Source organism: Rhipicephalus sanguineus, chromosome 1 (genome assembly GCF_013339695.2).
Source record: "Rhipicephalus sanguineus isolate Rsan-2018 chromosome 1, BIME_Rsan_1.4, whole genome shotgun sequence".
Lineage (NCBI taxonomy): Eukaryota > Metazoa > Arthropoda > Arachnida > Ixodida > Ixodidae > Rhipicephalus > Rhipicephalus sanguineus.
The window spans coordinates 180,999,035-181,143,213 of NC_051176.1; the positions used below are offsets into that span (position 1 = coordinate 180,999,035).

At 46.8% G+C, this 144,179-nt stretch overlaps 2 protein-coding genes across 2 annotated transcripts; both read left to right on the forward strand.

The window, feature by feature from the left end:
* Positions 1-8,169: 8,169 nt before the first annotated feature.
* LOC119380540 (hemicentin-2) lies at positions 8,170-58,641 on the forward strand. The gene is made up of 8 exons (XM_037648989.2): positions 8,170-8,447; positions 17,732-17,760; positions 18,315-18,626; positions 38,334-38,618; positions 42,360-42,647; positions 50,906-51,265; positions 52,849-52,977; positions 58,493-58,641. Exons 1-8 carry the CDS (start codon positions 8,170-8,172, stop codon positions 58,639-58,641), a joined length of 1,830 nt encoding a protein of 609 aa, XP_037504917.1.
* A 36,951-nt stretch (positions 58,642-95,592) lies between these two features.
* Positions 95,593-131,838, forward strand: LOC119387299 (uncharacterized). The gene is made up of 2 exons (XM_037654644.2): positions 95,593-96,148; positions 131,448-131,838. The coding sequence occupies exons 1-2, from the start codon at positions 96,131-96,133 to the stop codon at positions 131,811-131,813; spliced, it is 384 nt and encodes a 127-aa protein (XP_037510572.1). The 5' UTR covers positions 95,593-96,130; the 3' UTR covers positions 131,814-131,838.
* The last annotated feature ends 12,341 nt before the right edge of the window (positions 131,839-144,179 follow it).

The following is a 144,179-nucleotide window of genomic DNA, read 5'->3' on the forward strand; positions in this document are numbered from 1 at the left end:
GTGGTCCCCGGCGGATGAGATGCGTGTTCTGCCCACGGGTACTTTTCGGATATTGCACACGCTTTTGACTTTTGTTGTTATGTACAAGGTTCCGGAAGGGAGGTATTATTTTGATCTCGTACTGCTTATTGCACCTCCTGCAAAATTCTGCCCTTTCGTCTCCATAGTAGATCGATCGATATTCTTGCCTCATATGATTTCAAAGGTAAGAAACGGTAAGCTTCGTGATAAGGATGCAGTTACGTTGCCCGTATTAATAAGCAAGAGTGGTACCCTGGAAAGTAAATATGAGGAACTTTTCTTCCTGGTGAGCGTCTATTAATTTTCTCTGCCGAATAACCTCACGTGTCCACCGTGAACATGGCTGAAACGACAACACTGCGCAGCGTTCCGTTGCAAATGGCCTACCGGCGCCCGAGCGAAATGTATTGTCTTTTTTAATGCGGCTAGCATGCGTTTAGCTTTTATACTTTCACAGGCGTCAGCGGTCGGTCGGTCTCCTTTTTACCGCCTCATACCGGCGAAATCGATACGTATTAAATATGAGTGGTTTTTACGGGGCAAATGCAGCTACGGTATCACAGTGTCAATAAACTGGGACATGTCTAAGACTATTACTGATGACTAACTTTCCAAGTAATAGTTATTGACAGCAGCAGATAATGATGCTTGTCTCTCACTTCACGAAGAAGGCGCCATGCTGGCAGTTGCCACAACAATTGAATTCAACGGAGGAAAAACGTGCAAACATCAGCGTGGGCGGGCGCGAATGCTCAGGTATTAGTTTATTAACTCCAGCTGAAAATGGGGCTTCATACCGTTAAGGAAAACACAACCGCAGTGCGTTTTCCATGCGGAGCTGACGCGTGTCTTTTTTTTTCTTTTTTTTTCATGATTTATGCGCCACTGAACGAATTGTTCAACGGTAGAGCTTACCATACCAGAGCTATCAGGGTCATGAGAGACGCTTTAGCGGACTACTCCTGGTTATTTTTACCACCTGGCGTTCGTTCTTCGAATTTCACCTAACCATAAGCATACACATTTTTATTGTTATCTTTTCGCTCAGCTGCCAGCGCGATGCAGCCACCACAGATAGGTATCGCTTCAGAGATGGCGACTGGGAAAATTCCGCCGCATCGGGCCACCACGACAAATACAAGAATCTATAGAGATCTTAGTGCCCACGAAGAGTGGGTCGCTCTCGGTAGACCTCTTTTTTTTTTTCTCGCTAAAATTGCATGCATTTTTTGTTGTGTTTGTCGTCTGTCTCGCTGAGTGGTTGACTACAGCAGTAACAGCGACGTAGCCTAATGACGCGACGAAATGGGAAACACATCAATGGAGATGATGGGGCTTAAGAAATTCTAGCACTAATGAGATTTTTCCATTAAAGGGGTCATGAACCACTTTTCCAAGTAATGATCTAATGGCCTCAGTATCGGAGTGTACTGCCTCCCGAATCGATTGCCGCAAAAATTTCTCGAATCCGTCAAGAATCAGCGGAGTACGGGGGTTTGGCGCACGCTCCCAGCGCTTTCTCTCTTTCTCGTGCCGACGAGCGCACTGGAAGCTAGGACAGGGAGGGATGGCATGGGGGAAAGAAGTTACGCCAGCGCGCGTCATGAAACGCGATCGCTCTCCCGCTGTGATTCGCTTGCGCGAGTGCGGCGCCGGCAAGTGGTGGCATTCCGCGGCAAGAAGCGCATCTGATCCGAACGCCGCTCTCGATTTACGTCGGCTATCGGCCAATAAGCATGCTATGTCTTTGCGGCGTACAGCGGACAGACGCCCCGCCCACCGACGAGAGTGAGAACCGGCCTCTGTTTGAAAAGAGGGTGCCTGGGGAAACGGCAACTTCGCGCTCCGCTTGTGGCCATTACGCGGCGCGCACGACTGTAATATTTGGCAGAGCAGTTCATAGCCGTGTCAGCTTTCCGCAGGATGTGTTTTTTCAATCAGCCCAAGGGGTGCTTCATGACCCTTTTAAGGAGCTTTTTCTGGCGGCCCGTGCGCTACTTCTGAGCGTATCAAATTTATTAAAAACTGCATTGGTACCAACATCTCAATATATGCTACATTTTCTTCATGTCAAAGTTATGGTCAAAATAATTTTTTTTACATCTATTCTTCTGTATAATGGCGCAATAACGTTTAACGTATAGTGTTCAGCGACCTATTTACAAGAGAAATAAATGGCTGCTTGTTTCTGCACAAACGGTGCCTTGACTCACAAAGTCCAAATCGTGCTTTTCTAGAAATGGTCATGAGTAACACGGTCGAATGCCATTATAGAAAAATTTTGAACGAGCCTAGTCTACACTGTACTACAAGCAATATGTAAAACACGGCCTTCTTATAGATGAGATTCGTAAGTGCCAGGAACCTCACCTTGAAAAACGCAATTTTTTTCGTAAGAGCATATGGTGATTCATTGTGATTCTGTTATAATGTCCACACTCTTCCTTACTATATACCGGGATACCTACACCCGGCTACAAATTTCAGAGGAAACGTGCTGCAGGTCAATTTTTTCTTTCTAACCTGTTAATATACACGTGATACTCATAATTTCATGAATACCTGTGTGGGCAAGAAAAATATGTACATGCTTGAAATTTTAATTGGAGGCTATGTTTCCAGCCTTTGTGCAAAGTGAGATTTTACGGCGTAGCTGCGTATGGCTAGGTTCCGGCGGATCGCGTCCGCGAACGAAGGACGTGCATAGCAGCAATCTTCGGCGAACCGATTAACTCGACTAATCCAGCGTTTTTGAGAACAAACAATGGATATGGCGTAAAAGTAAACATAACGGTGTAAAAGTAAACATAACGGTGTATGATTTGCCGACACGGCAGAATGACATCATCAATTTTGCCTCAAGGACAAGACCACTTGCATAAGAAACGAACGTCATGCCATTTTTGTACTTTCGAAACAACGTGGTTCCTTATGCACTTCAGGATTTCATTTTGAGACCGCCGTTGGACGCCGTTGATGAGATAAATACGTCGTTCGCAAGAGGGATCTTTGAGTGTATGTCCTTTATTCGCTCAATGTTGTCGATAATAATAATACATAGATTCCTTATACCAATATTATTCACTATACCAGACCCGCAATAGTCACAGCTTCGCTGGCTTCCATCTTCACAGTGTGCAGAAGCACTCCAAATTTTATCGCATAGCTCGAGTCCTGTAAACGCTTGTCACCGGACGTACATACATTGTCCAACTTTTCCTGGTCACTTTAACTATCTTATATAATGTATGAATGAGCTAGGCCGTATTGCATTCCCTGTCTCAGTATTTGTGGCATTCAGGAATTTTCAATATTTTGATGGTAGCCTTTCTAACACTTAAAAAACACTCGGTCGGTCACTTTTGCGTGCACGAGCATGCTGCTCTGTACAAAATGGCATAGAGCATGAACACTGCTCTTCTGATGCGGTGAAAAGCAAAAAAAAAAGAAAAAAAAGCGTGGAGGACGCTTCAGCTACGCCTCCAAGAGTAGAACGCGATAGCGTAATCGGACCCCGTGCGCATCGCCTTCTCATGTGCGGGCCCGGCTTCGGTTCTCAGTGCCATGCCTCAACCGTTCCATAAGGAAACGAACGACTGTGCGCGTAACATTGGCCGTTTCAAATTATCCTAGAATGCCTACTGCAAGTACAGTTTTTAAGTGCCCACTACGCCATAATTATTCCTTTTGCAAATCGGCGAAGAGCCCACTACGCGTCCGTAAGGCAACACACGAACCAGCGCAGCTGTTCATTTTGTTTATGCTTTTGCTGATGACGATGATTAAATATATCTTAGCGCTTTGTAATGAGTGGGCCTTTAAAACATCCACTCTTTTCGCAATTCACATGCTTTGACGACTACTGAAATTCTACGCTTCTGCCACGCAATATTACATACGTTAAGGAAACGCCTTCCATTACATGACATTCATATAGTAGAAATAACGTGGCTTTGTGGTAGAACGCCAGCTTGCCACCCAGACGGCCGATGTTCGATTCTCACTCGAACCCGAAGATGTTTTTTGTTTATTTTATTTGTATCTTTCTCGGTTTTTCGGCCACGAACAAGATGATTTTTCGCTCACAACCAACGACGCCGCCACCGACACCGGAATTTTTGCGAAACAAGCTCTTCAACGCTGTCGCGTTAAAAAAAGTTTTTTTTGTTCACGCACGTACTAATTACGTGAAACAGGCCGGATGCCTCACGCATGGTTGGTTGACGTGCACATCTAAACGCTGCCGGAAAGAAGCATCTGTCCTTCATTCAGGATTTGTTCTTCCTTCTTGAGATATTAAGCATATTTTGTCGTTGCCTAGCAACAAAGTTAATAACCCTGAGTGCTCTAACTGAACCTATTGGCCGATGGTTAATGTCAGAGCCAGGGTACAAAGGCAAGGGCGCGCTATGAAAATTCGGCAAAAGGTGACCAATTCGTGAGAGACCAACACTGAATGAAGGGTGAACGTTATGTTTTGTCGTGTACACGCCTAATGCTGTCACTGTGTTATTAAAATTTATTTCCACCCTCACGTTTTCATAAAAAAGCAAATGGAACCTGGTTAAAATCATTCTCTGGCCTTTCTACATTTTTATATTTCAGAAGATGCCCCAATGCAGTACAAAGCAATTAACACCACTGAGGGTGCTTTGTCGCTACTCTGACCCGCTTGTTCTCATCAAAGCATAAAATTCGGTTCTTAAAGGCATCACATGAAGGCCTTCTTATCAAGGAAAACACTTGTGGGGATACATTTTTTTTAAACAATACAGATTTTTAATAAAATTATATGACACTCAGGGTCCTGTCGTTGTCGCGCACGAACTCTGCGTCTCGGCGAAAATATCTTGTCGCAGCTAGAATGACACTGACGCAACTAATTAACAAAACTCGTTATTTAGCTTTTTAATTAATGACTTGACAGCAGTTGTTTATATTATAAACCTGTAGTGCGTGACAATTTACGGCATGCACATTTTTCTTTAGAAATGACAAAAGTCGCACATAATTTGAGATATTCATAATCGCATTTTAAGCCCGATACCGAAGCTGACCGCACCCGGCGCCAGGAAACGCCGCCGCCTTGTCACGTCATACCGAAACATCCTGCGACAAGTAACGGAATTTCAATGAAGGCGCGTCGCGGCAGTGTCTTGTCGTGTAAAGCGGCCATAATCTCAATTTCATACGTCAATCGCCCTACCGTTGTGTGGCGCTTATCTGCTTCTATCGCGCAGTGCGCAACAAAGCCGTAATTTTCTCTCCCTTTTAAGCATAAAACTCAGGGCCACCCACTGTGGTTCAGCTTCTTGTAGACACGCGAAAGCGTTTTTTTTTTTTTGCGCCTGTGAGTAGTTTAAGAAAGGAACAGATAAGCACTACACATTGCACGCACAGAATAAGCTGCTTACTTGTGTATCTCAGGCTGCTTGGTGCTTCTTCTGACCATATTGCGCTTCGACGCGCCTAATTCAGAATTCGTCACTTTCTCGTGAGGAGTAGTTTCGGTCTGACGTAACAGGGACGCCGCGTTTCCTGCGCGCCGCGCGCGCTCACTTTCGATATCGTCCTAAAAATTCCATGATGAAGATCTCAAATTACGTGAAACTTTTGAAATTTCTAAAAAATGGGTATTACATCAGCGCTTATCCACAGAAACAAGTGTTTCGAGTATTTACTTAGAAAAGGTAATTAACGAGGTTTTGTTAATTAGGCACTGCAATGTCACTTTAGTTGCGGCAAAGTATTTATGCCGCACTGTAGAGTTCCTGCGCGAAAATGACAGGATCCTGATGTGATATGATTTCTATTTTAAAAAATCTGTATTGTCTAAAAAAATCCGGCAGATCCCAGATTCAATTTACTGCGAAGCTGACAGCGAGTAGCAGCCTGTGGCGAATTCTTGGCTTTGAGCCAAGCGTTACGAAGTGGATCGGTGTCTTTGTGTAAATTGAGTAGTTGTACGCATATCGTGGACTTGCCAAGCCCGTCGATTACACTGGCGTGGGAAGGTAAGCATACAGTTATGTTCAGACCAGCGCCTTCAGACGTAACGTCGGCCTTCACGCTGGAGCAGATACATCAGTTTCATCGCGACGAAGTCCACACTACGGCGCGATAAATAGTGGTAGTCGGCGTATTTGAGCAACGTTTGACTAACGCTTGCGGAGTCATGGGTGTGCACATGTAACGTATTTACGTAATAGCGGGTAGCCAACACTGCAGCCACAATAGGCGTTGTCCCGACATGAAGCTTATGTAGGATCTTTTTCAGAGGCAGTTTGAAGCACTCACGTGGCTCTGTGGTAGAATACTTGATTGCCGTGCAGTATCCCAGGGTTTGAGACTGGCTTCTAGCAGGATTTTTCGGTCATCGAAAACGCCCCCAACGCCCGCACCGGATTTTGTGCGACACGGCGCTTCGTCCCGCTATCGTTTTAAGATTTCCAAAGCCTGCGTTGCTACTATTTTTAAGATCGACTGGTTTAAGCGACCGCTTGTAGGCATTCAATGGAGAGGCGTACAAGTACCTTGACAGTGCCTTCTTCCCTGTTCTTTCTTTCTTTTAATCCTTTCATCCCTTTCCCCCAGTGTAGGGTAGCAAACCGGACGCGCGTCTGGTTATCCTCCCTGCCTTTCATTCATTTTCTTCCTCCTCCTCCTCCAACGCCTGGGTTGATATAGACAGTGAGTCACCTGTAGTGCATACCCGCTTACCACGGCCGGTGGTACGCGGGTATCTGCCACACGTGACCGGTGGAAATGGTTTCATGGCGTAAACGACAGGCGAGTCAGGTTACTCATTTCGCGATCTGTGAATCGTGTTCGTCACACACACATACCCGCCTATGCCAATTTTGGTATTTACGCAGTCAAAGGGACCTCGCAAGACTTTTTCAGCATGGTCAGAAAACGCTGCCGGCCGGGTGTCGAGGCTCGTAAGAACATGTGAGCCAAACATTATAGCGCAGCACGCGGCCTGGAACTTACAATTAATTCTCAATGTCAGCTAAAAATCACTCACTCTTCTCTGGATAAATGATGTCATAAACGAAAACGATTGCGCCCTATGGGAACAGCATAGTGAACGCAGCCGCCGCAGGATGGCGCGACATACACGCGCGCTAGCTCGCGATCACACTCATAATGTAAGCGGCGCAGACGAAGAAAAAAAAAATTGCTGACGAATAGACGTGGCTTCTTGCCCCCTTGTCATCGCCCCGCCCTCCCCCCTTCGCGTAGTTTTCAGCGCGTTCGCCGGTATGAAAGCAGAGAGAAAGCGCTTCAAGCGTGCTACAAACCTCTGTATTTCCGCACGTACTTGAGAGATTCTAAAAAATTTCGCGGCGGTCGATTCGTGAAGCAATAAACTCCTCTGCTGAAGCCATTCGATGATTTCTTGGGAAAGTGTTGCAGGGCCCCTCTAAAGGCTCGTTCACACCGAAGGTGGAGCGGCAAGTGGCCAAGCGGGTTTTTCAAAGCGGCGTAAATTCGCTGACTTGGTAGTGGTTCGTAGGGAAAAGGAAGAAGGCACCTAATTTCTGCAGGCCAATAGGGAGCACGGCGCAGTGCCTTAGGGGGTAGGGGGATGGGGGAGAAAAAGAAGAGAAGAAGGGGAAAAAGAGGAAAGGGGTCAGTGCGCAGCAGGCGCGGGCGCGGCAAGGTTGGCGTAGAGCTGAGGCTGTGTAGCGGTTGAATGCCGCAGCCGAGGTTGTAGTCCGCCGCAGCAGACGGTGCCAGGCTTCCTCAGGAGGATGTCCCGACGGGTAGGGGCGAGTCTACTCGCTCCTGGGGGCACCGGGCCGCGCGCCGATGGCCTGGAGGCAGGTGGTTCGCAGCGGGTGCTCCTCAGGGAGGAATTGCATCACAGCCTGCAGGGTGGCCAGCAGGTTTGCGATGAGGGTGTCCCGCGGGTCCTCTGCAGGCGCAGCGGGTGGGGCAGCAGGCAGGCTCGACCTGGGGGAGCTCGCCGTTGGCAGGAGGGATCGGCGCGGCGCAGGAGATGGGCGCTGCAGGCCGGGATCCATGGTATTGCCCTCGAGAAGTTTGTTCTTAATCGCAGCAGCGTAGGAGCGCACCTCACAGGACTCCTTGCGTACTGCGGCCTTGACCGCCCTTCTCGAGAGCGGCGCCGGAGCGACGGCCATGAGCGTGGCCACTCTCATTTCCTCCTGCCAGCGAGGACAGGTGGGGGTGTCAGCTGCATGGGCCCCGCCGCAGTTGACGCAGCTGGGGCTTGCAGCTCTCCGCCTCCAGGTGTTGGCGGCCGCAGCGGATGCACGCTCCCGTGCGCTGACATGCCTCGGCGACGTGGCCGAAGCGGCCGCACTGCTGGCACTGGAGTGGTCGCGGTCTCACATGTCGCACACGCAACCGCAGGCCAAACAACACGACTCGTTCAGGCGGGAGCGGTTCGGCGAATCGTAGCTTCACCGAGGCTCCTTCCCTCGTCGCCGAGAGCACTGGAACCTCCGAGGTGATGCCCGCGAGCAGCTCCGCGTTCGTCAAGTCACCGTCCACGCCGTATACGAAGCCGGTGCTGAAGCGACGATCCGTATTTCCTTTATTTCTCTCTATTTTCTCCTCCTATTTCTGTCCATCGCTTTCTTTCTCTCTATTTTCTATTTCTTTCTTTCTCTCGCTCTTTTGCAAGTGTTCGTTTTCATTTGACACTCGCACCTGCTGTACACGGTAGTGGGACTTGCCCAATACCTGTGGCGCATACCCACATGAGGAGCTTTGCACGACGGAACACGTTTTGCAGGACGAAACACGTTTTGCACGACGAAACAGCTTCACTGTAAAGAGAATGAAGAGAGCGCGTGCCGATTCATGATGATTACAGCTTTTTAACGACGGAGCCCAAGTTACCGACAGCTTAACCAGCTTCACTGTTGAAAAACACAAGAGGCAGGCGCCACTCTGGGAAGTTTTCCATGATGTATGCTGCGCCCGGAGATCGTCTTCTTTATCGCCACGGATTCACGCTTTCGCAAAGACGAAGCAAGAGTCACGCGAGCGCCGTTTTTTTTTTATTTTAATCACACGAACACCACGAAGACGACGCTCCTCGACTCGCGAGGCTTGCGGGTGGTCATGTGACTTTAACCTCAGTTAATTCCTCCGATCAAAATCACATGTTCTTATGCCGCTGTTACTGTGGTTGTGTTTATTTAAATGGATATTAAAAATTGACAGTTTGTGGACACCGTTCTCGCGTTGTCATCGCCGCCATACTCCGACCTACTTTCAAACATCTTTGCTGTACGGCTCGCAGAATGCTAGACACAAGAGCATCCGATTGAAGCGCACCTACTCACCCCACCAATCTCACAAAAGGTTGGCGGTGACCATGTCAGTGAAAACCATAAAGGGTAACCAGTAGTACCAGAAGAACAACTTGTTTCAGTATGTAATTTGTCTTTGCAAAGCATGGGGTTGGTAATGTTCTTACTAGTAGAGTTAGCGGCATATATATTATTCAATCTCCCCGTACAGCGCTACACGGAACTGGGCATGACTGCCGAGGTCGCAGACAGAGTTCATGACGGTGGGCCACGCTACGTTGAACGAGCGTGTTCTATTAGCGATTGCTTCCTTTGGCGATTTAACACATTCCTTCCTGTTTGCTTTCACATTTGTTCGACTGCTCACATTTCGAGGCTACTTTGCTATTTGCGGCTCAGAGTTCTGTGCAGTGAGGTAGCGGTGCTATTGGCGTTTTCTATTGTTCAAAAACCTTTAATGGAGCACACACACACAAGAGAAAGCTGCTCTGCACGGCCGAAGGACACAGGTGTACCTAATAGGTAGAAATTTCAAACACTGCTGAAGATTTCAGACAGTGTATACAGTGTATTTCACGCCGAACGCCCACGCGATCTATTGAGTTCTTCTAGAACTCATTGATGATGTAGTTTTCTAAAGCATTTGCTTTTGTCACGTGCTCATTTAGCCGACGATTTGCCACGTGCACTCCTTTTTGTAATCTATGTAACCGATCCGTTACACGTATAGCAACTGCCTTTCGCAAACCGCGCCCGAATGTCTGGGAAGCTTCCAGATTATTTTAGAATTTTCTGATAGGCCCGAGCGCGCAGACGCCAACAGTTGAGTTTGTTCTGGAACCAGCCACCGGCGATAAGACCCGAATGTTCGATGCCACATGTATAAATGCCGGCGCCCCTAGCCGCAGATCAGTTTTTCGAAGGCCGACGCTCTGTTCGCCGCTATAGGCTCTGATATACTCCAGCGTAACGTCGACGCGCGCGTGCGCGCGTCACGGCGACGTTACGCCAGCAAAACACAGCCCTCTATAGTCCGGCGTCGGCTGACCGCCGACGCAGCCGACGGCTGCTGGCGCGCTCGGGCGTCGCTCGGCTCCGAATAGACCCTGCTGCATTTGGCGCCAGACGCGCCGGACTCGCATGTGCAGGAACCTGGGGTGCAATCGCGGAACGATGCTATTCCCGATTCCAATGCCATATTCTATGCTATTGTTATCATCCACCACTCGCGGCTTGCTGATCGCGTTGATAACGCGGACGGACTGTCGTTCTGACCAATGGCCAAGCGCGAAAAGCACGAAAAGCATCGGAATAAAAAATAGAATCGTTCCGCGATAGCACCCCTGCTTCGCGGGCTGTTTCGTCGGTTCTCGACAGCTGGCGCGGCGCGTTCTTCGCTTTACTGCGCATGCGCTCCTCTAGATGCCATCGCCCCGGCGCGTCGGAGCCGGCTCGACTGTAGAGGAGCCCGATTAGCGCCTGGCGTAGCGTCGCCGGCTCAGCGTGACGAAACGCAACGTCCACGCGCACGCTCGCGTCTGAAGTCGGAGTATAACAGAGCCTTATCAGTATACAGCTTGAATTGCTGGTACTTAGCTCCTTTAATTTTCCAGGCACAGGTTCGCCCAAATAAAGAGTTTTGTCTCGAACACGCCGACTGCTGCACCGATTAACGTTATGTCCACGCGACAATATATATCTCTATCGTGTTCTTTTAATTTTCTTGCACTGCCTCAGCTTAAGCATTATTAAAAACGCTTGTTCCCTCTTATAACGTCGATTTAACACTGACAGGGGCGCTTTGAAGCTTCTTTGGAGCGCTCTATTTATCCCCTACCTGCAGCTAATGAAGTGCTTTAGGTTGGGGAAGATGCTTGGTGACTACATTGTCTTGCTCTTTTTTTTTCGTTTTCTGCTACTTTTGTTCTGAAGGTTTCGCGCTGTACGTCATAGCAGTGCCTAGAGGCGATTCTTGTCTTGCTTAACCTGTATTATGCATTTTCTCTCTGACTCAGCATCAAGTTTGATGTAAAGTTATTATATTCTACAGTCCAAGGCTGCGCATTGAGCTTTGAAGGACATTTACACGGGTGCTTCTGCGGCTTTGTTCGTAACGCCTTACTCTAGTTAGCACAATGTCGCGGCTCCGGTCCCCAGCCCTGCTGGCCACGTCCCGACTTGAGCAGCATGAAAGAACACAAGGCCTGATTTCGATGCAGGTAAAAAGTCCGCTGCAAAAATTAAAACTGAAGCACATTAATCTGGGCGAGTTGGGTATGATGCTATGATTGCATCATGAAGTGCACTGCACAAGCCCCGTATTAGGGAGGTGTCAAGCTCTTTTCTTGGGTCGTGTACTTGTGCGCAGGTGAGGTCCCCCTGTGAGGTTCATTATGCTTCCGTGAGGTCCGTTACAACTGACTGTGCAACCAAGAATGTCTTCATAAGTTGCACTCTAATGAAGTGATCCGCAATGATATCTTGCCATTATGTTCGCTCCTTCAACGTGTCTCCAAATTTGGCTCAATAATAGCACACGAACTTGTTTCCTTTCTCCTTTTATATTTCGTGGGCCAGTGGTCCTACCACAACGAATATGAAGTAAAAAAAAAACATGGCTGATCCTTCCGTCATTGGAATCGGCCTTACACGAAAATGAACAGTGTATTTCCAGGAGTACATTTGTTTACCATACACACAACACCTGAGGCAGTGCAGGGGAATGATTTTAGGCATGCTTCAGTTAGAAAGTAGGTTCTGATTCGGGCAGTCGAAACGCCGACATCGTGCTGAGCAGTGCAAGAGCCACAGCGTCCCTACTGAGCGTTCGAAGAACTTGGTTGCTCTTTCTTCGAAAAACCCTATTTATTACGTAATAACTAATAATTGTTGGGATTTCATGTCCCAAAACCACGATATGATTATGGGCAACGCCGTAGTGGAGGGCTCGGGAAATTTGGGCGACCTGGGGTTCTTTAACCTGCACCTATATCTAATGTACACGGGCCTCAAGCATATCGCCTTCATCGAAATGCGGCCGCCACGGCAGGAATTCTATCACGTGACCTTCGGATCAACAGTAGAGCACCATAACCACTAGACCTGTGTGGCGGGGTACTTAATACGTCACAAAGAGCAGAAAGGGGCATTGCTTCTGTTCGCACACTACTCTATGCGGTAAATTTTTTTCATCTAATTGGCCGATGCACGGTGCAAGATCATTTTCCCTCGTGTCAGACTGCTCTGAACAAGGTGTCTGAGTGGAAAGAAAAACAAAGACCCTGTGGATCGTACAGATCATACAGATCATACAGACCCTGCAAGAACATCTACACAGGTTCATCCAATACACAGCCTAGTATAGTCAGTGGGCTGCGTTCAGTGATAGAGCACGCAAATGTACTGGACACTTTGTGATAGAAATTCCAGATTGAGTATTCCGGTGTTGGTTATAATATACGTATATACATTCAAGTGCTCGAATTAGCAAGACAAATCTGAGGCGGTTTTCTCCACTCCTTCTTGCGTAATTACAATACAAATATTTTACGGGGCCTTCGTCCTTTGGATGTGTCTGGTGAAGGCAATGCGAATAGCAATCTGTCTCATGATGAGTGCATTAGGTAACCGTAGGTTTCATGAGTTATGATAACTGTTATATATGGAGACAGAGAGCCAGAAAAGGAATGACAAATGCTGTGAAGAAGGAAATGTACCCAGTCACTGCGGCGGCCGCATTTCAATGGATGCAAAGAGATACTGGCCCGTGTGCTTAGATTTAGGTGCACGTTAAAAAAACATGGTTGATCCCTCCGTCACAGGAATCGGTATAACACGAAAGTGAACTGTGTCTTCACAGAAGTAGTTGATTGTTTATTGTACATTGATTTATGAAAGCTTTCACAACGTACACTGGTGTTTGGCAGCTATAGCACCGTTTGACGTGGATGCACTCACGTCGACGCCTAGTGTCACACCTCCATCCCGGCGACTAACATATACATGATCATGATGTAACCCTTGTGGTAGCTGAAGTAGTTAACATACACGTGAGTACAGCATGGTGAATCCCGCGGAAAGATGGCATCCACAAGCGGATAATAAACACTGGTAATCAATATGCACTCATTCAAAGCGTCATCATTTGACGAGAGAAACGCCAAGGTGTGCGCTCATCAGTAATAGGGTAACCTACGCCTGTGCTAATGCATATGCCACAGAGCGCTTCAGGAACGCGAGAGGCCGAGTTCGTAGCTTGAGCCTTGAACGCGGGAAGGTGTTCCGCTTCCTGCTGGCGTGTCTCTTGCTGCACTCATAGCACTCACTGCGCGACAATCGTCAATCAACGTTATTGCCTTTGTGTGCCGCTCATTGCAGAAATTTTATTAGTCGGTGTTGTCGCACTCGAAACGGCAGGCGGCAAACGCCTTTGGTGCAGCTGAAGGCTATACTACTCTAGAGGCAAGGCGTCACACGCTAACACGACGCGAAAGGCAAAGCACATACTGCCTCGTCACAGAACCGAATCATCGCGTACGGCGTATCGCGTACCACCGTACAGTTTCCTACAATAATGCATCGAAAACCTCCGTTGCGCTATAACTACCGAATCGTTCCCTGTCGGCGCTCGTCAGTGTCACGATCCAATACTTCACCGCTGCTAGACGGCGACACCAACCCCTTCAACCAAGATCACTGTGAGAGGGAGAAGTGTGAGAGATATAAGGCGCATTTGTGAAACTTCGTGCATGTGCTTCGGTAGCGCAGTGGGTAGAGCGCCTGGTACGTGTCGTCGCGGACCTACAGGTCGTGTGTTCGACTGCATGGTCTTTCAAATCAACCAACCTTTTACAGCGGAGCTGTTAAGCTTTTCCTTAGTCCGTGCGGCGTCACCTGAAAAATCAGTCGAGCTTGCAATAGCTTAGGTAAGCCAAGCTAAGGCTAATTAAGCCTACTTATGCCTAGGTTATTTGAGCCTAGCTTAATCAAGCTTAGTCAAGCCAATCAATACCGATTCGATAGCAATCGATATCCAATCAGTGCTGATCGATAACCAATAAAGACCAAATAAATCATAAAAATCGCACAACACAAATAGCTATGCTTGCTTGAGCTTTGATGCACTGTTTATTACCGATCAATACCTAATCGATAACCAATCAATGCTGATCGGTAACCAATCGATACAAAGTAACTTATAGAAATGCCGCGAAACGCGTAAATATGCTCGTTTAACCTTGCATACAGGCTTAATACTGATAAATAGCCAATCAATAGGCAATCAATACTGATCGATAACTAATCAATGCGCAATAAATCGTAGAAAATGTCGCGACTGCAGTGTTGTACGGAACGGCGTTCCAAGGAACGCCATTCCAGGAACAAGTTTATTTTTGGAGGAATGGAGGAACGCCTCAGTTCCATTGAGGATAGGTGGATCTGTAGCGGTAACTCGTTACGTTTACGTACGAACCGTAGAGGGAACGGCGTTCCTTCTCTAAACGTTCTTCGGCATTGAACAGGCGTACGCATGCAGCACATCATGCAGAACAGGTCCGATGGCGACCGTGTGAGGCGCAGTGTTGTACACGTTCCACTAAAACAGGAACGAAAGCTCGTTCCTCGTTCCTTCCCAATCTTAGAACGAGTTCCCGTTACATGTTCCCTTAATGCGAAAGGAACTCGTTACAGTTACATTTAAATAAATTGGAACGTGTCCTTACGCTAATGTTACTTTTGAGTTTTTAATCAAAATGTAGTGCCGTATAATCCCGAGGTGAACTAGTGTAAGCGATTCAAAGCTCACATCAAGCTACATATATTTTACGAATTTTACATCGCCGGCAGCAGGTTATATGTAGATAGAAGGAATCTAAAGAAACGCTCCTAGACGAATTTTTATAGACCAGAGGCCATACTACAGACATATCTAACTGCAACTTTCGTGCTCGTCTATTACAAGTGCAAAACATGTGGCACTTTCCACGTCAGTCTTCAAATGCGCAGTCAGAATACTGCACTACAGATATTCAAGTAGAAATTTCCACACATGCACCAATATAATTAAGTTTCTTGCACATGATATCGCATGTAAAAGAAAGATACGTAGGCGTTTAATGAGTGGTGATTCAGTATTGCAGTGCGAGTGGGAAATAATGTCCAGGATACATATTCGCGACTTAGTAAAGTCTCTTGTTCGCACTCAGCAAGAGTCGTATGTCGATGTCTGTATGAGTAACTGAGGAGACAAATTGCAACTCATGATTACTAAATTGGATAAGGAAAGCAGAACGGTAGATCTGAAAGTTAATATGCAGAAAACTAAGGTACCTAATGCACAACAGTCCCTGAAGAGAACGGCGTTTTGCTATAGGTAGCGGCGCACTGGAAGTTGTAAAAGGAATACGTCTACTTAGGACAGGTAGTGATCGCGGAGCCGAACCATGAGAATGAGCTAGAAGAATAAGGTTCGGCAAGCATTCTCAAATCATGAATGGTAGTTTACCACTATCCCTCAAGAGGAAGGTATATAACAGCTGCATCTTACCGGTGCTTACCAACTGGAGCAGAAACCTGGACGCTTACAATAAGAGGGATCAACTGAAATTGAGGACTACGCAGCGGGCAACGGAAACGAAAATGATAAGCTTAACCTAAAGAGACAAGAATAGTGCAGAATTGGTCAGGGAACAAACCGGTGTTCTAGGACACCTTAGTCGAAATCAAGACGAAGAAATGGACATGGACAGAAATGAGAACGTTTGGGCGTGTTGGTTGTTTCATCGTTCTTCAGCAATCCATAGCGCAATAAAGAACACGGGACAAGAAAGAGACCAGGACAAGCGCTCTTGTCCCGTGTTCTTTATTGCGCTATGGTTGCTGAAGAACGATGGACATGGACAGGGCATGTAGCACGTAGGCATGATAACCGCTGGTCATTATTAGCAACTGACTGGGTTCCAAGAGAAGGCAAGCGCGCAAGGGGGAGACAAGAATTTAGGCGGGCAGATGCGATTAAGAACCTTGTAACAGGATAAGGCGCGCACACGAACATGGACACTAGAAGAAAGACGCAAACAACGCAGGCGTCTTTCTTCTAGTGTCCGTGTTCGTGTGCGCCTCTTATCCTGTCAAAATGAACAACTAGCAACTAGCCCATTTAGCCGTGTTACTGAGATTAAGAAGTTTGCGGGTATAACGTGGCCGCAGCAAGCACAAGACCGGGTTGATTGGCGGAGCATGGGAGAGGCCTTTGCCCTGCAGTGGGCGTAGTCAGGCTGACGACGACGATGATGATGATGATGATGATATTCGACAGCCGAACCTGTTTTCTCGTGACCACTTCGTTGGCAATGTTGAAGAGCCGCTCCATCAGGCGCTTGGGGGTACTGCCGTGTTGTATACAAGCAGAAACAAAGTCAACCGAAGTCGTAAGGGCGAGGGCAGGCTTAGCGGGCGCAACAAGCATGTAGCCCTGGGTGTACGCGTATCGTTTATTGCAGGACAGACGTCATCGGTGCGGCGGCTGTCGAATTAAACTATACTAAAAATTATAGACCGATAGCCACGGCGATCACTCGCATGTTGAAGGGATGCCTGCCCAAACGCAAACATCGAAGGCAGCGGAGCGGACAGGCGCCACTGCGGCACCCGAATCCATTGCGTTTCGGTCCTCTTCCCCGCTATCCACGCAACCGGGTGTCAGAAGACAGATTTGTCGATAGCTGCCGGAGGCATGCACGAGATACTAAACGGACAATCGAGCCAGCTGCTAGAGACCACTACACCGAGAAAAATACTCCGAGGAACTGGGCCAAAGCTTCGCAGTCGGCGAGCGCGCGAACATAAAACTAATACAACGTTGAAAGGGTACGCTGCACGCGGCAAGGCGCTCACTACCAAAGGATAGAACCAAAGTGTAACTTCGCCACCGTTACGTTGGGGCGCAAGACCATCCATGCGCAGTGGAACGCATCATCGTCCTCACACCTTTATTGTCAGTGATCTGGTCTGGGTTAGACGACAAGCTCGAGATATCCGGTTCCCAAGGAGGAAATGTCTCCTCGCTTCAGTGGTGTTTACCGCCTCATCGAACAGCTTACACCATCCACATTTAGGGCTTTACGTATGTCGTGCTTGACATCTCGTTTGGTTAATCAACCACGACCGGTACACGTGCCCCAGCTCAAGCCTTATTTGCTACCAGTTTCTCCAGTGACCGAGCAACTGCCCCTAGTCAATGTATAAGAGACCACGTCCGCCTCAGAAGCAAACGTCAGCGCCTCTACAGAGCAGCAACAACCTCAACGGCCACAACGAACTCGATGGCTGCCTAGCCGCCTCGACGACTTTGTGCTAAAATGAATTGCTGTACATTACGTGTGTGAGTGTTTTCTCACGCGTGTGACCGTTGTGGACAGTGTGCGGGACTCATTGACCACGAGACTTGGTCAGTCAGACTAGGTTGGGATGTGAGCGCCCGCATGTCCCGTAGCTTAGCAGCCCAGCTGATCACTAGCGCCACCTACGGCACCGTTACGCCAACACAACGCCAAGCCTAAACGAGAGCCGGGACTCTCTCTCTCTTTCTCTCTCGCTCCCGCCTCCGACATAGGCGGTCACCTTTCGTCGCGTTCCACGATGTTCTAATAAACACATTATTCTTCTGTTCCTAACGCCTCAGCCTTCACGCTCAGCCCTCACAGTACTTAGATTTAGGTGCACCTAAAAGAACCCTAGGTGGTCGAAATTTCCGGAACCCTCCTCTACGGCGTCCCTCATAATCATATCGTAGTTTTGGGACATTAAACCTCAGAATTAAAAAAATCCTCTGAAAATAAATCTTGCGGCGGGAATATGGCGCGAGGCCCAATATTTCCATTTATTTCCGTAACAAAATGTATTTATGTATAGGTGAAAACTCTACTTTTCTTGTGTCTCCAAAGCTCCTTAAAAACCTGACATTAACGAATGAAATGTTCTTTCCCTCTCTCTATTTTTCAGTCAAACCGCAAAGCGTCACGATCAGGGGCGCCCATGGCCCATTGTCTGCGAACTACCCAGCCGAAGTCGAGTGCGAAGCAGTGGGCTCGAGACCGGCGGCAAACCTGACGTGGGACCTCGACGGCGTGCCGCTAACATCGAGCGCCTTGCAAGATGGTGGTCAACCCAAAGCGGCTGCCAACGACATCAGTGTCAGTGTTGTAAGGTTCACACCGTCCGCCAGCCATAACGGCAGACCGCTACGCTGCCATGCTGCCAACCCCGAGATGCCGGATGACGCGATTGAGGACTCGTGGACACTGGACGTTCACTGTGAGTGACTCTGAAGAAGATTTTCCGTTTTGCTGATGTTTTTTTGGGTAGCCTTTTCGTTTATTGATAGTTACCCTATAGTAGCAAGGGGGTATTATACAGAGGTGAGTTGTACGATTGAGAGCAACAGTATTATTCAAATAGAATTATACAGCATTATTTACAACATTATCTAGCAACGCGTTAAATGAAGATGGCCTTGGATGGAGGCGACTGACTCGGGAAGGTGACCCAGTCCTTTAATGTCCGTGAAGCACAGCTAAGGTCCTGGCGATCGAGCTACTTCGTTGGCTGAGGGTGATAGTTGTGGACTTCGCGCATTTGCAGGATGGTTGCAATTACACTCGCTGAAACCTTGTTCAAAAATTCGCCTAAGGTTCGTCCCCATTACATTTATTATAATGATTTGCCGCACCGTGTTATTAGGGACCTCTCCGGAATATAAATGGACCGTCAACGGTAGTCAGGTTCTGTTCACCCACAATCCAGTCAGGCTTCCCTTGTGTTCTTTGCTAGTTGGTGTGGCTGCGTCGATAAAAAAACACCAGTAAAAAGAAAGTGCTTTTTAGGCGTGATTTTTATTATAAAATACATGACGCAAGATATGAACCATTCACTGGACGTGCATTATTAGTTTAATTCATGAAAACTGTTAATGACAGCCATATAAACAGTGAACCACGAAACACATCTTGAAGGCACACACTATGTGAATGCCAATTAATTTTTTTTGTACGCTGCTCGGACGTTGTGCAGGTCCGTTACCATATGGCCGTTTCGTGGACTTGATGTAACTAAAGCCGTCTCCTTTTTTTATGGTTGGCTAGTGACACAGAGGTGCCTCGTTTTCGGGGTTTTGTTGGCCACATATTTAGCCCCCAGTTTTAACAACCCCTTGTAACTGCGAATCAGTGTCTTATATTTCCAGTGCTGCACCAATGACTGCACCACAACTCTTAGAGCTGGCGCAAAACGTGGAAATTGTCGTGGTGTGTATATATGGCAGAAATAAAAGTCATTATAAATCAAGTTTAGCTAAACTTAAAGACAAAGAAATTTGAACCTCTTTTATTACCTAAGGGCACGTTCTCTCTAGGTGCATTTTCATATTGTAGCTTGACTTCCCGCGTGCAATGCGAGCTTAAGAATGATGGTTCAGCTGCTGAAGGTCGCAGGTAACAAAGAGACAAGGTCGCACGTACGTGCTCTTTTGTCATGAAATCAAAGCATTTGCTTAGTGTATTACTGGAACTTAATGTACGTCATGTTGTAATACTAATTGATGTTTGAACAACGAAATATGTTTTCTCTATTAGAAATTATGTTTTACCCAGTATAAAGTCTGCGGACCTGTAAAGGTGTTCACGCGACTCATAGATCACTCTTGTAATACAATGAAGTACTTGCGCAACCCGAATTGCTTCTCGGAGGTCACGTGGCGATTAATCGAGGCCGTTTATATGGCTGCCCTATAATTCATACAGTACTCATTTTCATTTAATATTCATAGCGGATGAGGGAGTGCCCTGCGTCGTAGCTCAATTGGTGGAGCATCGGACGCGTAATTCTAAGCTTGAGGGTTAAGGCCTCACCGACGGAAAGGGTGTTTTTTTTCGTCCACTTTAATTCATTTCAATTTATCTCGTCATTAATACACTGTAGTTAAAAACAACAAATAATGTCTCCTGTGCTTTCCTTAGCTTAACTGGTGGTTTCAATTTCTTGTGTCTAACAAAGAAACGAGCCCCTCGTACAATTCCCCTTCTTTAGTGTACAGCACTTGACTTGAGGTCCACTAAGAGTGCCTCTTTGGCGCTCGTAGAGAACACAGCAAGCGCGATCGTTCCTGCTAATTACAGCGCGAAGAAATTGCAATTAGGGTGTTTCTCCCAATTTTTCTTAGCTGGCGTTTTTCTTAACGGGAGCAAATGAGGTAACTAAGTTTGAAATGCGGGTGTTTCTTCTGGCGGTTTCAGTAGCGGCTGACAAATTTGTCCGCAGATGACGGTCAACTCTCCCTGAACTCCAGCTTTCTGCTGGCGCACGAAATTCAGAGTCGATCCCATGCCTTGTCCACATTGTTACAAGGGGAGCAAGGACTGACTCCTCCAAAGAAAAGGGGCAGCAGATGAACACCTTCGTGTGGCTGTCAAGCCCAATGGAACGTGTAAGCTGCGAAAACGAGTTTCTCCGGAGCGCGTTGTGGCACCCCGAAAAGCAGCGGCCCGCATTTTCTTGGCGGCGCCGAAATTCGAGCGAGAACTGCCGAGCGCTGCCGTCGTTGATTATGCTGTTGCCATTGGCACGCTGGAGAAATATTTAATGTTTTGAAGTTGAAATATTTGTTTCTGGAGGGCCATAGAAGTAGAAGGAGAACAACGCCTTCAATCAAGCTACTCATAATACAAAACCAGATGCCGACAGCCACATTGCTTTTTTACCTGCAGACAGGCCACTCAGATTTCTCTTCATCCACGTACCTCAAAGACATTCAGGGGAATACTATGCAGCCTTCGGCAAAATGCCGCACACACACAAACACACACACACACACACACACATATATATATATATATATATATATATATATATATATATATATAAGCAGGTATTTCGGACACGACATTCGAGCAAGACTTGTGAAAACGTACGTCGTGTCCATGTGTGTGTGTGTGTGTGTGTGTGTGTGTGTGTGTGTGTGTGTGTGTGTGTGTGTGTGTGTGTGTGTGTGTGTGTGTGTGTGTGTGTGTGTGTGTGTGTGTGTGTGTGTGTGTGTGTGTGTGTGTGTGTGTGTGTGTGTGTGTGTGTGTGTGTGTGTGTGTGTGTGTGTGTGTGTGTGTGTGTGTGTGTGGTGTGTGTGTGTGTGTGTTGTGTGTGTGTGTGTGTGTTGTGTGTGCAATTCGTTTACTTATAAACGTTATAGGTGTGAGTAAAATAATAATAATATTTATTATTATTATTATTATTATTACTATTATTATTATTATTATTATTATTACCATCATCATCATCATCTCATAGCGCACGCCACCTAAGCTCTTTCTGTAGACAATACACGCCAAAAAATAGTGATGAGTGAGGTTCTTGTGCGAAAAGAGCAAACCAATGTGTGATATGCAGCACACGTAAGACTTCAGCTTTCGATCTGCCTAGTATAATAGAGGTATATTTCTGTATAAAATTAGGATATAGTTTCCTTTCCATGAAACGATCACCATCAACTTCAAAGCACCTCAGTCTGTGTGACCGATGCCTGTATAGTACTCGCAGCCAAGCGTAGGAGCCTGGTGTTTATTATTCAAGAGTGATCCCAGTCATAGATCATCTTCTTTAACTACTGTTACATCCCGACGTAATGAAAAGCTACCCACAGACACTGTAGATTTAATGGAATGCTCAACAAAACTTTTGCCGCCGCGATTTCGAGCCCGCATGAAAGCTGTCGAAATCGGTGGACACAACCTTGTTTTCAAGCAGGAACCAGTGGACAGTAATGAATTTAGTGTGTATTTCACACACTACCGCGCTTAGCGGCCGCACCGTGGTCTGGAGGAAGTGACGTTCTTTTCGTTGTTTGTAAACGGCGGGCCAACCATGCTCTCGGCTGCCGAAGCACGTGCGGCACTCGCACCATCGTATAGCCACAGTGAATGACAGCACGGGAGACCGGCGACGTCTTTAGCGACGTCGCACCGCTGCTGCCGCCTGCAGGCGTGCCCCGGCTGCCCGCCTCTGTTGCTTCGGCTGCAGCAGTTGCCAGCGCACGTGACGTCACGGTTGTTGGCGAGCGGCCCCGCGCGGTCACAATCCTTCCAAAGTACAGCTGTCTGTTTAAAGGTGCCCTAAAGCGCTCCGAGTTCAAAGACGAGGGAGTAGGTGAAGAATGAAGAAAGTAGGTGAAGATGAGGCGCGAGAGCGGTTTCTTTCTCGCCTTCACTACCCTTCCCACAGGCGCTGCTACTGCGTGGCAAAGCAGGGTAGGAGACCATTCGCAACTACTATCCCTCGTATATGAACCAATCGAGAGTTTGTGTCATCTTGATGTAACGTGAATAGACTGCTGGCGTAAGGAATAGGGTCGCGAAAACGGGAAATGCCAGGACAGAATAACGCGCTAGTTATTTGTATTTTCAGAGGCTGTTTAGCGGCCCTTTAGAAAAATATGTGAAATAAACAGACCATAGCAGTCACGCCTTCCGAACCGAATTTCGACGTTTCTCTCTCTCTCTTTCTTTTTTTTTTATTTTTCAGTGCTTTAACCGGAAGAGAAACAACTTCTGCTTTGCATTAAGGGGAAGGAAAGGGGGTAACACCAAAGCAAAATTCCTGGAAATCACAGTGCGGATGAGGCCTCCGACCTGATCGACACACCTTTTTTTTTTTTTTTCTAGTGCATGCCGATAACACTGCCGAGAACAAATGCATCCCCAACTCTGCGCCGGCTCATTGGGTCATACTGGCACACTGAAACTCTAACAGTGTTTCTTCACAACTTTAATCAATGGCTGCAGCTCCGTCTTCAATCGTAGAGACCACAAGCTGAACAAGCACTCGTGTGCCGCAGGTCGCTCGGCGTGGGATTAATAAATTTCTGATTCGGAATCCCAATGGCGGATAGCCCTACTTGCTGTAACTGCAGCGGCGAAGAGAAGGTAAACTAATCTCCTGTTTTATTGTCATCGTTGCAGTGTGGCTATAGAAAAGTGCTCTCGACTGTGCTTCACTTACAGACGGGATGATCACGGAGGAAAGAACCCTTCTACACTGGTGCAGACAAAGATCAGAGAACAAAACTTGAAATCCGTTGCTCCGCTACTTGATGCGGCGGCGCGCAGACTGCATGACCCATTTTAAGAGCTGTGGCGCATGGCATCGCGTAAGGTTTTTTCTAGTCCTTTTCGTGTAGCATTGAAACAACGCTCGGAATTTGGATCTTCGGAAGAGAAGATATATTTTGACATTTTAAAGCCGCATTTGTGCTACTCGCTATTTAAGAAGACGCATGTGTTTGATGGGCGAGGCACCGGATAGCTTTTACTAACGCTCATCAGCTGGGTGCGTCTTGCCGCGAGAAGAGAGGAAAGGCCAGAGGCGACGAGCTCTTACGTTAGGGTGTGCTTTCGTGCACGATGTGAGCGAGAGCAAAAAAAAAATGGCTCTTTGACGATCCTCTTCAGCGCCACACGCTGTCAGCGCTCGCGCAAGTGCTCGACGAGCGAATCATCGCGACACATTCTGCTGCGCTCCCACCGCGCACTGAGAAGGTGAGACAGCGGCTTCAGTTTGCGCCGGCTTTTTCCGTCGCCGTTGTCACCATGTTGCGGGGCTCGTGTTTGCACTTTCTTTTCTTTCTTTTTTCTTTTTTTGCCAAGCGCTTCAGTGGCTGCGCGACTTCGCTCGCAAAGAAATAAACGGCGTGGGAAAACATCAAATGGCGAACGCAGCGCGTGCGCCACGCAAGAGGCAGCTAAAGCAATGCTCCACCAGCGACCTTGGCCAAACATACGCCGTGGCTGCGAGACACGCAAACGAAGCCGAGCACACCGGTGTACGGGAATTACTCAAAGACAGGCCCGTGTCAAAATATGGACCGCCGACAGCCAGGAAGAGTCCCAGGAGAGCGCAAGCAAGGGTGCATCATAATCCGCCGCCGGCCGAGGACCATCCATCTCCTCGCCTGGATTATTCGAAGAGGCGTTGTCGTCGTGTGCCTGCCGTGCGCGTGAGATTAAACACGCTCACACCTTTAGCGCGTCCGGGCTGCGCGCACGTTTTCTTGCCGGTGTGTGGCCGGCCTCGGGGGAGGCAGATTCTGACGGTTGGGAGCAGCCGGCCTCTGCGCGAAGAAGAACAGCAACTCTTTCTGAAGAACGCCAAAACACACAAAAAAAAATATTCAGGAATACCTGGCGGTCGGGGGGAAAGGCGGACGCGGTAATGCCCAAGCGCGATTTTAGTGGCTCTCGCAGCGCCTTGATTGAGGATAGCTTTTGCCTGCCAGCGCGGGTTGAGCCCGCAAGTTGTTTTCAGATTAAATTGGACATAAAAGGTGCATGCTTCTGGCCTTGCAGCTTTAGCGGTTAACTCTCGTTTCATCCGAGGTTCTTCCTGCCTTGCACCCTTCCTGTCTAGCTTGAGTATAAGGAGGCTATATAGTGCATATGAAGGAGCTAAGTCATATGAGAAAGGCCTCTATATAGGTCAGTCGTGCGGAGTCTGTTTGGCTACTCCGCAATGTTAAAATTGGAGAAAATGCTAAAAAGAGATGGAAAGATTCAGCAAAATCAAAGCCCCTTACTTAAAGAAACATGGTTCAACGCGAAGCTTTCCCCCATGCAAACTGCATCAAAGTCCAAAGCCAACGACCACGCAACGAGCCCACGAAATGCTGAGCGACCCGATATGACGCATATGTGATTTGATTGCTTGTTTAGGATTGTATTTTTTGATCGTTGAACCTTAATGAGGACAGACCTCTGAAGTTGCATAGCCTTTGTTTTAGGTCACGTAGCTGTTGATTACACGCACACACTCACACTTTCACAGACGACTCTGTACTTGAACAGTATTACCTTGTGATCTCGGTATACGGTCAGAGGCTACGTCATCGTAACGTGACACAGGCTGCTTACAACTGTGAGAACAATGCAGGAACGATGTTGCGTCGTAGATCTCTGTAGTGTCTTCAGCTTCAACGAGTAGCGATCTAGCATGAGTTGTGATCTAGCATAATCTAGCTACGGGCCCGATCGCGCACTCGCTTACGTTCGCGTACGGTAGCCTCATCGTTTGCCGTGCGCTGTACCACCATGGTGACCGCCGAAAATCCCTTGCGTGAGGCGCGTGATGCAATGCAGATATATACAGTTCGTCTGGGTAGCGTGGCAATGTAGTTCCCATTGTTCTTATCAGCACAACTGCGAATTTATTCTGTAGTGTTATCCGATGCGTATGTCGTGCGCCATTGTTCTATTGTGTGCGCAGATAGTTCCGTTGTGTAAGTTGGCTTTCCTGCAGTGCGTTTTCGGCGCTCGCGGACCGAGTCAATGAGACATAGAAAGCTTCGCTTTAATAAAAAAAAAAGCGCAGCTTGCACTAATTCGCGCAAGGCTGGGTCACAGCAGAGCTGGTGGGCACCTAGCTGGTCCTGGCTTGGATAGGCTTTTACCCTCTCACCTCTCTCTTTCCCAACCCTGGTGCTATACTATACTATACTATACTATACTATACTATACTATACTATACTATACTATACTATACTATACTATACTATACTATACTATGCTATACTATACTATACTATACTATACGATACTATACTATACTATACTATACTATACTATACTATACTATTTGCAATGCCCATAGACTGTCGCGCCGCCAAGCGGAATTCAGGAGCGTCCTCTCGAGGAGGGTTAGTAGACGATAAAATGGCAGCACTACGCAGTCGGTCCCTTGTTCGGCTGTGCTAACCTCAGTGTTACCGCATTGGCAAGGAAGGAACACTACGACTTTGCATGTTCCCTGCATCAGTGAACAAACCGGGCCCTCCGTGACATGAGAAATCTGATTCGTTCTTGCGAGACGCGAAGTTTTCGTGAAAATACGTGGCAACTCGCGCTTTCAATGATAGCCCACAGCGTACGCATACTATCAGCTTCGCGAGGCTTTCTGTAGCCACGTAGGTTAGTTAAATGTTATCGTCTGACATATTCAGTTGAAGCTCACCCTGTTTTACTTGCATATAGCATTGGTCAGTGTTTCTTGTAGAGCATGAATCCCATAACACTGTACGCGGGAGGTCGCGCGGGTTCGTGATGTGCTCTTGTAAAACTCAGCGATGTCAAGTTGTCCATACATTAAAATAGGGTCTCTATCCTTTGTCAGCAAAGCGCTGTTACTAATCGTGCGAGCGACGTTTCAATTATTCGAGGACGCGTTTGCTCCCACGCCTTTCGTGGAGCGAACGCTTTCCACACCGTCCTTCGCCAGTGTGTTGGTGTTGGTTTCATAGCCAGCGCTGCGCCGCTTGTTTTTGTACGTTTGTTGATAGGTGGCAGCACACTGCAAGCGATTTGCTCGTTGACCGATCCGAGGATAATGTTCTTTCCGCCCAGACGTCTGTTTAATTGTTAACGTGGTGACGCGGAGTGGTCGAAGTCGTTCGGCGAAGGAATTTCTTCGGATTGCTTTCAGCAGTGATGTTGAAAGAAACCATCTTGACGACGAGGATTTTTCACTGGACATTGAAGACTGTGAAAGCACCGAGAGTGACAGCTGTGACAGCGACGATGAACGATCAGCTGAATTCACGAGGAGCGAGTTGCACTTCACGTCCCCTCGTGCGTTAATGTTCTTTCACTCTCGTAAGTCACTTTGATTGTATTTAACGTATAATATCCTTGAGCGAGATCAGAATAAAAGCATAGTTCCTCTTGTGCATTGCATGTATCACAATTATTGTGGATATTATGGAGCGCCGCATCGCCAACACGCTCGAGTTCGACCAGCGAAGCGAAATGGTTAGAGCGATGGAACGTGCAGTCACGGCCACAATCCACGCCTCTCGGCTAACTTCTTCGACGTTGCGAAAAGCATACGTGTGCATTCTTTTCGATATTCATGTTTGGATCGTGCTGACCGAATCTGCAACATGCGAGTGAAGTGAATTGCACACGGCTAGAGTCTCAGCATGGCTGTGACACAAGCGCTACTGAATGGGATGTTAAATGCTCGTGTTCCGTTGAAGACGTAATACCGCGTTCCCGACTGCGCAAGTAATGACGACGGCGTATTATGTTTGCGAACCATCACCCCGTTAAACGTGCGGTCCCGTGCAGCAGCGATGGCGCAACTCGCTGGCGGCCTACTACTGCGGCAAATCCGTCAGGCAGGCTCGGTACGTACTACCTCGGTGTGCCGTTCAGCTCGTACGTCAATTTCAGTTCATGCAGTTTTATGTAGCACGCACAGGATTTCGCAAAGCATCGTTATGCACGGTAACGGAGCTGAAATATAACCTTTCACACCGCAGCAAATAATTAGGTGGCGAGTACTTAGCACTTTCCATGGTTTGGGAAAGTATTTTAGTCTCATATCCAATTCAGCGCGGCTCATGACTTCATCCGGTGAAAGTGGCACGGGCCGTACGTCCGCACGTACTATCTGTTGCTATGCTAACAAACGGGTTGACCCTCCTCCTGGCGCCATCTTGAAAAGCACGGCGCGCCACCTATAGTTCGTGGGCATTGCGAATACTATACTATACTATACTATACTATACTATACTATACATGGCTATGCTTTCTCTCTGTTCTTTTTATCTTTTTTTTGTGTGTGCCTGTGTTTGTAGCGTTAGCTACACTTGCCTAGCCGGAGCCGATTTCGCGTGGAGCGTCATGAGCTGTGCTGCGCATGCGCGAGGATCAGTGATGTCACACAGCTGAGTCAACGGAGCTGGCATCTCACGCGTTCTCCGACACCGCCGCGCGCGGCTCGCCGCTGCTTGTCTGTGCGTTCAGAAGAAGTGGTGTCGTAGCCGGGGCAGACAGACTGGCGCCGACGCGCGCGCAGACTCCGCCACCGCCGCGCGCGACTCGCCGCCACCGGCGCGCGCGCAGCTATTCGCCTTCGCTGTGCAGTCGCCGTCTGATACTGTGCTGTAGCCGCTTGATAGCGCCTCTGACTGGCATTTGAAGGTGGGTAACGCCATGGAGAAGGAGAGCGCAAATGCTGCTCAACGGCGCCGAAGAGCCGAGAATCTTATCTCATCGGATCCCGAAGTAGTTGCCTGGCAATTAGGGGTTCAGCCTACGAAGAATGAACAGAAGAAGGCAACCTAGACAATCTGGAAAGCTAAGAATAATCAGCTGAACATTTGCTAACGCTACGTATATCCTGGCATAGCCGAGCTAAGCCACTGCGAATTTTTTTTTATCTCTTTCTCTCTATGTCTATTTCTTTCTCTGTATTTCCATATTTTAAATGCGAAGCATTTCTTAGGGAACCCACGGGACTTTGAGTGTTTCTATCTACGCATCTATCTACCTATCCAGCCGCCTACGGCTGGGTGCTCTCGTGATCTCCTCCTTAACTTTGTGTAGACCAACAGTGGCATGGGAAGGTAAGAGGATTTGACGAATATGACCATCTGGTCATGACATGAATAACTTGAAAATCCTGTAGCGTACGCCATCAAACCCTTTCCTCCAGACACGTGTGGCAGATACCCGTTTACCTCGGGCCGTGGTATAGAGGTATGCGCCACAGGTGATTAACACAGGTGAGTGAGTTAGGATCCCACGCCAGACAAACTGGCCCCACGTGTTCTGGGAGTGAAGCAGAAGAGAATGTAGAAGAGGCCGAAGAGAGCATATGCCGGCTCATAATGATGAAAATTTTCAATCTACGACGCACGGCAAACTTAGACCATAACAGCTCAGCTGTAACAAAATCACGCATGACACCACCGTGCACAGGCACCGCACAAGCGGAGACATAGAATGGTGCACATCGACAAACAGCGTTTTCTGAAGCTTCAGAAACGAATACAACACAAGAAAATGATGTTGACGCCTTGAGCAGATGAGCATAACCTTTTGCTCTAATATGGGTGTGTACTCCTTCGAAATGTTTTTTTAATAATGAGAAAATCAAGTAAAACATTATTCAACTGTACATGTCGAACAGCCGAACATTTGTTCTGGCGCTGATCCCACACTGAACCGCAACCCGTGCCACAGAGAGAGGGAACGTGTATGTATGTATGTATGTATGTATGTATGTATGTATGTATGTATGTATGTATGTATGTATGTATGTATGTATGTATGTATGTATGTATGTATGTATGTATGTATGTATGTATGTATGTATGTATACTAATGCAACTACTGCCTAAACTTGGATTATGCACTAAAAACATGTTAGGATAATTATTTGTATATCACCTACGATAGTTAGTAATAAAATATGCATAATAAAATATGCTTCCATCACGAATAGCACGAAAGTAAACCGACCGCATAGCCTTTCGATGCACGATATAGCAAAGTTTTCCGGCAGCTTTGTCAATGCACTTGAAGCTTAAGTGAGCGATTCCGTGTGCGTTGATGACGCAGGAAGCAACGAAGGTGTTGCTGTAGGGTTCTTGAAACCGAGAGGTATTTGCCGTTACTTGTAGGCTTTTCAAGCTTGCGTGATACTAATTTTCATGAGACTAGCTCTTTCATGGCAGCATTGGGCGCGATGGAATTAATTTCTTTCTTTCTTTTTTGCTCTCATTACCTGCTCGGAAGTCTTTCGGGGTCAGGGATACAGAAAAAAATGGCGAAGCTGTCACTATGTCGCGCAAGGCTTGAAACAGCGAAGCTGGGCGACTCTGAAGTTAAATGTGGTTCCTTGTAGCTTAATTTGCTAGGCTTTAGCTAGGTGATCCTAGGTTGTTTCTAGGTTGCTTCTAGGTTGTTGCTAGGCTCTAGCTAGGTGATGATAGGTTGTTCCTAGGTTGCTGCTAGGTTGCTGCTAAGCTTTTGCTAGATGATGCTAGGTTGTTTCTAGGTTGCTTCTAGGTTTTTATGTAAGGTTTAGCTAGGTGATGCTAGGTTGTTTCTAGATTACTTCTAGGTTGCCTCCATGCTTTAGCTAGTTGATGCTGGGTTGCTTCTAGGTAGCTGCTAGGCTCTTAGCTATGTTGTTTTCTAGGTTTCTTCTAGGTCGTTGCTCGGTTTTAGCTAGCTGTTGTTAGGTTGTTTCTAGATTATTGATTGTTTTGTTAGACTTCAGAATCATCCAGTTTTGCTGTTTCAAGCCTTGCGCAGCTTAGTGCAAGCTTCGCCATTTTTTCTGTCTTTTTCTCTGTATTACTTTCCTTCTCTCCCTCCCTCTCTCTCTTTCTTTCTCTTTCTATTTTCTCTTTCTCTTTTTTTCTATCTCTTTCTCTCTCTCTCTCTTTCACGTGTTCCACCTGCTCCACTCGCCGAACAGTTTTCGTTTAACGCTCGCACCTGCTGTACTCGGTAGTGGGGCTTGCCCCATTCCTGTGGTGCGTACCCACCTGAGGAGTTTTGCACGACGAAGCACAAGTTGCCGATAACTTAAACAGCTTCACTGCAAAGAGCATGAAGAGAGCGCGTGCCGATTCATGATGATGATAGCTCTTTGTTCACACTGTTCACACCAAAGTTTATAGGGCCGGCTTAAACAGCTTCGCTGTTCAAAAAATCTCCCATGTTTTGTAAAGTGTGGAGTCGCAATGCATACTGCATTGATACATGCGTGTTTGATTGGTGTTATGTTTGATTTGTGTTATGTAGCTCTTGGTAGACAGTAAGATATTCATGTTGAACAGTTGCAGCAATCTCCCTCATGCCATCGCTGTCGTAATTCCTCATGTAAACCCATAGCCGGCACCAATGCGACGCCCATGTCATCGTCGCTGGCATCGGCCTCAAGGAAGCAAAACAAAGCTGTGAAGCCTTGAGCGATTAATCATTAATGATTAAAAAGATTATTCGAATGTCATTAAAACGAAATGCTGGAGTTCCGTGTGCTCAGGTTTAGGCGCACGTTAAAGATCCCCAGGAAGTCCAATTTTCCGGAGCCCTCAGCTACGGCGTCTCCCATAACTATATCGTGGTTTTGTGACGTAAAAACCTCAACAATTATTATTTATTATAGCTAGCTCAGATATCTCTTGGAAGATCACTGACGTGGTTCTTTGCTGAACCCATGTGATATCGAACCCCGCGTCTGTGCATATATGGGTCGCATAGCCTTCTGTATAGGTATTACAGCACCCTTCTGCGGGCTATGACGCTACGCTAGAAATTTTAAGCAATGAAACAACACGGGGGTGAACAAAATGGGGCACAACGCGCGTTGTGTCCCTTATTTTTCCTTTTTTTTTGTCTAGATCGAATGCTTAAAATTTGATACTATGTGTTGCCAACAAGTCCAAACAACTACCCTAGTACGCTATTCGTTCACTTGCATATTTATCACAGAGTATTTCTGCCTGACTACTTTTTCGAAAGCGTTCAGGCTATGGCTCTTAGAGTTTGTCTGGGGCTACCGCGATGTTCGTCAACAGCTGAAACCATTGCGATTGCAAACGACTACCCGGCCAAGACGCATATAATAATGAAAGCGCTCAGAGTACACGTGAGGCATCTTGCTCGCGCCCCTGCCCATCATTTAGCCTCTCTGCCTGAAGACCGACCTCGTACCTCATTTTGTCAGACAGTCCTGTCCTACCGTACACGCCTACCAAGAGGATATACAGCTCCACCAAAAGTTCCAACTCCCCCATGGTGTATGACTCATCCACAAGTTCGACTCATGCTTCCAGGTATAAGGTAAAAAGCACAGCTTTCGTCGCCAGCGCTCAAGCAGCTTTCTCTTCTTTTGTTGTATGAGACGTACAGCGAGCATAGCCATCTATACTGACGCCTCAACCACCGTGGATGGGTCTGGATGATCAGTGATCTTTCCTGCAAGAACAACCACCGTGAAGATTACGCTATCCCACCAGACGACGTCGACAGCTGCGGAACTTGCTGCTCTTTGTAGCGCACTTAGAGTAATTCATGACGAACCACCCAAGCAAGAAATGGAGCGTGTTCACGGACTCCAAGGCAGCTCTACAGTGTCTGATATTCGCCTTACGCCGGGGACCTCACGAACAACTAGTGTTGGAAATTAGAGAGCTGCTCCATCACCTCTTCCTGCAAGGACATGACATCACCTTTCAGTGGCTTCCAAGTCACTGTGGCATATTGGGCAACGAACATGCTGACGCAGCTGCTCGAACTGCACACGAAGACGGCGTACAAGAATCCATCCCGTTATCAAGAACGGATGCTGCAATTAAAAATTCGAGAGATTGCCAATGAAGACATAAAATCCTCGTGGAACACACCAAGTTTACAGCACACCAAGTCACAGACTGTATAGACTGGACCGGTGTCGTCGACTTCGGCCTCCGTCCGGACTCTCCCGATTCGAGGCAACGGTGCTTTGCCGACTGTGGCTTGGTGTTGCTTTCACTAAATATTTTGCCTTCCGAATCGGCATGGCAGACAGTGCTGCTTGCAGCCAGTGTGGCAGCGAAGAAACGATAGACCACGATCTTTGTCGCTGCCCTCGCTACAGCTCGAGCAGACTGTAGCTAACTACTGTGTTGGCCCGCCTTGACGACGGACCTCTGTCGGAACAGTCAGTGCTAGAATGCCGACCCGAACTGTCTTCACACAGAAAATCAATTAAGACATTACTGAACTTTTTGCGATCCACTCGCCTATTGAATAGGCTTTAGCACTCCCGCTCTACAGCTTTCTTTTGTTTATACTTTTTTTATCGTGCGCCTGCTCTTCACTCCGCTTTCCTTTCCATCTTTCTTTCCCTTTCCCCCTCCCCTTAGTGTAGGGTAGCAAACCGGATGCTACAATTCCGGTTGACCTCCCTGCCTTTCTCTCGTTTTATTATCTCTCTCTCTCTTCTTAGAGAGAATGTATGGCTACGTTATTCGAACAGAAGCGCTCAACTTATCAGCACTTGTGCGATATACGGCAAACAAAATTCTTCTCTTGTTTCATAAACCTCAACGAACAGAGAAGGATAAGACGCAAGTGCTGCAATTGATAAGGCCGCCGCTATATAACCATACATTCCTTACCTAGCATACGTCGTTCAGCCCCTGAAAGATGGCAGCTCCTGTGGCACCAGCTAATTGGCTGTTATAGGATACATGTTTCCTTTACTTTTTCGATGCAAAACTGCAGTTTAAATTGATGCCGAGGTGGCCATTCAGTGGTGGGGTGTTTTATTTGCTGCACCAAAGTGCGGGAAAACAATATCCGCTTGAACTATGTCAGCAGGCACCATTTAACGTTGGCGTAATGCTGGCGTAAGCTATATGGGTGCACATTATTCTATTAATAACGTATTGTAGTAGTAGCCTGATCTTTCACAGCCACCTCCGAGCACCCAGCTCCAGAGCGATTGGTGTGCATACCAGGACCTTTCGTTCGTCTCTGAACGAGGTGCTCTCTGAAAATGAGAAATAAAGAATCCTTTTTCTCGGGCATAATAAAACAAGTTTAGTTGGTACACGTCATCATGAAGTGAATAATTCTCACGGATTCTGTGCCCACGCGTGATTCGCAAGTGAAGTGGCCCGAAAATTTTGACAGATCTTGGAGCGATAACGACGCAGACGGTATATAAATAGATTAAAATTGGTTTGTGTTATCGCGCATTTGACTGGCGGAACATGTAAGTTACGGCACTTTCGTGGCAGGCAAAGGAAGGCTCGGCAAACAGCAACTAAGAGATGGCAAAAGATAAAAATCTAGGGGTAAAAGACAGAAGGAAAAGATAAGAGACGCATTCTAGCGTTATTCAAGTTCCTAGCACGTCTATAACCTAGTAGAATGAGTCAACGCCATGGCATATGAGATGAGAATGACTATAGAATGCAGAGAAACGTTCATGAATGGACGCATTGTCGCTAATAATATCTGGGGCTTAACGTCCCAAAACCACGAAATGATTATGAGAGACGCCGTAGTGGAGGGCTCCAGAAATTTCGACCGCCTGTGGTTCTTTAACGTGCACCTAAATCTAAGTACACGGGCCTCAAACATTTTCGCCTCCATCGAAAATGCAGCCGCCGCGGCCGGGATTCGATCCCGCCTCCTTCGGGTCAGCAGCCGAGCGCCATAACCACTAGACCACCGTGGCGGGGCGACGCATTGTCGCGTGCTCTTCCGAATGAAAGAGTTCGTAGTTCGGGAAATGCTCGATTGCTACGGGCATCTATTCTAGCCGACTACCATACGCTAGCAGATTGCACAAAGTAGTTAAATTAATCAACTAGAAATGCTGGTGCAGTCACTACAAAAATTTTTGCGGATACAAATAAGGTTAAGTTGCACAAAGTTAAAAAAGGAGTTTCCTACAAAAGAGTTACGCGGGTCCTCGCTGCGACTGGGTGGAAAAACATCTTTCCTTTCAGCCAGTACACAGAGGAAAGTGCCTTAAAAATATTCACATATATTCTGAAATCTTGAAGTAGCGCGCGCACGTACCGTATTGCGTCAGTTATTGTAACGCAAAGGACCACGTATTTTCAGGACTGCTCTCACACGATGCTGTAGCCCCACGGGAACAAACAAAAAGGAACTCACGGGTTCTCTGACAAGTTTTACACTTTTTTGCCACCCGTTATAATTCACGAGAAGATGAAGTTGAGGAGAACCGTTACAACAGTTTGAAGTGAATTCTCATCGGTGTGTACGAGTGCAGAAGCATGAGGTCTCCTGAAGCTGAGCAGTTCACCTCCGCTTGTGAAAAATTTCCATGGGTTCTCAGGGCTTACTCAGCTATAAGCGGCTTCATTTTAAATGGAGATGTCTTGACAGCGATTTAGGGGTAACTCATTTTTTTCAACATCTCTCTGATTTCATGCATTTCTGAGGGCTTTTGACTATTTTTCTTCCACTCTCAATGACAGCGCTCGCTGTATATATTTAACATAATTGGTATGTAAGAACCTCCAGGGAGTGTTTCTTATTGTGCCTGAGTTGTTGGACTTCAGATGCGTACGTATTTGGGCTGGTTGATTCATGACTGGAGTGAAAACAGAGTGCAGGAACAAGACATCAGAAGGGCAGCGCATTTGATAACCACTTTTTGCTGAAAACAAATTAAATATTGAATACTGAACTTCGCGCATAGTCACGCAAGCGGCACCAACGAAGAAAAAAAAAAGTACGGGTGATGCAGTATCTCTTGTATTTTGAGAAATTACTTGCTTGTCTTCCTTTTAGAGCTCACCCATCATTTCTATGTGCCTAACTTGTAATGATCAAAAGCCGTACTTGGCTCCAGTGACGTGCACTTTCGCTGCCGGCTCCCACAAACAGCATATATTTCAACGCCTACGCAGACACTGCACATCACCGTATTCGAGGCGCAGCACCGTGGCAGGCGTGACACAAAACTGAAAAGCTCACGTCGCAGAGAGAAGTTTACGGGTGCCGATTTCGATTTCTGTGCAAATGCGTTTGGCGAAAACATCCACCGTGCTGCCTTGCTGCAACTTACAGACGCCCCGGAATATCAAATGCATCTTATGTGGGGCCATGGTCTTGTGGCGAAGATTTTATGCGCGGGATACCGAGGGTTGAAGGGTGCCGTCTTGCAGTGCACACGGCAAAGTAAATCGCCAAGGCCCAGCCTTGCAACATATCGTGTGCTCTGCGTACACTGTAGAGTTTCCCTGGAGGAAAACTTCTTGCGTCTTCCCGTGTTCCGTATGCTCAACTTGTTACTGAAACGCTCTCGTATCGCGAAGCGCCTGCGCGCGGTCTTTTGTGCTTTTGCGCAACTGGGGGACAGCGGGCTCCAATACACAGGGGAAGCGATATGTAGGCATGCGCTTGTATCATAAGGGACCGGCGACGGGGAAAAATATTTCTCGTTAAATATGGGCATATTACTACTAGTAATGTTGAAATGGCTTGAGACTTGAAAGCGATTTGAAACTAGTACTTATAGGGGTCATGACTTCGAGGTTTAACTGTAGATTAGGCATTTTATTTCTGCTTCATAACCTTACTTGCTACTAATGTGCGGATTCGGTTGAAACACGAAGACAATGTAAGTGACTTACATTAAATATAAGAATGATTTTGTATTTAAAAATCTTAAGGCTTGTCGTGTCAAGTAAACAACACGAAAGACGTAAACCGATCAACGCTCATTCAATACATTAAGAAGTGAAAAATAGCGTCAGCAAACGAACATGGTGGCAGCGAGTCCTTCTTGGCAAGCCCATGATCGAGTAGCTGACGTCTCACATCTCACGGCTGCGTCACAACTTTCACATATCGCACTCAACAACCCTGCGTGCATGGTGCACGGTCCTTATGTAAGTGCGGGGGTGGCACTGGAGAGCTCGTCAGAGCCACCTTCTTCCTATGGGCCAACGACCGAGAAGAGTAACATCGGAAGTGGTTCAAACTTGCCAGCACACTGCCTGTTCCTTGAATTCCTTGGATCAGCAACAGATCTGGTCGGAACTTGTTGGCGCGCACCCTTTTTCCTTGGGTCCACACAACTTCGCACTCGGCTTAAACTGGTCCACGCGCCATTCACATGTGTGACGTTCCACTCTCATACAAGGACAATGCCTGGCTCCGTTCCGTCAACGCACCACTTACAAGTATGTGCGAGGTGTCGGAAGTACCCCCCGTCACTTCTGTACACGTAGCTGATCGGCGTACTTACCTTATACACACTCGTGTGCATTTCCGCTGGCTTCGCTAAGGAGAATCGGAACCATATTCATATATTTGATATGTATACTTGTTTATGGCGCGAAATACACGTCGTGAAAGGGGCACAAAGGAGAGACACAAGGTGTATTCGCTGTGTCTTTTCCCTATGTGCACTTTTCACGATATGTATTTCGTGCCAGAAACAAGTACGCATGGTAAATGAAATTACCAACTTGCCCAAGAAGGAGTTCTATTGAACTATTCCGTTAGCTTAGCTAAACCAATTCAACACTCGTGGTATAGAGTTAATACCACTGCCATAGCCGCATACGAATTTCAACGGAACACAGACCACTTTCGTTCGTGATGACGGCTGCAGCGGCTCTGTGTTAGAGACGGCGCGCCACCGACTGAGAATGTCAGAGTAATTTAATGAGTGTCTCGTGAGAGCCCACGCTTTCCTTAGTGCTCTCCTTAGCGTTAGCTAAAGGGTCTGTCAGTTCTAGTCCAGTCGGTATAAAACTGCATAAGCACGTGACTTTCATTGTCATTCACATCACTTCCTGTCTTTCCGAGCAGGAGATGTTCTATGGCCTCGTCACAATCACAAGTGCTCCACGAGTTTTCTTAGAACATGCCGATATAGTAAGTGTTCGTTATAGCATGCGCGATAACAGCGATACAAATGCAAAGTTTAATCGCATAAACGTAAGCCTGAAGGTAATCGAATGGATACCGAAAAGTCAAGGGAGTGCAAACGCGAGTGGGGACATGCCGGTGAATTCCAAAATTTCAATAATCCAAACTTCAAAATATTGAAATACATAGGTGCAGGCACAATAAATGAAATTCATGGATACACGGTCTTGGAATTTGGAAGTTCCTGAGTATATCGCCGCAAGTGCAATAAAATTGATGGCGTGTTTCACTGGAAAAAAAACCACGCATATTTCAAGTTGTCTTTGTGTGTGTGTGTGTGTGTGTGTGTGTGTGTGTGTGTGTGTGTGTGTGTGTGTGTGTGTGTGTGTGTGTGTGTGTGTGTGTGTGTGTGTGTGTGTGTGTGTGTGTGTGTGTGTGTGTGTGTGTGTGTGTGTGTGTGTGTGTGTGTGTGTGTGTGCGCGTGCGTGCGTGCGTGCGTGCGTGCGTGCGTGGGTGGGAACCTGCGAAACTCCGTGATAACCTTTTTGTTTCTGCCTTTCCTTCAGTGCGACAGCACTGAGTGGTAAGCATGATGTTTCAGCACGTTCTTGCCCTTATCTGCTTAGGCTTCTTTATTTCTCACGAGCACTACAGATAAGATGTACAGTTTTATGTAATTTATAATTGTGTGTTTCAGTTAATTTCGGCTTCTTTTGGCTAGTTAACAAACACGAACTCTTTCTCAACATTCCTTCCGTTTCCTCTCTGTTCCCTGGGTATGTTACAGACAAGCCGAAGGTGCAGTTGACGTTGGGCAGCCATCCGAGGCAGTGGAATATTGTTGAAGGGCACGACCTGTACTTGGAGTGCCGAGTCGACGCCAACCCCCGAATCGGAGACGTGGTGTGGCGTCTCGATGGGAAGGACTTGTCTCCGGGCCGCCATGTCATCATGAGCAACCAGTCGCTGGTGCTGCAGCGCGTCCACCGTGACAGCTCAGGCACCTACACTTGCGTCGCCTCCAACAGAATCGGCGAAACAGAAAGCGAGCCACTCGAAATCACCGTGAAACGTGAGTTTTACTTTGAATTTGAAAGTGGGCCGTGTATGTAAAGTTCTCGTGGCATGGTTCTTGTTTTTTTTTTCTTTCACGTGGTAAAAGAAATGACTTGAAAGCACCGCCAAAAGTCACTTTTAAGATGTAAGTTTCTTACCAACTTAAGTTTCTTTGTTGCAAGTGAACTTACCGCAGCTTAGTGGTGGTGAAGTACTATCGTGACCACAATGACAGGGAACACGCGAGCGCGTGGAGAATAGCCTCAGAGCCCATTTCGACCGATACTCAGATGGCGTGGTCAAAAATAAGGTGGAAAGTGTGACGCTGTTCCGCGAACAGTTGTCACTCCAAACACGCGACTGTCTTTACGATGCGCGAAATTTATCACGCAAATAACGGCTTTATATTGTATCGTCTGCTCTAGCACTCACGCGCAGCAAAGGGCAGTACCGTTTTTTTTTAATCGTATTTTGCTGTATCTTGATTTTGTGTTACACGAAAACACACAACCGAATGTCAAGGCGGTATTTTGCGTGGAGCTACAAACAGCACACTGCTGCGCTCTGCTTGGCATGTCCGCCTTATAATGGAGAGTGGCCCGTGATACGCAATCAGCTTGCAGTTTTTTATCAGCAGAAGCGAGCCGGGCGTGCCGACATTTAGCGGGACCGCGGCCACCCATTCCACTTTGTTTCCGACAGTGGCCGCCGCGAATAGCCCTGCGCCGTTTTGAGGCTATTGGCCTTACGGTCGCGTGTTCCCACTCATACTGCTCACCATAGTGCGTTCAAAGGCCGCTCGCTATTTGGCTGCTGTACTCACTCCCTCAATTTTTCGAAAATATAGCAGAGATTGCTCCCAAGATCGGAGGTACGTGTGAAAAGATATATTGTGCTCATTGCCTATGTCATTGTAATAATTGTTGGGGTTTAACGTCCCAAAACCACGATATGGTTACGCCGTAGTGAAGGGCTCCAGGAATTTCGGCCACCTGGGCTTCTGTAACGTGCTCCGAAGTGTACGTACGTGGGCCTCAGGCGTTTCCGCCTCCTTCGAAAACCTGGCGGCCGCGGCCGGGACTCGATCCCGCGACCTTCGGGTCAGTAGTCGAGCACCTTAACCACTTGACCACCGTGGCAAGTTGCGTGCATTTCATGTCGTTGCGTAGTAAACCATACAGTGTTTTTCTTGTGACGACGGCAAAATGTTATTAAATAAGAGATATTCGAGACAAACGGATCAACATGCTGGATGAACGCCGCAGTTGTGGCGGACATGAGGATTTACCCTATAATCGCCGACCGCCATTAAGATGATTAATCTAACAGAGGCTCGCTCGGAAACATTTAATAAATAGCTTTTTTAGCTTGTTGCAACTGTCGAATTAAAGCGGGCAGGTATTCGAAGGCTAGCGTTTGATATCAGTTTCACGCCTGGCACTAGTTTCGAGAAAGATTTCGTCGTGCCGCTAAATTTGTTGCTGTTCAACACCATGCAGTTCTAGTTGGGACTCTTTCGCCGGTGCAGAAACGCAATTAATGGGAAAACAATATATTTGGGAGGACCTTTTCGATGCTCATTTCGACGGAAGGTCGCAAAGGACGCAGTGTGTCAAATTGTGTGCTTTCATTACTGGGTAATTTCTAGCAGACAATCAAACATGCACTCGTGCAGTTATAATATTTGTGAATAATAATTGTGCTGCCGCGTATCACGCAAATTTTGATGCTTTGCAACATTGAAAGAGGTCATAAAAATTATTATTGTTGTTCTAATAATTAGAATTGTTGCTAGTCGAAAAACACTGGATTCAGGTGAAAGAGTACAAAAGTGGTATGCCAAACAAAAATTTCTTCACTGTAGCCTTAAAGGCGGGTTGCTATACTTTTACTACAGGTTACAATATTGAAGGCTACCGTGTAACTTCTAGTTTACAGATGTACAAAGATATGAAATCCTACACTTTTAGTAAATGTTTCAATGCAGTGCTTGTAAGGTGACCGCACTATCAATTCAATTGCTGTGAGCACAGAGTGGAGATAAAACTGAGAAAAGTAGTGACACACAAGCGCATTTTGTGAATCAGTGTCATCAACTTCTGCCCACATCGTTCTAAGTTTATCTGGTAAAAGCACTGTAGGAAATATGTACAAATAAAGCTCAAACTTAGCACTTCCACCAACAAATGGTCTAACTTGAAACAGCAATGAACATTTTCCTTTATTACGCTTCCAGCGAGCTTCCCCTAGCCTTATATATATTCCCGACCAAGAAGGCTAAGCGACAGCTTTTGTTATCAACTCGATACAGTGTTTTAGACACAAACACTCAGAGCGCAGGCACCTAAATCTAAGTATACGGGCCTCTAGAATTTCGCCTCCATTGAAATGTCCTCGCCGCGGCCGGGATTTGATCCCGCGACCGTCGGGTCAGCAGCCGAGTACCGTAGCCACTAGACAACTGCGGCGGGTAGAAGCCACTCGAGCATGCCGAACTCATTGCTCGTAGCAGCAGAGGCCTACGACTGCGTTCTTGCCATTTTTACGAGTGGCGTATCCAGAAATGTTATTCGATGGGTTGTTCCTACTTTTGTTTATGTATTTTTGGGCGTGTGTTCGTATATGTTCGCGTATATACACGCATCGAATGTAAAATATCGGGGGTGTTCGAACCCCGCAAGCCACACCCCGTGGCTATGCCACTGGTTCTTAGGGACAACAAGCCTTCGTGAACGGCTGAAGTACTGACAAGTGTCATCCTGAGATGTGAACAGAGGCCGTATTCTGAGATCACCCCTTTCGGCGACAGTGTCGCTCTGCGTATCGTAGAATTTTGCATGTGCAAAAAGGGAAGAGACTGCTTGCGCGCCTTTCCTCAATCAGCAATCAGCGTACGCCGGAAGTGATATTATGGCGACATCTGCAACTAAGAATACGGCCCAGCAGTGATCGTGTGCACGTGCTTTATTTCGCTATTTCCTTCTTTATAGCTTGCTAGTCCTTTTTCCATCTTCCAAAGTACTGCAGAAAACTGGATGCTTCCACCGGATAATCTGCCTACCTGTCTTTTCTTTAAAGGGCTACTGACACGAATGTTTTCAGTTGCTTTTTTTTTTGCGTCAAACGAAAGGTCAGGCCCTCAAGAGCGTAGAAAAGGTAGTGCTACGCGTGAGTGCGTGCTGAAAAAGTAATTACTGTATGTTTTTAATAGCTAGTTTCGGTTCCTACTGTACCCTGACGTCACAACACGGTATGAGCTTCTCCTCACGTGCTCGCACAATATATAGTGACGTTTCCTCGGCCGCTCCACACGGTGGCTCCGTTGGTGACGCACAAGCGGCCATTTTGGAAGTTTTGATGACGCACAAGCGGCCATCTTGGAAGTTTTGGTAGCTAACGTCATCACAACTAGCCAGACTGCTGCGTGAAGTCACCAGAATTTGTACTGTAGCCTGACGTCAAGCTAGTGTCGATGTTAGTAGGTGCGCCATGGAAAAATTGACTTTAATATCAAATTAAAATATCTTATCAGCACCTGCTGAGCTTCACACTTGCTCAGAGCCGCCTCTGCATACAGGAGATTTGTATGGGAGAGTAAAATCGCCTTCGAAAAAAGGTGTCAGTACCCCTTTAATGTATCTCTCTCTCTCTCTTCGTTTATCAGTGATACTGCGCTTGCCTTCTTTATTTTATTTTGCTGACTACAGTGATATCTTTCTGAACACCAGTACAGCGGTGCACATATTCCGTACTGCAGATGCTCCTGCCTGTAACCAATCACAGACGACTGTCTATGCGGCTTCAAGGCATGATGAAGTGCACATTGTCTGTGATGTGTCGGCCCAGCCTAACGATGTCAGTTTCAAGTGGATGTTCAACAACTCGGCTACCAAACACGAGCTGTCATCATTTACAAGCTCAGGCGGACGGAGCGTGCTGTACTACACTGCGCGGAAGGATACTGACTACGGAACGTTCCAGTGTCTCGCCAACAACTCCATCGGAGCAATGAAGACGCCCTGCTACTTTCAAATCGTCCGTGCAGGTGAGCATTAAAAATTCTGTGTTCTGCAAGAATGTTTTCTGTGCTGTAGAGATGAAACAAATCTTTTTTTTTCATTGTCGGCTACATAGCCTTCAGTGAATAGTGCACTTTGGTCTCAACAGCGTCGGCGACCGAGTACACAGATTGAGCTAGCGTAGTGTGCAGTCATTAGTACTACGCAGTGACCCTTTAAAGGGGCCCTACAGTACTTTCTCAGCATGTTCCGAAAACGCTACCGATCGGTAGTCGAGGCCCCTGAGAACACGCGGGCCAAATATTATAGCGCTGCACACTGCCTAAAATCTACAATTAATTCTCAAAGTCAGCTAGAAATCGTTCCCTCTTATCTCAGCAAATGATACCACCAACCCAAATGACCGCACCATAAACAGCGTCGTGAGCTGCATAGTTACTGCGGCAGCCGCGGCATGCCGCCACGTGACTGCGCGTGCACTCGCGATCACACTGAAAGTACGCCACGCGTTCGAAGAGAAAAAAAGGTGCTCAAGGTCATGACGCGCGCTGGTGAAAGGACACATCTTCTTGCCCCCTCGTTCTCCCCCCCCCCCCCCCCCGCGTAGCTTTCAGCGCGCTCACCGGTACCAGAGGAGAAAGAAAGCACCTGAAGCGCGCGACAAATCTCTGTAGCTCTCCGCTCGTGCTTGACAGATTCTAAAAATTTTTGCGGCAATAGATTCGGGAGGTAATAAGCTCTTTTATGAAGTAATTCGATGATTATTTGGAGAAGTGTTGCAGGGCCCCTTTGATGTCGGCAAGTGACGATTTTGGCCGGGGAAGCACGCGACTGTCATGTGTAATCGTATGCAAAGTGCTTAAAGCACATATCTTGAACCAGGGTGTCGGAACGAAATGTTTTTCGTTTCGGTTTTAGTTTCGTTCCACCGCAAAAAGTTCCGTTCCGTTTCTGTTCTGGAACGAAAAAAAAAAAAACGTTCCGTAACGATTTGTAACGTTTTTTTTTCTTTTGTATGAAAAAAAAAATTGAAGGTGAGGCAATCATAGAAAAACATTGGATTTGTGATGTAGTTACTTGCCCTCCTTCTTAAAGGAGCACTGACATCAAACTTTACAGTCGAGATGTGCCATTCATTCGATTGCTCGGTATGCATGGGTCTTCTTGGTCAAATTTGAATGGCGTCCGTCGTGTGGAAGTAATTTTATTTCGAGGGTAAACAGCGTGCAAAAGCTCAACGGAAGATTGATCACGCTGCGACATCGACACTAGTGCTACGTGTAAGGTGTGATACATTCCGTAAATACCATCCTGAGTGACGATACGCTAGTAACAATGACGTCGCCGATCTGAGTGTATTTATTGTGGCGCCGACGCCAGGCGACGCTCTCACTCCCAGCTCTCCTTGCTGTCCCGATCTGTGATTGCGATTCATCGTGTCGCATCGACTAATTTGTCGTGTGCTCCACAGCGCGAGTGCGATCAATCGGAGCGACTACGTGCCAGCATATTGTGGAACCGCTGCGTAGTGCTGACCTGCTCGTCGAGGCGCGGAAAAAGCGGAAAGTGCGTGGCGTTTCATTACACGTACGGTACACGCCAAAACGGCCACAAGCTATCAAAGTGGAGTAGCCTATAGATAAATAACATCGCTAACGAGTAACACGCATGTAGCGTTAATAGTGAATGTTAGTTCGTCCGTGGACTTCCTTATGATGGCGTAATACCGGGTTACTGCAGCCGTAACCATGAGAGGCCGGATAGGTGGGACCATCTGGCGGCGCAAGGAAGAACCTGGCAAGCACAGAATTGTTATTGTAGAAACCTATCGTATTCTATTTCTCCGCTGGTGTGCATTCGCTATGCCGATATTCCATAGACCCCTTTGCGTATACCGGAATGCCGTGCACGCTAAAATTCTCTGATATAGCTAATTGAGACACACCAGCGAGTATGGCCCAAGCGTGCGTCCCCGGGCACCTCCTCACCTCCTCGTTGCTGCTTGGAACAGCGTCCATTTCTGAATCGCTGTTTTGCAAAGGGTCGAAGCGAAAATGATTCGCGACGTCGCGTATCGTGGTTATTCTGAGTTCCAGAATGTCGTCTTCAATACAAGTCGATACTTTTGACGGCGACGACGGCGACGCTGGTGACAAGGCATGACTATAGCACGAGTGAACGTGCATTTTAGCTGAGCAGCTGATCCTCACGTCACTCCTTTCTGTGGACAAGTGGTAAACTGGGGCGCGGTCGGGAGTTGACTGCGAGGGAGCGCTGCCAGCGCTAAAAAATGGCGGGCTTGCAGACCGTTTTGAATCGTGCTAGATACCGGTGATATGAATCAATAAAACAGATAGCTATTCGTCCCTGAGTTGCATTTTCGGTCGCGAATCGTCACTAGGGGGTAGATAACTACTCGTGGACGCAAAAATCTTGACATGCGTAAGCTTGATTTCAATGCTCCTTTAAGAAAGTGGGACTAGGGTAAAACACTTTCTTCAGAGGAGAGGAAGTAACTGAACCACGTATTCCTACCAACTAGTACAAACCAGTATTCATTTCAAAGTCATACTATTTATTTTCTCACAAGACAAATACGGATTTTCTTAGTGGACTCAGTGCTTTGTGTCAAGGGAGTGAGAACGATCTCAGAAGCAGCACGTCATTGAGTGTACTCTCTGATGTGCGAGACCGCTGTTCTGACAAAAAGATCGCAAGATCGCCAGGCCTGCGTAGAACACGCAGCACAGTCACAGCAAAAGCTGGAAGAGCGGATTTTGTAGAGCCCGTTGTTGTCTTTTGGGGCAACTAATACAAGTACACATGCAAGGTACCCACTACATCATAAATCATCGCAATTCTTCTGAAGTAGCGAAGTTCCCACTATGCCATTTTGCTTCATTCTTCGGAGAATCGCGGTACCCGCTACACATCTGTAAGGCATTATCTGCACTTTGTGCTGTGGCTGATGATGATGAAGAATTATGGCTGAGTACTTTGCAGTAAGTGGGAAGGAGTGTTGCGGTATGGGCGCCTCTATTCCATTCAAATTCCATTCCGGGGAAGTAGAACTTGCCGCAGTTCCGTTTCTTTTAATTCCTCGGAATGAAAAAAACGTAGCCCATTCGCACTCTGGGAATGGCCTGGCAGTTCGATTCCATTCCTGTAATTCCTCAGCGTAGGAAAGGCACCTTGATAGTTTTATCGAGATAAGAATACACGCCCCATAAAGCTGATGTCATCAGATGCATTAAGAACTACAAAAGTACGCAAAACACGTTACCAAGGTCGAGGGATAGTAGCTTGGTGACATATCCCGTGCAGTACAACCACCCTACGAATTCCCACAGGGGCAGTTCTTCCGCTACCTATAGTATTTGCATGGTCAACATGTATGAAAGAATGGTGGTGTTTCAACATTATTTAAGCTTAAATATGTTAACGCTAAAATGACGAGATAGCATATTTTTATGCTGACAAAAGTGCCTTTGCATCGAATACGGAACACTGGGCCGCACTGCTCGTCAGCACTCACGCTTGTCAAGCGCGCCTCGCAAGCATCGATGGGGTGTGGAGAACTTTCTGTGTTCGCCTGTGCGCAGGTATGCAATGTCTTCCTTGTCGCAAAGGTTATTTACGTGGGTCAGGTACTAAAGTGCTCGTGAGATAAAGATCAGGCTGTGCATAGAGTATTCGGCATTTTCGTGTGGGCGTATCAATGGAAACTAACGCACAGGGGTCATTTGTAATCATTGTAATCGCAGGGGCTTGTAATCAACCAAGCCATTTTAAAAATATTGCTGTATTGTTGATTTGCGAGGCTCTGACTTACTAACGTTTGAAGTTTGAAAAACAGCACGTAGACGAAAATGTGCTCTACTTTCAGAAAAAGACGTAATTCCATTTCCATTCCATTCAGTGCAAAATGCGCTTAATTCCATTCCGTTCCTCCGAGCGTTGTCCCCATTCCATTCCATGGTCGCGAAAATGTGGAATGATTCCGGAGCCTTTCCAATTCAGGAATGGCAACTCCGCAACACTGTTGGGAAGCATTAAACCACACACTCTTTGCGCTATTAGCATTGTGTGAGGACTGGTTGGTATTTAACTCTTCTGCCACGCTATATTACATATTTTAACGCGATTCCTTGCCCGACATGACGCCTGTATATAGTATTTTTGCGATGAAGTTACAAGCACCAGCGTGGCACTGTGGTGGTGGAAGACCCGACTGCCACGCAGAGGGCGCAGATTAAAATCCCATCCGATCCTAGAAATTTGTTTCTCATTTAATTTTTCTTATATCCCCCGATAGCGGTCACGTACACCGGCGGCGGCTGACAACTATGGCGCCAAAATCGGCTGTTGTGATCTCATAACAACTTTCGCTGTAACAAACTTCAGCGGCGACAATGCTCTCTCCACTTTGGCCTGCTTGACAGGCGCTCAAAAGTCCACTTGCGCTAATATAGACATCTCTTGTTGCCACTGTTTTCGTTTGTCCCACAATTTTAACATATATTTTGCTTAGAAATTCCTGCCTGAGGTACGCGCTAATACTGTACCCTGAGATATGCCCACATTGCATGAGCTAAGTTGTTCCGGATTGCGAAATTTTCTCGTGAACCGAAAAACGATTGAGAAAATTTCGGTGTCACTCCGGAACGAAATAACAAATAAAGTTTCGGTTACGTTTTCCTTCCTGTCAAAAATATCGTTTTTTTTTTCGTTTTTCGTTTTCGGTTTTCGTTCCGTTCCGACCCTCTGCTTGAACGCATTAAAAAGGAGCGAAAATTTGGTAGCAGATTGTAGTACAAGAGTTTGCGCTAATGATGTTTCAGAGGAGGCTTCCTTAGCTTGTTCACGTGTTCTCTAAGTGATTTTATGTAGAGTGGTTAATACAGGCCCGAAGCCAGGAATTTTTTTCAGGGGGGACACTTGCTGAAGGCCTTGGCTATCGCAGAAAAGATATATTTTTATGATTTATTTTCGGTAAAACGCCCCCCTCCATCAGAATTTCAGGGGGGGGGGGGGCAAGGGCACCACCCTGACTGCGGCCCTGGGTCAATATATATGTTGTCCAACGATCACTAACATGAATAAACACTTCATTCATTCATTCATTCATTTTTCTTGTGGCTCCCACTTCACATTATTGCCATGGACGGAGCAGGAGAGAGCATGCTTATGTATTAGCGAAGTCGTACCAAAGCAAAAAAATATAATAATAATAATAAAGAAAAAGCTTTATAAATCGGCCTTCGCAGTTGTTAGGTGCCAAGAGTGAAAAAAAGTCCATGTAGGTAGTACAGACGGAAAGAAGTAAAGCACACCTAACTGCGCCTTCCACCCTAATAAAGTTTTCTAAAAGAGCTGCCGACCATGTGGTATCCACCCAATGATGCGCATTCTTCACGTGCATTTATTATTGTAGATGAGAAATATTCCTACTTTAATTATTCCATTAGATAAAACCTCTAGGGCTGCGAAAGAAGCTATAAACCTATAATTAACGTATTTTACAAGAACTTGGTTACAAACAATATTGCATTGTGAAAATGTGCTCTCATTAGAGGGTTGTTGTAACTCTGAAAATAAAATATTTTAAGCCCAGTTCCTTGATTTAAAGAAACCAAGTCTGAATACACCGCTTATCTGTAAAACTTTGTAAGTAAATTTACGACGGTTTCTCTGCGTGTAGTCGGTGGGAAGTAACCGACTGTTCACTAGTTCTCCTCATGGAGGCGATATGCGTCGTAGACAGGGTTTGCGAGATGTTCATTAATAAATATACATTACGCTCTCTAGGGACGCATACAATGATTCCGTCTCCGTTGCAAGTATGCTTAAGAGGACCAGCTTCAGATGTTAGTTTCGTAAGTCGCCACGCTGTCGCCGTTAATATGTATATTGCAGCAATTGAACGCTGGTTGATTCTGCAGACAATTCTGCTGAACTCTTTATATGAAGCAGCTGTCTTGTAAATTATTCACGCTGCCGACTTCAGCCCTCGCAGGTCGAATCACTCCGCATTCAGAAAAGAAAACCAAAACTCTTGTTTGTGGCTTCTGAGGAAGGAACTGCGCATGCGCTGTTGCCTTTAAAACAGTTTGACCACATGATGTCGGCATTGCGCTGTTTTCCAAGTCATGTTTGGCACTTGCTATAGGGATCTGCTATTTTAATGGCTTTAGTAAGCTCGGAAAGCGGTTACTATGTTACACAAAGTACATAAAATTGCAGATATTTTTTTGAGTTGCTATTTAAGATAGTTATCTTTAGCCTATTTATGTTCACTGCTGGACAAAGGCCTCTCCCAGGGAACTCAGATTCCACTATTTTTCGCCGGCTCACAAAATCATATACCCGCAAGTTTTATGATTTTATTACATAATTCATAACTTAATTCGTTAGGTAGGCCCTAATAATTTTTCTGAGCTATTATGAAAACCCGCGAAGTATGAGAAACACGTGTCATGGTCCGCTTGCACACCGACACTGCATTGCAAGTGCGGAGCACTTTAGAGGCCGGGCTTGTCGTACATCCATGCATCTCATACGAGGTGATCACGCTCGCAGTAAAGCGCTCAAATACAGACCATAACAAGGCTAGCAATGCTCAAAACCAGATTAAAATGAACGAACAAGGTCTAAAATAATATAATGAACAGAAATAACCCAGAAGTAATCGCAATATTGCCTAATATTAGCTAAAAATGGTTCGTATACCTGTAACTGACTCCGGGGCCGCGCAAAAGAGGGCGCCACCGCTTCGTCGAGTGAGAGAATGCCCCCCCCCCCCTCCTACTACCCCCCCCCCCCCCCCTGCGCTTCGCGGGCGCTGCATGACGGGGGAAACAACTTGACGGAACCCGCCGCAGACGACGCATGTCTCAACTGCCCTAACAAGCAGGAAGTCGATAAAGCGCAGCAAAAGTAGCGCACATGTCGCACACTGAGTTTGCGAATCTCCCTTACAAGATTTTGCTCGTGCCGGGGAAACCGTACATGCTTACCTCAAACATTGGCGTCATCGACGCTTTGGTAAATGGAGCAATGGGAGCTCTACGAACAGTAATCACTGGGTGCGCGTGTTGCGCACTTCCTCGCGTTTCACTGTAGCGGAGCTGCCATACTTTTTTTTTAAGTGCTGAGCACTTTAGAGGCCCGGCCTGTCGTATGCTGTCATCGTATGCTGTCGTAGCTTGGCGTAACGCGAGCAAAACCACGAACAGCATAACCATCAGTAGCATATTCAGCGCGCGCTAGCGCCAAGGAGAGCTGTTCTTCCTGTTGTTCTTCCAGCGCCTCGATGATGATAAGTGAGCGCGCGCTCGCACCAAGGAGAAGTCTTCTTCCTTTTGCTCTTCGAGCGCCTTGATGGTGATAAGTGCGAAGCACTTAAGGGGCCCGGGCTGTCGTATGCTGTCGTATGCTGTCGTCGCATGGCGTAACGCAGGGAAAACCATGTATAAAAATAGATAAAAGAGGAAGAATGCAAGAAATAGAGAGAGATAGAAAGAAAGGGAAAGAATAGAAAGAGCAAGAAAGAGAAAGAAATAGATAAAGAGAGTGGAAGAAATAAATAGAAATAAAGAAAGAAGAAAGGACAGAAAAGAAACGGAAAAGAGAAAAAGAAAGAGAGAGGAGGAAAGAAAGATAAAACCGAAGAGAAACAAAGAAGGCTGCCCAGCTCCGCACTTCCTTCAGGCTTGGCACCCCTAGTGCGCGAAGCTGCCTTAATTTTTTCTCAAGCTTTCCGCGTAAAAAGGAAAAACGCATTTACTTTGGTGTGCAGGCGTTCAAGAAGGAACAAAATAGGTATTTACCTAGACATTGGCTTCCCTCGCAGTGGTCTATGAAGTGGTAACTTGACCAGGCTAAACACGCTGTATAATCATCCCAACTGTTCTGGGGGCACCTACAGGCAATTCAAAATCTAAAAACAATTAAAAGAACTCTTTCTACTATAATTCTCAAGAGCTCCTATTCATCGCGGACTCTTTTTTTTCCACTGCCGGAGCAGACCTGTAAGCTTGGTCAAAAGCTTACTGCACGCTGTGGCAACATTGGTGCAAAAAATAGTGGCGCAAATCTTTGTAATGCAAGTTGCGAATGAAGCTCACCAGAAATAGTGTGTATTGCATACAGTTTATATATGAAAAGGGTTCTTGTTCAAGTGACAGTGCAAAGCATACAAACTACTTAAGTTAACGCAAAGACAATCGCACTCCCGTGGAGTAGCTCGCGAATGAAAGTTTTCACGGTGCGCTACCACTTGCAGGTCCCCTGAGCAGTATGTACAACTGCATTGTCAGTAACGTGACGGACGCCGGCATGCAAGTGGATTGCCAGAGGCGCGCTTCCCTGGCCGCCGGCGTCAATTCGGTGCCTCCCGACCTGGTGGCTGCGGAGGCTTCCACTTTCCGCCAGCGCAACTCCTTTCAGCTGGAAATCCGAGACGCCCTACTGGACCGGCTCGTTTTCAACGCCACCTCCGAGGCACCGTCTTTCGCTGTTTCGAGCCTGTCGGCGGGTACCGAGTACGTGGTCGCCTTCTATCTTGTCAACCAAAACGGCAAATTTAAGCTCGTCCAGCTCAAGACATCTACGCTCCTTGCTTCGGAGGAGAGACTGAGATCGGGTGAGGACACTGAACGATTGTCATTGCTGCACGCAACTCACACCTGTATCTATAACATGATAATTGATGGTAGCGCAGGCTAAGGACAAGGACAAAAGAACGACACACTCGACACCACACAGCACTGGTGTCGAAGTGTGTCTCTCTTTTGACCTTGTACTTAGCCTGCTGTGCCATCAATTATCATGCTATACGAACAAGCCCCAGTTGGCGCCCTCATCTATATCTATAAAGCTGCTGCTCGGATGTTGATGCCATCAGTTAATGACTATATGATGAGCTCAACAAATTCCTTATGAAAAAACGAACACCCTCCCTTGTTCATAAAAACACAATAAACATTCCTCAGAGCTCTGACGTTTTTCTTGATTTCATGCATTTTATACAGTGATTAAACGTACCGGAACTATATGTTGTGCTATATGTATATTACACGCTGCTCTGTCGGGTTATAACAGCACAACCAATACCATCAATGAAACAGATATTATTCAGTATTTATGGTCTAAAAGAGAGCATCGTCAAATTGCAGTTGAGTAGACACCGATTTTGCGCAGAGCGCAATTCACATATCCCTTTAGTGCCATTTGAGCTCTGAAGGCATGGTAATATTAAGCAAATTGTACTGCTATACATTAAAATTTTCAAGAAAAGTAAAATAAAAGACGTTTAGCAGTTTGCACTGCCATCAGCCGCCGCGGCGACTCAGTTGCTGTGGCGATGCGCTGCCGAAAATACAGCCTTGGAGTACGTTCCGTCGACCTTTGGATGAAAAGAAAAAAAGTGATCGGCTACGTAAACTTGGCTACTTCCCAGCGATTTCTAAATCGCTAAGATTAAGTAGCGGAACCCTCACTGAATTGTCTTTCACAGCTTATGTGTTGCTTAAAGCGTTTAAATACGTCCCACAAATAATGAACTCCGGGTGATTCAAAGGTCATGTCTTTAGATTCAATCTCACTGTACGTATGTGCCATTACCCATATAAGTTTTCCTGCGATTTTTCTTTTTCGTTTTTTTAAGGCCTGTAGTATTACTTAGAAGTCGAGTACGTCAAGTATATCTGACGTACGTACAATTTTTTACTTGGTTCTCAAAAAACGTATTACTTTCGTTTGCTGCCTGTGTAGTGCATCATCAGAAGTGCACAAAGACCACACCAGTTGCATAGCTTGCCACTGGCATACCTAAGAGCTGGCGTGGCAAACTGTCTTCCACATAACAGGTTGCATGACTGTAAAACAATGGCCGTTAAGCCGAAAAGCTTCTTTTATTGGTTGGAATTCTCAGACGCTTGCACCGCTCCTGGGCAGTAGATGCCTTTTACGTAGTCTAAAATCAAGAACATCGTAATTTGCGTGAGCGTTACGATAACTGCTTCCACAAATACAGTAGCTGTGCAATTGAGGAAAGCAATGCAGCTAAACTGCTGAGTTTTGTTAGGCGAGGATATGAAGAGACATTTGGTCTTTGGTTTGCAATGCTTTAATAATCGTAATCCAAGCAAAAAAAAAAAAAAACAATTATCATGTGTACTAAAAAAGGAAGCTGTAAAACTGTCACTGTGTATGCTATTTGTGCAGGTGTCGAACAACAGAAGCCTTGCTGCGCACCTCTAGGACTGCTTATAACAGCAGGTGTCGTTCTTGCTTTCCTCCTGGTCGTCATTGCTCTTCTTATAAAGTACAGAACAAGGTTAAAGCTAGGCAAAGGTAAGTTTTCCTACCGTAGACAACATTTGAGTATAATGTGGCGGATACTGTTGTCAGGAGCGGGATACGTCATATCGCCATAACGTCAAATAAAACCAATGTTGCGGGCGGGCCAGCGAAATGATGAAAGGTTGTACTCAGGAACTATCTACAGTTCTTCAAAATGCTAGCATACTACTACAGAGAAAATGGACAATATCAAAGAGAACCACTGCCGCAGTCACAGCTCTCGCGCGCTTGTTTAGTTCAAAATAATTAACCCAGCTACTATACAGAACCACAGAAACTATTCCGTGGACGGCTGGAGCTAAATATTGAAGCATTTTTCTGTACATTATGCTTCGGATGTGTACAATTTGGTGTAATACAGGATCTTTGAGGTTAGAAATTTAGCTCACTCTGGAAGATACTACTATGGCTTCACATAGGGAATTTTGAGCGCGAAGAAGGAAATAAAGAAATCGTAAGAAATAGCGAATAAGAAGACAGTGAACAGGGTGAGAGCCAAACGTTAACTGATTTATTTCGAAACCAATAAGACAGCAGGTGGACACCAAACTTACATGCGTGCAGCGGCCTACGTCACTCTCATAACGTTAGATCAAAACAAGTTATATTCATTATGGTAGAGATGGAGATATGTGTTGCTTATAGATAGATGTATTCACTTTGTAGTGCGATACTGCAATGTTACCATAATGCTCCAGTAGGGAGGAAGGAAGGAAGGAACAAGCGGAAAGACAGGGAGGTTAGCCAGTTCTTAGACCGGCTGGCTACCGTGTGCTGGGGGAAGAGGTAAGGGGGATAAAAGATGATAGAAGAGAGATGTTACAAAAGAAGGGGAGCAAGGAAAGGAAAAAGAGAGAGAAAAAAATTCACAGCATATCCACGGGTGAATGATGAAGAGCTTGGGCGAAGCTCCTGAAGCAATCATGGTTACACCGTAAAATCTTCAGTGGTTTCGCCCAGCAGTAATCAAAGCGATAGCCCAGTACATCATCAAAGACGTGGCTTCCGTTCCCCCTTCAATATAACGGCTTTATGGTCGCCGAAGTGATGGATCGGTGATGGGTCGTAGTGGGATGTTTGCAAAGACGAAGTAGTGGGCAGTTTGCAAAGGTGGTTACGCCGGACAACGGAGACGTGACATGGTTAGACTAAAAGGAGCTTCGCCCCTAAAAAAAAGGAAAGGAGAATATGACACTGCTTAGAGTCTGTCTCTAAGACCAATTGTCCGCAACAAGCGCAATAATGCTTTCAAAGCCTTCTGTGCTGACGAGGGACTAGGTCTCTTTTGTATAGAAGCGGGGGTCAATCTGCTAAGTTCATTGTTTTCGCCAATAAGATATTGTTTTCGCCAATTTCACATTTAGCTAAGGCAGAGTGCGGCTCCTACCGACGACAGATGGCGCCACCTACAGCGCAATTCCTGGGAACTTCTTCTATCTATCTATCTATCTATCTATCTATCTATCTATCTATCTATCTATCTATCTATCTATCTATCTATCTATCTATCTATCTATCTATCTATCTATCTATCTATCTATCTATCTATCTATCTTGGGCATTGTAATATACTTTGCAATATCTCGCCCCATGCATTATCACGCATAATGCTATAGGCACGTTAGGCGCAATACAAACGATGTACCCATATGGTGGGAATGGCAAGCACCGACCAATCGTTGAAACAAACACAAAAATTGACGTTTCGGCCCCGCTACGGGGGCAAGGCCCCCGTAGCGGGGCCGAAACGTCAATTTTTGTGTTTGTTTCAACGATTGGTCGGTGCTTGCCATTCCCACCATGAATTTTCCCGACCAGACGGATTTCCGTCGAACCCTGGACTTCGATGTACCCATATCTTAACTAAGGAAAGCCGGTAACTCTTAAGAGCTCGTTTTTCTTTGTTAGTAACAATATTAATGAGAACTAACAGACAATAACGCCAAGGAAAGTATAGGGTGTGTTATCTGTAGTATTTAGGATATAAATGTGAACGACCTTCGAATAACGCGTCCGATGCTCTACCACTCAGCTACGGCGGCGGTCATCCTCCCGTCCACATTATGGGGTATATATGTGCATTTAAACCTAGGAGTGTTAGTCAGCGGCAATCGCAGCCATGGCGGCGAGTGAGTGCGGGACATTCTTTTTTCTGCCTGTTGGCGTCGCGTAGCACGTGAACTTTTTACGAGCAGGAAGCTGACCAATAATCCCTCGCATAGTACCTGACGGCATCAAGTTTGCCAGAACGAGACCCTCGCTATGAATGAAGGGAAGGGGGTGACACTTAAGGGCTCGTTTTTCTTTGTTAGACACAATATTATTATCATATACCTTAACTAACAGCACATGCTGGGAGGCTAGTTGGTGTATTGTTTCAAACAAACGAAATGCGCGAAATAGAGAGCACACATGGGAGATAGACGGCACATGCGCAAACTTTCGACCGTTTATTCCCATCGAGAGCGAGTGAATACACAGCACAAAGAGGGCAAAGCTAAAGACGAGGACCGCAAATGCGCACAGAAGAATCCAAAATTTAAAAAAAAATGTCACACTTTCACCGCAGGGGTGAGCAATGTATGCGATAGCAACAAAGTGGAATGTCACACGAAGAAGGCAAGGAGCTGGAAACTCGCTGCGCGCTGCTCTAGCACAAAGGACGCACGAAAAGAACACACACACAGGACGAGCGCGAACTAACAATTCTCACAGCGCGGAACTTAAAGCGCGTTGCTACACAAAGAAGCACGCACGAAACGAACGCACAGGTATACACAGGACGAGCGCGAACTAACTGTCACAGTTGTTATTTCTTTGTGTGTGAGCAGCGCGCTCCTTTCGCAAACGCGGCCGCTGCAGCGAGCAACGTGACCTTTGTGCGCTCTGTAACTTCAACGCAAACTTTGCGATGAAAGCACAAAGCATACAAATCGCCCCCATCACGAGATAAGCGCGCGCGCACGGGCAACCACGCCCTGTAGGAAAAAAGTACAGGTGGTAGAGATAGGAAGCGCGTGCGCGTCGCAACGAGCGGGGCGACGACCTCTAAAGCGCGCCCTTCGCGCCATCTAACTGGTGAGGAAGAGAGCACGCTGAAGCGCTTCCGAGCTCTGCGTACCACCTGCGGTAAATGGTGTGTCTAAATAGCTTGCCCTTAGTAGGCTGAATAAAAAAACTGCACTAAACGCCCCGGAGTGAGAATAGCCAGGTGCGCGAGGAGATCGCGTCCTCGCCGGACCTGCAGTAAAGTTATTTCAGTCACTCACACACTCACTCGCGTGTCTAAGACATTAAATCTAAAAAGAAAACCACTTTCATTTTTGTAAATAACAGATGAGGGGGTACTTATGCAATCACTCCCGCTTCTTTCGATGTGCAATGCCTCGATCATTTCCCGAGCTGTCTTGTCTTTCCTATGGTTTAGGATCTTTATTTCCGTCAGCTTCGCTTGGCAAGCATTGTTTTCTTTTTCCCCGCAGGCTTTGCAGTGATGTGGTGTGAAAGTACCCGTGTTATTTCGTAACGCGCCATTATAGCCGGCAAAGCGATCATTAATTCATAGGCCGGACTGGCTAAAGTATGATTACCCGTACGTCTGCAGTATCCTATAAACTATACGCCCTGCGCACATTTGGCAAACGGATTTGCATCTTTCTTTTGACAATCGACTTTCTTTGGCTTGTTGGAATCGGTGTTACAGGAAAAGGAAGACAGTTTCTTGGGGCAGAAAGCACCAGAGGTACATTGTACTTTGCGGCAACATGTTTCATATTATGGGCTACCTTATGAGTACAAGGAATAACAATCGGTTTCAATTTCTCTTTGGAAGATTCACATTGTGCTCTAATTGTTCGTTTCTTTTTTAAGTTTCTGCAGTAATGCTTCCGCGACTGAGCTTATAAGCGAAGACGGATAGCCAGCTTGTTGCAGGCAGTTTGTCAAATGTGTGGTGGGCGTGGTTTATGGAATACCACTGTCGTGGGAAATCATACATCGGCCTCGACCAAACCGAGCGATGCATTAATAATTAATGACTATAGTCGCACGGTACGAAATGGTACGGATACTCTCATACCCGTCACTGTAAAGCCTGTGGGGAAACGGGAAACAATGTTAAGTGAAGCTGACAGAAACAAAGATCTTAAAAGGTAGCAAAGACAAGACAGCTCTGGAACTGATTGAATCATTCCTCATCAAAAGAAGCGGGAGTGATTGCATAAGAACCCCCTATGTTGTAATTTACGAAAATGAAAGCGTTTTTTTAATATTTACTGTGTTAGAAACATGATGTTAATGCAGTTTTTTTGCTTGTGCATTCTTATGTGCGCATGTGGGGTGCCCATCTCTGGCTTTGTCTTCTTTGTGCTATATGCTCACTCGCTCTTGATGTGCATAAACAGTTGCAAGTTTGCGCACCTGTTGTCTCTCTCCCTTGTGTGCTGTCCATATTGAGCATTGCCTTTCTTCGAAAATATGCTATCCACGAGAAGTATCAGATGCAGGAAATGGCAGAGGAAGTGAAATGTTGAAGTAGTGACATAACAATGGCCTTAGCATATGCATAAAGGTAAGCTTAATTTTTGTGGGGTTTACTAAATCTCAAATAGGCAATGCACATTGAACATAGATGAAAACAAATTGCGTTTTCGAAAATGCATCGCGCTTGTTTATTTGCTTTAGGTAATGCGTGACATTTAATTTTTTTTTTTTTGGTTTTTCAAGTTTTCCGTCTGTGTTTGAACAATACTTGCTCGTAGAAGCGCCTGCGCCCGCTGCTATTCGGTTGTGCTTGTAAAGCGAAGCTTTCTTTGTGATAGTCCCCAGGCCTTGGTAACCAGGGCTCACACTGCTGCCGCTGCTTTGTGCTGCGGTCGAACCGAATAGGTCACATTTATAAAACTGCAGCAGATCTTCCGCGATCGCACCTAACTTCCGTTATGTCACTTGAAGTCGGTCAAGTGACTTATTGTAAGCTATTCCGGTCTTACGTTCAATGCTGGCCTCTTCACATTACTTGCAGTTTCCACTTTTCACTTCCGGTTTGTACTGCCGCCCTACACTTCCCCTCTAGTAACAGCCTAGCTAAGAATGGCCTCTTAGACCAGTTCGGTGAGAAATTATAGTCGACATCGTGGGCATAATACCGCGTTACAGAAAACGGGTGGAAGATGCCTATGAAGATAGATGGCATCGTGCGCGTCTGAGTGCTGGGTGAAACATGAAGGTGCGAAAGAGTTTCGCTGCATGTAGATTCCAACAGGGCGCGATGGACGTGCTGCGACTATTGAAGACCCCATTTAAGCAGAACGTTTTTGATGACAGCCATATTTGCATTCAGATCACCTCGGGGCAAGTTCAGATGGCGTGTATTAGCTATGTTAACGGCAGAAATGCTGCTGCAGTAGTGCTGTGCCAAGACATATTGATCTTTACGCATTCAATTCTAATGTAACATTTCATTAATGCTTCTTTTATACTCGCATGCACTCCCTCCCGTTCGCAGGCTCGCTTAAGCCAGAATCAAGGCCAACAACCGGCACAGAGGAAGGAAGTGAAATGGTGGAAGTGAACCCAGAGTGCAAGTACGTCATTCCCGCTGATGGCCCCAAGCATCTTTCGAGCTCAAAGGAAACCCCCCTAACATACGTGTGATCATACTGCTTACCTTCGTCAGCACATGCTTCCATGTGGAGAATGCGGCAAAAGGCTAAGTGGATGTCAAAAGACACTGTCCACTTACATCCTGCGTAAGCATTCCGCCGCGAGAACTTGCATTCTGTGCGCCGCCACAAGACAGGAATACACTGACACAAGACACGCCTTACGTTAGAGACATTGCCTATTATATAGTGACCTATAAATAACATGTGTGTATGAATACAAATTTACTGTAAGATAAAACCATCATTTCAAGATTACTAAATCATTGGCTTCCTAAAGTAGGTGCCCTTTTCAATATCACACATTTTTCCGAGAAGAAAGGACCGTCGAAGGGATTCAGACCATCATTTGTGTCTTCAGGTAAAGCGAGGTGTCCGACTCAAAAAAAAAAAAAAAAAAATAAAGAGAAAGTCGAATGTCTTTCATAGTTACGTGACGAGCTTACGGTCAGTGTGATACCGTATAATGCTGTTTCACAAATTACTGTGCGTATTGTATTACCCACATACTATGTCCAACCTGGCAACTGCGTTTACCTGTGAATTTTTTCTCAAATCCCACTAAAAGATGTCACTCTGAGCATATTTGTTTAAGCCCTTTTGCATTACGGAAAGCCGAGAGGGCGCGCGACACTTTTACAATGATTATTAAGATACCCGTTTCTGATTCGTAGTTTCATTCCGTCAACGGCACGTTGACATTTCTTTGTCTGAGAAGAAAAAAAAATCCAGTGAATATGTGCCTGAATCTCTCGAAGTGGATCTCTGTGAAATAGTGCGCAGCATGCTTAATTTTAAATTTTAAGTCCGTTGTCCTTACTAACTGTAAATAATATGAAGCAAGATGACCAACCTCACGGCAACTAAAGTGTACTAAGAAACTTTTGGTCCTTTTAAAGCTCTCACTAAGCATAATCAACTGCGAGCAGTCCAATAAATACTTGCCCGACTCGCAGTTCTACCGGCGGCTTTGTGATGTAACTTGGAACTGTTCGGAAAGCCTCGAATGAAAGAAGGGCGATTTTCATAACTGCCTTAATATAAGTTTTTCAATCTCTTCATACACCTCCTTCCATGAGGGGCGTAACAAAATTCGCAACTCACCACTTTATACGTGGCTTTTAGTTTCCTTATATGAGTTTTTTTTTATTGATATGATATATAAGGAGATGTTGGCGCACAATTATGGCGCCGGCTACTCCTTAGCCCTTGAGTGAAACTTGAACACATATCTTAAAGTAAAACATACAAGGCAGTTCATGGAAAATAGAACATTCGGGCACACATATGCAAAAACACGCATATCACATAAGGAATTGGTAGACCTTATATGAGGTAACGTGGATATCCACAACCTTCTTAATTTCGTCAGCTACAACACGCAAAGGTGGCCGTTATTCCTTTCAACCAAACTTTTAGGTTGGACGCACAGCAAACCATTAACGTTATATGGGATGATTTACGATAAGTAAAGCGTGGGTTTACGCCTGGCACCGCGAAGGCGTGGACGCTCATTGCTCAAAGCAAAGTAATTATAACATCACTTCTGGGAACTAGTTATTGGAAACATCCCGATTAGGCAATGCATGTTATTCGGTTGTACTTCGACTTCCGCAGTAGCCGATATTCGGCCGGAAAAATAGCGACCTCTATGGACAAGATGAATCTACGCAAAATTAATGTTTAGGACACCCGACGAGCGCGTCTATTGTGAATGCCCTCATTCTTCGTGTGTTGCGTGCCATATACAGCGGTAAAGCCGCACTGCGCAGTGTAGTATTACAGAGAAATTTATGAATGACGTGGGCGAATAACATCACATAAAGATTCACATTCACAGTATTTGGAACTAGTAACTTTGACGATGGAGCTGCGCAGGTGAGGTAGAAAGCATAATACTTTTATTCCTCTTTCCGATGACATTGGCCAAGCGGCCGGTTCAACTTGTGACCACTGAGCATTTGTGTAATGTTGCTGTTGAATTGTTGTTACTTGGTGTTGTTTACTCACAATCATGAATAACTACGACGGTGACAGTGTGTGATGGTGCTGAGTGAACAAACTGTCAGTGTTCTTCAAGCTGTGATGGACAGCATCATCTTACAGTGGGCGATCACAGACATCGACAAGTTCGAGCTGCGGCTGCCTCTCAGTGTGTCTTCATCGGGAAGACATTTAGGACTTGCGTCTGAGTCAGCAGAAGGCGAATGGACACGAGGGTAAAGCGAGCAATCGGAGGCTCTTCACGATGTTCTGCCATTTAATCAAGTGCGCTCGTCCTGCGGCTTGGCTACGTCTCGGTTTTTCTGTGATCATCCTGTACCAGCTAGTGCGAGGTGAAGCTGCATCGACCATCGTGGGTCTGCGCCTCTCTGCAGTGGGATCGCGGTTACACTGGTGAGATCGTGTACACTTGCGCGAGCTCTTCAATTCTTGAACGCTCAAAGTGAACGGGTCTTCGGTAATTGTAAATGGATTGCTATTTTTGTGTATGTATATAGCGCTTAATTCACCTATGACGCATACCACCTACAGAAAAGTGCATATATGGTATCTGTAAACATGTTTTGCGTGAACTGTTGATGTTCTCTCTCCGTTACGTGTTCTGATGCACTCTCAAAAGAATCCTATAATAAAGGCAATTTTGCAGTTGCTTCTTGCAATTTCTGAACGAGTTTCGCGAGTTCCAGACTCGCGTGCGTAGGCTGTCATGGCAACTTCATTTCTTTTTTTCTCATATAAGCTTGAACGGAAACAAATTGTGCCGGGAGAAAGAAAGAGGTAAGGGTGTCCACTACGCATGTCTTTCCATCTGCAAAAAGAATGTACGGGGAGTTTTTCCTGTCTTTTTTTTTTTCTTTGACAACTATTAAACATACGATTTCCGAGGAAAGAATGCAATTTACCAAAATATGTCAGGTGTGACGGACGTCTATAAATGCTGAGATCGCTCTAATTAGTAGTTCATAGAAAAATTGATTAATTAACAGCTTAACTAATTTATTTACGGTGGATTCTGAATTTGAAGGATTCGATCCGGCAGCCTTCGAAGGCATATGAACTTGGAATAAAATATGAGGGAAGCGCGGATTTCGAGATATATACGGCCATCAGACTTGCATTGAAAAAGCACTGTTGTTCCAGTTGCTTTTGTGCACTCTTAGAAAAGAAAGGCAGTAAAAGTTACTAACTGCAGCATTTACTACCCCCACGTAAATATTATCACATGTGGTATGAAGCATCGTTATAAGTGGGTTCGACTGTATATACAAGGTGTTCTATTTTTTAGACAATACAGATTGTTTAATGAAAATGCTACGGCGGTCAAGTACCTGTCATCTTCGCACACGAGCTCTAGGTCGAGGCAGAAATACTTTGCTGCACCTAAAATTACATTGAAGTTGTTAACTCACGAAAAATATAAGTCAGTTCCACGCTTGTGCAGTCTGAGTAAACATCGAGGCTGGCAAGCAAGCGCCATCACCTGGGGAACGCAGACTGAGTTTTTGCCCCTTCTTCTTTACTCCTTCTTTCATCTCGACCGGCGAGAAACGTAATATGTGGATGTTCTGTGACAAAGTCGAATTAAAATACTGTTGCTGAACCAATGCATAGCGGCGACCGGAATTCATGACGCCGTAACGGGCCTTGCTCGATTCTTCGGACATATGCACGCGCAATGTCTCAAGACAGAAAACGTCGCCACCGTAAACGGAGGTGCCGTAATGCAGGTTGTCACATTGCTTTTTACGATGCTAGACCACAGCTCGTTAGGTTTTGTGGCGTGCGACGTTTTTTAGACGTTACACGCTCATCGAAGCGAGTGGAAAGCAAGTGGTTCGGTTCGGTGAACACGACAGCATCGACGTCGCTCTACTCTGGGCAGCACCCGAGGTATTCATGACAAGCTGCGGCGGCAGAACAGGCAAGATGTCTTCGCTAATCGCATACTACCACAGAACGTTGAACCTGCATTTATTTCGGTTTCGCGCGTGGCCATCGGCCGCTGTGAAAAGGACTTCGCCGACGCAGCATCAAGCCCCGGGGGCCGGTCCTGTGTCTCAAGAAAGTTGATTTCATTCGCGTTATTGAAATTAGTTTTGCGTACTTCCGTATTATACAAATATCCTTCAGGCACTCCCTATGCAAAAAAGAGAAAAAAAGAAAAAGAAGCTTCGGCAACTGTACTTTTCAAAAGGTCCAAATTTCAATTTAATGAAGTTTCGATATAACGAAGGGAATACCGATTTTACTGGCTTCGTTATATCGATGTTTAACTGCATATATAAGCTTTATGAAGCTTGTGCGGGCCCAAACAACGAAAGCACAAAAAAATGCCAATTTTAATTTCCTCGCCAGCAGGTAACGAGGAGACTGGCGAGCAACAGGTGACGATCCAGACTTTTTTTATTATTAAATGTGTTTAAGGAGAGGTTGGTGCCTATACATGGCTCCGGCTACTCCTCGATCCCTTACTTATTAATTAGCGTCACGAAGTTATAAACAAAAGTATACTCACTCACGGCAATGTCCTTTTAAAAGGAATGTTCACACATCATGCATAATGTCCACGTGATGACAACAATGTTCACACAGAAGACGCACAATAATCGTTCGCACTTTGCCGAAGGGTTCAACTCACAGTCCTTTGTAGAGTGCCATCACATCACACAAAAGTCACTGGGCGTTGCCCACACTTTAAACACAGCTGTCTTGAATCACAAGAGGCAACGCGAAACGTGTGACCAGAAGTATCTAAATGTGAAGAATAATTACAAATGTGAATCAATATCTTTTTGATATTCCCGACTCTTCTAAAAACTGTACTAGGGCGCGTGCAGCAATGTTTTGAAGAGTTTCAGTTGGCCATGGACCCAATACTTTTGCTAATGATAGCGGCCGTCTGTCCAATCTGTTTAGTGTTTGTAAGAATTTTTCCCGGGGAACAGCATAATTTTTGCAGTGTAGAAAGAGGTGCTCTGTGTCTTCTTCTGCCTCTTCACATGTACATGTAGCGCAGTTAGTTTTTCTTATCCTATATAGGAAGCCTGGACGAAGTCTGTGAATTACTGTTTCTACAGAACGGCTAATTTTAATCGGAATTTGAAATCTGCCATGTTTTAGTTATGATACACAGAGCCTCTGGGAAGGTTCGCGACTAGCATGATTGAAGAAGTAAGCTTGCTCCTTAAGTAATACGGTCTATGTATCGTATACGCTCGCATGCGTGTTTTTCAGTGGATTTGAGCGCCCATATCGCGGCCTTTTAAATCGCACTTCCAAAGTACATACTCTGTGTATAAAATGAGTAAGCACGGAGAAAGCCTGCACCCTTGCTTGACATCTTTTCAACCTTAAACAAACCTGTGTTTCCAAGATTTATTGTAAGAAGTGATTCTTGTGCGGTGTAAAACTTTTAGTAGAATTACTAGGTATCCGAGAATTCAGATTTTTCAAACGTTTACAACCTTGGAGTGTTCAACATAAAAAATATTTCCTTTAGCGGATGGAAAAAAATTTGAAAAATTTTTTCGTAGTTTTTGTAACTTGCCTTAAGCTACCTCGTTTCTAAGTGATATTTGGTGTCGCGGCTTGTTCGGAGCCCTGCTTGCTCTGTCGCCATCTCTCTTTCTATGTATGGTTATAACCTTTTCATATTACTTAAGGGGCACGTTACTGATGTTATATATTAAGGCAATGTTTTTATAATTTGAAAATTTTGGCACCATAGGTCCAACGCACGTAAGCCCCCCCCTCCCCCCTTTTTTATGTTGTAGAAAAAACTTTACACAGCTTGCACTAAGTTGCGCAACGCTAGGTTACACAGCTTGCACTAAGTTGCTAGGTTTTGCTAAGTGTTGCTAGGCTATGCTAAGTATTTCTAGGTAATGCTAGGTATTGCCAAGACTTGCTAAGTTTCGCTATTTCCCAAGCCCCATCAAGCCCAATCGGCTCTTCCGTTCCGGTCGGTCCCCCACCTCGATCACCTCTCTACGTTAAGACATGCGCAGTGTCGTTCGCAGCTCTTCCAGGGAGCTTGTAGTCGCTAGGAGTGGCTGGTGGAAGCCGGAAATAGGAGATCAGCGGCTCCGCTGTGACTCAGCCTTGCGCGACTTAGTGCACGCTGTCTACATTTTTTTGGGACCTTTACGTGGTTTCGGCGAGAGCCTGTCATGTGTCTTTCTTTCCCTTTCTTTCTCTCTCTCTATTTCTATTTCTCCCTTCCTTTTTCTTTCTATCTCTTTCTCTATATTTCTTTGACTCTCTGTTTCTTTCACTTTTTGTTTTGCTCTCTCTTTTTTCTGTCTCAGTTTCTTTCTATCTCTCTCTCTCTCTGCCTACTACTTCTTTCTCTGTATTTCTGCCTTATTCTGCATTTCTTTCCTTTCTTTCTCTCTATTTCACTCTCTTTCTTTCTTTCGATCCCTTTCTTTCTCTCTCTCTTTCTGCACTAGTTCTCCCGCCCATCAGAGTTATTGCATTCCACGCCGGACATATCGGCGCACGTGTTCTGGGAGCGAAGTAGAAGATGAAGAAGAAGACGAAGAGTAAGAAGAGAGCGCGTGCCGGTTCATGATGATGGTTTTTTGTCGGCTCTGCAAGGCATAAAGAAAAGCTTAACAGCGTCGCTGTAAAAAATAGACATCTTCCGAATTAGGTGACATTCGAAGCATTCCTTAGCGAACCTTTGGCACTTTTGAGCGTTTCTATCTATCTATCTATCTATCTATCTATCTAGCCGCCTACGGCTGGGTGCTCTCATGATCGCCTCCTTAACTTGGCGTAGAACAAGATTGGCATGTGAGGGTAAGAGGATTTGACGAATATGACTGTCGGGTCATGACATGAATAAAGTGAAAGTCCTGTCGCGCGTCGTCAAACCCTTTCCTCCAGACACGTGTGGCATGTACCCGTTTACTACGGGTCGCGGCTTACGGGTATGCGCCACAGATGACTGACAGTTTATATCCACCCAGGAACGGCGAGAACAGACATTGGTTATTTGAAGTGCGAGAGCGTTAAGAAAAAACGACATCTGCAGCGTTGACCCGACGAATGGAAAGAATAAAAATTAGGATCCAAGCAAGAATCGAACCCAAGCATTCTGCGTGGAAATCAGGTATTCTACCACAGAGCCATGTCAGGTCTATAAACTGGTTTCGAAAAACAGACTATGCAGGCGTAATATCGCTGCAACGTCAATTGTGGTTGTGGTGCTGGGTATATAATTTTACAGGAAAGCAATAAACACTACATATGTACTCCTACGATACAGGCGTGATATCAGATTAACGTCTGCGGTTCTAGTGTTGGCTCCCTTTTATAGCATTAATTCTAATAAACATTACATTTGTACTCCTATGATTCAGCAAGCTATATTGAAGCATTGCTCGACACCGGAGGAATACATTAACGAAAGTTACGTATAATATTCGGATGACTGTGCCATAAAGTGTACTTAATTTCGATAATACTGACGTATGTACTCTAACGTGAGGGCTGACGTTACGTCGCACCATAAGTTACCCTTAAAACGCCAGTGTTGTCGACATTCCTGGTAAGTCCACGATGTGCACACAGCTACTACACTTACAAAAACAGGTCGATCCACCTCGTAACGCTTGGCTAAAAGCCATAAAATACAGCATAGAAGTACTTGCTGACTGATTCGCATGAAACCGATTCCCACAACGCGTGGGATCTGCCGAATTTTTTGCGATAACTTTTTCCTGTACTTTGGTTCAATATTCTTTAACATATTGATCTGGGTCCTGGCTGGCTCATTATTTTTTTCTGAACGCAGCTGGTCTACAGCGCATCTTGTCTGGTTTTCAAAATCTGTTGGCTGTGGTTTACACTCGATGTCTACACGAGCATATTCCTCCACTGGCTTTCTCCCAAACAAATTTTCGTTTACTCATTCGATCTTTTCTTTATCTCTTCCCCCATGGTGATATTAATTCCTTGCGTGTTAAATTACACTGTTTCATAAAATAAATTATTCCCAACAGGAAATTTTTAATGTATAGACGAACAGAAAATAAAAGTCACACGGTCCCTTATTCATTTGCCTAAGATGACTGGAAGGCGAAAGCCTTCTTCTTCTTCTTCTTCTCAGTCGATTGAATGGATTGCACCCGAAAGCTTTCCGCACCCAACGTCGTTTGGCGCTGCCTTCGAAATCGGAGGAATTGGAAGCTCTCTGCACCTCACGTGGTCTTACAGTGCCTCCTTCGACCAAGGCTCGCCTTTGAAGAGGCGACGATGTCATGTGTTGATGTCATCATGAGACGTCACGTGATTTGACGTCATAACAACGTCACAAGTTCTCGCAATCTGTGACGCCATGATGACGTCATCACACGATGATGATTTATTGCATCACTCGTGTTGACGCCGCCGATGCTTACGCCGACGGTCACTTTTCCCGTTTGATGAGGCATCTAAGGCTTTCGCCTTAACATTTTATGGGGTTAAAATAAACCGCGGTAGGATTATGAGGCACGCCGTAGTGGGGGCCTCCGGATTCATTTTGACCACCTCAGGTCCTTTAGAGGGACACTTAAGGCGAAATACAACTCGGCGTGGACTTTTGAAATACCATTCCAGAATCCTCGTAGTGATTATTTCGTGCTAAGGAAATGCTCACTTTGAAAGAAAATCACGTTTTAGTGGTCCGCATACTGCTACAGCTCAATTCAAACCTCCCGCCTCTCAATGACTAGTGACGTAAGCACTCGCCAAAGCCGCCTTTAGCGGGCGTTACGCCAGCGCCTTCCATTACCTGGCAACATTGCGCTTCCACTTGAAACGCGCGCAAGAATACTACTTTTTATGCTTGTTTTGCTGCCCACTGCTGCTTGCATTGTAATGCGACGTTTTCTGCGGAAGCGCACTGCTGTGTAGAGTCGGGAAGCTGCATGCGATCCGGCCATGAGTGCGGGAATACGGCCGCCCCATGTGTGTGTGTGTATTTGTGCTGGCACCGTTCGGCGAGCCTCTGTTTACGCCGCTGGTGCGCCATGGCGCCAAAACGCGACAAGATCAGCCCGTAAAATCCGTGTGTGCAGCCTTCACTTGTGTGATCCACGTCGGACCAATGTTCATCCCCTCCGAGGAGTCGTGCGGAAGGCGCCTGCCGACTCATTTGGCTTTGAAGCGCGGAGAGGTACGGTTCACCAAAACACCAACGAGAATGATATGTAGCCCTTCCTATTAATACAGTTTTGTTTTTATTAAATCTTGAAACCATTTCTTTATTCTTTCATTTTCGTTACGTGGGCATGCAACATCCTGACAAGACCGACAAAACAGCGCTGCGGGGAAGCAGTACTTAATTTGAAGGGCGGCTTACTGACTTGCTTACGTTGCGGTTGATTTCATAATCCTCTGGATGAAAATGAAGTCAGCACAGTAGGAGTAGATTTTGTTGTTGTTCATCTCACATCCGTAGAAGTGCGGCACTTAAACGCTTACACACTCCGAGAGTAGGAGTTCAATCCATGGCGCCCACTGGAAAGTCGTTGATTTCGCTGCTGCACCAGACATGACATGGACGCGGCATTTTCTCTAAATTTCAGTTAGAGCGAGTTCTGCCAGCCAACAACGCCCGCGCAGCAATATGCGATAAAGAAATTACCCTTGAGATATGACTACGCAAGCGAAAACTACCACTGAGAACCGACCGCGTGAGCCGAGAGCAGCCCGGTGATAACGGAACCTTTGAACCACCCGCGGCGTTCGCCATGGTAACGCCAAGTTCTTTTTTCCGTGAATCAAAGCGAAACGTACAAGCAGTATTTTATTACGTCTTGTAATGCACGGAATGTTATTTTTTATTATAAGTAGTTTGAGTACTAGTGGTTAATTGTACTCGGGACTCGACGTCGTCGACCTCATTACGAAATGTCCCACTGAGGGCGCATATCGTGTCCTACACCTACCTTATTGTCTCGATTAGTAGAGCACTGCTGTTTATACTAATACTGACGTTTTAGAGGTTCTCAAACATTGACCTTTCATTCTGAAATAAATTATTATTTGCCTTTAGTGTCCCTTTAACGTGCACCTAAACCTATGCACAAGGGTGTTCTTGCTTTATGGCCAGGAACTGAACACACGCCCTCTAGCTTAGTAGCGCGAAACGTTACCTGCTAAGATACCACGGGGATAGCTCGGTATATCGGCAATACGGCATGAGATGTAGCCCTTCTCCTTCGTGTAGCACGTTTCACTGCATAGCGTTGTTTTACTACTAGTGTGTTTTGGCGCATGACAAAACCGCTCTGCAGCGAAGCTTACCAAAGTGAACCCGTCATTTCAAAGCGCAACTAACATCCTTACAGCACGAGTCATTCATGTTTCGAGACATGCGCCATGCCCATTATTAAGTATGGAATGCAGTTTTCATATTCGCTGCTTTTTTTGACAGCATCTACAAACTTGATTTGATGCTATGTTGGTATAAATAATCCTGATTAGGCAGGGGGATCGCACCCTCGCTAGGAGTAGCGCACTTGTAGGGGCGCAGCATTCCATATATTTTAATGACTAAGGCATTATGTAAAAGCTTCATTGAGAGCGGAAAATGCGGGTAAGGTATTCATAAGTTGTCCGTCTGAGATAACAGCTCCCGCTAACGTAAAAAAATGAAATGAAACGTGTACAGATAAAAATATGATGGATCTTGAAACAATAGAAAAAAAATATGCGCGGTTATAAAATGTACAACGAGTTGAACAACTTGACTACGCGGGAATCGAACCCACGACGTCTAATACACAAGCCTAGTGCAGCATTCATCAGGTCATAAGACCTTTTTACGTGGTATTTATATCAAACGAACCCACAGTTTACGAACTGTACTAGTTTACTGCCCTTTTAGAGAACAGTCCACTTAGTAACTTGAATTTTATACTGCTTGCTTTGCGCTTGTATCCGCTGCTTTGGCTGTTTTTTTCGGGATCGTTCTATAATAGAAGGCATCGATGCGATTGATAGCACACCCTTAAGAATATACCGCGCGAAAGCGAGCGCGCTTAAAGTTAATGGCAGGCTCACACTACCCCGTAATGGCACCTTCGTGAAGTACCAAATGCGCATGGCTATTTCTCAATATATGAACGAAAAGATACTAGTCCTATTGCCTAAGCGTGAGCGCAGTGCCAACTTTGGTATGTTGTACATTTATAAACGGTACTTACGCGGAAACAACGATATATCGAAACAGCCTACAATATCGCGAGCTTGCTCACGACATGTAGTAAAATTAGAATGGTGGTTTTAGAATCTTCTAGCCGATCGCAACGTAGCCAATATGAACTCGTCAGTCCAAACGAGACACCCAGGAGAGAGAAATCTTAATTTGGACTTCACGTGTTGCCTCTCGCAGGAGCCCATTAGCATTCCGCCATTTGCGATGTAATTATGGAACTTTATGGGCCAAATGTCTGGTATAATTATGAGACATGCAGTATGAAGTGCGGGACTCCGCGGATTCATTTTGACTATCTTGGGTTCTTCAAAGTACTCGAGTGTTCTTGTATTTAGCCCTCACCAAGGATGCGGGGAATCGAGTCCCCGTCCTCGAGCTTAGCATCTCGACACCTGACTTGTTAAAATAAAACGACAGGTCGTTACGCGCTTTGTGACCTTGAAAAAAAAAAGCACTCCGCATGGTGCTTTGAGGCAGAGCGGGCGCTTGAGAAAACTCATGAGATACACTGAGGCGCACAAACTGAACTCACAATTTCAGTGATAGTGAATGCTTCGCAGACTGCAATAAAATTAGAGACAAGTTCACCTGCCTAGTCTAAGTATGTTTAGTGCAAAAACATGTAAATATGTGGACATTGCTCCTTACTAGGTGCACCAACGCAGTTTCGTTTTATTCGTCCACAAAGCATACCTGTGGTAGAGAAACGATGTGAGAGCAATTTGTTAGGTTCGTGGCTTCCATGCAAGCATTTCGAGCTGCAATAAGGACGTTCTATTTAGGCTAAAAAAAAGCAGGATATGCAGATTAAAACAATATTTTTTTTTTACATTAGAGTAGTTCGGTCTAATGAAGCTTGAAAAGAATGGAGCTCTTTCTTCTGTCATAGGGGTTCTGTTAAATGGATTCTCTGTATCTACATAACTTTCTCCAATATGTCTCGCGCGAAGAATTACCCTAACATATTTAAGCCTCTACTTGACACTGTCTAGAAGATGCGCAAATAAAAGTTGCTCTATTCACGCCACGCCGAACCTATCACTCGCCAGCACTAATTCACGTTGACGTCAATTTTCTTCTCTATTTCAAGGCCGCGAGACATTTAGTGGCACATGTATTCAAACACAAAGCAATATGCGATAGAAACGTGGGGCGACAAAAGCCACCAAAGACACCAACCACCAAAGGATCAGGCCTTTGTTGGGCCTAATCTCACAATTCATGTGCACACGCTCGAAAGGCGGGAATCAGTTGTCGCGTTGCTCTAGTGGGCGATTTGTCACGCTCTAAATGATACCACACACACACACACACACACGCGCGCGCATGCGCACACACACTGCAAGAAGTTGTTTCATATATGAGATAAAATAAAAAAGATTCTTGAGAGGAATTGCAGGTTGCAGTAACTGAGTTATCGTCCCACTAGACGAGCCTAAATCGCACCACTGATCTAATTAGCCAAGCACACGAAAACAATGTTTTTGTTAGCCAAACCACCAAGGCCACTCGGTGCTTAGTAGGGTCTGCGGCTGCTTCATTTTTTTTTATTGGTTCAAGAGTTGGGGCGTTGCTATTTCATGAGCCCTGCAAAAAAGTGTGTCCGTGCTTGTCGGTAATTTATTTTCTTTCGGCCTGAAACTAGAGAGTTCCCTGTGTGGTTAGCTGTTTCTTTTTCTTTGTCTCCTGCTCAAGTGTTCCAGAAAAGTATAGGTTGCTAATAGGTTGAGACCAGGACACCGAAACCAGCGTGATCGCCATCTCAGGGCTCCAGCCAACGTAGTGACCATGCATGAGTCATTAGTAACTGACAGCGCTTTCAGGAATGTTTCGTTAAAATTAATAGACAAAGCTTCGGTCATTCCACACAATTTTGTTAAAACAAATACACCAGGTGGGCACTCACATAAAAAGTAGCGTCTGGTAGTTGAATGACAATAGTGATTTGTAGGCAAGTGTTAGTTCTCTTGCGGAATAGGAGGTGCTTTGGAGTTGCAGTTTATTCACATGAGATAAGAATACAACAGCCTTCCATATAGACGTACAAATAACACATGGACACAATCGAAAGTAAACAGTCAGGAGAACTACTTCCTATCCCTAATAAACATTATTTTATTACGTATTAAGATAAGAAAGTAAACGAATTCGGTAAGTAGGCGAAACAAGGACAATTAGCCCTGCGTCAGAGATTATAATTAGATATGTATGCGCGTATCCAAAACAATATAAAGCACACGTAGAAAGAAAACAAAAACAAAATATTCAGGAGCCCTCTCCCAATCGGGGAAATGGGGGCAAGCTAGGCTTCGCGTGGGCGTGTCTGACGTACTGCCTTTCTTTCTTTCTTTCTTTCTTTCTTTCTTTCTTTCTTTCTTTCTTTCTTTCTTTCTTTCTTTCTTTCTTTCTTTCTAGGTAGCGGCCGTCCCCGGAAGCCTGTTTTCGGACGGAATCACCGTGGCGTCTTTCATGTTCTTTATAGCGTTTGTCAGCCTCTATAACGGCCTGACGAAAGGACCATAGCGCGATCATGGAAGCGCGGTTTAGGAATTCAATTTTCTCGAAGTCGGAATTTTCCTGAAATGTGCAATTCCTCACATAGACCTTACGCATTGTCCAGCTGATCAATTTTAGTCCGCAACGTGAAATACTGCAATGACGCGCCCACAGCAAGTGTACCGCTTCCTAATTGTTTTTTCCATCGTCGGTAAACACATTCGTGTGCTTCAGTTCAATTCACATATAGGGCAAGCATGGGCGCGTGGCCTAGTGTTCAAGGCACTCGCTTTCGGACCGCAGGGACCCGTGTTGAAATCCCAGCCCTGGGAAGAATATTTATTTTGTTTTATTATTTCCCTGGTGCGCGCGCGCCAACTGTGGGTGAAGAGGGTTTTTTTTTGGAACACCACCAGTTACACAGGTCAGTCAGTACAAGCTCCGCTTGAAAAAGACAGACAGCCCTTGTGTGGAAACGAAAACGAAAATAATACAACTCTGTCAGGTGATGTGAAAACAGACAACTTACAATGTACATATGCATTTTATGTGCTAAAAAAAATCCCGCCATATCCACGAAGTGAATGATGATTGAGAAGCTGGCTCGGACATAATCGGGTAAACCGTGAATGCTCCATACAATTCCTCTACTGTCATATAAAGACCTCACACGTTTTTATAGTCTTAGCGATTGTGGTCAGGTTGTTCTCGAACCACAAGCGGTCGCAGACCTTGCAGCTGTGGCCGAACGTGTGGTCGAGGAAATCGAGGAAATGTGGTTTTGCCTGCGTTAATATCATCATCAAGGCGCTCGAAGAAGAAGAGAAAGAAGACTTCTCTTTCGCGCGAGCTGTGCCTGTAGCGGTCGCTTATGGAACTAAGGTTACGTTTACGACGCGGGACATTGCCCCAGCTAAAGAACCTGGAGAGCCAGCTCCTAAAACTTGGATGACATTTAAGCTTCGCTTTCAAGAGAAGAACGCGATCGTGTAATCGGGGCCCCGTTCCCATCGCCTCCTTATTTGCTAGCCTGGATTCGCTTCTCACTGGACCTCAACCGTGCCACAAGGAAAGAAACGTCTGTGCGCGTAGAACTGATCATTTCAAACTATCCTAGAATGCATATTGCACGTACAGTCAGGAGTCTGCCTTTTTTGCCGATTGAAGAAGTACCCTCTACGCGTCCGTAAGGCAACACACGCACCTGCAAACTTTGCTGATGCTGTGGCTGATGATTATGGTTGATTACACCTGAGCGTTTTGTAATGGGTGGGCGATCAAACAACTCACTCGCTGCGCAATTCACATGTTTTCATGCCTGGTGCGATCATACGCTTCTGCCACACAATATTGTATGTGTTGAGAAGACGCGTTGCTCTGCATGACATTCGTATAGGTTTTTATTTTTATTTTTTTTTCAGAATAATTCTCAAGCAGTGGCGTGGCTCTGTGGTAAAACACCTGCTTACCACGCAGAAGGTCCAAGTTCAATGCCGACTCAAACATTTTTATTGTTTATTTATTTGTATCCATTTCGCATTTTCGCTCACAACAAACAACGCCGACGCCGATACCGGAATGTCTGCGAAACGAGCTCTTTAACGCTATCGCGTTAATATTGGATATTGAAAAAAATCAATCGAAACAAAAGTAAATATATAGAGACCCCAGTCAGTGTAAGAATCCATACCGCGTAGCTTCCGGCACCTGCTATTTGACGTCCAGCAGTAGATAGCATGCTGTTGTCCAATAGGCGACATAATACAAAAGCGGCGTTTGGATCAGATGCGCTTCTTGCCACGGGGTGCCACCATGTGCCAGTGCCGAGACCAGCGCTGGATAGGTGGCGCGCCGAAAAAGGGCGCCTGGCGGGGAGTCGCGACATACTCAGCCGCTCGCGCCCAGACGACCGGCCTCACTGTACCGCGGTGAGCACACGCGCGTGCGCCGTTCCCGTGCTTCATTTTGGCGCGAACAGCTCGAGCAGCGATTGCGCCAGTAACACTGCACTATGGTTTAGAACAAAAATAACTTTGTCTGAAGGCTACTTTCTCAGGAAAGCACTGGAAAACGGAGAGAAGCGCTGCAAAGCAGACTACGTCTGTGCATACGGCGTCGAAGAGACAGTGTTGTGCGGTGGTGGCGACTCCGTCGTCACCATTTTCTTGTTGCGAGCTGGGATTTGTGCCAAGCTAGTGCAGGCTCACAAGCCTCCATTGATAAGTACGTGCTGCGTCGATACTAGCTGCCCACTACTGCAGCAAAAAAGAAAAGAAAGTAAGAGGCAAGGGGTAGCTGCGTCCATAGGCGTGCACAGGGTTCCCCTTCAGGGAGAACGAAGGTGCGTCGCAGCGCCCCCCCCTCCAAATTATGTCAATGTATTGCGCTGACACTGCGCCCCCCCCCCCCCGAGTCGCATTATGCCAATGTGTGGGGCTGACTTTGCGCCCCCCTCTTAGGTTAACAGAGGGGAGCCCCCCCCCCCCCCCCTTGCGCACGCCTATGGGTGCGTCAATGTTTTTCTGCCGTATGTATGCCTAGCCCGCGGTACGTATGCACGCGGACGTTGATCAAGCAAACCTCCGTGCTAGCATATAGCATGTATGGTGTCGCGCTGCTATGCTCGAGGGCGCGGGATAGATTTCCGGCCACTGTGGCCGCATTTCCATGGGGTTGAAATAAAAGAACACCCGCGTAGTGAAATGCATGTGCACATTAACGAATTCCAAGCGGTCAGAATTAATCCTTATTCCCATACTACGGCGTGCCTCATAATCACACCTTGTTTGGCACGTAAAACGCCAACAATTGTCGATCAAACACTTTTATTCTAAGCAGACACAGGCAAGCGAAAAAACTAACCGTACGTTAGGCGAATTAAACGGCGGGTAAAAATCCAAGACATTTGACCCTTTTCTAGCGAGGCATAAATTCCGATGTCACTTCGCCGCGGCAGCCAATGCACAAAGAAGCTTTACCGCATCGGCTGACTCCAGAAAGCTATGCTTCCAGTAGTAGTAGCCCGCTGCTTTGTTCGTGACAAGAACTCTGTCTGTAGTACAAGTGAAGTTCAACGGCGGCATCCATCGCGTGCGTATTTCTCATAACAGTTCAGCGGCTTCGGCGAACGTGCCCCCGTATGCATATCGTAGACAGACAGCTTTCCTCTGCGTAACTGTTTGCAAATAATGTAGACTACCTGCCTATCGTATCATCGGTGGCATCAGGAAGAACTTGGTGTTGGTCAGATGAAAAAATTGTTACATATGCCGCATGCTGCATAATATGTACGTTTTATTTACGGCAAAACACCGATTAAATTCTGCTCGTTGGCCCCGGTTCCCACTGGTGGCCCTCACTATCGAATAAATCTAGCCGACACGCGCAATTCGGTTTATAAACCAGCCCGACGCCACTAGACAGGAGAGCAAGAGCAGAACATACTGTGATTGCCGGGATGCAACGCCGCATCCGTTCCTATTCATGTTTTAGAAGGAAAAACACAGAAGGATACGTCGTCCCTCATTTCTACGTATTGTGGCACTTGAATGCGCAAGAGTACCGCCAGCATCCTTTTTATTTATTTCGGCGGTACGCGCGCGCATCGCCTCAACCAGTGGCCACTCTCGTCCGCGGGAGTGGTTGGAGTATGCGCGCTTTCACCGCCAGGGTGGCACTGCCCACACCGCGGAAACTCCAGCGCTGGTTCCCTTTTGCGCAGTATAACTACGCTCGCGCACAGGAATCACAGCGGGAGAGAGCGATCGAGTTTCATCACGCGCGCTGACGTATACATCCTTCCCTCCGTGCCGTACCTCCCTGCTTAGCTTGCAGCGTGCGTCAGAACCACGGTGTAAGAAATAGTTAGGTGCTGACACTCGCCGCTACGCTTGAGGAGAGGGCGCGGGCAGATTGTGTTCGCCGATGACCTTGAGCCACGAGTAGTTTTCGCGGCGCGCGTTGAGATGGCGCTACGGTAAGGGGTCTCAGGGGCTCATTCTGAAATTCGCGCTCAAAGAAAGATCTTCTTGAAAGCTTTGTGCGCATGACCTTCTGTGATTTATAAACGCCTTGCCCTGTGCCTGTGAGCCCTGTCAGTGCATTTGTTTTGCTAATTCGTGTATTGTGATTGCGTGCACGTATACCTCGAGGCTGTGTATGATGCCGAGTACCCTTTAGCGGCCTTTAGCGCCTCGAAATGGGCAAAAAATGTTTTGTCCCGAATTGCAGCGTGTGTCGCTTTTCAAGGCTCCGCGTGAACCAGGTCGCTTAGATAATTAAGTGGCGACGGGCGATTCCGAGAGCAGACTGAGTATTGGAGCCGACTGACCATGTGTGCGCGAAGCATTTCCAGGAAGAAGCGATCTCTGCAAAATATCATGCAGAGTACAAGGGAAACGTCCTGTTGCACGCCCGAAAGAGACCTACGCTCTCTTCGGATGCTGTGCCTAGCATTTTCAACGGCTGCCCAAAATACCTGGCCATGCAGCAAAGAATCAGGAAACCTCCGCGAAACGGCAGGCTCTGCTGCCGCCTTCTCGGAAGCAACGGGGGCGAAAAGGTTCAACTGCTTCGGAAGTGCCTTACCCGACCGCTGAATGTACGCCAAATGTATTGCACGTACAGACAGCGACTCCACGGCATGGCGATGCTGAAACAACGGGCACGCAACGCAAGAGGCCGCGCTTCGACTTCAGCAGCGACGAGCCTCCTCCACGTGAAGAACAGGAGGCTTCTGAACACAACACTGACAGTGTGAGTGGCCTATGCGCTACCGACTCGCGTCGTCGTCAAGCCGGAAAGGTATTTTTTTTGTTTTAAATTCAGATGCCACTTTTTGAGCTGCCTCATCTATGCCTATTAGGACCAAGAAACATTAAATGTTGTAGAACAATCAATGAACAAAAATCATTGTATACATACTACTTCTCTGATGCAGTCGCGTTTTTTTTGTACGTTCACGGTATTCACGTGATTATAATCAGTTTGCCAGGGGTTGACCTTCGGGACCCAATGAAGTTCTTCACACCATATCATGCAGCCGACATTGCCAGAGGCCAAAATGCAGCAAATGCGAGACGCTAACCGCGAAACTGGCAGGGGTCGCGTGTCGATTGAAGTTCTTAATAGAACGCGTGTAAGTTTCGTGGTACATATGTTGAAACTTGTCTAACGAAGTTTTTTTTTCGTTCGGTTTGCTAAGCAACTAGAGCGCAACAGCGATATCCACACGCAGACACTCACACATACACACAAACACACACACACAAATGCACACACATACGCACGCACACATGCCCTCACACGCACGCACGCACGCATGCACTCACACACACACGCAATGCGCACACACATGCACGCGCACGCACACAAACGCACACACGCACATGCATACAGATAGGCACACATACGCACGCACGCAAATGCACACACACGCGCACAAATGCACACACGCGCACGCGCATGTCCTTACACACGCACACATACACTCACACACGCGCGCACGCACACAAACGCACATGCATACAGACACGCACACATACGTATGCACGCACGCAAATGCACGCGCACGCACATGTCCTTACACACGCGCACGCACACATGCACTCACACACACGCAGACACACGCGATACACACAAACACGCACACATGCACGCACACAAATGCACACACGCACATGCACACAGGCGCGCACACATACGCACGCACGCACGTAAATGCACACAGGCACACACGCAGGCACATGCCCTCGCGCACACGCGCACGCACTCACGCACACGCAGACACACGCACGCGCGTGCGCGCAATACATGCACGCGCACGCACACAAATGCACACACGCACATGCACACAGACGCACACACATACGCACGCACGCACGCAAATGCACACACACGCGCGCACAAATGCACCACGCACAGGCACATGCCCTTACACACGCGCACGCACTCACACACACGCAGACACGCGCGCGCAAGCGTACACGCAATACACACACACACACACACACACACATGAACGCGCACGCACACAAATGCACACACGCACATGCACACAGACGCGCGCACATACACACACACACACGCGCACCCACATGCCCTAACACACGCGCACGCACACATGTGCTCACACACACGCAGGCACACTTGCACGCACACACATTCACAGGCTCACACACACGCGCGCACACACACGAGCACGCACGCACACTATCGCCTTCCTTATCGCTAGCGTGCCTTCGCTCTTTGGTGGAGACTGCCTCAAGGTAAGCCAAACCGCAAACGTCCTCGAGCTGCTATCCTTCGAGTTGCTATCCTTATAGCAGCTACCTCAATTTTTCACTCACGGCCAACGCTGCTTTTTTGCTCAAAACCAAAGACGCCGACGCCGCCGACGCCACCGACACCGGAATTTCAGCGAAACTAGCTCTCTAATGCGGTCGCGTCAAAATGCGACCACTCTCCAGACCAAAGTTTGCTGCTGTCGGAACATTTATATGACAAGAACGCTGTTGGGAAATAATCTTCCGATACAATTAAAAATAAATTTCGTTACTGCAGAATCTCAGTGTACTAATTTATTCACATCTATGTGCATAAGTATATCGAACGTAATAAACAAGCGAGGCTTCGCAGCAATAACCTACTACGCACGGATCGGCGCCTTTCCCCAATGAGCCCCCGTCTGTTAGCGCCACCTGTCGCAGCCAAAGGAAACAGCCAAGGCGGCGAACACAATCTGGAGGGTCTCCCTTTCCGGAGGTGCATTGAGGTACGGGGGCGGAGTCACATTTCTTTTTGTTGTTGTTCGTTTCCTGACATCACTTCCGTTTTTTTCTTTTTTGCTTGGAGCGGCTGTATGTTTTCTGAAGCCATTATTTTTGTTTTTTGTTTTTTTTTGCGCGGGTAGGAGGGACAACACTGCAGAGCATGGACCCGACAGCGCCGACAGGCTGACACGATGTTCTCTGCTGACACGGGCACATTTGATCGCTGCATCAAGGTCGGCTGCATGGTTTAATCGTTTAATCGCGATTTGGCTAACCTCAGAGCCAAACTCGATCCGTGTCGGCCCTGATTGCGATCAAGTGTCCGTACGACACCGGTATATGACACGGTGTGAAAGCAAGCTTGACGGCTCGCACAAGTTCGAGCCATCCTGGTGACCGCTGTTATGACGGTGGATACGCAGGTCGTTGAAGGCGCACGTAATATTTCCAAGGTTATTGTCGTGATCGACTTGAACATAAGCCTTCTGTGTTCCCGAAGAATTTGACCTGGAAACTGGACTCGCTTGAGCGCTGGCCAGACGTCAGCTGAGTTCAATACCGAACTGTCGACCGCATCCTGGATACGTTGGCTGTCGATCGCGATCAAAAGTGTCCGTGCGACACCGGTATTATGGCACGGTGTGAAAGCAAGCTCGACGGCACGCAGAAGTTCGAGCCATCGTGGTGTCGGCTGTTATGACGGTGGCAGTGATACCTTTCTCTTTGGTGATACAATGATACACGGTTTGTTGCTTTTGTTCCTGCAACATTGCTCGATTTATTATTCGTGCGCCTGCGACGCGCGAGTAAAGATTGGATACGACATATGGCCAGCCCACGGGCCACCAAGTAGCTGTTTGGTACTGGAACGACGGCCAACGTAATAATCCAGGATGCGGTCGACATTGGACGCGTCCTCATTGAAGTATTAACATATTTAGCGCGCATTAACTAATGCTCCACTCACCCAGCCAACTCGTTCAGCAGTTTTAATTCCAGAGTTCGTTACTGAACTCAGCCGACGTCTGGCCAGCGCTCAAGCGAGTCCAGTTTCCAGGTCAGATTCTTCGGGAACACAGGAGGCTTATGTTCAAGTCGATCACGACAATAACCTTGGAAATATTACGTGCGCCTTCAACGACCTGCGTATCCACAGTCATAACAGCGGTCACCACGATGGCTCGAACTTCTGCGAGCCGTCAAGCTTGCTTTCATACCGTGTCATATACCGGTGTCGTACTGACACTTTTGATCGCGATCAGGGCCGACACGGATCGAGTTTGGCTCTGAGGTTAGCCAAATCGCGAATAAAGGTCTCTGCACAGTGTTGTTCCTAACCGCGCAAAAAGAAAAAAAGACTTTTGAAAACATGCAGCCGCTCCTGGCCGCTCTACGTGAAAAAGAAGAAAAAGAAAAAGAAACGGAAGTGACGTCAGGAAACGAACAACAAAAAGAAAAGTGACTCCGCCCCCGTACCTCAGTGCACCTCCGAAAAGGGAGACCCCAATCTGGACGCGGCGCCGGCGGCAGAGTCATCACCTAACTTACACCGTGGTCAGAACGCAGGAACAGAGCAAGCGCTTAACGCGTGCGAGAATTCGGATAATTTTGGCGGCAGTAGATTCGTGAAGCAATAAACTCCGACACTGAGGTCATTCGGTGATTACATGAAAAAGGGGCTCAGAACCCCTTTAAGTGTTTATGCGGCTTTTTGTGGACTTTCGATATGTGCATAGAGTGCAACTTAGCCATGTGTGCGCACGTGCAAGGTTTGCTACGTTTGGCCACTTTGCGCCAATTTGGTTAGTCTTTATGGCCGGTGGCGGGAAAAACACGTCTTGGCTACCCAGCTACTTTTTGGCTACTCTTTTCTCCCCTCCATTCAAGCCTAATTATGTGTTTTTGGGCTGTGTTCCAAATCTGGACGGCATCGAGGGCAGTCTAGGCTGAGAGCTTAGAAGACAGCATTGAGCCCCTGTCGTCCGAGTAATGGAAGGCGTTTGTATGACGTCTGCGCGACGTGACGCCGCCTCGCATCGACAAGAGAAAGCTAAAAAAGAAACCGAATTGTAATATAATTAACATGTTTCGTGTTCGAATCGATGAAAAACTAAACGTAGCTTACATTAAGCGTACAAAAAAGCGTCTACTTGTGGGCAGAGGATTATAGCGGTAACATCCGAGCTATCTGAGCATTCCGCTAAGCCGCCATCTTGTTTGAACAGCAAAGTCGCCTGCATCGTATTCGTCTCCGATGCGGTCTTCGCGAAGCTGTCTATTTTGCCGGCTGCGCGAGAACTGGAATGACTTAAGATGGCCGCTGTCCACTTAACTGGTGCATCAGCAAAAGTATTTGTGACCTTAATTGGCTCTGACTATAGACAAAGAAAGGCTTCGCAGTTAAAAATGTTGTTTGATCCCACTCACTCTGGCAAATGGTGCAACTAAAACCTTGATGAGGCAACTCGGCAAAAGAGTACGCCACGTTAGGAAACACTCAGTACCTTTTGGACAACGCACGCGTGCGTTAACCATCCCGTAATGGACACGACCACAACAGCGTAAAAATACCAAAGGTAAGTTCTATTCAGGGGCGATGCTCTCAAGCGATCACTTCCGATATTACCGGATCTCTCGAAGAATTGGCGTGTCCATACATGAGACGCATCGAAGTAGACGGACGAAAGCGTTTATGCTGGGTCTCGTCAATTGGTGTTCGTTCGTTGAGGATGGCGCACTTTGATGGGGTGTGTTGTAGCTTTACTTTACATCCTTTAGGTAGTACGGAAAGCGCTCCCGTCAGCGTCTTAAACGCACTTCACAGACGCCGTCGTCCAGGGTTCAATTGTCCGTTCCACGAGTCGTTCAAGCCGTCGCGCTGCTGCGCTCCCAAATGCTCTTTTTTCCCCGAAACGCCTCACTCTCCAAGACGGAGCTTGAAGGAAGAGGAAAAGCAAAACAAACTCGTACGTAAATCTTGACAGCGGCTTTCAGTCACCGCTACACAAACAAAACAACAACAACGAAAAAGAGAGTATGTGAACAATTAGCAAAACTGCGTCTGTTGAGAACGAGAACGCAATGTGGCCGTCACGGTGTGCCACGCGAAGACAAGAAAGAGCCTGCGTGTCTGTTTACCGCCTCTATTTCTCTCAGTTTCTTTTTCGTGACTCCTGGTCGTGTATGTATACGCTTTCAATTATCCTCTAAGTTGTGGCCAGTATCGTTCTCCTCGTTCTTCACTCTGTGTCTACATTTTTTAGGTGCATATATCTGTGCAGTCCAGCCTGATAGCTTTTTTTTTTTCGTGAATGCCACTGAATGTTTTTTTTTAAGTTAATTTTGTTCCGCGCTTGTTTCTTTTCCAAAGAAGCCCAGCCCACATCATCTTGCACTGTTTCATTTGTGGTTTAGGCGTGCGCCTCCAATGCCAGTCTGCCGAATGACCTTTGGTTCCCTTCCAACCCCGAGACCCATATGACATTAAGCACAGAACTTAATTCGCGAAATTCAGCGCTCATACCATTTATTCATTCTAAATTCGTTACACATCCTGGTATTGATTGTACCCTGAAAGTACTCTGCGTTTTATTATAGCAACTTTTTTTTTCTTTCGTCCTCTGATCGTCTTATTGGCTACTGGAGCAGGACAATCGTTCGGGTATAGCCACATATTGCTTGACTGCTCGTCAGAGGCGAAAGTGTTGGCATTCTTGCCGATGAAGAAAGCGCATGCCTCCGAAGATTTCTTCACGACGTGGGCGAACAAATGCATAACGCGTTGAAAGTGTCCCCTGTCGAGCATGCGATGGTATGAGCGCGGCTTCGCTTTAGCCGGCGATATGGCGAGCATCGGAATATCGGGATTGGTTACCTAAATGTGCCGATGCACTCTTGCTATCTGCTGCGCATCTGCTGATAGAGCGCACTGGCATGCAGTTTTGCCTATAGTTTTGGCAGGCAGTTTTGACTTTTGGAGCACCAGTACGTGTTACGGGACGGTTTCATAAATATACAAAAAGAAGCGCCCGGGGCGACATATGTTAATTAAGGCTTTCGCCTTAATTAACTCATACGCTACTGCATATTCAAGAAAGTCAATAGTCAATTTTATCCTACAATTACAGGGACGGAGTTCTCGCATTTGCAATGTTTCAGCTTCTAATATCAATCTCGTTAGTCCATCACAGTTTGTGGATAAAACTTTTCCATTCTGAAATCAAGGTTGACACCTACACACACTACATTGTAACGTCAGCCACTGATCGTTGCGTTTCTTTACAAGATTAGGATGCTTTCTTAACCAGTCATCTGCTATGTTGACCTTCGAATGCTCTTTTACGTCGGGCAAATGGGCCGCTGCATGAATGACAGGTTAAGAGAGCATTGTAATCTTGTAAAAAATGCAGCGATGGGTGGCTGGCGTTACATTGTAGACTTTGTGGGTGTGAATCTCTCTTTCAGAATACAAAGTCTGTTTTATCAACTAAGAAAGATGAACTTACAAGATTAATAACAGAAACTGCAAACGTTCCAAAGTTGGGCACCAGGTGTGTAAGCATTCTGTCCTTGTCCATTTTGTTGATAGTTAGTGCGTGTGTTGTTTCCTGACTTTTTCGTCCTTATGTTGATTCTGTGCGAAGTATTCTTTACCCGGAGCTTTCTTCTTTTCAGCAGAAAATGGTAATGTTTAAGGAGATGCAGTATCATCTTATGCCAGAGAAGCGCCAACCGGCTGCTTACCTACTGACAAGTGGTCTGCTACTCTAGGTGTTAAGATTTAGTTTACCAGTCTTTATATACGTGAATTCGAAGCGCCAGCTTTCTTCGCCTGCATAATTAGAGGCGGAGCCTGCCTCATGCGGAGCCTCTCTCATGGTCCGCGTGGGAACGGATGCATGGGCTGACTGCTCACGTTGGGGGGAATTCGAAAGAGCTGCTGCCTGAGCTACTCCGAAAAGCAACATGTGCCTCAGAAGGTATTCGAGGCACTCGTGAACAAAGTGAACTGCAGTCAGCTTCGCAAAACAGCGTATTAGCTTCTAGCAAGCGGAAGCTTATTGAGCAGAGCGCTTCACCCCGCACTGTAGCAGATGATTAAGCAGACAGCAAACTAGCGCTGGCTGCGGCGTTCACGCCTTCGTAGTCAAGTGCAGTCCTCTTGTCAGCGACCTGATCTGGCACTCTGCGAAGTGGGGCCTTGGTTATGCGGGTTATACAAGTTTAACACGATCACTTTCAATTGCGATTTGACCCGACCTGGATCAAGATGTTTACGACCCGTGCATCGCGATAGAGCTGCTCGGTCGCGTTCTAGTTGTCGAGAGCGCCCTATATATTCTGCTGTTATAAAACGGAAAAAATAAAATAATATAAAAGCTAGAAGAGCACTGCACGAAGTTAATAAAACAGCATTTTGCAAGCGAGGAGAAATCTCTAGAAGGAAAATATTCTCCGAAATAACGCATCCTTAGGAAATCTGCATTCGTAAACAGAACATGCACCATAAAATTATAAGGAATCGGTTAGAGACGATCAGTAGACGATAGTTTTTCGCTGATAATAACTCACAATGACGAACTAAATATTTTAACAGCGGAGCAGTTTAAGCACGGAGTAAGGCCGGTGTTGCAGAAAACTCGGCGGGTATGCGCCACACAAAGCGGGTATGGGCCAAGCAGCTGCTAGCATAGCAGAGCCATGCATGGTATTGTACAGCAAGGAGATGGGAAAGAGATGTGAGGATGAGGAGGAAGAAAAGGAGGGCGAGAGGGTAAGGCATGGCATAGCCTTGTATAGTATAGTTGATGGGCCACAGACTGTGGGTATGTGCCAAACAGCTCCTAGCATAGATAGCCTTGTATAGTACAGTTAAGCAGGTATATGAAAAATGGAAGTGAGGGTGAGAAGGAGGGAAAGGAAAAGGAAAAGGAGGAGGTGAGAGCGTACACCATAACATAGCCATGTACAGTAACGCATAGCAAGGGTTGGGAAAAAGAAGTGAGGGTGAGGGGAAGTTATGTGAGGGTTAGTAGGAGGGAAAGGAGGGTGACGGCAATATAGAAAGATATAAAGCAAGAAAGAAGAAAGAAAGAAGACAGAAGGAAAAGTGCAGAAAGAAAGAAAGAAAGAAAGAACTCAATCTCCGTTCGTCAGGTGGTGGCGCTTGCTTGCCTGCTCTGCTGTTTACTCAGATTTCTCAGGCATGGAGCTGGTTTTAATTTTTTATGAAAAACAAAACAAATAAACAAACGTTTCAGAATGCGATTTTACATCCTGAATGAAAAAAATTATGAAAGCCTTGGACCAAACCACGACACCTGGTGCGCTTCACTTCACCCGAAGCCGATGCGCATCGTTAGGCCGTGTAGCAGCGATCATCGTTAATTGCGATAAAAAAAATATTTTGATCGGGCCCCATCGCGATCAGCAGACACCTTGTGACACAGGTGTTAATTACTTCTGTGGGCATTCCGGCAGAACTGTACTTCTGCGTTGTAAACAACTAGCGGAAATACTCGCAGTTTGTGGCATTCCGTGTGTCCGTTGTTACGTTCTCTGCTATAGAGGCCCCATCCTTGAATAACCTAGTAAACTCACCTCTTCGACGGAGGGAATATAAACTGCTTTCTCAAGGACGCGTGCAGTGCGGAAGAAAAAGGTCTTATGCAGGTGCCCTTTCGGCGAAACAACACTTAAAAATATATTTAAAAATCATGTCTCTTTTTTCGAAAGCAAATTATGTCACGATGAAACGTGCACGAGTACGCGCAGTGCTCAGAAGTTCAATGATACTCGGCTCGATTAAGTAATGGCGTTTTATAGCACCGGCACGTCTGCGCTGCCGATCTCGGGGGTCGTTTATTGGAGCGAGACTCTCAGAGGGGCAAAACGCACCATAAAGACGTTATATGTGCGTATTAATAGTGTATTGTGAGAACTAAAATATTCACCGAGTTCACATTTCTTGCGAACGAATGTTAGGAGTTATTCGTTTGACTATCCTAAGTATGAGTATTGACTTGGGACTAAATAAAAATTTCCCGTCTTTATTTGTATGTTTTGAGGCTGTTGCGACTCGGATCTGAATAGAACATTCGCTTCAAGTTTTTAAAAGCTTCGCCAACGAAAGCAGCTCGGTTGCTGTATATACATATATGAACGCCGAAACGCCGTTGCTTCCAGCGGCAAACATGGACGAACGGGTCCGTTCGCGGGTAAAACATTACGTTTCTCTCTACCGAGCACTGAATCAGACAGCAAGATTTCTCTTGCACTGGAAGGTGGCACCACGGTGTGGCCACCGTGATCATGACGGCCGTCTGTTATTTCGGCGAAAGATTCTCTCCCTCTTGAGAAAGCCATAAGAAGCAGCTAACCGCAACGCCTCCACGAGTGCCGCTATGTCAATGCAATGAAGGGACCTTTCTGAATCTGTTAAGGCTTAAGAAACCAGTAGTTAGTTGCACAGACTTCTCATTTGTCTTTGATGACACGCGAAAGTTCAGGTTGCGGGCTTTGCCCTCTGGTAAACATTTGTAATCTACAGGCAAACAGTCGCTGTAGTGGTGCGTAACAGATCTACGAGTCCTATACTGTTCCTTACTGAGTTAGTGTATACTTCCATTAGCCCTGCTTATCAAAGCGCTAGCAGCTTGGGTGAAACGTTTATTCTTTTTTTATACCGCACCTTTTCACATCGACAGTTATATAGGTAAAGAGGTGCATCTGTCGCCATTGAAGGGAATTAAATTTTGTTGGTTTAATATCGCTACGACATGTTTAAAAAAAAAGTGACAAAAGTTGGTTATACGAAAGGGAAGCACGAATACATGCAATTGGGACGTTCGCAGATGAAACAGAAATCTTGTTAAGTAAAGATTTTGGCCGAAATGAATCCCACACACACGAAAACAGCAGCCTAAGGAGCGCGGAGATGAAGGCACGTGCCCATTGCGAGCTCGCTGTTCGCTCGTTTTCCACGGCTGCGAAACCGAGTTTGGAAGCACAACCTAGAAAGTTAACGAACCAAAGTGCAATTACTGGCAGTACTTCGCGTACTCCCACGTTAAAAATACTACCTTTTCTCTGCTGAAATTCACTTTTTCGTCGAGATACGTGCTCCTTCATTGATCTGCATGTCTGCCGCGCTACCAGTTATCCTTTTGGACTGTAGGAAGTCTCAGTTCAAAGACTGCAGGCTGGTGCGACCCTCACACGCCCCGTCGTCTACACGTGCTATACAAAATCTGAAAATCAAGTGAACTTTATTCCTAGCGTTCTAATCTCAACTATTAGCGCAGACATGTGCCACCTGTCGTATAGCTCTGCCCATGAAGGAGGGCAGTACTCGAGGGAGGATACTTTGACCTACGAAGCTCCTAGCAGATCATACAGGCTGATATAGGCGATGATTAACGGATAACAAGTTCGCTAAGGTACTGCTGCGATTCCAACTCTATCCCCACGTTTTTTTAAAGAAAATGTATTACGTGGGAGGCCTAGGCCAAGGAACTTAGATTGCTGGTTGATAATAAAGTTTATTCCTCCTCCTCGCAAAGAAAGCTATAAGAAAAAATGAAATGTGCTAGAAAAGAAAAACACTTGTTAAAATGCATAACTGGCCGTGATGGCTTAGGCGAAAGACGCTAAGGTGATGACAGATAAAGGGAGACGCACACACACAGGGTCCTGTGTGTATGTAAGTCCCCTCGTTTGTCGTCGTCTGCGGTCCTTTCGTCCCAAAAACCATCTGGATTTGTGTCAGGAAAACTTGTGCTCTCCCAGGCAGCTCACTCAATACTACACACAGACACCGTAGATTTTTGGGCTGTCTCCAATGCTTCAATCTGTTCATGGCGGACTTCCAAACATATTAAACAAATTTTCGTGAGCGCGATGTCGTATGCTTCACAGATATATGCGGCCACCACAGACGTGCATATAGATATTTTACAGCAGGCATTGAAGTCACTCAACCCCGATCCTTGTCCCCCCCCCCCCCCGTGAAGTATCATAAAATAAAAAAAAATGAAGATCATCGTGGGGCGAAAATTCCCAGTAGCAACACGAGAGGCATCATTTATTTGGGGGGGGGGGGGGGGGGGGGGGCGAGAGTACCGCGAGAAGCATTTCACTACGTGTCGTCCAGGGGGGGAGGAGGGGTTGCGCCAGTTGCGCTGGCAGAAGCTTCCCTGAAAGGATGCCTCGCCGAGTCACGCAAGCGGGGAAGCGCGCTGGTGCGGCGACCGATCCGGGAAGCGACTGCTCAGAGCAAGTGCCTCCGCAAGCGCGCCGAGCAGTCTCCGAAGATTAAGCTGCGGCGGCAGTCGGCGAACCCGCCGGCGGCAGGCGCCCACTTCTCGCTGTGCGGAAATTTGCCTCTCGCGTGGCCCCGTAGGGTCGTCCTTGGGCAGAAAAGAGATAAGCAGCACGAACGAAAGCAGGGCTTCCCATTCTGTTTTATTTTGCCGACGCTGTTGGATCGCATCCCTCATTCACGATAACGGTACGCATTGAAGCCAAGCTGCACTTTCCGTGTTCCGTTTTCTCGTGGGCGTTCCAGAGACTGTATCTTTGTTGTGACGGTCGTATCCAAGTTGACGTCAGTATTTGCGCTGCTGGTGATACTGCTGTTATCTAGAGCATCGTCGCTTCCTTGTATGTTGCTCAGGCCTCCGAGACCGGCTCTCTCGCGTACCGTTCCCGCGGGACCTTCGATATTTGTTGCGTTTAATCTTCGTGATATCCTCTTCCGTGTTATCGTCGCCTTAACGATTTGCTTTCTCATTCGAGTGGCCGCTGCATGGGTGAGTGGTCATGTCGACCCCTTTCACGAGAACTGGATGTAGGTGCTGCCTATGTAGGTTGGATCTCCCCTTGGGTTGCGCTCTAAGGTGTTTCTTCATCGCGCTTTGTCGAAATGGAAGTGCATGCCATTGCGTGTGCTGGCGGTGTTAGAGCATTGTTGCATTTTACTGCTGCTGAGATCAACGTCTCGTTCTTCAGTGACTGCAGTGATTGATTATATAGATCAGGGGTCGACAACCTTTTGAGGTGGAGGGCCGCATTGCATGAAGTCGACACTGTGGGGCCCGGACGACAAATCAAGGGAGGGGGGGGGGGATTCGGCGAATTTACAATAATGTACAAAACTGGAATAGAAATCATGTTTATTTTCAGCACGCATGACACAAGGTTGAAATTTACAAACATAGGTTACAAGCAAAAAGCCCACTTGAGGTCAAAACGGCAATGTCGGCCTTCAGATAAAAGTGACAAAGGGAGGGCGGTAGTTCTGACTTCGTGCCGGGGGCCGCATATCACTGCCCGGCGGGCCGCAGGTTGCCGACTGAGAAACGCATGACACCAAAACCAAGAGGAATTCAGCAAGATAATATCAAACTTTTACAGCAGAGCTGTTATGCTTGAGGTTTGTTTGCTTTGTGTAGCAGGAAATTATCATCATCAACCAGCACCCGCTCTCTTCATTCTTTTCTTCATCTTCGTCGTCTTCTGCTTCGATCCCACAACGCGTGCGCCGATTTGTACGGCATGAGATGCAGTAACTGCGATCGGCGAGAGAACGAGTACAGAGAGAGAGAGAGAGATAGAAAAGAGGAGAGATAGAAAGAAACAGAAAGAAAGAAAATATTGGCAAAAAATTTCTTGGAGAGGTGAGGTTCGAACCTGCGTACCCACGATCCGAAGGCGAGCGTCGTAACCACTCGGCTATCCAGGCACGTTATCAGGGCATATAGCCTAGCCTTGTATAGTACTGCATAGCAAGGGGGTTGGGAAAGGGAAGTGAGAACGAGGAGGAGGGAAAGGAGGAGAGAAGCCGAGCACAGAAAGAGAGTAAAAGAAAGAAATGGAAGAAAGAGAGAAAAAGATAGAAAGCGAGAGAAACACCCCGTACTACAACACGGGGTGTTTCAAGGAACATCTCCGAAAATCCTCAAGAAGCAAGGGAAATACGACGTTTTCTCGCCATTCTGTATAATTACTTTTTCCAGGGTGCCATACATCTTAACATGACTACAGAGATACCAATTACTGCAGTAATTATCACAATTAGAATAGTTCACTTTGTAATTAGAGCGCACAGACGGTTGGATCAAATGGGATAAGTGAAATACTTTCTCTGAAAAGTGCACTGCCGCCTAGAGATTTCCAGAAAAAGCGGCCACTGGTCATGTTCGAGGAGTGATGAAATCCAACCAAATCCGAAACCGAGGCTGAAGCACCGAAGAGCGCAACTGTCATACTCTTTCGAGACGCGGAGAACGAACGCGCGTCCTTATGAACCATCATTCTACGCTTCGTGGGCGTGCGCGCTGCGCTTGCCATGATAACACGCATGGCGCACGTAGGTTAGAAGGCAGGACAACAGCACCAATGCAGTCGTTGTCGGAAACAGTTTCATCCTCCTGGGAGACGCGCTATTCGAGGCTGCGGGTTAGGTTTCACTGGTTAAATTCGTAATTACTGTCGTAATTAACGCCTCTAGTCATCTTAAGATGTCTGCCGCCACGGATATAGTAGTAATGAAGGTGGAGCGCGAATATCGCATTTCCCAACCTTTTTGAGGATTTCCTAACACATTTCTTGAAACGCCAGGTGGTATGGCTCACACAGCCGAAATCTTCCCACAACAAAAATTATCACAGTACAAAATGTTCCCAGAATTGGAATGATAAACGTTTTTCCGCACTTGCAAATGACACCTCTCTTGAGCGCCGCACTCGAAGCACAACAGTAATTTGCTGAGAGATAAATGCCTTATAAACGTTTAAACATAATAAAACACGCAAAGAACGATACCTTCTACTTCCTCTTTCTGAATCCTCCCATAATTGTGTGCGTGCGCCGCGATATCTTGCATTTTGTATTTCTCATGGACTTGCAACCGATTTGCTCTGCTGAAGGTAGTTGCCATCTATTCCAAGCGAGTGGTTTTGCAGCAAGCCTCTTGCGGCTAGCACCAGAATATTTTTCACCGTTAGAAGGAGCGTCTCTATTTCTTCTGCAGCCCTTTCACAGAAGAATGCAGCGCAATCAGTTTTTCGAATCCAATACGAGAGTACGCTTCTATTATGGGCTATGCTATAGCGTAGGATATATAAATAATTGTCGTTTCAACAGATCGTTTGTTTTTAACTGGTGTACTTAATTCAACGTCAAAAACAATATCATAAAGCGAGAGTTTTCAGCATGGTTTCGAAACCAAGTTTACTTGGACAATCGACCTCGTGATTTGTTTAAAAAAATACGGTACGTTCCTCGGCGCTAGTATAGTGACGACAGGTTTTCTTTTCGTTTTCTTTTTTATTTTCTTCAGCTGTTTCGTTCCATATGATTTCGCAGTGACCCAGAATACAACGGAAAATTATGTCGTGACGAAGATATTTCGCTGTCGCGTATGCATCTCCTATGTTATATTGCGCAGTATTCGTAAGTTGATTTCTTTTATGCTCAACAGCTTGCAAATACCTCAGCGCTATACCCAGCGAAGACGTAGATGCTCCCTGTAGAGATATGAAAGGTAGCGCAGAATGTATTGCCTATTATTCTTTCGATGTAAGTCTTGTTATGCGAAAAATCTGATGAGCTATTCTCTATTTCATCTTGCTATGCGACTTGAAACATCGACATAAAGCTTTGTTTCCAACACTAACTGTCGGCATTGACATGCATGCATACGATGGCCATATTTTTTCTGGCATTGCATGTGGACCAGTTGTATTCTTCATATTCCTGAGATACTCTTACATTCGGCTACGCCTACAATAGGGTCTCATTTCGGCTTTTTAAGCACTACTTCCCACAATATATCGCAAAATGATATGCTGGTTCACACCAGGTGCGACAAGAGAGAGAGCAAAATCTGCTTCTCTGTAGGTATGGAGAGACCATTATATACGGTCTGAACATGTCTGTTTCAATGCGTAAGAGCTATTGGGATCGTCAGACGATATCATCCTTTCCCAACCTCGACAGCTGCAGCGCGTTATCTGGGCCAAGATCAACGCAAGTTGAAGGAAACAAAAACACCACCAAACCGGAGTCATTGTCCGCTAGCAATGAAAAGTCACAGTTTCGCCGCAACGGCGAAGCAATGAATGCCATAGCAACAAATCGGAATGTAACGCGAAGAACGGAAAGCAGCTCGAAATTGCCAGCGCGTCACTCGAGCCCATAGGACGCACGAAAAGAACGCACACAGGACGAGCGCCAACTATCATGCGTCACAGCGCGATACTTGAAGCGTGCTGCTGAAACATAAAGCAGGACGCACGAAACGAACGAACTGGTATACACAGGACGAGCTCCTTTCGCAAACGCGGCCGCTGCAGCGAGCGAAGTGACCTTCGTACGCTCTGTGACTTCAGCGCGGACATCGCGGGGAAAGCAGAAGACATACGACCCCCCGCTCCACCCCCCCGCCCGCCCCCCTTCTTTCCTTGAGATAAGCGTACGAAGGCGACCACGCCCTGTAGGGCGAAGAGCATCGGCGTTCGCAGGAGCGGGGCGACGACCTTTAAAGCTTCGTGCCTTCTTGCTGGTGAGTAAGAAAGCACGCTGAGGTAAATGGTGTATATAAATAGCTCGCCGTTAGCGTGCTGAAAGACGGTAGTTTTCGTGGCCTAGCCGTCTAACGCCGCGCGCTTCGGAGCGAGAAGTCGGCCGTTCGATTCCGCGCGTCGGTACGTATTTCTGAATTATTTTTCTTTGTGGCTATGATATATATATATATATATATATATACGGTGCATGACGGCGACGACGGCAAGAACCAGCCGAGACTGTCCATATAATTGCTATCGCAATAAAACTCAGTTTGAGTACCAACCATCGGGGCCTTTGCGCCGCTCCTTATATTAAAGGGACACTAAAGAGAAACAATGAATTGGTTTAGATCTATAAATTGTGCTCTGAGAACCCTAACGACGTTAATTTCGCCATTATAGGTTATTTAATAGAGGCGAAAATCAAGTTCAAAGTTTCATTTTTAAAATTTCGCGCCGAAATCTTCCCGCGTGACATCACGGATTTCAAAGTGTGTACTTATCGTGTTTTGGCGCCATTGGCTCAACAAAATTACCGGTATTACCCCAGTCTATGGCCCACTCAGAGAACAATGTACTTCATTTTCACCGATTAGGAACCACGTAGTTCCTAGTAGGCGCCGTCAAAACATGTGACGTCACGGCGAATGGTGCGGAAACTTCAAGGTGGCGTCGCCACCCACATATTGTTTTTACGCGTTTTCTCGCTTAGTAAACGTCTTCTCGCAGCAAGCGTGCTGTTTTTTGTATCGTGAAAGAGTACTTTACTAATATGAGAAAAATCGTTTTGCTCTTGAGTGTCCCTTTAAACTGATACGTGTATTTGACTCGCGTCGTCGCGACGCCCACTTGCTGTATGCAATTGCACTAAAGGCCACCGAGGTGCCCTCATAGCATTTAACTGAATCGGCCGTCACTCGATGGCTCTCGCTATCTAAAGCACTGAAAAGACCATAAGGCGACATCGATGTTACAAAACTACGCTCGCGTGGATACTCGAAACGATGACAGTGTGGCTTTTTAAAGTACATACACATGGGTTTTTGGTGTCGCGCACCCAACAGTGAATTCTTGTGCTGGTAATACTATCGCACATTTTCTTACCTGATTATATATTGCAATTATAAACGATGAACGGCAGAAGGTGGGACAATAGGTAAGGACAATTATCATTTGTCTCCCCTTGGAAATTTTAGACTTAGGCCAAACTGGGAATATTTTCGAAAACTAGGCCATCATGGAAACAGTTTTTTTTTTCAATTTCATTGAGGCATCCTTCACCACTATGTATCTGTTTTTTTTTTCTTTTCAATCCTACGAGTGGCGTGAGGTGTTTTACTTTCTTTAGGAGTAAATCAGCAAACGTTGGAATTACGGCAAGTTTTATATTGAGTTTAAATGTTCAGATGTCTCGCAACAAGTAATTAAATGCATTGGATTCATTGACACTGCTTTATTTTAAGCTACTACCATACCGTATCACTTTAACGCATCGATAACAACGCCCTGCAGTATAGGCGACCAAGGTTCACTTTTTCGTGAGCTTCTGTCTCTTTTCGATAGCATATCTAAATGTAGAACGTAAGATACGACAGCGCTGTAATAAAGACGACGATAATCTCAACCGGGCATCGCTTTTCGCCTGAAATGTCCCCGAGGCCAGCAACCTGTCTCAAGCTGCTCGGATTCCATTATTAGCACTGTGGTAATCACTTCCTCTACGAAGGAAAAGCGCCAATTCTGTTGAAACGTCTAGGCGGGGTTCCGGAGAGTTCGTTGATTTTCCCCCGATGAACTAAATATAGCGAACAGAACGGGTGCTGAAAATGGCATCAATTACCTGGCGTACGTTTCGTGTTCCTTCAGACGTGGCCGCCGGACGGCGTCGTCAGAAAACGAGTGCATGCTGCTAAAAGATCTATTAGTTGACTTGCTAATTGATCTATCACTAAGTTCTCGCGAAGATTGTATCTGTGAGCCTCGCTAGGCTGCTCTTTGTGAATTTATTTTATGCACATCGAACGCGCACAAGTAAATACACATGTCAAGAAATTATATGACTCCCGCTGCTGTAACTAAAATCAGAAGGGTTGCGGGTTGGGATAGTTGGCGTTCCATACTTGAGCATGAGTGGAGTTCAAAGGACGGACCACAGGATGATTAACGACGACGACAAGCGCTTGTCGTCGACATCATAGCTCCCCTGGTTCGCTTTTTGCGCTACACCTCTCCTAAAGTGCGTTAATCACCGAATGAAGGCTCTATCCGAAGCTACATCCCCTTTTTCTCATCCAGAGCATGAATAGGAAGAAGATTTATTCTAGAGCCTAACCTAGGTGTGGCGCGAAATGAGGGTAAGTTAACGTCACCGCAGACGGGAGCAAATAGATGCCGTCTGCAAATACCCAGCAGGAATGTATTTTTAACCACTAACGTATCTTTTTACCTTAGCAGTTCCAAGAAAAAGTAAATGATCACGCTTGATACTGCAGCGTTGTTAGAGGCCACCTGTTTGCAGCGCTGAACTTGAGCTCCCTTTGTTGTGGCATTTTGCTGTAGCCGAAAATACTAGAAGGTGTGCAAGAATAACACAACCTCAGCGTGCGCGCTTGGCGAGACGCGGACGGTCCGGCGAGACGTCGGCGAACGCGCTGAGAGAGCGGTCCATAACGGCTAGCCCGAGGAGAACCAGCGGCTCGATTCAGGCAACACAAACGCGCGCCTCGCGTTCCGTCAGCTACTCGCACTGTAGACCTCCAGAGTGGCCGTCCTAAAAATAGTACGCGCACTTCTTTCTTCTCAAAGAGGCGCCACACAAACGCCGCCGCTGCCGGTTAAGGTCGCGCGCGAGGGTGAAAGGGAATCACCACCGGCGGCGGTGGCCGGACCGGCGCCAGAAACAAAACACGGCTGGCTGGAGGATATGCACGCATGCCGGCCGAGAACATTGCGATCTTCCTCCAGGCCGCTCTTCGACTAGCACGCGCGACCGTTGGTATAGGAGGGGGGTAGAGGCGGCCCGGTTTTTCTATAACTGGTAACTGTGCATCGAGCCGAAGACATACGCAGAATCGCGTACCGTGTATGTGTACACGGCTACCGCGAGGAAGAGAAAGCAGGAACACGTGGAAGGCGAAGCGAGAGTATTGCAGCGTTGCTCGCGGATGACGTGTGAAGGGCCGCGCGAGAGGAAGAGCGCTGGCTGGACGGTAGCTGGCGGCGACCCTCTTTCCTGGTCCAGTGCGGAGAAGGACGCCCTTCCCAATTCCGTCACGGCACATTCCCTCCCTCGTTCGTGGCTCCGGCGGCGAGGGATCTCCCACACTGCCCAGCCAAAGCTATAAATGGCCCTTTGCAAACGCACGCGCGGTTTCTTGCCATTCTGGATTTCGGACAGCTTAGGTGGGGACACAGCGCCGGCTGCGAGACGACATGACGTCTCAAATCAAGGTAAGCATGCAACAGTCGCCCGGCTACTGCTTCTTTCGAGCAAGTGAATTCACAAGCAGTGGCTTACCGCTGGGAACTCAGCCTGAAAACAAAAAAGCTCTGCATGGGGACAGCAGTTCTCGAAAGGTAGGGAAGCACGGGATTGTAACCTCGAGCGGCAAAAAAAAAAAAGAGCTCATTGTCCCTCAGCCTTCGTAATGGTACACGTGCATAGGACGCTTTGCACTTGATCGCGCTACTTCTTACAGCGCGTCTAAATGCAATTGATGCAGTCTGCTGGGAGGTCGATCTGGTGCGTAACTTCGATGAGAAATCACAGTGATACATTGCTGTTTTCCTTGCTGAGATGTTGCAAGTTGAGGAGTATTAGCACAACTAGCAAGTAATCGAGGGAATCCTTCCTTCACGCTCGTGCAACAGTATGTAGTGATCAGTCTGGAACATTTCTACCATGCATCAACGTAGCGACTTCAATTCATATGTAATATTTTTCTGCGACTGTATGGACTAGAACATCTCATGATGTAATTGTTCCTATATGAAAATTTTATCCAGTCATGAAGCTGGATTTGTCATAGGCGTAGGCGACCATCCAAGCGCAAAGGGCGCTTACAAAGATCGGAAACTATAGATTCTGCCCCCTGTTTTTTCTTCGGGTGGACATCCAAGTGACAAATTGCTCTTGAATTTCCACCTAAAGAGTACAGGCGGAAGGCATAGCTCTGCTGACGGCTTTCATGATGACAGTGGAGATCGAAAGCATGGAGTATTAGCGCATTAAAATTTAGACTTAAAAGCACACGTAATTTCGCAGCCAAGCAGTGCAGCTACTACACTAAACGCCAACCGCATGTCGGAGGACACTGGCAGTAAACCCTAGTGGAATAACTGAATCGACATGTGTTAAGCGGGCACAATTGCGTCAGGTTTTACGCAGAACTGTGATAGCTAGAAACTGCTTGACATAAACAGGCTTAATTATCCTGTATTTTTTCCCTCTTTTAAAATGAACACGGTTGAACTGTAACCCATTTGTTTACCTTGGTAATATGTAAAAACAAAACAAGAAACCTTGTTTGAAACAGTCAGATGCTCGAAGTTCTGGGCATGGCTCTACGTAAGTAAACGATGAACCCAATAAATATCACATATCAAGTAAACGATGAAGAGCATAGGAAATCGAGGAAGTAATAGACTATATTTTTCGTAGCATCTAAGTCGCCATTTGCGGCCTTTCCACAGTAGCCTCGTGTATGAAGGCGTAGCTTACGAAATCATTCATTTAGTGCATCGGCAATAAAGAGTGGAGTAGGTTGTGATTATGGTGCTTTCGTCAAACAGGATGTCCTGGTAGAACTGGATGGCCTGTAGCTTGTAGCTAGGAGTTTTGTGAAAAGAAAAAAAGTCAAACACGTGTTTTGTGTAAATCGCTAGTTCCCTCATTTCCGGTACGTTTGCTTCTTTCGATTTCTGAATGGGGCGGGAATCTACAGAGTGTACGAACGCTGGCTGCGACACTGAGCTCTTAGTGTGAATAAGCGTACCACACCTCTAAAAAACGCTGCGCGGTTCACGAAGCTTAACGACGATACTCCTGAAATGCTATATTAGAATTTTTCGCGCTTGTCATAAAATCATTCAATCTCTGACTGTGAGCATGGTAATCTGCCACCGAATTAAGGCACGAATTATTCAGATGCTCGTGTGATCTAGGTATATTTGCGTCGTTAAAAGCATGTAGTCCTCACATTTTTTTTGTGTGTGAAAAAGCCTTGTTTCTTTGGCCTAATGCCCGACGTGCTCCGGCCGGATACGCCCGCTTTAAGTCCACTGATAAGCCGCCTCAACCACAGGAAAAGTGGTTGTCTGCCTGCTACCTAATTCCTCTATGCTTGTGAACGGGCTGCTTTCCCCGGGAAGAGGATAGATGAAGAAGAGTACAGATTAAATTTACGCTTGCCAAGGCCTAAAGTCGTTTCATGCATGTCTACATCTCCCATCAAGTTCAAATGATTTAGTTTTGAATTTCAATAATGATTCGTTGCTAACCAAACTTTCAGCATTTATGCATTTATTGGGTCCCTTGTGCTATTTTGGAACATTCCCAGCAGCCCTCGTTGTTGTTGCCCATGGTGAATATTGTGACGCGCATTGAATTACGAGTTTCTGGTGAGCCGAAAGGCCTGGTGATACGACGCTCCGACAACAAAAGAAATGTTTTTTTTTCTTTTTTTTTTTTACATACAAGAATACCAGCGTTGTGTCATTGCGGTCGGCGAGCTCAAAGAGCTGCATAAGTTTTATGTGCTAAGAGTCCGGCTTATCGGCAATCACAGATAAAGCCATGGATTTGAAAGCGACGCTGGAGGTGACTCACTGATTATAAATGTGTGTCCTAAGAGGTCACAATACTTTTGACAAGAAATTTGCGTAAATACGGCTTCATTTTTTGACACGCACTTTCGCGTCAAGCGAACGAAAGGGTATTGCCGATGTTCGCTGACACAACGAGCCGTATGCCAGAAGTAAGCGCCTGCGCTGGAACTTTGCATGGCGTGCTGTTTATGTAGGGGAGGGTAGATTTGGTTGCACAAGTCACGAGATATGTATTAGCCGCCTAGATATCGCTAGCATAAGAACTCACAGGCGTCACGTAGCTCAGATACGCTGAGTCACTTACAATAAGAGAAGGAAGCTATACTCATAAGGGTGAGCGATAAGCGTGATCGATAAGCGTGATCGACACCAGCATCACGCATCTGTCAGCAGTCTTCAACTGGATGTGTCCTAACCGACTGGCGCAAGGCAACGACACAACGTGCGCGCGACGACAATTTTGGCAAGAGCGTTCTTACGTTTCACCGACAAGGAAACACCGGCGGTCTTTTCCACCTCGACGGAGGACACGAACCGACTTCGTGTGCTTTGTTTCAAGGGCCGCGATTGAGATTCTTCGAGGAGCTTTAAGGAAAATGGTCCACAGCGTCGGTCTGTAGAAGAGCGTCCAAGCACACGCCCCCGTATTGGGCTCCCACGCTCTCTCTATGTCCCTCTCTCAATTCTTCCAAAATAACCTGCTGCCTTTGCCGGGCACGTACGCGGATGCGGATGCCCGGCTGCGACTCTTACTTCCAGGAAATTTTCTTCCTGCGCACCAAAGCCCCTGGCCGTTACGGGACCACGCAACTTCGTGCTCTCTATCTGGAGGTTATGATTTTTTATGTTCCGCAGTTGTAATTCTCTATCGTTTCCGAGAATTTCACTTTTCATCTCAAATGCCTTTTACAGAAATGTGGAAGCCCATCTTAGCTTTCCGCAAACGTACTTCTTTCCTCGCTCTTGCGTTGATCCTTCTCGGAGAAATAAGTCACAAGCTGCTTTCTTTTTAGCCCCTCCAACACAGCGACTCGGCGAGCATTGCAAGTACTGCTAAGCAGCGCATATAGCATTATTCATTAACCTGAAAATGGTAGTCATCTTTTGAAAGACTCGAGTGCGATGGCGACAGAGAAAAGGCGCACACCAATCTGGTGCTGTGTTTGTGCCCGGATACCCCTCCTCATTATTTATAACAATACCTGGGGTTTAACGTCCCAAAACCACGATATGATTATGAGGGATGCGGTAGTGGAGGGCTCCGGAAATTTCGACCACCTGGGGTTCTTTAACGTGCACCTAAATCTAAGTTCACGGGCCTCAAACATTTTCGCCTCCTTTGAAAATGCAGCCACCGCGGCCGGGACGGGATCCTCATTATTTACACTGTCACGTATATATATATATATATATATATATATATATATATATATATATATATATATATATATATATACGACAGCAGGTGTAGCTACGCTAACCGATGGCTTGTGCGTCAATATTTGACATCAATGTCGGCGCAAAAGTCCAGTAACTTTTAATGACCAACTACATTGTCAGCAAACCTTACCGCCAACTGTTATTTCTCGAAGGCAGCGAAGCGGTAGAATAAATGCTTGAACGTCATTTATATAAGCTGAAGGGGAACCTCCAGAGTCATTTCGTCATCTCAGTGGGAAGGCAGCTCCAAAATGAACCTCTCAGAAACATCCGTGACGACTTTGATCAAGGTTATGAATCACTTACCGCCTTACGCGACACATTGCTTCCACATAAGTTATCTACAGGGCATTAAAACCTCTGTAGCTGCAGCCAGGCCATTTCTTTGGTATCTTCAAGCTTTACGCCTGTGAAGGTACACGACGTGGAAATGAAGGCCCTTGAAAAGTGTGGTGCTTCTGTCTTTGTCATTAATGGATGCCGGTCGGTCGACTGGATGCCGGTCGTCTATATGCTAGTATGACAATGTGCGTACAAGCCTTCGATGGATCACTGAGCGTGCATTATGAATGCATAACCATAGCTGCAGAATTTCAAGGACATTGCATTATCAACGACGCACTGCCAATTCTCAAGGGAGCGTAAACTGACTAATGCTGGTCAAAATGAAAAATAAGAGAAATCTGAGCCGCCTGCGCATGAGACGCTTAGTGGCATAGTGGCATTCTTCAGGCCGCAGGAAATTGTACCGGGGGCTTAGAGACTTTGTGTTATTGGCGATAATGTCATTGCAGATATTGACGATAATGACATTGCGATTGTGTTCCGAAGAGTAGCCAGTGAGTCTACGGCCCATTGTATAATCTACGATTACCTTACGTCCGTTGAAAGCTATACCGCAGTGATGTAGTCACATCTGGTTTCTTTCAGGTTCACGGACAAGACAGCGTTTCATAGGGACCTTTATATTATCTACAGATATAAAAAGATGTGGCTGAGCAGAAGTCGCAAGAAATTTTGATAGCAGGTATCACTCGCCTTCTGTATCCTCATTTGATTCTAAACCATTGCTCCCAGAGAAGACGAAACATTCTGTGTGTGCACAGTCAACAGCGAAGCTGTTTAGATAATCGCTCCTTGTTCACCCCGTACCAAACAACTATCATCACCATGAACTGGTATGTGCCACATGTCTGCGTCACAGATATGGCCATTCTGATAAGCACCGCATATTACCCCTCGAAACTCCCACACGCACCTCATCAAGATTACATAATCATCATAAACGCATCATAAACGCATTTTTGGTAAAACTAATGCCTTCAATTTATCAGCTGTACCTCGTGCCATATCTCACTGGAATGGTCTTCCTGATCAAATTGTGTCAATAAGCGATCATAATATTTCGAGAACGTCTGTACACACTTTTTACTTAAACTGCCTTGATTTATTTCGCGGTTCTGCTTGTTCAACATGTGTGTGTGTGTGTTGTGTGTGTGTGTGTGTGTGTGTGTGTGTGTGTATTTTAAATGTATTTTCGAGCTGTTTCCACTGTATTTCACCTGTTATTGTAACAATGCTCCCCTTACTCAATGCCCGACAAGGCCTGTAAGGTTTTTTTTCTAAATAAAATAATATAAATTGGGTAAATCCCACTACTCTCCACTGGTCCACTAAAAATGAAGAAGAAAACTACCGCCATCAAACGGGTATGTGCCACTGGGCGGCCTATCAGAAAACTATCATCATGATGAACGCGTATGTGCCACATGAATTGGGTAAATCCCACTACTCACCACTGCCCTATTGAAAAATTCCATATGTACGGAGTCCGCAGATACGGACTTATTGGAATATGGAATGCCATATCACCGTATCATACGGAAATCCGTAAGATACGGAAATCCGTAAGATACGGAAATCCGTAAGATACGGATATCCGTATGATACGGAAATCCGTAAGATACGGATATCCGTATGATACGGTGATATGGCATTCCATATTCCAATAAGTCCGTATCTGCGGACTCCGTACATATGGATTTTTTCAATAGGGTGGTCCAATAAAAAGGAAGAATGCGACAGTTAACACAACAAATGGCTGCGAAGCGACGGCGGGGAGCCGAAGACCGCAAGTACAATGAGAGATTACTAGGGAACGGGAAAGGCAACGGCGGCAGCGAGAAGACCCCGAAGCGATGGATGGCCTACGCCAACAACGACGTGCCCGTAGACCTATGAGAGGTGCGAACCCTTCATGCCTTGAGAGGCTTAGTGCAGGCTGCGCCTGATTTGTTTTTCGGCTCTATATCGTAAAACTGATTTCATAGCGTACACTATTCCGAGAACCGATTATGTTACTAGTACTCGCCATTGCTTCTTACTACTGGACCAAGGGATTATGGCAGGTCTCACTGAGTGATGAAGCTAAAAACACCACGTTTATAATCTCTTCTGTAGTATTTGAATTAAAACACTTAACTTTGCTTGGAAAAAAAACTCCCTTTAAATGTCTCAAAAGATTATGACTTACATTCTGAGTCCTACACTCTAAATATTTTCACGCGTATTAAGCGTGAAACGCGTTTCTCGGGGTCGTAAAATTCGTTTTGAGCACCATGTGACTCAAAATACCTGTTGTTTTCCTCCACCCAAGCGTGACGAAGGGTCGAGAAAGCCCACATTCGCTCTCTTTTAAGCGTGATGCCGGATTCCATGCGTGAGAACCGGAAAACCCACGCTTAGGAAATTATCGCGCCGCCGATCGCGCTTTTCCTCATCACGCATAGATATATATCCTGATACGAATCCCCAAGGGAACCGTGCGACGTCACCGTTACTCGCTTCTGATTTGCTGCTGGTACTTGCGCAATCTTTCATTTTTTTTTCTGTTTTCATGCGAAAGCCTTGAAAGGTGGCGCTCGCTTCAGTTTAGAATTTTAGTGGGAAAACGGGGTTAGATCCGTTAGAGCCATTGGCTTAGCAGGCACTTTTTGCATCGTGTCCTCCTGCCTGTCAAGTGTATACTTTCTGAAGTGCTCGCTGTCCGGTAGTAAAAAATGGCGAAGAAGGAACAACGTGACGAGTAATTTAACATGATTGACCTGCATTGTGTGCCGCGCGCTATAAGTGCTATAGAACACCGAATGTGACTGCTCAGAGTTCTCACGCGGCGCAGGGCCGCTTATTCGAACTCCATAATTCCGGCCGGATGGCGTCCTTATTGTGAGCACTCGCCTGCCATGCACGCATGATCGCTTGGAATATCTAGGTAAGCAAATTATTTCCTATCGTCTTTACAAATTATATGTGCTAAAGCTATTTTCCGAGGAAGGATGTTTTTAGGGTATTGAGTAAATGTTCCTACGGACCTCCGAACTTCGCATGTGTCAGGTCAAGATCTTTATATGTACAGTACGGTCCACTGTTAAAGGGAACACTCCAATGAGCACCTTTCATTTTGCTGGCCCTCTAACAGCTAGTGGACAGGAAAACATTGTTCACGCACTGCAAGAGTTGTCGAAACGAGGCAGAACTGTCAACCACCAGTAGTTTTATGCAAATCTAAGCCACTATGTTTTTGCAAGAGAGCGAAATCCAAACATGCCCTGCACGCAAGTGTTCCCTTTAACAGTGGACCCGTCTGTACAGTACGAACAGATTGAAACGTGAAAATTTGGGCCCAAGTAGTGCACGTACTTTTGTTTCCAGCGTATTCCGTCTGTGTCATAGCGGCGTCGTTTTGACTCGAACACTTACATGACAGCCAACATTACCTTTCGTAGCCAGATATGTAGTGACATCACGCAGTTATTTTGAGCAGTTGCTCATGGAAGTCGTTATAGTAAAACAAATGATGTGGCGTTTCAATCCGTGAGTATACTGCAGCTTCGCTTTCACTTGGGTCATGCGGTCAACCGGGAAAGATGACAAGAAAGAAGGTAGGAGTGTTGCTCTCGCTGCCGTGGCTGTGAGTCATTTCTCTCGCTCGTCGTCGGGTCTCCGCGTCATGTGCTTGTTAGCTTTATTCGCCGCCGCCAGGGGCCTAGGCAGAAATTTTTTTCGGGGGGGGGGGGGGCACCTCCTTTATTTGAAGTGGGGGCTGGGCAAGCAGATGTGGTCAAGTGTCACTGTGGGCTCTGTATGCCATAGCAAACAAAAAATTCCCGGGGGGGAGGGGGGGGGGGCACGTGCCCGGTGTGCCCCCTCCCCCCTGGCTACGCCACTGGCCGCCGCCTCGCGATGCACGTCGGTGGCCATTTTCGGCTGAGGAGGTGCAACACCGCTTGTGAAGTGACCGCCTCGCTCCTCGCGAGTGGGGGTAAACAGCGCTTGCTCCCACCGTCCTCCACAGGGTGCCTCGAAAATTACGAAAAATAATCTATACCACAAATCCACCCAGTCGATGCGTACATTACGAAGCCTTGACAGGTGTGTCGTATTGTACAACACCACCGCGTAAAGGGCACAATAAAATGTGCGTGTTTGTTCTGCACATCGTGGCTCAAGTTCGGATTTTGTATGATTATGCGCATCGCATCAGTCTATTGAAGCCGCTATTGCCAAGAGAACGCTGTGGGTACAGCGGAATTAATTGTGGACGGCGCCACAACCTAACCTTATATTGTAAGATACGAGTGCGTGATCTTCAAGAATGTTATACTTCTGCGTGAAGTCGCAGTCGTGTGTAATTATATTTGCGTTGCTGTGAGACAGCACAAACATAGTTTTACCGTACGGTCCAGTACGTGGAGCCAGTGCTTCGGCGGGCGATGGTGTTAGCTGTCGCGGCAGCACCATGGCAAACAGGTCGTGTTCTTATGACGAAATTATACGGTATTACAGAAAAGCTGTTTTTTACCAAGCGGCTCAAGAACAAACAGAACACGAGTTAAAACCATCAGTTCGGAGTTGCACCTTTCACTAAAAAAGCACAAAAGTGTCGTGAGTACAAAAACGAAGTGCTTCTTGTGGTGCTCAGTAGTGTAACAAATAGTTTATCTCAGGAATGACTTTCCTGGAATTCGAGACGAATTATTTACTGATACAGTGAAATGTGGTCAATACGATGCCCCAGTTAACGGTTTTTTTTTGTCTTAATGGACAAATAGTTCTGCGATAACGCGCTGAGTGCATATTCTGTCGATATGCATGCAGCTACTACGAATAAATCAATCTGCATTCTAAGGGGTTATTCATCCTTTCAGAAACAACAACGACCGTTTGCTCTTTTAGGAGACATTTGTCCAGCGGAAAGTCTAACTGCGCGACGTCTACAGTTTTTAAGGACTAAATCTTAAGCCCTCGGTAGCAAGAAGACGAAGGGAGGGGGTGAACATCACTTTCATTCCGAAATTTCATGCTTTGCTCTAAATGACCAAATTTGATATCATCTTTGCGGCTTAATCAACTCTACCCTTTTGCGATCAATCGAATTCTGTGAGACCACGCAATAAACAGTGAAAGTAATGCTTTATGCTTTGTTGCTTCCGAGCTATCGTCAGCTGAGAATGCGAGACGCTTTTCTAAACGTGCGTGAGGACGAGTCGTGCCGTGCGCGTGAAACTCATGCTCAGTTCCACTTCCATAAACAATATAGTTGCAGAACACTGCTTAGCTCGATCGGCTGCTAACCGATGAAACAGTGGTTCGATTCCCACCGTGCGTACAATGTCTTTTTTTCCTTCAGAGCTTCCTCTCTGTTGATGAAGGGTTGCACCCCAACGTCCCTCCCTTGTGGCTAACAGTTGCGTCCTAAGGGATGTTAGACTAACAATTGACCTCTCTACATTTAGTCTCGAGCAAAACTAATGATTCTGCCTACGCAGTTCGTGTCTGAAAGGACCAACTTTTGATCCGAAAGGGTCGAAATGTTCAGAAAGAGGCACTCGCCAGACTTCAGCAATTATGTTATTGCTGGGAAAAATTTTACCTTTTTGATTTTTTATCTGTGCAGAAAATAGAGGCACACTATAAAAGTGGAATATATGTGTCTTGCGTAAAGGCACTTTTGAAAGCGTCGTTTACCCCGAGGAGCACGGCTCTTGTGGTGGTATTACCTGCAGATCTACTGAACGAAGATCTGGTAAGGCAGTCCTGCACCTTCTTATCTTCCTCTTTATTTGTTCAAATTGCAACATTTCAGAAAATTTTGCTAGTGCCCAGTATAATCTGAGCATTTTTTTTTTCAGTTTCTGCTCCAAACAGGTTGCGAGCCTAAAAGTCATACTTAAAGTTAAGACTTCGAAATTCGTTTGCATTGTTCTTGCTGGCCCACAGTGCCGTTATAATTAAACCAACAAAGAGCCATGAAGTTTTGTTTATTCTGTGCCGTGTTATCTGTTGGTGAATTTTAATTCCATGTTCTTTCTTTCAGCTTGACTTCGAAACTGAGTTGAGATACTCAAACACTGTGAATGATAATGTAAAACGCCTCAGAAAAATCCTATCAGCAGCGGCGACAATGGCATCCCTGGCACAGCCATCGGACTCAGGCGTTGACACGTAACTCCGGCGAAGGCTCTCAAAAATCACCCTAATTTCAGCGGTGAGTAAAATGTTTTCTCACAGCCGAAGATTCAGAGGCAATTTGAAACGCCTTTATTATGCTAACACAAGTCGGTTTCGAGCCGTGAGTGACCAAGATTTAACGCCGCAATCGCAATGTGAGGCTTGCCGATGAAATCATTTTTGTGAATTTGTAGTTCTACACGAAATCGAATTTGTCGGTGGTTCGTTCCATCGGCTACCTCTTTATCTTGTTAATTTTATCCTTTGTCAGGTTCCACCAGGAGACATCGTTGGCCCGTGCATTCTATGGGGCGACGTGAAGCAGCTGGTATGCGGCAAAAGCCCAGATAAATCATAAACCCGCAACCGGGCACAGCACTGGAGAAAGACTTAGTGCTTTGTTTGTGTGAGCATTACGCAGAGGACGTTACGTATCTGGCTGCTTTCGGGTGCTTGCTAGGCTTCGTTCAAGCAGTACTAAGATACTGCGGCTTCAACAAAATTCCATGGCCACAAAAACAGGAACGAAAAGGCTACGCGATTTGTTGACTAAACTGTAGTTCGTTTCAGTGGAATACTTAGCATTGTTCACGTGCTACTTTGCAGCGACATAAATAGTTCATCTATAGGCTATTTTATAGTTCCAATGTTCTTTTTTCAGATCAGTGTTTTATGTATAAGGAAGCGTTCTTGTAAGTTATTTTGAATAAAAATTCTCTCAAACATAAACTTCGTCAAAATCTTTCGTTCTATTTTGTTTCTTAGCTTTGATTAAAAGTGTACAGCCTCAGACAAATCCTCACGCAACTCTTGGCGTCGGAAGAATGCACCTCAGACGCTTAATTGTAGGATTCGCTAGATGCACTTATGCAAGATGCTTTATGAAAGTTTGTCTTGCACTGCTTTTCATGGCGTTTGTGTTCGTCACTAGAAATATGAGCGCAGGAGGAAGGAGTGATCGCAGAGAACAGCTTCAGCTTTGATCTCTCCGAGTTTTCTCGATTTTCGCTGTGATTGCTGCAATCAGAGACAAGAACACTGGGGGACGTGGTCCCTTAAAATCATGGTGCGTCCGACGTGAGTGACCGCTTCGGCCCCAACTTGGTTCAGATTGACGCTTCTGATGGCTCTTCCACCGAAGACACGGCCTCGGATAGTAATTTCACCGTTGTGTCAAGCCGCCGTCTGAAGAGAAAGATCAGAAGGACGTCGCCGACTGGTCGACAGGCACCGAAAAAGGCGAGTAGCATGCGGTCCTTCACGATCTCGTACGTGCCGACAACGGCGACAGACACCCTGAACTCTCTAAATAGGCAAAGCTTGTCGGAGTATTTCGAACGCATCGCCCCTGACCGAGTCGAGGAAATACCCATAAATACCCGCAAGAACATCCTGTCAGTCGAGGTTAATTCAAAGACTATACTGGACGCATTAAAGGCTATTGTTCAGTTGGGAAACATTCAAGCTGGCGCATTTTCTGCGTACGACAAGGAAACAACAACAGGCGCATCTATGATGTGGACGAAGAGATTACAGACTCAAGCCTTGAGAAACTGCTTTTTTAGTCGGATGCTGTACTTAGTTTTGACCGCTTTGGACGGTCGCAATGTGTGAAAGTAGTGCTCCAATCACAGTCGTTGCCTACACACGTCGAAGTTGGATAAGTGAGGCATCCGATACGCCCTCACGTGCAGAGGCCTCTACAGTGTCACAAATGCATGAAATTCGGGCATGTCAGGGCTGTTTGTAAGGGTGTTGTAACATACAAACGATGTGGTGGACCTGATGATGATGGCAACTGCAACGCTGCTGCAAAATGTCCAAACTGCTCGGGCGCCCACGACGCAACCTCAAAGGAATGTCTAAAATGAGGAACCAAATAACTATCATGAAGAAGATGATCGGAGATCACTCAACGCACAGAGAAGCTCCAAGGGCTGTCCGGCGCAGTAGACGTCGTTCACGACACCGACGCGAACGAAGCAGCAGTGCTCATCAAGTCGAAGCAACAACACCGAAGGTCCAGTCTTCATGTCCTCCTCGCTTGCTTTTACCGGTCAGAAATGAAGACGCATCTGCTTCAGTACCTTTACCATCGACGAATAGACAAGGCAGCCACTCATTGGCTCCTAATACCTCGGAGATACAATGGCTTTCTTTACCATCAAGACCCGCGTGCACGCCTTCACAGTATAATGCTGATGAACGCAGTGAGGAGAGAGACAGGATGGATAACACTGACGGCAAGAGTATGCTTAAAAGTTTGATGGCTTCAATGCGCAAGATCCTTCGCGGTCTAAACACTCCGGCTGCTAAGACTGCTGTACAGCTACTTGAGGTGCTGGAGCCACTTCTGGTGGTTCTTCAGTAAGCGTATATGGCATCGGTGTTCGAAGAACGCGTGCGTCAAACACTTGTTATGTAATGGAATGCTCGTGGTTTACGTGGCCGTCTGTCTGATTTCAGGCAGCGGGTGTTGAAGTACCAGTTTCTAGTGATTGTTATCTGCGAGCCAAACATGGATTCTACATTTCGTCTATCTGGGTAGGTCCAGCTTTGGTCTCGCAGTGATCAGCGTGCAAGCAAAGTATTAGTTTGTATACGTCGCGATCTGACGTACGTAAGACACGACATCACGCCGCATACTACGAACGATTACGTACGCTTGACTATAAAACATAAAAGGCACAGGTTCTCAGTAGTTGGAAGATACATCCATCCAAGTGCGAAGATCGACTGCTCCCACTTTCGGTCCATGCTTGAGGCTGCACAAAGCCCACACGTTGTGATTGGGGAATTTAACGCTCATCATCTCCTCTGGGGTAGCACTGTAATGAATGGTCGTGGCGGAGATTTCTCGGACTTCGTGTGTAATTTTGCACTAAGGGTCCTCAAAGACGCATCACCTACATTCATTCGAGGAACTTCTTACAGCAGCTGTCTCTACCTTACGTTTGAGTTCAGGAGTCTCCTGTCTTCTACATCTTGGTCCACGATATATAGACACTCATGGTAGTGACCACCTACGTTCAGTTTAGGTGGTTCCGCCGCTGAGGCTCACGCTGTAGTCATCAGACTGGAGTTTTTTAAAGACATCTGTGAAAACCGGCTGTCAGCGCACAAATATACCATCCGAAGTCGAACAGATTATTGCTTCTTCCCTGCGTGACACAACAAGACAAGTTAACATACCGATGCAACGATCGGCTATCGATATACAATACGAGGCACTTCGTGCTATCCGCCGCCGCGCAGAACGGCGATACAGAAGGACAATATCACCGTCCGACCTCTCAGCATGTCGTCAAGCTTAACGACATGTTCTTCGGCACCTCGTCAAGCTTGACAGGAAGCGATGGAGGGCATTCTGCAGACCTCTGGACCCAAGACAGCATCTCTCTAAGATCTGGCGGATAGTACGAAGTCTGCAGTCATTTCCACAACAAACTCAGCCATTCCGTGCCGTCGCTCTGTAGCAGGGTTGGAGCGAATTAGAGGTAGCTAAGGGCTACTGTTGCCTTGTTGTTTACACCTCTGATACCATGATACAAACTCTTATCACCACGCCCCCCCCCACCTTGTTTTGATGAGCGCCTTGATGTAATTTTTACAATGCAAGAACTGGAAGCTGCAATTTCAGTTTCCCGACGCTCATCGGCACCAGAGCCGGACGGAATCACGTACGCTGCGCTCCGCCATCTTGATACAGGAGCACGACAGATCCTGTTGTCTTACTACAACACCTCGAGCGAGTCGGGAGATGTTCCAGATAACTGGAAGTGCAGTCGCATAGTTGCGCTGCTTAAACTGGGGAAGTGCCCTAATGCTTTCATCCTGCCGGCTGATCGCCTTAGCTAGCTGCGTTGGCAAGGTGATGGAAATGATGGCCTTGTCGAGGTTAGAGTGGCTCTTTAGAGAGCAATAATTGCTTTCCCGAATTAATGAATGGCTTTAGGAGAGGCCGATGAACCATTGACGGTGTCGTCAATTTGGTCTCCGATGTTGAACAGGAAAGATGTCGACGCAGATTAGTGGCCGCAGTTTTTCTTGATATAAAGGGCGCCTACGACAATGTCTTGCATTATACGATCCTTGATGCGCTAGAGAATTCAGACATCGGCGGCCGACTGTATGCATGGATCGTAAGTTACCTTAGAGGGCGTACCGTGTATATGTTGAGAAGCGATGGAGATACCGATCATTATGATATTCTGCGCATGGCTCCGACCCTCTTCAACATCACGTTGATTGGATTTGCTGCTGAATGCTGAACTTCCTGACACGGTGAAGGTTAGCACATATGCTGACGACATCTGCATATGTGCGTCTGGAGCTACACGTCCCCAATTGCATGCTCGACTGCAACGTGCAGTGACCATCACAGCAAGGTACCTAGGACGTCAAGGTCTCGCACTGTCAACTGAAAAAATGCGCAGTGCTTGCATTTACGCGCAAACAAATGACAAGGTATCCAATAATCGTGATTGGGACCGAGATTCCTGCGGTAGCGCAACACAAATTCGTTGGTGTGATCATCGACCGGAATCTATCATGGTCAAAACACGTCACTGCTGTGAAGTCAAAGCTGAAAAGTTTTGTCTACGTTCTTCCGTTCTTGGCAGGAGCAAGATGGGGCCCATCGGAGGCTCGTCTCCTACAACTGTACGAGTATTTATTCGTAGGATACTTACGATACAGCATGCCCGTGCTCTCAAACATGAAACCTAGTTGTGTGAGCACGCTAGAAAGCACCCAAGCTCAAGGGTTGCGCACATGCTTGGGCCTACCACGATACACATCAACCAATGGAATTATAGCCGAAGCTCGGGCTTGTCCCGTGGATGTATATACGCTCTGCGAGCCCCTTCGAGTCCATCTGCGCTTGTTGACCCGACACAGGCAACATCCCCTATCACCACTCCCTGCTACCCACCCAGACTGCTGTTATTCAAGAGATATATCGCGGCACGAGAACATTATATCATCAAGATTGTCTGCAGCATCTATTCATGGGACACCTCCGTGGGTTCTGCCTAGACACCTTGTTAGGCTTCAGATACCTGGAATTACGAATGGGTCCCTTGTACCATCTATCGACCTAAAGCAACTTACCCTCTTGTACATTTATACAATGTATGGCGGTGTGGCACACGTATACACTGATGGATTTACCACCTCAGGTACTTCCGCTGCAGCCTTTGTCATTCCGCAAATGACTGTCGCTCCACGTTTCAAGTTAGATCACAAGAGCACATCTACTGCCTCGGAACTTGTTGCTATTCGGGAGGCAATTCGATTCATTTCCGCAGAGCCCGCTCGTAGATGGACGATATTCTGCGATGCCAAAGCTGCTCTTCAAACCATCGATTGCATCATGAGACAAGGCCCGTATCATACTTTATCGATAGAAATGGCAGAGCTTCTTGGCAATGCTACGAAAAATGGACAACATTTAGCATTCCAGTGGATACCTGCTCACTGTGGCGTAATGGGGAATGAAGAGACTGACGTCGAAGCTAAAATTGCTTTAAATAATGCCCCGGAAGTGTGCATTGCGTTTTCGCGACCAGACACTAGCGCCTCACTTCGGCGCGTAATGCACAACTCCACCTTAGAGCATTGCAACAAAACAGAACGCCGGTACAAGCAGCTTTATAAATGGGACCCAGAAATGAAGTTCCGTATGCCTCACAAGCTAAAGCGAAACATCACATGCATGATTCACCGCATTCGTCTTGTGGCATTCGCAAGACGCTATGCCCACTTGATCGGCTACAGTGACACAGGTCCCGATTGTGGTTGTTGTCAGTTATCAGAAACACTTGAACATATATTTTGCGCCTGTCCAGCGTACACACGAAAATGTCACAAATTGACCTCCTCGATTGGTGCAATATCGTAGTAGACCATTAACCGATGAGGTTGTGTTAGGTCCTTGGCCTGACGTCAGCAGCGCGAGTGTGGTTATAGAAGCAGTCGTAGCTTTCTTACAAGCGACTGGACTGGATGCACGTCTTTAGATTTGCCCCAGCGTAACGCAGCTATATTCTGATCTCCCTACCATACCACCGTCATTCATCACTCTTTCGTTCCCCTGTCCCTCCTCCCCAGTGTAGAGTAGCAGGCCAGAGCAAACTATAGCTCAGGCCGACCTCTCTGCCTTTCTGTAAATAAATTCTCTCTCTCTCTCTCTCTCTCTCTCTCTCTCTCTCTCGGGTTTGTGACTAACGAAGTTTTAGAGACAACCCAGAATACCTTCATTCTGCTAAAGCTACTTAGTTTTAGCCGTGTATAACGATGACCTAAAGCCGCAATCGCAATGCGAGGCTTGTCGATCCGTGGCTGGAGGCCTTCCTAATGCTTAGTTAAGGTGTAAGAGAGGATATTTACTTACTCGATGCGGGATTCTCCCGCTCTATAAGATGTGTTCCTAACCGTCAGAAATTGTTTAAAAATAAAGCTGAATGAAGATAACATATGCTGTGCCGTATTTGTTGTTGCTTGGCGGCTGCTTGGAGGGTACATATACTGAGCCCGGTATTAGATGCCTAATTACAAAAACGAACTTTCAATTTCCTTCTTGCTCATGTGTGAACTATGGAACATTCCACTGCCATAGAGTAGCATGAGCTTGCTAGCTGCGCCGTAAATACGGAACGTACTGCCGATCTTGAGCTGCGCGTATGCACGCAATACCTGCCGTTAGGTACAACATGGAAAGAGTGGAAGGCGAATTAATGAAAGCTTGTCTTTTATTTCTTGCCTATTACTTGTACTGTAGACAGTATTTCACATTTAATTTGTAGCTAGCAAGCTCATTTTACGCTTTCGCCGTGTAGCATTCTATAGTTTGCACATCTGCAAGATGAAAAGTGAAAGTTGATTTTCGCATTTAACTAATTAATGCCGAGCATCAGTATATATACTCTCCAAGCAGCCGCCAAGCCCAAACAGCACAAGAAATATCTTCTTTCACCTTTATTCTCAGATGATTTCCGACAGTCAGAAAGGCATCTCAAGGAGCACGGAGAATGCCGTATTAAGTAACACTTTTTCTAAGCGTTAGAAAGGTCGTTAGTCACGGATGGCAAGCGTGAGCTCTTGGAGTGTCAGCGCACCACGCTTAGAGCAAGCGTGCAAGAAATCACCCTCACTCACGCTTCGCAAGCGTTATGCATCCCGCAAGTCAAGCTTAGGAAGCGTGATTTTTCACCCTAAAAGCACACCACGTTTCAGACAAGCGTGCAAAAAATCACCCCCACACACATTTGCTAAGCGTGAAAATATTTAGAGTGTACCTTGGGCAAATTTCCCAACGCGCATTTCACCAGCCTCATATTCACGCGCGTACCTTTTTTCGTGCTAACAGTGATATACCTTTAAAACTGGTAATTTGTCATCGCTCGGAAGCGGCCGCATCTCAAATTATATGGGAACCTTCTAGATTGTTTCCGAATTTTCTGCTGAAATCGCATGCGCGATGCGTACGGTTGAGTACGTTCTGGGACTTGCCTCAGCCCTTGCGATAACGCTGGAATGTACTATGACACATTCATAAAAGCCGATGCGTTTTACTCCAAGAACTGATTATCGACGACCGACGACTGGGGCGCAGTCAGCCAACAGCCAATAGACGAAGGGCAAGCGCCCAGGAAGAATGCATCACGTTTTGACCGTCTGCTGAGGGAATTCAGAAAGGTTTTCTACGCATGAGAAATAATAGATTTAATATAACGGAATGTGAGTATTTGGGGCATTGTTTTTCAAAGCTTAAAACGGAAGAGCGCGATGACTTTAACAATTTATTTGTGTTAATAGGCGGTGTTGCAATTTTCCACGAGACTTAAGTGGGGCAGGCTGTTGTCATTTGTGCAAAGTGTCGACGCGGGGTTGGATTAAAGCAGACACAAAGCCGACTAATTCACTTCTCCGGCCCGAACACTTACGTTTCAATCCAATCCCAGTCGTCCGGAGACCGTTCTATATCCGTTCTATCGGACGGTACGGTGTGTCTGTCCATTCTGTGTCTGTTCTGTGCCTAGCAGACGACAAAACAACTGACAGCACTGCCTGTGCTCGGTGCTATCGTTGAACACCAAGTGTAGTTTCCATGGCTGGCCATAGCTTCGCCCGATAAATAGGTCAATCTTTAGACGTGCTGCTGCGCTCTTCCTCGTCACAAACCACGTTACAATATTGTACTCAAAGACAAAGGAGCAGCAATGTACTCACCTTGTAAAAGTTACTGACGCTTTGAATATTACTCAACTCACAGACATAATAATAATAATAATAATAATAATAATAATAATAATAATAATAATAATAATAATAATAATAATAATAATAATAATAATAATAATTGTCCCAAAACCGCAATATGATTCTGAGAGACGCCGTAGTGGAGGGCTCCGGAAATGTTGGACCATCTGGGGTTTTTTAACGTGCACCTAAACCTAATTACACGGGCCTCAAGCATTTTCGCCTCCGTCGAACATGCGGCCGCCACGGCCGGGATTCGATCCCGCGACGTGCGGATCAGCAGTCAAGCAACATAGCTCACAGTCATTTTCAAGGAAAGTGAGTTCTTTCGAGATAAAATTCGGTATTTCTAGCAAGAATGTTCGACAGACCCACTAAAAACACTAAACTAGAATCAGTAGAAAGAATTCTAATTTAGAATCATGGCATGCGCTTCGTGTGAGTGTTTATACGCCTGGCATGAAACTTCAGGTTATTTATCTAATATTATGTCCTCAGAGTCAGGTGCCTCAACGGTTGACCTAGAAAGCGATTTCTTTTAAATACATGGAGTAGTGCGAATGTGCTTATTTTAATCTGGAGAAACAAATTCTGGTAAACGACCAATATTTCCTATAGATACTGATTTTGCCGTGCTCTAAAACCTCAAACACACTCTAGTCGTGAAAAAAGTCCCAGCTTCGCCGCAAAGGCGAAGAAATGAATGCAATAGCAACAAGCTTGAATGTAATACGAAGTAAGGCTAGCAGCTGTTGTCATGCGCTATGGTCCGAGCTGGCGTAACTCTACAAAACGATGGCGCAAGCGTATGCGGGCGCTTCAATTAGAGAGGCGGTTTTAGTGCTGTTTTTCTTCTTCTTCATTTTATTGTTGGCTCAACGCCAAGTGGTACGTGAGGGCACAGCACTTACGGATGTCAACACGCTTGTCTTGAACACCGGAGCGTCGCGCTCGGCACTGAACGGCTGACATCTACAGATAACACGTGGTTTGAAATGGGTCACATGTGGACATGCTCTGCCTTCAATTATGCGGCTGCCTTGCATTTTCTCTCTTTCTTTATCGCCACGGCTACAACAACTGTTTTGGCCGTCAGGAGCGCTGCCGGTGTAATAATAATATCTGGGGTTTAACGTCCCAAAACAATGATATGATTATGAGAGATGCCGTAGTGGAGGGCTCCGGAAATTTCGACCACCTGGGGTTCTTTAACGTGCACCTTAATCTAAGTACACGGGCCTCAAACATTTTCGCCTCCATCGAAAATGCAGCCACCGCGGCCGGAATTCGATCCCGCGACCTTCGGGTCAGCAGACGAACGCCATAACCACTAGACTACCGTGGCGGAGCGCGCTGCCGGTTTGCAGCGGGGAATCGCCCGGGTCGGCGCACTATGCAAGGTATGCTGCAAGATTATCCACGGTTAGCGGTGTCATCATTCTGTCAGTCCATATTGCCACGCCCGCTTCTTGTTTCATTTTGATGTATTCGGGTTTGACCCGCAAGGACGGTTAGCAAAGCTCGACGTAGACCGCGCCGCAGCTTTTGAGAATCTTCGCGATTGTAGTAGATCAGGAGGGATGGTGTTCGCCCAGATCCACGGAAAACAGCTGCCATCACTGCCTTCCCACCATCCTCAGACCAATGGCCTCACCGAGAGTTCAAACAAGACCATCGCCGACATGCTTGCCATGTACATGCGTCGACGTCGAGCACAAGACGTGGGATGCCATCCTTCTGTACGGGAAAGATGGCATCCCATAGAGCACATCTTCGCATACACCACGGCAGTACAAGAAACGATGCAGCTGTCACCGTACAAGTTGTTTTACGGAAGGAGCCCAGCAACGACGCTCGACGCAATGCTGCCAGCTACTACCGACATAGACAATATCGACGTCGCCACTTATTTGCAACGTGCCGAAGAAGATCGACAGCTCGCCCGCCTTCGTATCAAGAACCAGCAGAGGATCGACAGCCGTCACTATAACCTTCGGCGACGCCGCATAGAATACCAGCCCGGTGACCCTGTGTGAGTCTGGACACCGATACGCCGACGTCAACTCAGTGAAAAGCTTCTTCAGCGATACTTCGGGTCATACAATGCGCTACGACGTCTTGGTGCACTGGAGTACGAGGTTGTTCGGTACGGCATCACAAACTCCCAGCGGCGCAGCGCACGACCTGAAGTCGTTCACGTCGTGCACCTCAAGCCGTTTTATGCGCGTTGAGGAACCTGAGGACTCTGATTTTGCTTGCTTCATTGTTTTTCTTTCAAGTTACATGCATTTTTTTACTTCCATCTTCTTTTTTGGGCATCGGGACGATGCTTTTTCAGAGGAGGGCATTGCCACACCCGCTTCTTGTTTTATTTTGATGTATTCGGGTTTGACCCGCAAGGACGGTTAGCAAAGCTCGACGTAGACCGCGCCGCAGCATTTGAGAAGCTTCGCGATTGTAATAGATCAGCAGGGATGGTGTTCGTCGAGACCCGCGGAAAACAGCGGCAATCACTGCTTTCCCGCCACCCACCGACAAGAAAGCCGTACGCCGATTTCTCGGCTTCTGCGGTTACTACAGACGCTTCGTCAAGGAACTTTCGCGAATAGCTGAGCCGCTAACGCACCTCACTAAGACCGACGTTCCATTCAAGTGGGAAACGGCGCAAATCGAAGCGTTTCAAGAACTGAAACGACGCCTTCAGATGCCTCCGATATTAGCACATTTCGACGAATACACCGATACTGAAATCCACACCGACGCAAGGAGCGTAGGACTCGGCGCCGTCCTTGTGCAGAAGATTGACGAGCTGGAAAGGGCCATCAGTTCTGCTAGCCGGTCGCTATCAAAGGCAGAAAGCAGCTATTCTACTACAGCAAAGGAGTGCCTGGCCATCAACTGGGCTACATCGAAGTTTCGCCCCTGCCTCTACGGCCGGCCCTTCAAAGTTTTGAGCGACCACCACACCTTGAGTTTGCTAGCTAACTTAAAGGACCCTTCAGGTCGTCTGGCCCGGTGGAGCCTACGAGTTCAAGAATTCGACATTACCGTCGTTTACAAGTCCGGAAGAAAGCACTCCGACGCTGACTGCCTGTCTCGCGCCCCGTCGACCCATCGCCGCAGTACAACCAGGAGGATGACTGTTTCTCTGGAACCATACGTGCTGACAACTTCGCCGAACGACAGCGAGCGGACCCAGAACTCAGAGGCCTTGTGGAATACCTCGAGGGCAGGACCGCCATTGTTCCGAAGGTATTCAAGCAAGGACTCGTTTTTCTTGCGAAACGGCATTCTCCTGAAGAACTTCTCGCCCCTTCGAACCAACTACCTTCTCCTTGTGCTTTCAACATTGAGACCAGAAGTCCTCCAGGCCCTACACGATGACCCGACGAATGGACATCTCGGTGTGTCCCGAACACTCGCAAGAATACAGAAAAAGTACTACTGGCCGCGCCTTGTCGCCGACGTCACTGGCTACGTAAGGACATGCCGAGACTGCCAGCGACGAAAGATACCGCCGACAAGACCAGCAGGCTTTCTTCATCCGATCGAGCCACCTCGCCCACCATTCCAGCAAATCGGTACGAACCTACTGGGGCCGTTTCCTACATCGTCTTGCGGAAATATATGGATCGTCGTCGCTGCCGACTACCTCACCCGCTATGCCGAAACAAGGGCTTTACATAGAGGCAGTGCCGCCGAGGTAGCGAAGGTCTTCGTTGAAGACATCCTCCTGCGTCATGGCGCCCAAGCCACCGCCGGACCACCGCCTACCACCAGTGATAAGACTGGAATGTTCGATGCGTGATGTATAAAAGACGGCGCGTCCCAGCCATCATGAGTTTTTCGACGGCCGACGCTTTGTTCGTCGCTATCAGTGCACAGCGTGTATTGCTATAGTTTGACTTTCAGTTCCCCGGCCACAAGTTCGGGCAAATAAAGAGTTTCATCTTGGACACACCGACTGCTGCCTTCATCAACGTCATGACAATATATCGCGCGTGTTCTTTTTGTTTGTTTGTTTTTTGCCCCGCGGTGCTGCTCCACCGACAGCGCTTCTGACGGCCGAAACCGCTGCTGTAGCCGCGGCGATAAACGAGGAGTGAAAATGCAAGACAGGCGCGTCATTACGGACTGCGCATGCTCACATGTGGCCCATCTCAAACCCCGTGTTATCTACAGATGTCATCAGTGCAGTCCCTAGCGCGGGGTTCCCGCATTCTAGGCAAGCGTGTTGATCTTGCATAGAAAAGTATGAGCTGTCTACTGACCTCTGTAGAGAAAGCGCGTGCGCCAGCGCTCGCGACCGTGCACTTTTGGTCAAAGTTCTCAGTTTTGCCCGAGGGACGCAGCCACCTTCACTGGCGCCCCTTCATTCTCCCATCGGCCGACCGGGCGCGTTTCACCTCAGCTTGAGCCGCTCCCATCTGCAGCCTTTTAAAGCTTTCACGCGCACATAGAACATACGACGCGCGGTGCGATGTTATCAATTCGGGCTTTGTACGAAGCATGACGACGACGGCAAAATGGCGCCTCGCGAGAGAGAGAGAGAGAGAGAGAGGGTACAACTTTATCAAGAGACCAGTGCGGACGCGGATGTTGCCCCGCGCCACCCGGCTACTCCCACGTTGGGACCGCCACGTCTAGCCGAACGGCCCTGTCGCGGGCGCACTGGACGGTCCTGTAGGTTTGGGCTGCGCAAAAGCGCATCACACTCGACCTTGCTGTAAGTCGGGCCGAGCGACCCGCACTCCCAAAGCATGTGAGCTAATGTAGCGGCCTGCTCGCAAGCGGTGCAGGCGGCATCGGGGAATTTGTGTGGATAAATTTTATTTAAGTGTGCTAAATATGGGCACGATTGGGTTTGAAGTAAGCGCAACGAGACTGCCTGTGCTCGATTGAGTTTTGAATGTGGGAACGGGAAAGCCGGCCTCGCCATGTAATAATGCGTGGTAATCTCATTGTGTGTGGTTGGAATGTCCTTATGTCCTGCGTTGTCAGCGCTGGAGCCGTCGCCCATGCCGAGAGCAGCGCGGTCGGTGAGCGCGCGATGCTGTGTGGGCCGACTCACTCGGGTTCAGGGCAACACCCTTTACTGAGCCGATATGCGTAGGGAACCAGTAAATGGTTTGAGGGACGACCCCATCTCTGGTGGAGCTGTTCAAGATCCTGGTGGCCTGTGTTGATATACAGCCCTTTTGGAAAGCTCTGACTGCCGCCTTTGAGTCGCTGTACACCTCTTCACACCGACCATTTAGCAGAGCGAGCGCGGTGGCCACTTGTTCGGCCGCCTGCGAGTTCGTTCTGCGTACCGTGGAGCAGTTCGTAGCTGAGCCGGTCTGATCGGCGACCACCGCTGCGACCACCGTCTTGATATGCTGCAGCGTCGACGAAACTTGCACTTGTAGCACCCTTTCCCAGTTGCCCTCGCCCGACGACGTCCCTCATTGTGTACAGGTTGAGTGTTGCGGGGGATTGGCGCAACAGTGATGTTATCTTGTACACATTTCGATATACGCACGCTATTTGTTTACACCTGCATTGGGTTGTAACCCAGTTCGTTAAGTATGCGCCGACCGCCCGTCGTTGTGGACAATATAGCTAGCTGCGAGCGTTGCTGCGCTTCCGCTATCTCGGCCGCAGAGTTGTGCACGCCGAGCGCGAGTAGGTTCTCGGTTTGTGTGTGTACGGGAAACCCCAATGCTTTCTTGACGATCTTCCTGATAACAACATCGAGCTTGTCCCACTCCGACCTGAGCCAGTTGTGCATGGCAACGGTGTAGGTAAAGTGGCAGAGCACGAACGCATGAGCCGTAACAAATTGTCCTCCTTAAGGCCTCTGTGTCTCCCGGAGATCCTTTTGACGAGTCGAAAAGCGTTGTCAGTCTTGGCGACGATCTTCCGTAGAGCGGTGCCGTTGCCGCCCATCGCTTCGATAAACATGCTGAGAATCCTGATGGTGCCTACCCTCGGGATTTCCTCCCCATCACTGGTGCAAATGTGTATGTTACTTTCTTCGACGGGTTTCCATCCCTTGGGTCGGGAGCCCCGTTCCTTCCTGTAGAGCAGGAGCTCCGACTTCGCGGGTGAGCATCTGAGTCCCATTGGGCGCAGGTACGATTCCAGGCGCCTCGAGTGTCCATATAATCGCTATCGCAATGAAATATCAATCAACAGCTGGTCTGGAAGCGCCGGAATAAGAAAAAATAAAGTACATCGAGGAAGCATATACAGCCTGGAAAATATATCCTTGTAAGAAATGAAGTTGTGCCTTTACCGACTAAAGGTTCGATGCCGAGATCATTAGAAATTAAGACTGCATTCCAGCCCAGAATGTTGAAGAACATCTGCAGCGTAAGGGCCTCGGGTCATACAGGATATGCCTCCATTGGCAAATCATTCAGGGCGAACAGGTCCCGTAGCAATAGTAACTGGCCCATTGCCAAAAATAGAAAAAAAAGCAAGGTCTCCAATCAAGAACAGTGACGGCGTTCCTGATACGTTAAAATCGGCTGGCTTTGTCATGATGAACGCAGCATAAAGGTTGCAAGAACAACTTTTCAATGAAATATAGATGGTAGAAAAGAAGACAAGCATAGCCAGGAAACAAACGTACGCCCTTAGACAGAAACACCAATGTAACCGAAGGGTAGGGTTAAATTGAGTTTAAGTGGGAAGGTTGGAAGTAGTGCGCCTGAGGGGGCTCCTATATTTCTCTTCTATAAAGAAAAACGTAAAATCAATAAATTTGTTCTAAAGTAGCGGAACAAAACATAGTGAAAAAAGGATTAATTTAAGCGCTTTAAAACATTCACGCATACTAGAGCTAATTGAAAGACAAAAACAAATGATGCATAGCGAATGCGAAGAATTGCTTAAATAAATCATCCATAATATTTAGACCAATGAGAGTGCTTATAGAATAATAGTCCTTTTCTCCAGAGGGCATTCTTTCATAGCCGATGCTTGCATGCTCCACGATCTATGCCCAAGGACAACGAACGATCAGCTGTAGCCCTAAATACCAAACGCAGCGATCGCATTTGCCGGGCGTATAGAGGGTTGGGAAGAAACTGTTGGACTATGCCCTCATTTGTCGCTCCACTCGAACAGAACGTGAGGCTACAACTCAATCGATTTCTGTAGGCCACACAAAAGAGGAAGCGTTGAAACAGCGTTCTGCAAATTTCCTTTATTCTTACCGGTTGTTATCATGATGTTTTCTAACTTCAACGCGGGAGCTCGTGGTATTCAGTCTAATCAGCCAGTCTAACGGTGGCATCCATGAATTGTCTTGCATGCGTAGTGATTACAGTGCTAAAAACTATTAATTTGCGCGCATGATGTAATATCGTGTTTGTCGTCGGCCACGCCAAGTTATCACGTTCGAAGAATGGAATAATAATAAGAATTGTCAGGGTTTTACGTCTGAGAACCACGATATAATTACGAGAGACGCCGTAGTGGTGGGCTCCGGAAATTTGGACCACTTGGGATTCTTTAAAGAGCCCCTCACCAGCCTCTCAAAATGCAGAAAGCGAGCGTGTTATTCCCACCTGGCGTTTCTCGTCTTTCTGGAGCACTTCGTGACACAAGAACGGTTATTCACGTGACGTCATTACGGTACATACTGTCGATTGGTACATGTACGCGAAATATCAGTTGCGAATTGTTTCCTACACTGCTTTGCCATGCAGCCGCCCATAGGCGTGCGGCGCCCCCCCCCCCCTACTAAGTATAGGGCAGACTTTGCGCTCCCCCCCCCCCTTCTTCGGTGACTAAGGAAGGCGACCGCCCTCCTGCTGGCCCGGACGGCATGGGTTCGATCCCCCGGTCGCGGCGGTCACATTTCGATTGAGGCGAAAGGTTACAGGCCCGTGTAATGTGCGATGTCAGTGCACGTTAAAGATCCCCAGGTCGTTGAATTTATCCGGAGCCCTCCACTGCTCTCTCATCGCCTGAGTCCCGTTGGGACGTTAAAGCACATAAACGAACTAACCTATTCGCACTTTCTTTTTTCCTGAGCGTTACAAAGCACCTCAAGTGCAGTCTCAGTCTGCACAATAAGCCATTTTGATGGAAGCAGGCTTACCACAATGTACTTTCTTGTTTCAATATCGTGCATAGTTCTGCCGTCGTTGGCGTAGTAGCGCGGCAGATTTCGAAAGTGTGTTCTACACTGAAGGTCTGTACAGCACTGTGCGGCAACTGTTTTTGGAGCACGAGTTGTCTGTCTGCCGTTGTGTTGCGTGTCGCGACTGCATACTGCATAGCATCACAAATGTTGAACTTCCCATATTTTTTTCATGCCATGGATGCTTTCACAAAATATTCTAGCAGTGGTTATAATCATGACGGCAGTGGTTGATGCGTTAAAAACTCGGAAAGGTGCACTCTTGCCATCTTTCTAAACATTTTTGCCAACTTGTCATAGAAATTTGGAAATCTGTGCATAATAACAATGACCGTTTTCCATACAAATGCATTTCTTCTTCTTTCTCTCTCTCCATTTATATGAATTCGCAAATGGGTCTATGAAGCCTAGACGTGGGTTTATGTTAGCTCGTGCACACACAGCATTGCCTCGGATTTCCCTGCTTCGCGTGTCCCAAGCAAACAGTGTGGTAATACGTGGAAGATGCACTTTAAACCACGCGACATCGGAATCTTGAATGGCTGTTCAAAACGAAGCGCTGATAAAATAGAAATAGCCTGAAGAAAGGCACTATTTAAGGCTTCTGGGTGTGCTTCATCGTTGATAAAGCAATTTGCCTAAATTAGCGGGGTTTTAAATACATGGAAAAACTCCAGCTATAATTACAACACATTGTAACATAACTCTGGAAGTAGCTGAGTTAATAGGTGTGGAAGTAGCTGAATTAATAGGCAATAAACGCAAAAACAGGGAACCAGCGATGTGTACTATTGTCAAACATTTTCGGAACACTTAAAGCATGCAGAGTGTTGCTACCAGATTTATGAAAGAAGGTTCGGTCTCACCACGCTGTCAACACTCCCCAACACCATTACGTTTCCAACACGTCACGAAATGGCATAATATTTGCAATCAAGAATGAAAAGACCAAACAGGTGTAGTAACGCCTGATTAGAGCAAATGGAATAAGCGACCTTGTCACCATATGGCTGTATTAAAGCCTCACAAAAATGGATCACTCAGTTTGTGCTAGAAGAGTTTGGATGGAAGTGCCCCACCAATCCAAGTCTCTCAACAACGTCGTGTGTAGATTTAACTTTAAACAAAAATCTCTCTAAGGCTGTGAGCGAATACCAATCAGTGTATATCGCAGTAATCACAAAGCTATCGTTGCTACCGTTCCCGAAGGATGAAAATAAATACGGGTACCCTGGTCTAACCGCTGCGTGACGTTCTGCAGCTTCGCTGGTCGTCCACAGAGACAGAATAAATCGCATAGATAGCAACGGGCATGGTATCGAATGGGCCGAAGACGTAGTAGACATTCACAACTACAAGACCCTCAGTAACAGCAGCCAGAGAGTAAATGTTTGTCCGACGTTTCGACTGGACGCTCGCCTTGCCTATACTCATCGAAGCATGTCATGTACATATAAGCAATCATTAAGAAAGCACATTTCCTTCTCTCGTAACACCACCGATATATGAGTGATACAATTTTGTCCTCTCTTCTTGATATAATGTTCTTCCAGCTAACGTTCCGTTTCATAGCGTCTCTTCAGTAGTGTTTTGCACTATGTTAATCTTGACTCACAGGTAACACATGGCTCCTTCGAGCAGGCTTGGCAGTGATCAGGCACGGCGACACCTTTTTTTGTTAGCGAACGTCTCTATTCACCCAATCGTTAATAATGTAAGGTCTGGTTTGTCAGACGTATACTTTGCCACGTGTTAGAGGGATTTCGTAAACAACCCCCGCTGTGCATGTCACATAATCCTTATAGATAAACCTTACTGTCCGCATAGGAAGAGACGGATCTATATATTTGCTCAGTCTCAAATAAAATCGCCAGGCCTGCGCGGAACACGCAGCACTGTCACAGCGAAAGCTGGAAGAGCGGCCTTCATAGAGCCCGTTTTTAAATATCTTGGGGCAACCAATACAAGTACACTTGCCAGGTAGCCACTACACCATAAATCAAAATTTTTGTAAAGTAGGGAAGTAACCGCTATGCCATAATTTGCCATTCTGCGGAAGAGCATGGTACCCGCTACACATCTGTAAGGCATCACGTGCACTTTGTGTTGTGGCTGATGACGATAAAGAATCGTGGCTGATTCCTTTGTAATGGGTTGGAAGCATTCAACGAACCACTCGTTGTGCAATACGCGTTGTGTGACCCCTGGTAGTTATTTTACTCCTATACCATGCTATATTACATATGTGAACGCGATTCCCTGCCGCACGTGACACCTGTATAGTGTCTTTTTGTGAAAGAGTTTCAAGCACTGGCGTGGCTCTGTTGTAGAACACCTGACTGTCGCACAGTATGCCCGGGTTCAAATCGCATCTTATTCTAGATATTGTTTTTTTTTCCTTCAGCACTACGGAACATAGCCGCTCCGGGGGATTGGGCAAGAAATCGTAGTTTAAAATTTAGAAGTTAATTTCAACAATGTTGAATCATAAAAAAAGATTAGAAAAAGGAAATATTAGCCAATATTTCAAACAAATACTGAAATGACCTTACAATACAGATTTTCTCACTTCATTTTTTTCTGACTTCGCGCGATAGGGGTTGCGGACACCGGCGGTGGCAGCGGACAACTACGGCGCCAAAATGGGCTGTCGATGTGATCTCATAACAGCTTTCGCGGTAAATCACAGGCTGTGATAAAACGTTTTCAGTCAGCGCTCGTGCCGTCCTCTTTCCTTGTCCGTATTTAATCTTACGCTCCTTTCTCTTCTTCAGAGATAACAAAATTCAGTGCTTTAAGGTAGATTTCTGGGAGACGGAAATTATATGTACAGCCAATTGCCATGTTCAAGTTTGTAATAAGCATATTCATCCATTTCAATATTTATCTACTGCAGGATACACGTGGTAGTGGAGAAATTGGTTGATATTTTTTTTTTGGTTAGAAGTGTTATGAATTAGTGGACTTTTGAAATATTCGTTCCATTCTTTTTACCTTGAATTGTGCATTGCATGTTATCCCATGTGTCGTAATATCTTAACGCGTTCGGCCTAGCAGAAAGCGTTATTGCACTTGTTTATTGTTGCAGTTGAGCCGTAGAGCATGCGTGGCAGCACTGAGCGGTAATGATATGAATTGGCATACCTGGAAATAGGAACGAGAAAAAAAAGGGCGGGGTGTACTTCCTGGTGAATAGAATCCGATCTTGAAAGCCACGCTTTCGTACGCTGTAAAAAATAAACAAAGCAAGTGATTGCAAACTCTGTAGCAAGTTTTTCCATCATGCTTCAGTTTCTTTTTTTGTTTTGTTCTTCATGAGTGTCCCAGCCAAGTAGATCCTTAGAGCGGATGTGTTATGCCTTTTGTCATGCCCTTACGCGTTCGCAATAACTATGGTCATCATGAATGTTCTCTACTTTTCTGGTGCGCGCAACGCGATAACTCGGCCGGCGCGCGCTCTCTTCGTCCTCTTCTTCATCTCCTGCTTCGCTCCCCGATCATGTGTGCCCGGCGCGCGCTCTCACGCCGCGCCGATTTGTCCAGCGTGGCATGCAATAACTCGGATGGGCGAGAGAACGAGCACAGAGAGAGAGAGAGAGAAAGAAAGAGGAAAATAGCGAGAAAGAAAGGGAAGAAGGAGGAAAAAAGATAGAAAGACAGAGAAAGAAATACAGAGAGAGAGAAAAAGAGAAAGAGAAAGAGATACAAAAAGAGATGGAAAAAACAGAGAGCAAGACAAAAAGAGAAAGTAAGAAAGAAAGAAAAGGAGATAAGTAAAGAGAAAGAAAGGGAAGAAAATAAAAAAGAAGGTAGAAAGAGCGAGAAAAAGACAGAAAGAAATAGACACGGAGAGAAAGAAATTAATAGAAAGAAAGAGACAATAAAGAGATATAAAATATACGGAGAAAGGGAAAGAAAGAGAAAAACTAAAGAAGGTATAACATTACAACATGAGAAGCAAGCCACGTGCTTTGTGGTATGCCAGAGAAGACTGCAAGCAAAGTTCGAAGATGAGGCTGGCGAGTGCAGTTGCCATTACTTTCAGACAATGAAAAAAATTAAAACTACGCACTGTGGACACAATTGGAAGACCACCTAGCTCCGTTGTTCCTTCAGGTTTGGCACCACTAGTGCGAAGCTGCCTTAATTGTTTGTGCCAGTAGTTCGCTGCGGTTTTATCGCGCGAGTGAAGGACTCGCCTACACACTTCAGTCGCGATGTCCTTGCTGTACGACTGGGAACTAGAGCGCGCGGAGCAACAGCTCCAGCATGTTATCACACTCGGTCAACGTAGGCGACACACTGGCGACGTCTCAATTGCTGACTTGGCACAGTCCAAGCCAAAAAAAAAAAAAGCGCCCGCTGCTGGTGGGGGGAGATTGTGGGCAACAATTTCAAATCAAATTCTATTTAAATGTGCGTTGAGAATCGATTTTTTTTTCAACGCATAACTTATTGGTTCCTCGGCTCTCAGTAAAAGTGATAAACTGGGAATATGAGGACAACCGTGTTTATGATCCCCATTACTGCTTCCCGATAGCACTTTGTGTCAAACATAGCCAAAATGCCGATGACGCTTTTGACTCGGAATTTCTGCTGAACCCGAATGATTTCAACACTCGCGTAGCAGCTGAGCAGGTAGGGTATCGCACTGCTTAGCTCGGGGACGCGGGTTCGTTTCTTCGCCATGGCGGCCGCATTTCGACGGGGTCGAAGGGGAAAACACCTATGTATTTAGATTTAGAGAGAGAGAGAGAGAATAAGAATAAAAGAAAGGCAGGGAGGTTAACCCAGGCTGAGCCCGGTAGGCTACCCTGCACTGGGGAAGGGGATAGGGGCAAGGAAAGTTAGAGAGGAGGGGAGAAAAGTCACTCTTTCAGCCGACATAACAGTTCCGAGTTTGACATCACAAATGGCGAATCAGTCCGGTATCCTTGAGAAAACGCAACAGCGCTTTCGTTGCCTTTCGGAATTGTGATGGGCGGCCCCATGGTCCCAATATCTTCTCGACAGTGAAAGCGCTTCCGTCCAGTTGATTTAGTGCAGTGCTGAGGTGAAGCCTCTCGTTTGCGTATGTCGGGCAGTAACACAGAAGGTGCTCAATTGTTTCATCAACGGCACAGTCTTTGCACTCGGCGTTGTCGGCCATCTCGATCTTAAATAAGTAGGCGTTGGTGAATGGTGAATGCTACAGCCAGACGCAGACGGCACAACACTGTATCTTCCTCCCGGGAAAGACCAGGTAGTAGCCGCAGTCGTAGAGATGGGTCGAGAGAATACACTCGATGGTGTATGAACTGAGATGTTTGCCACCTTTGCAGTGTCACATTCTGCGCCAGCTTACTTAGGTATCGAGCCGCGTCAATCCTGGATAACGGTATAGAAACAAGGTTTTCTCTACGTGTGCTGATCTGGCAGCTTCATCGGCGAGGTCGTCGCCGGAGATACCGCAATGACTTGGTATCCACTGAAACACAACGTTGTGTCCTTTTTCAATTGCATAGAGCAGCATTCCTCGTAACTCCCAGACAAGTTGTTCGTACGATCCGCGACGAAGTGCCGACGAAAGACATTGTAGGCGCGCGTTAAAGTACCCCAGGTGGTGGAAATCAATCCGAAGTGTCCCACCGTGGCATGTACCAATCTCATATCGTGGTTTTGGCACGCAGAAAAGCAAAATTCAAGTCAATGAGCATACAACACTGTAACACTGTCCTGGACTTGCTCACATGTTCTGATTCTGATGTTGCTCCTACACGAGAAATTGCTGCACCAGTGGTTGCCACTTAAAGGAGCACTGACATGAAATTTCAAGATCGAGATGTGCCCATCATTCGATCGCTTGGTATGCATAGGTCTTCTTGGCCAAATTTGAACGGCATCCGTCGCGTGGAAGCTATTTTAATTCGATGTCAAACAGCGTAGGAGAAAAAACAAAAAATCGGCTGCCCTGCAACATCGACACTAGTGCTACGTGTTCGGTGTGATACATTGCACAAAAATCACCCTGAGTGACGATACGCTAGTAACAATGACGTCGACGATCTCTGAGTGTTTGGAGCCGACTGCCAGCCATGCTTTCACTCTCTTTGCTGTGTCGAAGCGTGCGGCGTGCGTTTGCGGGGCGCACATGCACAATACGACGACTGGCACCCGGCGAGGCCTATTGTTCCGCACCCCTCCCGCTTTGTTGTCGGGCTGCTCTCGAGGTAGTTTTCGTGAGGGGTCACGCGCTTAACAGGTTTAACCCATACCGAGGCACCCACATACTTTCAATCTCTACCGCGCGCGGGGCCCCGATTTGAAAACCGCGCTTTCTACGTCACCACAGCTTGAGTGCACGTGGTCTTTGACGCTCCCCGCATGGGTCGCTAGTTTCTTGTGGTTTTTAGGCGGGCGTTTTGAAGTGACGCTAAAATGGTCACAATTAACTACGCTAGAATTAGTTATACGATACGCTAGAGCATTTACGATTTAACTTAGGGATTACCAGGCCCAAAGCTACAAATTACAGTAAAAAAGACACCAACAAAAATTTTGCTGTCAGGGGTCCTTTAACGTGTCTAACGAATATACCCTCTCATGAGCGGTGCATAAGTAAATGTCCAGAGCGGGCGAGGGGCGCTCGATATAATACTCCAATCCTTCCCCTATGGGTAGGACGGCGGCACCAGTGAGTGGGCTTCTCTGCGGTACATACGCGCCAGCTGGGCCGCGTGCTCCTGAAAGCTTTGTACTACATTACTGTTTACTGTTCACGTAGCTCAAAATTTTGACGCAGGACAAGAAAAGAGACGCGCTCGTCCTGCGTCAAAATTTTGCGCTACGTGTTGAACAGTTATGCATCGCTAAGACGCCCAACTTCACACGCTTGTACATTGTTGAGGGTCATGCGGGCTTCATTGCCCGCCCGGCTAGTCCAGCGCCCCGTCCTTATTGTATAGTCAAGTGACTCATCCATAAGGGATGCTTATAGAGTTAGGCTACATAGATATAATTGTATATTGACTACTTTGAAATTTAAATGTTACTTGAGCAATTCATACTGCCAAACAAAAAAAAAAAACATGAATGAGTCTCGTAATTTAGTTTTCTTATTTGTTATCACTACCTCTCACCTCTTTGACATAATGTGGGTGGGAACATTAGACGCTCGGCGACCGGAGACAGCGCACACGGAGCGACCAGTCATCTCAGCTTGCTCAGCTTCCGGAACCCGCCACAAATTACTTACCAGGTAATACATGCGCGCCGCATTTTACGACCATTGCTGCGAGGGGCAATGGCTTGGCGTCTACTGGCCTAGTTGACAAGTGATGGAGAGGCACAGTTCACCTAGGGTGCCCCCTTTGTCCCCTCTGCCGCGAACTCGCTCACCTCGGAACAATCGAACCTTTGGTGACTTCAAGCGCCCTCACCATCTCCCTCTACTCTTAGGGAACACTCGCCTCAATCCACACGTTAATCGCAGTTGCGAAGATGGCGCTCTCTCTCGTTTGCTTTCCCTCGATCACGCAGCGTTCCGCTCGCGAGCCGCGAAATGCTCTTGTCGCAGCGCTGGTTTATACGAACCACCACACCGACGCTAACGTCGAATATTTGCTGGCAGTGTCCCTATATTTGCTATCGAAATAAAATCAAAGAGTGCCAGGTTCCCCACCTTTCGTCGTGATAGGCTCTCGCATATCAAGTAAAGTTTACTGCCTTCAGGACCGGTCCCGGTCTGCGTCAGAAAGGACATGTGTGTCGTTGGACGTCGTGTGACGCTGCTAAGCACGACAAACGCGAGGATATGTTCAGCACGAGGCCTCGCACAATCATGCTTCACATTTTATGCCACCACGGCACTCCGAGTTAAAACGATGGTTTCACTAGACAAAAAAAGGACAACACATGCAATAGCTGTATCACACGCCCCAGTTGCCTAATGAACATACCATAACATTGGGCTCGAACACGAGGTTGCAGGTTCGATTAGCAGCCTCAATGCAACGGGTAAAACAAAATCATCCGTTTACTTACATCTAAAGATCACAAGGTATTGTCTGAATAAATCTGGACAATTTAGTCAAACTTCATCTGGAGTACCTCACTTCAGTTTGTGGTTTCGGCAGTTAAAGCTTCACGAGTGAATAATTTTTAGCAGAGTGTGCTGTAAAATAGCAAAACATTTTACGGTCAGGTTTGATGACTAATACGTTTTTTTTTTGTTTTTACAGCGGAGCTGTTAAGCTTTTCGTTTGTCCGTTTCGTGCGAACAGAAACTATCATCATCAATTCTTATGTGTAAGGCGAGCCTTAGCAAAAGGTGAGCCCGTGCCATATTAAGCCACGCTTGGTCAAATGTCAGATTAAGCGAATCCCACCCGTGCCCCGACTGAGTCGGTACTAGGTTGGCCACCAACTCTGCTGTTAGTGCAGCCTTGCACCACTAGTGCAAACTGCCTAATTTTATTTTGCTGGCTTTACGTAACCATCAATATAACCTGGAAGGAACAAGGCGTTTTAGCGCATTCTTGTCCCCAGATCGTCTTGCAATGCTGGAGCCGCTGCCTTACGTGTTAAGTTCACCCGCAGATCTCGGCGCTGATCCTGGTAGCGTGCTGCCTCGCGCTCGCTTCGAGCCATGCCGGGATGGAGCATGGCACAGGGCAACACGTGTATGCGGGCGGCGAGGACTATCCGCACGGGTTCGTGGTGCGCACCCTCCACGAGGGAGAGGACCGACACGGCCACCGGGGCCGCGGCTACGGCCATGGCCATAGGGACTACGTGAACGAGCCGGAGTACGTGGTGCGCAGCCCGTATGGTGCCCTTCTTCAGCAGTCAGAATCACAGCACATGTACGCCACCGGCGCGGCGCTAGGCCTTGGAGGCGCCTTGGGCCACGAGCACGCAGCCTTCTTTCCGGAGCACATGGGTGGTTACCTGATGGCGAGATGAAGTCACCAACATGACACTGGACAAACTGGATATATAATGAGCCCGTTCCCGTGTAACGGTATTGAACATTATTATTATGTTGTAGAGAAAGCGTGAGCAAGTACTCAGGGACATATTCTAGGCAAAACATGTGGAAGAGCTGATTTGGTGTCAACCATTTCCTGCTCCTAATAGCGGGAGGTTCTAAGAAATAAGAAAGTTGCGTTCGGCAGTGTTTATAGCAGTTGTGGACGTTCGCATTCGTATAAGACTGGAATGCACAGATCATCGTGCACTGCATACTGGGCGCACATTAACGAATCCAAAATGGTCAAAATAATCTCGGGGCGCTTTGCACTACTTAACACGTAAACGCCGTAAATTATTTTTTCTCCATATTTTATAATATAGTTGCTTTTTATCGTGAAATCTTTGCTATAAGTATAATATAGTGACGTTCTTTTATTCGGCGTTGCGACCGTGAAAAAGTACTTTAAAAATATTCAGGCGACTTCCTGAACACGTAGGGCAGATGCTTGTCTTAACCAGCTTAGTAGAACTCGGCAGGAGGTATATAGCGAAATTTCAGCAGTATGCAGTAAAAGACCGGAGTAAACGTGATTTACATTGGTCATTTCCAATACTAAAGAGTTGGTTTCATTTCAAATGCGATATTGCAGCCCCTATTCCACAACAGGCCATCAGTCCTGGGGTGAACATTTTAAATGCGAGAGCATTATTTGACGCCCTATGCGACCCTGCCATGATAAGAAAGCTGTCGCAGAAAAGCCACGGCAGAAAAATGGCGTGCAACTTGAGGCATCTTCATCTAACTAAAAAAAGGTCGGTACGGAGAGGATTCCACCGTTTGTCCCAACGCCACGGCCAACGGTTCACAGCTGAGCGCGCTAACTACTGCGCCACCATTGCAACCGGTGACAGCGGTAAATATAGGTGACGCTATGCACATGGTTGGGCTTTGCCCGGCAGGTGATTCAACAGATCGCGTTACACCCGCTGCGCCCGCTGCATCTTGCCTTACTCGTGCCGCATCCGCTCGTTATTCCTTTCACGTTGTCGGGGACGCAACACTCTTCAGGCAAATGTTGGACTACGACTACGACCCCCCCCTCCCCCTCTTCCAGAGCCTGAGGTTCAGTTCGCCTACGAGGCCGATGAATAAATGGAGTGTCGACATCATGATGCCGCTCGGAGAAGCACTGTCATCGCCCGGCAAAGTGGTGCGATCAGGCTTAAAAGTCGTGTCATCGTGAATGGACTCTCACCGCAAGGTGAACGAAACGTTACATTAAGGAGAACTCCGCGAATAAAACTCAGCTGAGCGATAGACCTCAAAAGCAGCAACACTGCACTTGTGAAAAATCCTTGTTACGCGGGGTGTCGCTGGAGCCAACGTTTCGACAAGCGGTCTTGTCTTCTTGAAGGCTGCAGCCTTGAAGAAGACAAGACCGCTTGTCGAAAACTTGGCTCCAGCGGCACCCCGGGTTCCAAGGATTTTTCATCGCTTCAAGATTCCGCCTTCCCCGGAAGGTTTGCCTCATTTGGATTAGCACTACACTCGGAAACATAATGCTGCATTCAGCAACATTTCGCCGCAACCCTTAACATCAGCTACACACTCAGCGATAAGTAATGCTCTCGCATTTACACATCATAAGGATTGTATACGTGCCCCAGATTTTGCAACTTTTACTGCGTTTTATAAAACACTGACGTTGTTTTATATTACTGTCACCAACATTTGCAGGATGCTTCTGGAAGATGCCACGGGACACAGACAACAGCCTTCCCAGGAGGGTCTACAAAGCCGCCTCTTGCAGAATCGACTGAATGTACTTGCCATAACGCACCATCATACTGTGTAATATAGAAATCATCTGCCATAACAAAACTCCCATTGTTGTTAATAAACCTTCAGCTCGTTCATTTCAAATTTATTTTTGGAACGTGTCGTCATCATTATGTTATTTACGGTCGCAGTTTAGGCCCAGTGCTTAAGTCGGCGAAATCACATAACTGCCTCATTCATACGAGCTGTGTTTTAACCCCGTCACACACTTCCCCGCCACTCTAACGATAGCGTCTCGGCAGACTCGCAGGCTTCCACTTTACGCTTAGGCCTGCGACGCCTGAGAGGGCTCCGACGCCTGAAAGGCGCACACTAGTACAGCCATAGAGTTTCCTACAATACTTACTAGAGGGAACTATCGCGCTAGTGTCTATGGGACCTGCAACGCATGGCGCTTCAGCCAGCATGGGAATGATGGGTAGTACACAGATTTGTCTGAACTTTGTTCTTTCGGCTCCGTTTGGCTCCGCGTCGCCTGCATCTTCTTTGTCGCAATATGAAGTTCAGAAAAAGGCAGCAGTTCCACTTCTCCACTTGAACCTTTTTAGGCTCACCAATTCGAATCTGCTCACCAAGTTCACAACGATCCATTCTTTTATTCGAAAGAAAACCAAAACACAACAATAAACAAAGCCACAAGTCCGTTCGAAGCCCGCAAGCACGAAGACTAGGCAAATCCATGTACTACCCATGATTCCCATGGTAGCTGAACGATCGCAGCGCCATAGTCCCCTCAAGTTAATTTTATGAAACTCTATGAGTACAACGATATGTAAAGTGGGGTTAAAAAAAACGGTAACAAAAAATTACAATAAAAAGTTCCGTACGGACCATGCCAGCTGGTGGTACTCGTAGGGAGTCGACGTAGTGCCACTGATGGTCTCACCAGCTTCGGCAGACGATGAGGGTGACCGGTGTTGAAGCCGACTCGATTCGTTGCGTGGGACACTCCGCGCTCGCCGCCTACGCGAGACTCGCGACTCCGATGACCGCGCTCTTCGTTAGGTCAACGTCAACTGCCGAAGCACTCCCGCCGAAGGTGAAGGTGCCTTTTTGCCACAGGTCTCCCAAAGCCAGCCGTGGGCAGATTGTCCCCCGACACCACGGCGCCGTACCCTCGACGAAGGGGCGCGCGCGCGAGGATTTCAGACGTTTGTGACAACCACGCCTTAGCCTAGGAATCAGTGCGCCCTAGCGAGTCCTTAGCAGTCCAAGTCTGAGTAAATCAAAGTACGTCAAGTGAGCCGAAAGCCTGGTCGTGGTGAGTTCTAGTGGGTGTGAGCGAGTGTAGCGATGCATGAAAGTCGTACACTTGCGCATGGACAAAAGAAGAACAATGCAAGCGCGCTTTTGCTTGTAACATGATTTGAAACGAGAACAAAACAACAAAAATGTGCCATGTTCTGTCTCAATGCCCAATCGCCATGCTAGAACAGACAAACGGGTCTGCGAATGCAAGTAATTATGCAACAAAAAACTGTGGTGGGTTCCACTTCAGGGGCCAAAATACTAAAAGGAGAAGAGCCAAGATTTGGTATGAAATTGGCTGCCATTCATGATTCGCGGCACCGGACAGAACACGCAAGGAATTGCGCATTTATTATGCTTCAAAAATAACACAGCAGTAGTTTAAAAGTCAATGAAGCAGAGCCCTATGGTTGACACTATCGTCGTCGCACTGTCCTCACTGCTACACCGTCGCGTTAAAGGGACACTAAAGGCAAATAACAATTTATGTCAGAATGAAAGCCCAATGTATGACAACTTCTAAAACGGCAATATTATCAACAGCAGTGCCGTACTTACCGAGAAATTAAGCTAAATGTATCACATGATGAGCGCCACGGGTGGGACATTTTCGAAGTGATCCCGATGACGTATGGAAGTCGGCCTACAATAAATCACTAGTAATCAAACTAGCAGCAGTAAAAAAAGAACCTTCCGAGCATCAAAAGATGTAATAAAATGCTGTTTGTTCGTTTCCGCTTGATTCATGGAAAAAAGAACCTCCGTGGCGTTGCCATATGGGGAACGGCGCGCGTGGTTCAAAGGTTCCGTTTTCGCCGAACTGCGCCTCGCCAGCCTCGCCCGGCGCCCTGCTTCGCTCACGCGGTCGCGTCTCAGTGGTAGTTTCGGGATCGCATACTGCCGCGTGTGTTTTGCGCGCTCATGAAAGTCGCTCTGACCGAAAGTTCGACAAAATGCCGCATGCATGTGACATTGCCGCATGCATGTGACATTGCCGCATGCATGTGACATTGCCGGATGCCCGAATGGTGCACAACGCCAGTGCTGCAGCAAGGAAACCGGTGTCTTTTCACTGGGTGCCGCGGAATGAACCCTTACGCTCGATGTGCCTTAGTGTCATGCCATTGCGCCAGTGTGCTGAACAGTCAAAACCTCTGCGTGTGTGCTCGCTGCGGGACTGCGGCAAGCTTCGATGGCTTCGATGGCCGTTGTTACTACTGTGGGTCCCGCTACTTCCGCTCTGCTGCTACTAGTGTCGGCGGCCGCGCCGTAAAAGCGGGCAACGTTGGGCACGGCAGCAGTGACGTATGAAAGTCGTATTTTCAGGCGGGAGATTTGAAGCGCGCTAACGCGATGCGGACCACTAAAAACGTGATTTTATTTCAAAATAAGCACTTCCTTGGCATAAAAGTAGCACTACGAGGTTTCCGGACCGCTATTTCAACAATCAACGTCGACTTAATATTTGCCTTTAGTGTCCCTTTAATGTACTAAAACAGGGGAGTGCTCGGAACGGCCGCAGCACCGATGTACAGAAAGTGAAGCCCAAACAGGATCAAACCACTTGTCGCGAGCAAAAGTAAGACGTGTCTTAACAAAAGTAGTTCAATGTTCGTCGTACATTGATAAATGAGAGCTTGCACAATGTCTGTTGGTGTCTGGCGGCTATAGCACCGTTTGAAGTGGACGCACCTACGTTGATCCTAGTGGCATATCTCCATCCCGACGACTAACGACAATGATGATGATTAAACCTTTGTGGTAGCTGAAGTAGTTAACCTAAACCCGGACACACTGTATGGTGAATCCCGCGCAAAGATGGCATCAACAAGCGCATAACCACTAGTACTCGATGCACGCTCATGGAAGGCGTCGTCATTTGAGGAGAGAAACGACAAGGTGTGCGTTCTCCAGCAATTGGTTAACCTAAACTTCTGCCCATGCATACACTACCACACAGCACTTCAAGACCGCGAGAGGCAGAGCTCGTAGCTTGAGCTGTGAGCTCGCGAAGGCAAGAAACCCCACACTCAAATTTTATTGGAATGAAATGGAGTGTAAACCAGGGAGCCATGGTCTCCTCTGCGCTGAGACTACCGAAGCGAGTCCACTCGGCGCTGGTTGGTCTCATGATGCAGTTCTTCACTTCACCGCTCCGAGACGGCGATACCCGCCCACGTCAACCAAGGGTACTGTGAAAGAGAGAACGTGTGGATATATAAGGCGCGTTCGTAAATCCTCATGCATTCGGGAGCTGCGCCGTGCTCCCTGATGGGTTGCAGAAATAATCGCCTGTTTCTTCTTTCCTCTAACCACTACCAGCCCCACCATTTGGGGGTAAAGCGCCCGGCTCCTATCCTCGCTGAACGAGAGGTCGTGAATTGGACTCGCAGGACATCCAAATCAACGAAACTTCTTCTTCTGGTTTTTCGTCATCTCTTCGTGTGCATTTTACCGACGTGACATCCGCGATAGAAATGACGTCACTGAAGTCATGGTTGACCCCGGCATAAAACAATTTCGTGTTAAAAAAAGAAAGGCTAGGCAGAGGTGCCAATAAAACAAAAGTAAGTAGAAAACGCTGTTAAAACGTGACGACACGATGAGAGAGAAGTAATGATACCGATTTCCAAACTCTAGCACGTATAAGGTGTTATTTACTCAAGCATGGAGGCAGTCGGCTCTGATACGTAAACACTGACCACTCGTCACCGTAAGGAGACTCTCAGGCACCTCGAGGTAAAGTCGTATCTTGACTATGAATAGCGAATGCACGCTCCTCGACCTACATCTCGGTGCTGAAACTATCAGCTTTGTTCCGGCTACCATAGTTTCCTATGGGGTTCCAGTAAGCCTGCGACATAGTAATCTTCGTAGGCATAGATGATTTACCAGGCTTCCTATGTGCCGGTGTGAGCGAGACACATTCACCGCACAGGATCCATATCTGTTTCTTTACGGCTACCTGTAGCACCATGTTCGCTATACAGCGAAAAAAAAAATCGCGATATGCGCATCTCAAGTTTGGATGGTGAAATTAAAGAATTCCTGCTTTCTTGCAGCAAATTTACAGGGCGAGTGCGCCGCAAGCACTTACCTGCAAAAATGCAGTATCGCGTGGGAGCGCCTGATTCTTCAAACAAGCATCTGTCACCACTCGCATGCCACAGCATAGTGCCAAGTATTACTTCCAATTGTTTGAAAGCTGGTTTTCATGTGGCCTTTAGAGCAGGGACATGTGACAAAAGGTTTGAGGACGACCATTAGGATTACCTTCGTTTGATCGCAGTTGCTTATACGATGATAGATATGCAAAAAAAGTAGAAACATGGTCGCGTGGAAAGTCTACAAAGAAGTGTATGCTTTGTACTTCATTGCCTGTCGAAATGATTTCAAACAGTGATCTTTGCAGCTGCAGCTAAAAATATTGCATTGCCCCAGTTTGTCACCTTTCTTTATTATCGTGGTTCGAGTGGTGCACCTACATACTGGTCTTGTTACTAGAGCAATATTTACTCCTTGTTGATGCGTCAACGTTCTACTTTGATCGGATTTCCACTTTTATGGCTCGTTCAGACTGAGCATTCCGGCTACCGGAGAGCCGCAGAATCCGGTTCGGCGGCGGCGAGATTCGCCGAATCGGCCCTCTCTGCGCCGATCGCTCCCGGACCTATTTTTGCGGCAACCGCCGCCGGATCTGCTCGCCGCGGAACTTGAAAAAATGGCGGCCAAGTCCGACACGCTCGTCACGTCGCAGTCGAAAAACATCCCCATAGCGGAATTGCTAATCGAAATGGTGCAGAACTACCTCGTCCTTTACGAAAAACGCCACCCGAAGCACGAGGACAGTTACTGAAGGGCGATTTGTGGAATAATATTGGCAACGAGCTTGGATTGAGTGGTATGTACGGGTGCTGCTGTCTATGTTGCTTTGTTTCTGATGTAGCGAGCACCAGTTTGAGCATTGCGATGTAGCTGCCTTGCACGCCCTAGTCGCAAAGAGCGTTGAAATGAGCATGGTCGTTTATAGCAGCGCTGAAGACCGGCAAAATTGCATGGCGTAGTTGCGAGCCGCGACAACATCCGGGAAACTGCGAATCAATCCAGCGCTCACCCGTGGTTGATGGTTTACTCGACAGATGGCGCAATATGGCTATCCGGCGGCGCAGTGCGAACAACACTGTGTTTCGGCGACAGGAGCATTCCGGTCGCTGTGCACGGCGGATTTCCAAGTGTGAACGAGCCATTATTGCGATAGCAATTATACGGATGCTCTCGGCGGATTTTTGCCGTCTCCGCCCTGTCTTGGATATGTATATATTTATATATATATATATATAAAGGCACAAAGAAAAATAAAGCAGTACAAAAGGATTCCGAAACTTCCGACCGGCGATTCGAACCAGCGAGCCCTCGCCCGACAGCGCGCTGCGTTAGACAACTTAAGCACACGCCATGCATGCGCCGGCTCTATAACGGCGAGCTATTTATATATACCATTTACCGCTGGCGGTACGCAGATCTCGGAGGAGCTTGAGCTTGTTTTCTATGAGGCAATGCTCCTACATTTTCTTTCAAGGTGAAAACTGCCCGTGAGACGCGCACTAAATAGTGGCCCCTTTTCGTATCCCCCCGAGATGTGGAACGAAAAAAAAGAACACCGGCCACACCTGAAGTCACTGGAACGGGAAAAGTACCGCGACCGTCCTGCCCGCTGCCATATTTGGTCCAGCGCGGCCGAAGCTGCGGCGGCGTGGTGTTGATTTCACGCGGAGTTACGCATGTTTTACGCATTACGTGCGCTTTTGCAGCCCCGAATGAAGCATAGCGTTGTTCTCTAACTGATTAGGAAAAAAAAACAGCGGCAGTTTTCACTTGCCTACACGCGCACGCACGCGTACAAACGCGATAAAGAAATGCGCGCTCGGCTGTCGCCATTTATTAAATGCGAAGCGTTTATTAGCGAACTTCTGCGAGTTTGAACGTAGTATCTATCTATCTATCTATCTATCTATCTATCTATCTATCTATCTATCTATCTATCTATCTATCTATCTATCTATCTATCTATCTATCTATCTATCTATCTATCTATCTATCTATCTATCTATCTATCTATCTATCTATCTCCTGGCCGTTTCGTTAATGGGATGTACACCAAATTTGGTATGGCATAACATGACTGTATGACGAATATAATCTACAGGTGGCAACACGAAAATACATGTACGCTATGTACGGCATGATCTACATGCCACGCTCATGGTGCGCTCGCGGCCGCTTCGCTAGCTTGATGCACAAAAAATTGATATGGCGTGACAAGAGTGCATGACGAACATAAGTTACTGATCATAACGTGCGAATCATGGCAGGCATACCATGTAAAACATGATTTACATGACATGGACTCGGGGCGCTCGCGGTCGTTTAATGAAATGCCTATATACCAAAACTGATATGGCGAGATACTTCTGTATGACGAACGTTAGTGACAGGTGGTAACATGAAAATCATGATTTGCATGTCATGTACAGCATCACTTACTTGCCACGCTCATGGTGCGCTTGCGGCCGGTATGGTACCTTGACATCACCAAAATTGGTATAGTGCGAGGTGACTGTACGACTAACGTAAATCACAGGTGGTAACGTGGAAATCACGACATGCATGACATGTACGGCATGGTCTACATTACGCAGTCTTTGTGCGCTTCCAGCCGTTTTGTTAACTGGATGTATACCAAATTTGGTATGACATGACGTGGGTGCGTGACGAACATAACTTGCATAAATTGTTTGTTGGCAGTTCAGCGCCTGGTCCTGCCTTACTTTCTGTGTCCTCGTACTTTACGCGCTGTTTCGAACCCAATAAATTGCAGGTCATGCGTTGCATATGCATTCTACATGCATGCATGACAAACATGCGATATATAATGAACCAGATGTCATGACATTAATGACTTCATCTGCCTCAAAGACGAACAAGGCGATATATGCAGCTCTGTGCTGGCTGCCTCGCATTAGATTGATTTCCACAATGTCTGGTATCTGCCGGATTGACACAAAAGGCACAATTATACAGCACGTGAAGCGCTACCAATCTTGGTGCATATCAAGCCAGCGAACCAGCCGCGAGTGCACCATGGGCTTGGCATGCAAATGATGCCTTACATGACATGCGTGCCAATATTTTTATTGTACACGCTGTTATTTATGTTCGTCATACAGTCACGTCACGCAATACCAATCTGTAGCAGTTAGTTTTCATGGCGCATGTTTCGTTATAATATAAATAATATCGAGGGCTTAACGTCCCAAAACCACGATATGATTATGAGGGACGCCGTAGTGGACGGCTCCCGAAATTTCGACCACCCGGGGTTCTTTAACGTGCACCTAAATCTAAGTACACGGGCCTGAAACATTTTCGCCTCCATCGAAAATGCAGCCTCCGCGGCCGAGATTCGATCCCGCCACCTTCGGGCCAGCAATAGAGCGCCATAACCACTTGACCACCGTGGCGGGGCACTGATCGTCATATGTGAGCCCAAAGCCGTCAATTTTACGCCAAACATAATTAAGAGCTGCCCGGCAATGTTATTGGGCATGAGCCTTCTGCGGCAACCACGCAAAACAAGCTGCACTAGGGCAGCGGAGACGCAAACATTCCGCGAAACAACATTTGCGAATTCTCAATGAAACGCTGGCCTCATAAAGGCGTGTAACAGCCGCGGGAACAGATCTTTCGCGCCGTATTTTGTAGAGCCACATAGCCCATCGCTTGGCATCCTTTTTCCCGCTGGGAATAGCAAAGAGGGCTTTGCCCGTTTCCTGCCGGTTGCTGCACCCAAAAGCGCAGCACCCAGGCCCTCTTCGATGCCTTGACAGGCTTGCGATGAAGTGTCAAAACGATACGGGATGTCGCAATGTTCCTGCACGCTTTTCTGAGGCTATAAAAACAGTCGTTATTCAAAGAGCCGTGCGTCTGCGGCCGGGAGACACTAGCGAGGCGAGCGAGCTGGACCATTTCCGTGGCGAAGCCGCAGAAAGGGCGCGGCGGTGAAGAGAAAACGAACGCGGTACTTTAAAGTACCGCGTTCTTTTTCTCTTCGCCGCCGCGCCTTTTCAGCGGCTTCGCCACACAAATGGTCCAGCTCGCTCGCCTCGCTAGTGTCTCCCGCAGTCTCCCGGCCGGTGACGAACGGCGCTTTGGAAGTCGATTGTTTTTATAGCCTCAGAAATTAGTGCAGGAACATTACAACATCCCGTATCCTTTTGACACTTCGTCGCAAGCCTGTCGAGGCCTCCAAGAATGCCTGGGTGCTGCGCTTTTGGGTGCAGCAACCGGCGGGAAACGGGCAAAGCCCTCTTTGCTATTCCCAGCGGGAAAAAGGATGCCAAGCGACGGGCTTTGTGGATGCACAGAACACGGCGGGAAAAATTTGTTCCCGCGACTGATACCCACCTTTGTGAGGCAAGCATTTCATTAAGAATTCGCATATGTTGTTTCGGCGAATGTTTGCGCCTACCCTGCACTAGTGCAGCTTGTTTCGCGTGGTTGTCGCAGGAGGTTCATGCACAATAACAATGCCGGGCTGCTTTTAATTATGTTAGGCGTAAAACTGACGCCTTTGGGCTCACATATAATGATAAGCGCGCCAAGAAAACTGACTGCTACAGATTGGTATCGCGTGACGTGACAGTATGACGAACATAAATACCAGGTGGTAACATGAAAATAATTGCACGCATGTCATGTAAAGCATGATTTACATTCCATGCTTATGGTGCACTCGCGGCCGGTTCGCTGTCTTGATATGGAGCAAAATCGGTATTGCGTGACGTGACTATATGACGAACATAAATACCAGGTGGTAACATGAAAATAATGGCACGCATGTCATGTAAGACATGATTTACATGCCAAGCTCATGGTGCACTCGCGGCCGGTTCGCTGGCTTCATATGCACCAAAATCGGTATTGCATGATGTAGGTGAATGACGAACATATATAACAGGTGGCAACATGAAAATAATGGCACGCATGTCATGTAAGACATGATTTACATGCCAAGCTCATGGTGCACTCGCGGCCGGTTTGCTGGCTTCATATGCACCAAAATCGGTATTTCGTGATGTACGTGAATGTATGACGAACATAAATACCAGGTGGTAACATGAAAATAATGGCACGCATGTCATGTAAGGCATGATTTACATGCCAAGCTCATGGTGCACTCGCGGCCGGTTCGCTGGCTTCATATGCACCAAAATCGGTATTGCGTGATGTACGTGAATGTATGACGAACATAAATAACAGGTGGTAACATGAAAATAATGGCACGCATGTCATGTAAGGCATGATTTACATGCCAAGCTCATGGTGCACTCGCGGCCGGTTCGCTGGCTTCATATGCACCAAAATCGGTATTGCGTGATGTACGTGAATGTATGACGAACATAAATAACAGGTGGCAACATGAAAATAATGGCACCCATGTCATGTAAGGCATGATTTACATGCCAAGCTCATGGTGCACTCGCGGCCGGTTCGCTGGCTTCATATGCACCAAAATCGGTATTGCGTGATGTACGTGAATGTATGACGAACATAAATAACAGGTGGTAACATGAAAATAATGGCACGCATGTCATGAAGGCATGATTTACATGTCATGCTCATGATGCTTTCGCGGCCGCTTCGCTGGCTTGATATACACCAAGATTGGTATTGTGTGGCGTGACTGTATGACAATCATAAATACCAGGTGGTAACATGAAAATAATGGCACGCATGTCATGTAAGGCATGATTTACATGTTACCACCTGTCACTCACGTTCGTCATAGAGAAATATCTAGTGATATTAATTTTGGTATATATGCATTTCGTTAAACGACCGCGAGCGCCCCGAGACCATGCCATGTAAATCATGTTTTACATAGGACGCCTGTCATGATTTGCGCATTATAACCAGTAACTTGTGTTTGTCATACCCTCTTGTCACGCCATACCAATTTTGGTGTGTATCAAGCTAGCCAAGCAGCCGCGAGCGCGCCATGAGCGTGGCATGTAAATCATGCCGTGAATGGCATCCATGTTATTTTCCTGTCATCACCTGTAATTTATATTCGTCATACAGTCATGTTATGCCATACCAGATTTGGTGTACATCCCATTAACGAAACGGCCAGGAGAGCACAAAGTCGTGGGCGGCTAGATGGATGGATGGATGGATGAATGGACAGACGGACGGACGGACGGACGGAC

Coding starts and splice junctions, on each gene's coding strand:
- LOC119380540 (XM_037648989.2), top strand. CDS start 8,170: ATGAGCGTGGCCACTCTCATTTCCTCCTGCCAGCGAGGACAGGTGGGG. Junction 8,448..17,731: donor CGGGAGCGGTTCGGCGAATC/GTAGCTTCACCG, acceptor CGTTGTGGACAG/TGTGCGGGACTCATTGACCA. Junction 52,978..58,492: donor AAGGTTAAAGCTAGGCAAAG/GTAAGTTTTCCT, acceptor TCCCGTTCGCAG/GCTCGCTTAAGCCAGAATCA.